Below are 110,100 nucleotides of genomic sequence, written 5' to 3'. Positions count from 1 at the left end.
CCACCTTCTCAGGGGCTACTAGGACCCAATGAAGAATGCTGGCCTAGCCAGAGATGTCTGCATCCTGTTAAATAATAAAGTAAAGAATGTTAGATTGGATTTGGAATTTGCCAAAGTGCAATTCTTTTGGGATGATTTGTTGAAATCATGTTGGCATGAAAATGTACTTAATTAAAACAGAACTTTGGGCTGTTTTCAGTTGTCTATTCAACATTGCATTATAAAACCTAAATGCCTTGTTCCTGGATCAGTGCTTCTAAGATATCCTGGTCCAGTTAATATGATTACTGTTTCATTTATACTATACAAATCAATAGGAAATGAATTATCACTCACTTAGAGGTTTAGTACTTTGCAATCTCCAGGTAGCATTGTGTAATGGATTTGAAGCACTAACGGTAACCTCATTTGTAATTTTCTTAACATTCAGGACTGGACAGTTAGATTCTTTTGAGATTATGTTTATTGTTTGTTTGCCCTCTTTGAAATTGATCAGTTTCAACTTTGGACTGTTTAGGTACTGTTATAATTGATAGATAAATTCTAAATCTAAGCAATCTGACTCTTGTGGTAGAACAGCATAAGATATATATTTATATTAGAAAGAACATAAAGCCAACATTATGTGGGTTGAGTTGTTGCTTTGGCCACAATTGGTGATCCACATGCAAACTGCACTTATTTTGAGAAATATATATTTTCTGAGTTTCCACCTCAGTCATTTGCATAAAACATAAAATCTGTCATGAACCAGGGCAATTAGGTGGTGTTTTAGAACCTTTTTATATTAAAAATATTTCTTGTATTTAAAAGTAGTAACTTGTCATGATTTGATTAGTACACTGAAAATGTATCTACCACAATATAAACATGAGAATGTCTAGCCCACTATTAAATAATCATAGAATCCTGACTGTATGGAAGCAGGCTATTTAGCCTGTAGGGCCCACACTGAGCCCCAAAGAGCATCCCACTCAGACCCACTTTCCTACCCTAACACTGCATTTCCCATAGCTAATCCAACCAGTCTGCATATTACAGGGAAATTTAGCATAACCAATCCACCTAATCTGCACACCTTTGGACTGTGGAAGGAAATCAGAGCATCTGAGGGAAACTCACACAGACCTGAGGAGAACGTGTGGAATTTGCACAATCATCCAAGGCTGGAGTCAAACCCAGGACCCTGTTGTTGTGAGGCAACTGTGCTAGCCACTGAGCCACCAAATCAGCAAACTTTTTTTCAAATGACTGAAAGTAAGGTTTGGAGGGAAATGAGCCAAACACAAGCAAGTGGGACTAGTTTAGTATGGGAAGCTTGTTTGGCATGGATAAGTTGGGCTGAATGGTCTTTTTCTGTATGACTTTATATTGAAAATTTTTATCAAAACATTTGCTAGTTATATTGGTGTCAATTTCTTTTTTAAAAAAAAATCCAAAAGCTTTTAAAAAAGGGTCCACTGGATGCCATAAGTCCATAAAATATAGGCTATTCAGCCCAAAGAGTCTGCTCTACCATTCAATCATATCCGATAACTTTCTTATCCCCATTGTCCAGTTTTCTCCTCTTAACCCTTGATCCCCTTGACAATCAAGAACTTATCTATCTCAGTCTTAAATACATTCAATGACCTGGCCTTCATAGCCTTCTGTGGCAGTGAATTACATAGATGCACCACTCTCTGGCTGATTAAGCATCTTATCTCCATTCTAAAAGGTCTTCCCTTTACTCTAAGGCTGTACCCTCGGGTTCTAGTTTCTTCTACCAATGGAAACATCTTTCCAACATCAACTCAGGCTGTTCAATATTCTGTAAGTTTCAATTACCTTCACACTCATTGAAACTTACAGAAGGACTTACCAAAAGGACGTTATTCTTAAGAGCCCTTTGATGGTCTGTAAATAGGACCAACTAGCCAAAGCATAAATGATGGTTAACTTGTTCTGGTGGTTTGGTGAGTTTTGTGGATAGGGCCAGCTCCTAGCACGATGTTTTTAAACTTATGTGAAATATTTGAAAACTTTGTGCTGGATGGACTTTGGAACTTAAAATAGATAGTCAGGCAATAGGAGGGACTGAAAAAAGGTAATAACAAAGTACATATTTATCATCCGAGATGTGAAAATGTAATGATGTGTTTGGATGGTATAGTTCTAAATACTAAATTGGGATTTGATGTATGCGAATACAATTGGGAGGAGATAGGAGTAAAAAAAGAAACTTGTGGTTCGAAACTTGTCTGTAAAAACAGTATAAAAATTTGTTCTTGCAATAGAATTTGAGCTGTATGCCATTTTCTTGATGTGTGCATAAGAGAACAAAGAACAAGAAAATTTATAGTCCCTTCTGCCCTCCAAGCCTGAGCTGATCCAAATACACTGTCTAAACCTATCACTTAATTCCTAAGCATCTATATCCCTCTGCTCCACTCCCCTACTCATACATCTGTCCAGAGGCACCTTAATGAATCTACCATGCCTGCCTCCACTACCTCTGCTGGCAACACATTCCAGGCACTTAGCACTCTCTGTGTAAAATACTTTTCACGTGTATCCCCCTTAAACTTTTCATCTCTCACCTTGAACGCGTGACCTCTCATTATTGAATCCCTCACCCTGGGAAAAACCTTATCTCTATCCACCCTGTCTATACCCTTCATGATTTTATAGACCTCAATCAGGTCGCCCTCAATCTCTTTCTTTGCTTACTCAACCTCTCTCCAGAGCTAGCACCTTCCAAGCCAGGCAACATCCTCGTTAACCTTCTCTGCACCCTCTCCAAAGCGTCCGCATCCTTTTGGTAATGTAGTGACCAGAACTGTACACAGCATTCTAAATGCAGCCGAACCAAAATCTTGTACAATTTTAACGTGACCTGCCAGCTCTTATACCGTCTGATGAAGGCAAGCATATCATATGCCTTCTTTACCACTCAATCTACCTGTGCAGCCATCTTCAGCGTACAATGGACCTCAACTCCCAGATCTCTCTGCTCATCAACCTTTCCCAAGGCTCTTCCATTTACAGTATAGTTGGGTCTAGAATTAGACTTCCCAAAATGTAACACCTCACATTTTCCTGGATTTAACTCCATCTGCCACTTCTCTACCCAACTCTCCAGTCTATCTATATTCTCCTGTATTCTTTGACAGTCCCCTATGCTTTCTGCTACTCCAACAATCTTCATGTCATCTGCAAACTTGCTGATCAGACCAATGATGTCCTCTTCCAGATCATGGACGGCACGGTGGCACAGTGGTTAGCACTGCTGCCTCACAGCGCCTGTAGACCCGGGTTCAATTCCCGACTCAGGCGACTGACTGTGTGGAGTTTGCACGTTCTCCCCGTGTCTGCGTGGGTTTCCTCCGGGTGCTCCGGTTTCCTCCCACAGTCACAAAGATGTGCGGGTCAGGTGAATTGGCCAAGCTAAATTGCCCGTAGTGTTAGGTAAGGGGTAAAATGTAGGGGTATGGGTGGGTTGCGCTTCGGTGGGTCGGTGTGGACTTGTTGGGCCGAAGGGCCTGTTTCCACACTGTAAGTCTAATCTAATCTAATCATGTATGTATATCACAAACAACAGTGGTCCCAGCAGTGATTCCTGTGGAACACCACTGGTCACCTTTCTCATTTCGAGAAACTCCCTTCAACTTCTTCTCTCTGTCTCTTGTTGCTTTATTCAACTAGCTAGAACACCCTGCACACCATATGACTTCACTTTCTCCATTCTTCTATCAACCCCTCAGAAAACGAACAGGAAATGACATCACCACAAACCCCAGGAACCCCATCCAGGACAAACATATAAATAGAAAGCAGGAGGCAACAGCTTTGCTTCACTTGGAGGTCGCCATTGATGATGTTACCTAGCCAGGTAATGAAACGTCTGGATATCAAACCTACAGGTCAAGGTGCAAACCTACATCCTATAGAAGATTGTTTTAATGATGCACTTTAGAAGTGAAATACTGTTGAAGTGCTGCTTGGATATGACAGCCTGCACCTGTATCCTCTAGAGTATACAGGAGTCAGAGGTGACTTAATTGAAAATTTTAAGATCCTCAGGGGTCTTGATTAGGAGGATGTTTCCTCTTGTGGGAGAAATGAGAACTAGAGATTATAGTTTAGAAATAAGGGAGCGACCATTTAAAACAGAGATGAGGAAATATTTTATCTCTTAGAAGGTTGCGGGTTTTGGAATCCTATTCCTCAAAAGGCAGTGGATGCAGAATTGTTGAAATATTTTTAAGGAAGTAGTGGACAGATTCTTGATCACAGGGCGGTTGAAAGATTATTGTGTATACTATATATGCAGGTATGTTGAGTTAAGATTAAAATGTCAAGTGGCCTACTCTTGTTCCTTGTTCATATGTCGATATGGATGGGCTAAGATATGTCATGGTAAAATCACCAGACTAGAAATCCAGAACCCCAGGTTGTTGCTCTAGGGTATTGGTTCAAATTCTATCCACCACAGCCACTAGTAAAATGTAAATTGAAAAACTCTTGATCTAAAAAAAGCCTAATGATAACAACTGTTGCAAAAATTAGTTCACTATTGCCTGTTATGGAGGGAATCTGCTGTCCTTCCTGGTCCAGCCTATATGTGACTACTCTCTGAAATGGGCTAACAAGGTATTCCATTCAAGGAGATTTAGGGATGAACAAGGAATGATGGCCTTGCCAGTGAAACCTGCACCCCCAATACACAAATAGCAGGGTGATGATGAGATACATTGTTTGGAATGACTTGTAATGTTATTCATAAAATTCCTATAGTGTTGAAGCAGGCGATTCAGCCCATCGAATGTACTCTGAACCTCCAAAGAGCATCCCACCCATCCCAAGACCCCCTCCCCTATCCATGTAACCCTGCATTTCCCATGGCTAATCCACATTGCTTTCACATCCCTGGAAACTATGGACAATCTAGCATGACCAAGCTGCCAAACATCTTTGGACTGTTGGAGGAAACTACAACAGCCAGAGGAAACCCATGCAGACATAAGGAGAATGTGCAAACTGCATACAGACAGGCATCCCAGGGTAGAATCAAATCTGGGTTCCTGGCTCTATGAGACAAAGGCTGAAACTGACATAGTAAGAAAGTTGAAAGATGTTCATCTGTGTAAGCGAGAGAGAGAGAGAGAAAAAAACATTCTTCTGGAAATTACATTCACTGACCAAAGGGTTCAAGGTTCATTGATAGAGAGAGAGAGACAGAGAGAGAGAGGACAAAAGCTGCTGGAAATCTTAACTCTTTGTGATCGAATTTGAGTACGCTTGCTTGTCATGGATTGAATGATTTTGTGTCGTTCCCCGGAGCTTGAGATCTGGGAATGTTATGAATTTAATTTGCATTTTGGAAATCTAAGATGATTCTAAAAGAAAAAGCCATTTTGTCGGACAATGATACTGGGCTTGTTAGCTGAGCAAGGTTACCTCAAGACCTTTTCCTCATAGTTTAGACAAGTCCCTCGTTATGATGTACTATTAACAGGGAAAGTTATCTAGCCAAAGCAATTGGCCATTTGCCCTGGCTTGATCAGAGTTCCCACTTTGATGTGCATGTAGCTTAATTAGTCAAGCATACTCAGACCTGTCAATGAGTTTCTCTTCCTCTGCAAACTTTTGTCATTTTATTGCTGCTTATCTGATTAAGGACATGTGGTGCTTTTATAATTTTAATCTCAATTTCTGTATAAAGACAGCCTGTTTGCAGCAATAAGGGGAATAGCCTGAGAGAGCTCTTAGGGGTAAGAGCTGGCTTCACTACTCTGCTAATAGTTTTAAAACTGTAGCTCAAGCCTGGCTTGAAGGTATCTATGTTATAGTGTAACATTGATGCCGTTGGTAAATAAAAGTAATAATTTAAACTAAACTGTCTGTAAGAGTTTTATATTCTCAGACTGCCACAGAGTACGATTTGCCTTCACCTGAGTATTAATTTACCATTCTTTCTAAGAACAAGTACTTCCTACTTTTAAACACACATTGATAACAAGATGGATTTGGGCCACCTTGTTAATGCTAGTTCAAAACAAATTGTGACCTCCGTGATTTTTTTCTATTTTTTCCTTTTGTCTTCCTATATTGGAACTCTGGAAATTAAGTACTACAGTAATAGTTGTTAAATTAAATCTCATGCTCCATAATGAATACTGCGAAAGCTTAGTTTCTAAAGGACCCAATTTCCAACGTAAAGGCCTTCTTCCTGTCAAAAACTATGTGATTGGCTCACAGGTTGTTGAATAGCTTGGGGTTTGAATCTTTGGGATGAGCCATTAGATAGCCAGAGGGCAGGAACAGTCTGTTTCCTCTCGAATAAAAACCATGGCAAGTCCAAAAAAATGAGTTTTTTTTTTCTCTCGTCAGTTGTAAGCAGAGGCTCTTAACTAGTATGCCAGAGACTTCCTTGATGTAAATTGGCTGCCCAAGATGCTTCTGCAAGGAAATGAAAGTATCTAGAGATGGAGAATCATTGAGCAGCACATCACAACGAGCTAAGATCATCACAATAAACTCCTCTAGACAGGGACTAATTGAACTGTGTAACCAGTCTTTCCCTATAAGCATAATATCCATAGTTTTTGTATCTGCATGTATGCCTGTGGGTAGAGCTAGAGTTTTTATTAGAGGATTAGAATTTAACTGTTAGAGTTGTATAATCATTTATCTATAGCAAATTGTATTCTTGTTAAGTAGAGAACTCGGTTTATGCTTTTATCAACTTCCATCTAAAAGATAGGTAAATTGAAGACATCTGCATATTTTTAAAAAGCTTTCAAATTTGTAATGACTCTGTGAGTAACTCAAGAAAAACTGAATAGCCTGAAGGTGGATACAGATGGACTACACTCCAGTGTTCTAAGGGAGATAACTGAAGAGATAGCAGAGGGTTAGTGTTGATCTTTCAGGCATTTTTAGAATCAGAAAGGGTCCCAGAGGACTGGAAAATCACTAACGTGACACCCTTGTTTAAAAGGGAGTAAGGCAAAAGACAGAACATTACATACCAATTAGCCTAACCTCAGTTGTGGGAATCCTTTGTATGGTAAAATAGGTCAAAGTCAGCACGGTTTCATCAAGGGGAGGTCATGTTTGACAAATGTGCTAGAATTCTTTGAAGAAGTAACGAGCAGGTTAGACTGAGGAAAGCCAATGGATGTTCTCTACATGGACTTCAAGGAAGCCTTTGATAGGTGCTGCACAGGAGGCAACTGAGTAAAATAAGGCCCATGGCGTCAGACGCAAGATGCTATCATGCATTGAAGCTGGACTGTCTAGCAGAAAGCAGCGTGGAGGTAAAAAGAGACCTTCTCTGGATAGCAGCCGGTGACAAGAGGTTTGAAAGGCTCAGTGTTGAGACCACAATTTTTCAATTTATACATTAACAATCAAGAAGAAGGAACTGAGGCATTTTGGCTATGTTCACAGATGATACAAAGATAAGTAGAGAGACAGATATCATTGAGGAGGTGGGGAGGCTGCAGAAGGATTTGGACAGGTTAGGAGAGTGGGCAAAGAAGTGGCAGATGGAGCACAATGTGGGAAAGTGTGAAGTCATGCACTTTGGAAGGAAGAAGAGGCATATACTATTTTATAAATGGGGAGAAAATTCAGAAATCTGAAGTGCAAAGAGACTTGGGAGTTAGTTCTAGGCCAGGATTCTCTCAAGGTAAACTTGCAGGTTGAGTCAGTACTTAGGAAGGCACTTGCAGTGATGGCATTTATTTTGAGAGGACTTGAATATAAAAGCAGGGATGTACTTCTGAGGCTCTGTAAGGCTCTGGTCAGACCACATTTGGAGTATTGTGCACAGTTTTGGGCCCCGTATCTCAGGAAGGATGTGCAGGCCTTGGAGCAGATTCAGAGGAGGTTCATGAGAATTGTCCCAGGAATGAAAAGCGTAACATGTGAAACTTGAAAAGGTTCAGAAAAGATGTTGCTAGGGTTGGAGGATTTGAGCTATAGGGAGAGGTTGAATAGGCTATGGCAGTTTTCCCTGGAGCATCGGAGGCTGAGAGGTGACCTTATAGAGGTTTATAAAATCATGAGGAGCATGGATAGGATAGACAAAATCTTTTCCTTGGGGTGATGGAGTCCAGAACTAGAGGGCATAGGTTTAGGGTGAGAGGAGAAAGATGTAAAAGAGAACTAAGAGGCAACTTTTTCACACAGAGGCTGTTACATGTATGGAATGAGCTGCCAGAGGAAGTGGTGAAGGCTAGTACAATTGCAACATTTAAAAGGCATTTGGATGGGTATATGAATAGGAAGGGTTTGGAGGGATATGGGCTGGGAGCTGGCAGGTGGGACTAGATTGAGTTGGGATATCTGGTCGGCATGGATGAGTTGGACCCAAGGGTCTGTTTCTGTGCTGTACATCTCTATGACTCTATGACCAGAACTAGAGGGCATAATTTTATGGTGAGGAAGGAAAAAATATAAAAGAGACTGTGTGAAATAGGCTGCCACAGGAAGTGGTGGAAGTTGGTACAATTGCAACATTTAAGAGGCATTTGGATGTGGTATATGAATAGGAAGGGCTTGGAGGAATATGAGCCAGGTGCTGGCAGGTGGAACTAGATTGGGTTGGGATATCTGGTCAGCATGGACGAGTAGGACCGAAGGATCTGTTTTCACGTTGTACATCTCTATGACTCTATGAATAGGAAGGTTTTGGAGGGAAATGCGGCAAGTGCTGGCAGGTGGGACTAAACTAGGTTGGAATATCTGGTTGAACCAAAGGGTCTATTTCCGTACTGTACATCTCTATGACTCTATCTCCTTGTCCAAAGTACTGATCTCTTTCCTCCCCCCTCAGTTCTCACCTTTCCCTGCCCCTAGATCCTGATTAGACCCCCCCACCCACCAGTCCTGACCTCTCTAACCTATTTGTTTCACCATCTTTCTCCGCAACCCCCCCCCCCCCCCAAAAACCCAAGTTCCCTAGGTGCAATCGGTTCTCCCGAAACATTGATTCCGCTTTCTCTCCACAGATGCTGACAGACCTGCGGAGGTCCTCTTATGTTTTGTAGCAGCCAAATCACTGCGTACACAAGGAGGCTACTCGTTCCTCACTTCAAGGGAGCCCACGTAGACCCTGGCAGATGGAGGTCATCAGCTGTGCACGCTTACTTCTAAGAACACAGAAGACAACCACAGCGCCCTTTTAACCAGACTACTGGAGAGAAATAGAAATAGAATTAATAGTCCAAAGATGTGTAGGGCAGATGAATTGGCCATGCTAAATTGCCCATCGTGTTAGATGCTTTAGTTAGAGGTGAATGGGTCTGGGTGGGTTACTCTTAGGAGGGTCCGTGTGGAGTTGTTGTGCCGAAGGGCCTGTCTCCACACTAGTAATCTCATTTCTTTTGATAGCAGTAGGGGGCGGGCCCACAGTTCAGTTCCATGCCATTCGCCGTGCGGACGGTTGGTGCACGCGCGTTTTGAACGATTTAAAAAGGAGCGGTCTTGCGTGCAGAAGTGGCACTGGGAGCGAGTTGATTGACCAACCAACTAACTAACCAAGCAAACATGAGTGGCTGTGGTGGTATCCTGATCCGCGGCGGTACGGTGGTGAATGAGAACAGCTCGGTGCTGGCCGATGTCTATATTGATTGCGGGCTGATCCAGGCAGTGGGCTGTCAACTGTCCCATCCCAAGGGGTGTCGAGTAATTGATGCCACTGGTAAACTGGTGCTGCCCGGGGGCATCGACAGCCACACACACATGCAGTTCCCCTTCATGGGGTACCAAGCTGTCGACGATTTTTATCATGGAACCAAGGTATAAACCCACTTCTTCGCTCCCCAATCCCCCCTCACAAAATGATATATCCATCATTGTAGCTGAAAAAAAATCGGAAAAATGTGAATACATCCGAGACAGTGAGGAGGGGGTTTTCTAGAATGTTTCGGGGTCAGGAATTTCAATGAGAAAATGGATTGATAGAGTATTTTTAAGTAAGGGTGTGAGTGGTTATGGGTGCAAGAGTCTGTGGGGAAAAAGAGCAGGAGATTGGCTCTAGGTATAGCTATTAAACGAGCCAGTGCCAGCACGTCTGGCAGCATTTATGAGAGAAATCAGAATTAAAGTTTCGCATCGAGTGGTCCTTCCTCAGAAATCGTATGAAGGTAGTTTGGAGAAGCCCACGAATTCTTCTCTGTCGGAAGGATTTCTCATGACCACTTCTCTTTAATCTTGTCTAATGGGGTAGGCTCAGAATATGAACCATAACTTCAGTTTTTTAAATCTGAAAGATATTCTTTTGAACAGTGAATTGAATGAGACCAGCAAAAAATTTCTATCCTCCAAGAATGTGCTTGAGGTTGTGCTGAGACAGTTCAAGTGTCTGCTAAATATGTTAGCATGATCACAAAGCACATCGTCTATAAACAGTTTTGCAGCATAATAATGCATACTTTTATTTTTCATGAATGAAATATTTGTTGACAATATTTGAGTTAACCTGATGTAGTTTTATTCATTTACCTTAAAATCAATTTGTCATGAAAAATAATCACTCTACCTATGAATGATTACTGAACATAAACAGAACTATTTAATTATTTTGGTAAATGATAACCATATCCAGTAAATTAAGTTTCTTCGTACAAACTAAAATTTTAATAAATAACAGGAACTCGTAAAAATAAATGCAATTTGAAGATGCTGCCCCAATCAGCTCTTAATTTCCACCTGAAACTTGGCCAGTTCCATTGATGAGCTGAATATTGAGTGTTTGTTTTAAAAGATAAAATTTGCAGACAGTGCAAAATTGTATATATTCTGGCACTGTTTGTCTTGATAGAATTATGATTAGATTATTTACAGTGTGAAACAGGCCCTTCGGCCCAACAAGTCCACACCGACCCTCCGAAGAGCAACCCACCCTCACCCATTCCACTACATTTACTCCTTCACCGAACACTACAGGCAATTTAGCATGGCCAATTCACCTAACCTGCACATCTTTGGACTGTGGGAGGAAACCGGAGCACCCAGAGGAAACCCACGCAGACTCTGGGAGAATGTGCAAACTCCACACAGACAGTTGCCCGAGCTGGGAATTGAACCCAGGTCTCTGGTACTGTGAGGTAGCAGTGCTAACCACTGTGCCACCGTGTATGGAACAGTTATGCAACTTGTTTGTCTTCCTAATGTCAATGTCACCAGGTTTGTCTTTCAAAAATGACCATTGATGCAATCCAACACTTTACCTTTGGCCATAACTCACAGGTCATCGACTGTGGTTGGCAGGGAACCCTGGAAAACCAACATTTTCCTGGCTACCATCAGTTCTGAAGATGGGTCTCCTGATCTACAACATTAACTTTAATTTCTCTCCACAGATGCTGCCAGACCTGTTGAGCTTTTCCAGCAATTTCAGTTATTGTTTCTGAAAACTTCAATGAAATTGGCACAGATTTGCAGACAATACCTCTGGAGTGAAACATGACTTGCATGCTAAAATAAGCCTAAATGCTTAACAGTTGCACCATATTTTTAGTTTTGCAATGTATTTTAAAAGTCACTCTTAGAAATTAAGACAAAATATTATTTTGGACCTGCTGTCTAATTTGAAGAAAAAATGAACTGTCAGAGGAATCCTATTGGAAGCGATCAGATCACCACCAGCATAACCGCAGCAAAACCCACTCTAAGCCATTAGAAAGCCTGTATATTATATTTCCTTAGCAGATGCTGTGACCTCATTGTAAGTGTGAACCAGCCATCCTGTGCCTTCTTCAAATCATTCATAGAAGAAAGACCAAGAAACAGCTTTCTGATCAACGAAAGAACAGCAATTCTGTGCATAGGAGCGATTGAACTATCTTTCTAGTATTCCCTTTGTCCGTAGAATCTATATTTTATTTTCTACCTGTGTATGTGTGCTTAGGAGAGTTCGTAGGGTATTTTAGAGGTTGCAACTGCTGAACAGGCACTGGGATTGTGGACTATTCTGTACATCTAAGCTTATTTTCTTTGACTCTTATAAATTTGAAAGAAACAGAAAATGGAAGGGTTAAAGGAAGTTATGTAGCTAATGTAAGAGATGGACAGCTGGGACTGACCCATAGCCTCCTCTTGCTGAGGGTAGAAATGAAAAATTAGAAGCTGAAGCGTTTCCATTGTAACAACGTGGAATGCTAGGAATTTTAAAGGAAAGCATGGGATTTATTGGAGTTAAAAAGAATGGAACAGGAAACTTAGCAGGAAAAGGCCACAGATCAGATTGAAACTTTAATTACAGTTAAAAGACCACTGGTTTCTTAAACATTGCCATGAGTGAGGAAGAAGTATATAGGTAGTTGAGAGATTTGAAAGGCGTTTTACAAATTGAAAGATAAATCTTTGGAGAAAAAGGAAACACCCAAGCCCATAACCATGCTAAATGTATACACGACTACTCAAAGTTACTCTGCAGAAGGATTTAGTTTTCCCTCTAGAGAGTTGAGTGAAAGCCAAAGTATTAGTAAATGGGACAGAGAAGGGTATATCCCAGTTTCATTATACAAAGACACTTTTGTGTATGACTTGTTGAAAAGAAATTGCCTATGTACAAAGTTGGTTTACATCTGGGAATGATTTAACAGGAGTGAAAGTCATAGTTTTTAATAACAGGAAGTTTAGTTGAGGCAATGGAACTGGAACAGTGGAAGGAACATATTCTTCATATCTTTTGATCATGTGTCATGAACAGATCAGTGGCAAACAAAATCCATCGCCTGAAGTCATAAAACAGTAAGTAGATGTCAGGGTAGCACAAACTATGAGCAAGAAGAAGCCATCTAACCCCTGGAATCTGCTTCACTATTCAACAAGATCATGGCTAATCTGATTGTCTCAGTTCTATGTTTCTTTTATAATCTTTCATTCTCTTGTTTTTCTGGAATTCTTTAATCCTCTAATCCCAAGCACATTGGGACCTGGTATGATCCCATTCTACCTGCAGTTAGACTTAAAGGCAACCAGCTCCCCATTGCTTACAGTCCATGATCGTTGTCATTCTCCAAGACACTTGTCTTCTCTTGTAGCCTGTGAGTTTCCTGACTGTGAATGGGAATACCAGTTTTGATTTTGATTTTATTGCCACATGTACAAAGACAAATACAAAAGTACAATGAAAAGCTGCTGCACATGGTGCCATTTTAGGAATAAGGTTACATAGGTACAGAATCTTAAGAAGAAGGTACAAAGAAAGAACAAAGTTAAAAGTTAAACATTACAATAATTATAGTATAGCGTAAAATAGATGAAGTATCATTAAAAATTACTCATTGCAGACCTTCTCAATTTAAAGAAGAAGATAAAGAAAGCTGAAAGTTTGAACATACAATCTTCCTTAAGTGCTTAGCCTTAAAGGAGCCTTGCAGTTAAAGTCTGCAGGACATTTACGAAAATTTTGATCTCTGGCTTTCCTGCCCTTAAAACAATGTCCTCTTATACTTGTACAGAACTCTCCTCCAATCTAAAATGTTGCCCAAAATGTAAGCAATTTACAACCAGTGATCAGTATAATTTATTTGTAACATAACCAGACTGCAAGCTAGAACCATCAGTGATTAAAGTAGACAGCCGCTTACATCAATTGAAATTCAGTAACCATTAGGAATTTGTATCATATCAAGCTCAAAGTTACCCTTTGTATTACCTTGAGTGATCAGTTTATTTTGGGCAATACAGCTCGACTTTCTAATGTCTAGGATTCAGTCAATACATTTCAGAAGCAGCATAATGATATTGTAGTTGAAGAACATGTGGAGAAACCATGCATGGACAACAAAAGTAACATTCTGTGTGTCATTGCAAGCAGCTGAAATTTAACATTCTCTGTAGTAGTTTGGGATGTTAGGGTTAGTGGTCATCAGGTGAATAAGTTGAAATTTGTGTGGCTTATTCACCTCCTGCCTCATCATCCAAGGCCCCATCTTCCAGGTAACGCAGCATTTCTCCTGTACTTCTTTCAATCAAGTCTCCTGCGTTTGCTGCTCACATTGTGATCTCCCTTACATTGGCGAGATTAGAAGCAGACTGGGTGACTGTTCTGCAGAATACCTGTGCGTAGGAATGACCTCAACCTCCAGGTGCTAGCCAATTCAATAAATCACCTTGCTATTGTTTAGGCATTTCTGTTTTGTGCCTGTTGCAATATTCTAATTAATCACAGTGCAAAGTAAAGAAGCAGCATTTCATTTTCAACTTGGGGAATTCAAGCCTCAAGGTCTCAATATTGAATTCAATAACTTCGGAAACTGACTGTTTTATATCTGTCCTCCATTTTTCTTACATTCACTTTCTCCACAGCTTGTTATGTCATACTCACTTTGTGCTTTAGAATAAAGGAGTAGAAGTTATGCTTTAGTTTTAAAATAACTTCAATAGACTACGTCTGCAGTACCATGTGTAATTCTGGGCATCACACCTTAGTAAGGATATGTGTCTTTGGAGAGGATACAATATAAATTTACTTACCTCACCTGTTACATGGTTACAGTTAAAATTAATCTCTGATACTCCAACTGATATGCAAGCAGTGGTTAAACTTGGTTTGCTGGGAGGTTAGTTTTAATTTAGTTTGTTCAATAAATATAATTATTCTTTCATCCTTCCCAGGCTGCTGTGGCTGGAGGCACCACCATGATATTGGACTTTGTGATACCCAACAAAGGTGAATCTTTGTTGGCAGCGTATGAGAAATGGCGAAGTTGGGCAGATCCTAAAGTCTGTTGTGATTATTCATTCCATGTGGCAGTGACCTGGTGGAGTGAAAAGGTACAGTGTAAAGTCATGACTGACAAATCTGTTTCACTTGTAGCAATAAAACTCAAAGAAAACCTGAAATCTGACTGGTTTTATTGATTGTTACTGATAAGAGTACAATCAAAATGTCCAATTATAGTCTCAGTGTCCTTTGAGATGGGGAATGTGGAGATTTATGTCCAGGACAATAGCTTTTCACCATACCTGAGCTGACCACAATCTTAAATCTGCATTTCAGTTGTTTTTAAGTTAGAATCTGTCATTTTACCATGATTGGCACTGACTTTCCAGGAACTTTGAGCACACTAAAGAGGTTTGAAGATTGGCAAATTTAATTTTTTTAAAGCTTTCATATGGATAAGGATTGTTTCAGCGGCAGTTGGAGTGCGAGGATCGTTTGCGTGGACCAGTGGCACAAAGGGAAGGTAAATTTAAAATATATAAACTTACTTCAGGTGTTTCAGGTGCATATTTTGTCAGTGGCCCCTCACCTTCCTCCTCTAACCAAAATAAAGTGTTTCAAAGGTAAGGAGTTTCAATTGATATTTCTTGTGTTTCTTGTGATTGATTAAAAGTTTACTGTTAGTTGGTTAGTTGAATAAGACCAAAGAGAAGTATTAACAATTGTTTAACTCATAAATTTGTATAAATTAATTAAATTAGTAGAGATGGCTGAACAGGTGATGTGCTGTAGCTGTATGATGTGGCAGCTGGCTGATCCTATTGTGAACGGCAGTGACCACATCTGCAGCAAGTGTTGGTTGCTGAAAGAACTCTGTATTAGAATTGATGATCTGAAATCTGAGCTTCAAACACTGCGGCACATCCGGGAGGGCAAGATTTATCTGGACGCTTTGTTTCAGGAGGCAGTAACACCCAGCAGATTAAGTAATTCAAATTCAGTCAGTGATCAGGAACAATAGGATGTGACTGTAAGTGAGGCAGGTAGAGGGATTCTGAGCTCAGCAGTGGAGGAGCCTCAGCCCTTGACCTTGTTCAACAGGTATGACATTTTTTCTCCTTGTATGGATGAAGAGAAGGGCTGTGGACAGGATGAGCCAGCTGACCACGGCACCATGGTGCAGAAGGCCATTCAAGAGGAGAGAGCAAAAAGACAATAGTTATTATAGGGGATTCTATATTTAGGGGAATAGATAGTATCCTTTGCGAGTTAGATCAGGAAACCCGCTTGGTGTGTTGCCTGCCCAGTGCCAGGGTGCAGGACATCTCCGAACGGCTTGAAAGGATAACAGGAGGGGGAGAATCCAGTTGTTGTGGTCCACATTGGCACAAACAACATAGGCAAGACTAGGAAGGAGAACCTGTTTGGGGAATATCAAGCACGAGGAAGGAAATTGAAGAACAAGTCCTCGAGGGTGATATTCTCTGGATTACTGTTCGAGCCACGTGCTAATTAGCATAGGGATAAGAAAATTAGAGAAGTAAACACATGGCTAAGAGATTGATGTGGGACAGAGGGTTTCCATTTCATGGGACATTGGCATCAGTTTTGGAACTGGGGCAATTTGCTCCCATGGGTGGGTCTCCACCTGAACTGATCTGAATCCAGTGTTCTGGCGAAAAGTATAAATACGATGGTCACTAGGACTTTAAACTTGTGAGTCGGGGGGGAAGGGAAAGGGATAGCAACAAGGAGTATGGAGTCAAATAGAAAGATAAGTAGCAGGTTAGCATGTGTGCAGGGTTAAAGTTCAAGACAAACTAGGAATGGAGCAAAAAGGAAGGATGGCTTAGGTAGAGGTGATGAAAATCATGAGGACAAGAACATTTGCATTAAGGTGCTTTACATGAATGCTCCAAGCATTCGAAACAAAGTAGATGAATTAATAGCACAAATCATCGTAAATGATTATGATGTGGTAGGCATCATAGTGACACAGTTGCAGTTAAACATCCAAGGATTTACAACTTATCAAAAAGACAAGGAGGTGGGCAGGGTGGTGCGGTTGCCCTGTTAGTTAAGAATAAAATTAAATTTATGGTATAAAATGATATAGGGTCAGATCATGTGGCATCTGTGTGGGTGGAGTTGAGGAACCACAAAGGCAGAAAAACCATAATGGGAGTTATGTACAGACCTCCCTGTGGTGGTCAGGACCAGGGGCGCAAATGTACCGGGAAATAGATAGACAACCAATGATGAAATTCAATGTGAGCAAATGCAAGGTCTTACACTTTGGAAAAAAGAACACAAACATGGACTATTTTGTAAGCAGTGAGAAAATTCATAAAGCCAAAGTACAAAGGGATCTGGGAGTGCTAGTACAGGATTCTATAAAAGTTGACTTGCAGGTTGAGTCCGTGGTTAAGCAAGCAAATGTAATGCCATTTATTTCAAGAGGATTGGAATGTAAAAGGAGTGATGTGCAACTGAGACTTTATAAAGGTCTAGTTAGGCGCCATTTAGAATACTGTGTGCAGTTTTGGGCCTCTCATCTCAGGGTGGACATACTGGCACTGGAGCATGTCCGGCGGAGATTCACAAGGATGATCCCTGGAATGATAGGCCTAACATATGATGAACGGCTGAGGATCTTGGGATTGTATTCATTAGAGTTCAGAAGGCTGAGGGGAGATCTAATAGAAACTTACAAGATAATGCATGGCTTAGAAAGGGTGGACGCTGGGAAATTGTTTCCGTCAGGCGGGGATACTTGTACTCATGGGCACATCCTTAGAATTAGAGGGGGTCAATTTAGAACGGAAATGAGGAGACATTTCTTCAGCCAGAGAGTGGTGGGCCTGTGGAATTCACTGCCACTGAACACGGTGGATGCCGGGACATTAAATGTCTTCAAGGCAGAATTAATAAATTCTTAAGCTCGCAAGGAATTAAGAGATATGGGGAGTGTGCAGGTAAGTGGCAATGAAATGCCCATCAGCCATGAGTGAATGGCAGAGTGGACTTGATGGGCCGAATGACCTTCCACTCCTATTTCTTATGGCCTTATATTCTTAAGGAAGAGTAGAAGGACTTTCATCATTTATATAAATGATTTGAATGTGAATGTAGGAGGTATGGTTAGTACATTTGCAGATGACACCAAAATTGGAGGTGTGGATAGAAAAAAACTTCACCTCAGAGTACAGTAGGATCTTGAATCAAAAGGGCCAATGTGCCAAGGGGTGGCAGATGGAGTTTAATTTTGATAAATATGAGGTGCTGCACTTTGGAAAAGCAAATCAGGGCAGGACTTACACACTTAATGGTAAGGTCCTGGGCAGAGTTGCTGAACAAAGAGACCTTGGAGTGCAGGGTCATACTTCCTTGAAAGTGGAGTTGCAGATAGGATAGTGAAGAAGTCTTTAGGTACACTTGCCTTTATTGGTCAGCGCATTGAGTATAGGAGTTGGGAGGTTATGTTGTGATTGTACAGGACATTAATTAGGCCACTTTTGGAATACTGTATTCAATTCTGGTCTCCCTGTTATAGGAAAGATGTTGTGAAACCTGAAACGGTTTATGAGAATTTAAGATTTATAAGGATATTGCCAGGGTTGGAAGGTTTGAGGCTGAATAGGCTGTGCTATTTCCTCGGGAGTGTCAGAAGCTGAGGGATGACCTTATGAAGGTTTATAAAATCATGAAGGGCATGCATAGGGTAAATAGAAAAGATCTTTTCCCCAGTACGGGGGAGCCCAGAATTAGAGCGCATAGTTCAAAGTGAGAGGGAACAGATTTAAAAGAGTCCTAAGGGGCAATGTTTTCACACAGAGGGTGTGCATGTATGGAATGACCTGCCAGAAGTGGTACAGGCTGGTGCAATTATAACAATCAAAAGGCATCTCGATGGGTATATGAATAGGAATGGATATGGGCCAACTGCTGACAAATGGAACTAGATTAATCTAGGCTATCTGGTCATCATGGACGAGTTGTTCAAAAGCATCTGTTTCCGTGCTGTACATCTGTATGACGCTATGACTTAAAGTGATGAACTGATGTATTAAAAAGCTGTGTACGAATGCTTTTTACAGTTTAAAATGTGATAAGAATTATCTTTACTCAACTGATGCAATAAAAATACTAGAAACTAAAAATGAAATGGAATTATTAACACAATTGCAAAAGGCAATGACCAGTATTTGTTGACATTTTTGAAAGTTATCAGAGTAGATAAATTATGTACTTGATGTAATATCATGGAATTTTTAAAAAGACCTTTGATGAGGTACTGCACAGATATCTGACTTAGATCATGGATATGGAGGGTAACCAGCAGAGTGGATAGAAAACAGCGAACAATGTTTAAGGGTAACTCCTCAGATTGACAGATCCTAGGAAGTAGTGCTGTACAACGATTGGTATAGAACCACTCATTCACAATTGACAATAATTTAGGTATCCTAACTGAACATTTTTACAACAGGGCAGCAATAGAAATATTTCACATTCAAGGTGATTTTAATATATTATTTATTTTAATATATTATCATTCCTTTCCCCAATCTTGCTTGTTGTGCATGGTTTTCAGTTAAAAAGCTTTATGACCCTTTTTTTCTGCTGATCTTCTTTTCATTCTTCTTTTAAGAAGAGAATTAGTACTTTTTGTAATAGTTCCCTTTCCTGCTCCTCAAAGGAAGTTGTTTCCCATAGAACATTTATTCTGTACCTTAATTGCAGTAATCATATCTGTCAAATGATTGGTTAGTATGTGCTTTCCAGGAGGAATGGGTCAGAGGAATGATCATTAGTGATGTAGCACAGTCTCAACTAGCATTAGGATCCCGTGTCACTCCATTAATGAGAAAAATGTGGTAAAAGCAGTAGTAAACTCAGTGCCCATTTCCACAATAAATCTTGAAGTTCAGATTTTAGCTCTTACTATTCTTTCACGGAATGATGAACTCTATCATGTGTTGTCTCTTTTTTCAGGTTAAAGATGAAATGGAAATTCTCGTCAAAAAGAGAGGTGTAAATTCCTTTAAAATGTTCATGGCATATAAAGGTGTCTTTATGCTTCAAGATGATGAGCTATACTCTGTTTTCAGCCGATGTAAGAAACTGGGAGCAATTGCTCAGGTTCATGCTGAGAACGGACACTTAATAGCAGAGGTGGGTTGTGACCAGACTTTGGCTTTGAATGATAAACTGTGCATATCTGTAGGATAAGTTCTACTTTGACTTTTTTTTCATGGTTTGTTTTTCTAAAAATTAAGAAATTCAGATTTAAAAATCTGACGGCCTCCATATTTTGAAAAGCTGGTTTTCTTGTAGTACTAGGACGTTAATTCTCTTTGAAATAACTCCACAAAGGCTGGTATCCCATCACCAAGCATACACAGTACATGATACTGACCCAGCTAGCTCAGAGCTGACTCCTGCAGTGAAGAGAACCCCTGGTACTCTTGTTTATAAGCCAGAGCTCTGTGATTAAACCAGGTTAACAGCCCCTGTCAGGGAACTCATTCTATGAGATCCACTTGACTGATCTCATTCCAAATACTAAATCACTCCCCCTCTAAATCTAGGGACGCAGGCCCATCGTTTTTTTCTGTTGATTCTCTTTGCGCCTTTTCACACCAGGTCTATTTCTGTCAACTCTGTCTAGGATACCTGCATTGTGTATCAGATCATGTTCCACCTCTTGCACCCAGAGCATCTTGACTGAAATTCTTCATCTTTAATAGAGACTGTGACATCTTCCATGTCTTTCTTGTCCTCAGATGTTTCTTCAACACTAGGTGGAGGGAGACATCTCAGTTCTGACAGCCTTGCCGGATGTTCTGAGAGGCAGGAATGATTTGCTCCTGCCCCATTTAATGTGATCCATGTGCTTGTTCAGGACCACCTCTCCTAACTGAACTCAAAACATCATGAGACCTGGCTTCATGTCTATCATGCCTCTCATTCATGCAGGGCCATTTCCATTGTTTTGATACTAAACTTAGTCCACCTAAGTAACTACCTCTGTCAATTAGAGGCGTCTTGTGTCCAATATTGGCATTCCTGATGGCATTTTACCCCTCCCCCCAAGGGAAGATCAGGTTTATCTAGTGTGAAGTCTTCTCCCCATTATCAATTCTGCTGGAGCTGGCCCTATAATCAAACAGGAATGGTGCAGTTTGGTATCAAGTAAAGCTTCAGACTGTTTCTTTCAGCCTGCCTTGGACTACTTTTTCTGCCAGATCATTGAATGATGGATGTTATTCTATCATCAAGTCACCCTTTACTTATATGTGCATAGTACATGACACTGACCCAGCTAGCTCAGAGCTAGTTCCTGGAGTGAACAGAACCTCGACACACCTATTTATATCTGTCAGCTAGGCCTCCCTGATTTGGACCAGGTTAACAGAGCCAACCAGAAAACTCATATTCTGAAATCCACTTGGCTGACTTCGCTCCAATCACTACACTGTATTGTGCAGTTTATTGAAACCAAGATTGGATTTTGTTAGAATGCTGATTTCCCCCACCCCAAACTATTTTATGAAATTGATTATTTTTAAGGGATAAATGATTGAGCAGAGGAAAATAAAGCATGATAGAGCAGCACAATGGCTCATAGTTAGCACTGCTGCCTCACAGTGCCAGATACCTGTATTCGATTCCACCCTCAGGGCGACTGTCTGTGTGGAGTTTGCACATTCTCCCTGTGTTTGCATGGGTTTCCTCCGGGTGCTCCAGTTTCCTCTCACAATCCAAAGACCTGCAGGTTAGGTGAATTGGCCATGCTAAATTGCCCGGAGTGTTGAGGGATATGTAGGTAAGATGCATTAGTCAGTGATAAATGTAGAATAATGGGGAATGGGTTTAGATGGGATACTCTTTGGAGGGTCGGTGTGGGCTTGTTGGGCCAAATACCTGTTTCTACACTGTAGGGATTCTATGATTCTGTGATAGGAAGGATCAAGGCAATGGAATTAGCTTGAATCACAGGAAGGAGATAGTATATACATGTTGCAATGAATAGATTTCTTGTCGAAAGCCTCTGTCGTCTTATTGAGATGATAGAGATACAAATAGAAATGTCAGACAAATGTATAGATCCATTGGTAAAGAACATGTTAAATCAGCAACTGAATTAAATTTATAGAAGATATTGAACACAAATAGGGTCTCAAGCTCTTTACAAAGGCAAAAGGAAGCAAAGTAAATTTCGTGAACCAAAGGAAGACATTCTAGTGTTAAACAAATACTGGAGTTGACAGTTGAGGAGAAAATAATATGAAATTTACACTTTGGTGTGAAAATCTGACAGGTACAGTATTATATATATTGGCTCACTTGATTGTACAAAGGAGTCTGGGTGTTCTTGTACACTAGTAAACAAAAATAGAGAGGCAGGTGTAACAAGCAATTAGTAAGTCAATTGGTATATTTGTCTTTATTCCAAGAGGATTTGATTCAGAAGTAGGGGTGTCTTCTTGTAAGTTATACAGGGTCTTTATGAGACCATACCTGTAATGTTGCACACAATTTTGATCTCCCTACCTGAGAAAGGATATGTTTGCCAATGAGGGAGTGCATCAGAGGTTCATTCCAGCTGTAATTGGAGATGCGAGTTTGTGTACAGGTTCAGTCAAACCCCTCGAGGTCAGAAGAATGAGAGGATGAGCTTGTAGAGGTTTATAAAATCATGAAGGGCATAGATTGGATAAATCGACAAAGTCTTTTCCCTGCAGTGGGGTAGTCCAGAACTAGAGGGCATAGGTTTAGGGTGAGAGGGGAAAGATATTAAAGAGACCAAAGGGGCAACTTTTGCACGCAGAGGGTGGTGCATGTATGGAATGGGCTGCCAGAGCAAGTGGTGGAGGCTAGTACAATTCCAACATTTAAAAGGCACCTGGATGGATATATGAATAGGAAGGGTTTGGAGGGATATGGGCCAAGTGCTGGCAAGTGGGACTAGATTGGGTTGGGATATCTGGTCGGCATGGATGGGTTGGACCCAAGGGCCTGTTTCCATGCTGTGCATCTCTATGACTCTATGATCTGATTGAACTGTATAAAATTCAAATATGACTTTACAGACTAGAAGATGGTTTCCCTGGCTGGGGACTCTTGAGTCAAAAAGCATGGTGCTGGAAAAGCACAGCTGGTCAGGCAGCATCCAAGGATGTTCCCTAGAGTGCTCTGCTTGGAGGCGTCCAGTCTTCCCAATGTAGAGGAGACCGCATCGGGAGCAACAGATACAATAAATGATATTGGTAGATGTGCAGGTAAAACTTTGATAGATGTGGAAGGCTCCTTTGGGGCCTTGGATGGAGGTGAGAGAGGAGGTGTGGATGCAGGTTTTGCATTTCTTGCGGTGGCAGGGGAAGGTGCCTGGACGGGGGGTTTGTTGTTGAGGGGCGTGGACCTGACCAGGTAGTCACGGAGGAACGGTCTTTGCAGAAGGCGGAAAGGGGTGGGGACGGAAATATATCCCTGGTGGTGGGGTCCATTTGGAGGTGGCGGAAATGTTGATGGATAATTTGGTTTATGCGAAGGTTGGTAGGGTGGAAGGTGAGTATCGGGGGGCTCTGTCCTTGGAGGGGTGGGGTCTGAGGGCGGAGGGGTGGGATGTGGACAAGATGCGTTGGAGGGCATCTTTAACCACGTGGGAAGGGAAATTGCGGTCTCTAAAGAAGGAGGCCGTCTGGTGTGTTCTGTGGAGGAACTGATCCTCCTGGGAGCAGATACGGCGGAGGCGGAGGAATTGGGAGTACGGGATGGCATTTTTGCAGGAGGTAGGGTGGGAAGAGTTGTAATCCAGGTAGCTGTGGTAGTCGGTGGGTTTGTAAAAAATGTCAGTGCCAAGTTGGTCGTCATTAGTGGAGATGGAGAGGTCCAGGAAGGGGAGGAAGGTGTCAGAGATAGTTCAGGTAAATTTAAAGTCAGGGTGGAATGTGTTGGTGAAGTTGATGATTGCTCAACCTCCTCGCGGGAGCACGAGGTGGCGCCAATGCAGTCATCAATGTAGCGGAGGAAGAGGTGGGGAGTGATGCCGGTGGACCTGAGATTGAATCTCACTATAGCAGATGGCTGAATTTGAGTTCAGTAAGAATCTGGAATTAAAGTCTGACCATGAAACCATGTCAAAGAACAAAGAAAATTACAGCACAAGAACAGGCCCTTCAGCCCTCCATGCCTGTGCTGATCCAGATCCTCAGTCTAAACCTGTCACCTATTTTCTGTATCCTTCTGCTTTCTGCCCATTTATTATCATGCCTGCCTCTACCATCTCTGCTGGCAACGTGTTCCAGGCACCCAGCACCCTCTGTGTAAAGAACTTTCCATACCTATTTCCCTTAAATATTTCCCCTCTTTTCTTGACCCCTAGTAATTGAGTCACCCATTCTGGGAAAAAGCTTCTTGCTAACCACCCTGCCTATACCTCTCATGATTTTGTAGACCCCAATCAGGTGCCCCCTCAACCTCCGTCCTTCTTCATAGCTAGCACCCTGCATAACAGGCAACGTCCTGGTGAACCTCCTCTGCACCCTCTCCAAAGCATCCACATCCTACTAGTAATGTGGTGACCAGAACTGTATGTAGTATTCCAAATGTAGCCAAACTAATGTGCTATACAACTCTAAAATGATCTGCCAACTCTTGTACTCAATGCCCCGTCCGATGAAAGAAAGATGCCATATACCTTCTTGACCACGTTATCGACCTGCATGCCACCTTCAGGATACAATGGACCTGAACACCCAGATCTCTCTGTGCATTAATTTTCCCAGGGTCTTTTGCATTTAATGTATAATTTGCTCCAGAATTGGATCTTCAAAAATGCATTACCTCTCATTTGTCCCAATTGAACTCCAACTGCCATTTCTCCACTCAACTCTCCAATATATCTATATTCTACTGCATTCTGTGACTGTCCCCTTCATTATCTGCTACTCCACCAATCTTAGTGTCATCTACAAACTTGCTAATCAGACCACTTGTACCTTCCTCCAGTTCATTTATGTTTATCACAAACAACAGTGGTCCCAGCACAGATTCCTGTGCAACACCACTGGTCACAGTTGTCCATTTTCAGAAACTCTCTTCCCCTACAACTCTGTCTCCTGTTGCCCAGCCACTTCTCTATCCATCTAGCTAGTACATCCTGGACCCTAGGCGCCTTTACTTTCTCCATCAGCCTACCACAGGGAATCTTGCCAGATGCCTTACTGAAGCCCTTCCCTCATCAATCAACTTTGTCACTTCCACAAAGAATTATATTAAGTTGATAAGACATGACCTTCCCTGCACAAAACCATGCTGCCGATCACTGATAAGCCCATTTTCTTCAAAATGTAAATAGATCGTCTCCCTCAGTATCTTCTCCAGCAGCTTCCTTACCACTGATGTCAGACTCACCGGTCTACAGTTACTTTATTATCCTTGCTACCCTCCTTAAACAAGGGGACAACATTAGTAATTCTCCAGTCCTCCAGGACCACACCTATGTTTAAGGATGCTGCAAAGATATCTGTTAAGGACCCAGCTATTTCCTCTCTCGCTTCCCTCAGTAACCTGGGATAGATCTCATCTGGATCTGGGGACTTGTCTACCTTTTAGAATATCCAACACTTCCTCCCTCCTAATGCCGACTTGACCTAAAGTAATCAAACACCTATCCCTCACCTTAACATCTGCCATGTCCTTCTCCTCGGTGAATACCGATGCAAAGTACTCATTAAGAATCTCACCCATTCTCTCTCATTTCATACATAACTTTCCTCCTTTGTCCTTGAGTGGGCCAACATTTTCTTTAGTTACCTTCTTGCTCCTTATATACGAATAAAAAGCTTTGGGATTTTCTTTTACCCTGTTTGCTAAAGATATCTCATGACCCCTTTTAGCCTTTGTAGTTCATCATTTCAGATTGGCCCTACTTTCCCAATATTCTTCCAAAGCTTTGTCTGTTTTCAATTGCCTAGATCTTATGTATGTTTTCTTTTTCCTCATAGCTAGTCTCACAATTTCACCTGTCATCCATGGTTCCCGAGTCTTGCCATTTCTTTCCCTCCTTTTCACAAGGACATGTCTTTCTGCACTCTAAATCAACCTCTCTTTAAAAGCCTCCAACATCTCAAATGTGGATTTGCCCTCAATCAGCTGCTCCCAATCCACATTGCCCAGCTCCTGCCAAATTTTGCTGTCATTGGCCTTCTCCCAGTTTAGCCACTAGCCAATTTATCAGTTCATTTATCTTCTCAGGGCACAATTTGACTGCTCCCACTCAGTTCCTCACTCTCACTGCTCCTGCTGCTGCAAAATGGAGGCCACTGATTCCATAAGGTAAGTATTTCAATGGGAAATTTACCTTACCAGCAGCCCCCGGCCCTCGCTCTTACTGGCTCATGCTGCAAAATGGTGATTGTTGAAAAAACACATCTGGTTCACTATTGTCCTTTACAAAAGGAAACTGGAATCCTTATCAGGTCTGGGCAACATGACGTCAGACCTGTAGCAGTGTGGCTTTCTCTTAAATCAACTCTGGGCAGTTAGGGATGGGCAATAAATATTAACCTAGCTAGGGTCCTTAACCTGTGAATTTAAAAAAAGTTATTGAATATATTTAAGAAAGATAAGTATTTAGATTTTAAAAGCATGAAGGGGAATTGGTAGAAAGCAGGAATATGGTATTAAAATAGAGGATCAGCATGATTATCTTGATTAGTGGAGCTGGTTTGAAGGCCTGAATGGCCTACTCCAGCTCCTAGTTTCTCTGTTGGTATTTTCTGTCTGAAGAGGCTGAGGAAGGGAATTTCAGGGCACAGGACCTGCCAGTGATAATATGATGTGTCTGTCCACATGCACATCTGTGTCTATGTCTAGACGCACAGAACCAGTGGTTTGTGGAGAGAGGTTGTTGATATGGAGGAAATTAGAGAGGGCAATACTGTAGACAGAGACTTCAAATTTTAGCCACCTCATCGTGGTGAAAATGAGAATTCAGTTGAGTTGAAGTTAATAGAAAGCAGAGAGTGCAAGTATGCAAAAATAAATTGAGTTGAAAAAGTCATAAGTACAAATGAGGGTTTCAGTGACATATGGCTGATGTAGGATGCTGACCAGCTATGTTGTAGCAATGGGGGATAGGATAAAATAAGTAAAGTCGCCATTGTACTACTGGACTATCGGGCTACTTTATCATTTAAGAGACACGACTGGTGGTGGTTTAAGCTGAGATTTACCATGCCTGAGGCATGAGGAAAGGTTGAGAAGAAATCCTCCAGGTAAACTCAGCCAGTACAGGATTTGGATCCATGCTGGTGGCATCACTTTGCATTGTAAGTAAACCAGTCAGCTTAGCTAACTGGCCTGCTCTTGAATACGACACTGCCGTTCATCCATGGTGGCTGGGATGGAAATTCATTTGGCAACAAGGTTTGGACCTTTGTTTTTGGCTGAAAATGGAAGCTTTAACCTTTCCAGTTTTAGCAGGAGGTAACTGGGCAATCAATCGAGCAACACAGTAGGGCGATCAGGAGAGGCAGTGAAACACCTGAATAGTCTTTAACCTCATGCTGTTGTCACTAAGAGCCAGCATATGGCTGAGTAAGAAGAGATGCAACCTGGATCCTAGAGAATTCCAGGGAAAGCCTTGTGTTACAAATGGAAATGGAACTGACTACGTACCTCGTGGTCTTGCATAAAAGTGATATTGCTTCATACAATGCATTGCCACACACTCTCAATTGTCACAGCAACCCAAAATACACCTTACTGTCCATTAATTTGCAATTTGGTTGGCACAATGATTAGCATTGCTGCCTCACTGCACCAGAGACCCGGGTTCATTTCCCGCCTTGGGCAACTGTCTGTGTGGAGTTTGCACATTCTTCCTGTGTCTGCGTGGGTTTACTCTGGGTGCTCCGGTTTCCTCCCACAGTCCAAAGATGTGCAGGTTGGGGGAATTGGACATTCTAAATTGCCCTCAGTGTTAGGTGAAGGGGTAAATGTAGGGGAATGGGTCTGGGTGGGTTGCTCTTCAGAGGGTGGGTGTAGACTTGTTGGGCAGAAGGGCCTGTTTCCACACTGAAAGTAATCTAATCTAATTTCCCAGTTCTGAAATTTTGTGATTTCTCTCTCTCTCAATTAAATAAACAAAAGGGAATGGACCAAAGGTCTGCTCCATAGTGCACTCTGAATTGCACAGACTACCTTGAGCTCTGTGTTTTGGCAACTTTAAGACTAATGCATGTTGCAACTGTACTACTGTGCAGCACCAAAACACTAAGATGTGAGATCGATTGGTCCATTTGAATAGCTATAAAACAGAAAATGTTGGGAATATATAGGAGATCAGGCAGCATTTGTGGAGGCACACACACATGGTGTTCTGCGATCTTCAATCATTATTGCCAATTTTCATTGGATTTGTAACATTAACTCTACTTTCTCTCCAAACTTGCTGCCAAACTTGCTGAGTTCCTCCAGCAATTTCAGTCTTTGTTCCACCATTTGTTTGAGAGGTTATCTTGCTGGAGAAAGACTGGATGTAAATCTGCTTCCCTGTCGAGACGGTGAAAATTAAGTAAGGTCAGCCCTCAGCTGTTTTCTTTTATGTTCATTCCATTCCAGTTCATTCCAGTCTATTGCAGAACATTATTAACAAGGAATTTTGGAACAGGGGTTGTTGCCTGATTAATTGGTCAGGAAATGGTGTATGATTCTGGGAAATGAAGAGTATAAGGGAAGAAAATGAAAACATAATGTTTCCATGTCACTGAAGATAAATTTATCTCTGTAACAGAATAATTCTGTGTAAAACAAATTGCATTACAGTATTTGGCAATGGACTTTGGAATTATAAGTAAACTGTTAACATCCCAGTACCCTTCAATTTCCACCAGATAATATTAATACAAAATGCTTCTATTAGAGAATATGTTTACAATAGCATGAGAAAATTACTCTCAACTTGTTGACACATTTTCATTTCAGGGTGCGAAAAAGTTACTGTCTCAGGGAATCACTGGACCTGAAGGTCACGAACTTTGTCGACCTGAACAGGTGGAGGCTGAAGCCACACTAAGGGCGATTACTATAGCCAATTGCATTAATTGTCCACTTTATATTGTCCACGTAATGAGTAAATCTGCTGCTAATGTGATTGTCAATGCACGGAGAGAAGGTGAGAAACTGTAGACTTTTCATTCTTTCTCTTTCTCAACCAATTTGACTAAAACAGTATTTTTTTCTTCCCCCGACTTTCAAATGTTTCTTGCCTCCATTTCAATGACAATGACAATTTACATACTGGACAGACAAGATAACACACGAATCCCTTACTTATAATGGGAGCTGCCGACAAAGGAGTAAATGATGCTCATAGTTTATCATTCTTTGTGAATCTTACCCACCTTGGTTCTATAGAGTGAATCCTTGGAACCAAAGCTCATAGATAGTCAGATTTGTTTAAAATAACAGTTATGCATCCCTTGTCTGCAGTACTTAATACAATGTTTTTGTCTTTTTTAGTCTTTCAAAGGCTTTACTTTCTTGAGCATTAAGTGTGTTTCCTTTCTTTCTTTCTTTCCGCCTAATGTAGGTGCAATACCTTGTCTTATGGTCTGCTGTGTTTCCTCTGAAAGATCGTTATTTTTTAATGTGAATTCAAATGCTGCGAGGAAGTCCTTTTTACTCGTGTCTTTGTAATTGTAGTTTAATCAGTTGACTATCTTAAAAAGGAAAATACTCTGTTTGCACTTACCAAAATTTACTAGCAGGTGGCGATAGACCTGACCCCACAACTAGTAAACAGAATCGCATCCTTTTTAACAGAACTGAAAAAATCAGGAGAATTAAACAGGACTTCCAAAGTATGAAACCAGATGGGTCCAACACACCACACTATAATGGTTCACCAAAAATACAAAACCTGGTGCACCCCTCAGACCCGTAGTCTCCCTACTTGGTACATCAACATACAGACTAGCCAAACAACTCCATCAAAAACTAAAACACCTAATTGAAGATTCACGCTGCTCCATTTACTCCACCCAAGAATTCCTGAACGCCTTCAAAGACACTAAGAGGACAAAATAATAGTCTCCTTTGACATTACAACCCTTTTCACATCAATTAACATTGACTTGGCCAAAGAAACGTGATATCACTGAAAACCAGAACCACAAACACCATCAGCAAAGACTTTATCCTCAAGTTAATAGACCTGTGCCTCACCACCCCCTTCACATTCCATAACAAGACCTCCAAACAAGTCAGTGAAACACCTATGGAACCACCAACATCAGGTCTCAGGAAGTAGTAATGCAGAGACTTGAACAACCAGCCTCCCATCTATCCAACCCAAACTTTGGATCCACAAAGTAAATGATACCTTTGTCATCACAAAATGGAACAAATTAGAGGAAGCATACAACATCATCAACACTATCCTGACAGGCATGAAATTCACAAAAGAGGAGAACGACGGGCTCCCACTCCTAGATGTGATAGTTGAACATACAGTTAACAGAGAACTTCAAACCAAAATCTACAGAAAAACAACAAACACAGAACAAATACTTTATTTCAGAAGCAATCATCCCAACACACACAAACAGAGCTGCATCAAGGTATTATTTCAATTAACTACATCACACTGCATCACCCAAGAACCCCAAAAAGCAGAAGAAAAATAGCCATATAACGTTTTAAGAAAAACAGATACCCAATAAGCACAATCCGTCGATTCCTCAGAAACAAACCCAAACAAGAGGACACAAAGCAACCAAAAACTTTAATCACATTACCTTCCATCAAAGAAATATCAGAAATGGCTTCCAGACTCAGATCCCTTGGCATTATGATAGTCCACAAACCTACCAACACACTTAAACAGTGACTAATGAAACTAAAGGATCCATTAGCTACTACCAACAAATCTAATGTCATTTTCAAGACACCATGCAAGAACTATAAAAAGCACTACATCGGACAGATAAGCAGGAGACTTGCCACTAGGGGATACAAACGCCAACTAGCTACCAAAAGACACAGCCCACAATCGCTAGTTTCCATACGTACAGACAAAGAAAGAAACCACTTTAACTGGGATAACACACACATCCTAGCACAGGCGAAACAAATACATGCACAAGAATATTTAGAGGCATGGCAATCTAACCAGAACTCCATCAGTAAACACAGCGATTTAGATTCTATCTACCTTCCCTTGAAAAAAGAACCAGAAATGACATCACCCACCTTAAGGATCCAAGACTTATAAATAGAGAGGCGGGATATATCCTCACCACTTCACAAGAGACTCTCACTGATGTTACCTAGTGTGGTGACAAAATGTCTGAGAACAAATTATCCAGCTCAGCGAGCTAACTTACATACTTATCATCAAACTGAGCCACACATCTTATCAAGAGTCGATGTTTCAGGCATAAGCCCTTCTTCAGGAATGAGGCTTGTGGGCCGGGGGGGCTGAGAGATAAATAGGAGGAGTGTGGGTTTGGGGGAAGGTAACTGGGAATATGATAGATGAAGGTGCGGGTGGAAGTGATAGGTTGGAGGGAAGGATGGAGCAGATGGGTGGGAAGAAAGGAAGATGGACAGGTAGGACCGGTCAAGGGGGCAGTGCAAAGTTGGAGGCTTGGGACTGGGATAAGGTGGGAGGAGGGGAAATGAGGAAACTGGTGAAATCCACATTGATCATTGGTCCCATGGGGGAAGATGAGGCATTCTTCCTCCAGGTGTCAGGTGGTGAGGGTTTGGCAATGGCGGAGGCCCACGACCTGCATGTCCCTAGTGGAGTGGGAAGGGAAGTTAAAATGTTCAGCCACGTGGTGGTTGGGTTGGTTAGTGTAGGTGTCCAAAGATGTTCTCTGAAACGATCCGAAAGTTAGCATCCTATCTCCTCGATGTAGAGGAGACCACATCGGGTGCAACAGGATATAGTAGATAATGTGCGTGGAATTCAGGTAAAATCTGTCAGATGTGGAAAGACCTTTTGGAGCTTGGACGGGGATTGGGGGGGGTGGAAGGTGTGGGTGCAGGTTTTTCAATTCCTGAGGTGGCAGGGAAGGTAGCTGGTGGCGGTGGTGGGGGGGGGGGGGGGGGGGGTGAGTTGGTGGGGGGTGTGGATCTGACAAAGGAATCGCAGAGGGAGGAGTGTCTCTGGAATCCAGATTTGGGGGTGGATTTTTGAGGATGTAAAACAGCAGATATCCTTTGCAGGTCTGACTGATTGTGGCCATGACCTGGAACAGAACTGCCTGTAGAGAGAGTAGGTGGCGAAGCATGGCTGCGAGAGTGGAGTGGAGGATCTGCAAGATGAACCATTTCTAGAGGTTTTGAGTTTGTAGGAGGTACTGGTTGTCCTGTTCAGGTCCAAGTTGTGCTGGTCTGAACATCTGAAAATGTGTTGCTGGTCAAAGCACAGCAGGCCAGGCAGCATCTCAGGAATAGAGAATTCGACGTTTCGAGCATAAGCCCTTCATCAGGAATGAGAGAGAGTAGCCAAGCAGGCTAAGATAAAAGGTAGGGAGGAGGGACTTGGGGGAGGGGCGATGGAGGTGGGATAGGTGGAAGGAGGTCAAGGTGAGGGTGATAGGCCGGAGTGGGGTGGGGGCGGAGAGGTCAGGAAGAAGATTGCAGGTTAGGAGGGCGGTGCTGAGTTGAGGGAACCGACTGAGACAAGGTGGGGGGAGGGGAAATGAGGAAACTGGAGAATTCTGAATTCATACCTTGTGGTTGGAGGGTTCCCAGGCGGAAAATGAGGCGCTCCTCGTCCAGCCGTCGTGTTGTTATGTTCTGCCGGTGGAGGAGTCCAAGGACCTGCATGTCCTCGGTGGAGTGGGAGGGAGAGTTAAAGTGTTGAGCCACGGGGTTGTTGGGTTGGTTGGTCCGGGCGTCCCTGAGGTGTTCTCTGAAGCGTTCCGCAAGTAAGCGGCCTGTCTCCCCAATATAGAGGAGGCCACATCGGGTGCAGCGGATGCAATAGATGATGTGTGTGGAGGTACAGGTGAACTTGTGGCGGATAATACTAATTTGAGTCGGATATTTGCAATATCCAGCACATCCGCAATTCCCCTGGAATTGCGGACCAATTTCACTTTTGTTTTGAACATCATCAATGCAGCATTTCTTACAAAGCTGCAGCGGTGGTGTTGATCAGCTGAAATGGCAGTGGTGGGATTCGAACCCACGCCTCTCTAGAGTGACTGGATGCTTGATCCAGCGCTTCAGACCGCTCGGCCACACTTGGACTCCTCCACCGGCAGAACATAACAACACGACGGCTGGAGGAGGAGCGCCTCATCTTTCGCCTGGGAACCCTCCAACCACAAGGTATGAATTCAGATTTCTCCAGTTTCCTCATTTCCCCTCCCCCCACCTTGTCTCAGTCGGTTCCCTCAACTCAGCACCGCCCTCCTAACCTGCAATCTTCTTCCTGACCTCTCCGTCCCCACCCCACTCCGGCCTATCACCCTCACCTTGACCTCCTTCCACCTATCCCACCTCCATCGCCCCTCCCCCAAGTCCCTCCTCCCTACCTTTTATCTTAGCCTGCTTGGCTACTCTCTCTCATTCCTGATGAAGGGCTTATGCTCGAAACGTCGAATTCTCTATTCCTGAGATGCTGCCTGGCCTGCTGTGCTTTGACCAGCAACACATTTTCAGCTGTGATCTCCAGCATCTGCAGACCTCATTTTTTACTGGTCTGAACATAGTCCAGAATCCATGCAAGATCAGTTGGTTCCATAGGCTGGCACTGACGAAGGAGATGTGGCTGTGGCAATGAGTCTGCTTCAGGACATGGCTGAAGAGCTTCAGGGCAGAGGGGATTGCAGTGAGAGAGAGAGAGACTCACTGAGATCCTTGTAGAGCGAGGAGAACTTCTTCAAGGTAGGCATTCTTGGAAGAGGCTTCGCTGTAAGGTTAAAGTCAACTAGGTGAAAGTGAGGACTGCAGATGCTGGAGATCAGAGTCCTGAGTCCCTGTGCTGCTGGATAAGCGCAGCAGGTCAGGCAGCATCAGTTGATTCTTCTCTTCGGATGCTGCCTGATCTGCTGTGCTTTTCCAGCACCACACTATCAACTCCGATTTCCAGCATCTGCAATCCTCACTTGCTCCTTATTGCTTCCTTTGTCTTGTCTTCAGCTCAAGCTTGGGCTGATTTATTCATGGGTTCAGTTTATAATGGGTGGGAGCCACCAGGAGCTTTATAAATAGTTATATGAAAATCTGCACTGCATTTACATTGCAAATTATCCTTCCAAGATCTGAAATTTCATTAACACAAAAGTAAACTACTACATCTGATGGAATTCTGAATTAAAAACACGGAGGTGCTAGGAAAATCTTACCCTTTTTTAGGTAGCTTCTCTGAAGATAGAAACAGTTAACATTTCAATGACCTTTAGTCAAGAAATCAGGATAGATTAGTTAAAGGCAAATTATGTTCTACCAATTTAGAATAGAATAATCAAAGTTTGTGAGAAGATTTGTAGCTCAGATGTTCGTTATTGTGGTTCTGTTCGCCGAGCTGGGAATTTGTGCTGCAAAAGTTTCGTCCCCTGTCTAGATGACATCCTCAGTGCTTGGGAGCGTCCTGTGAAGCGCTTCTTTGATTTTACCTCTGGCATTTGTAGTGGTTTGAATCTGCTGCTTCCGGTTGTCAGTTCCAGCTGTCCGATGCAGTGGTCGGTATATTGGGTCCAGGTCGATGTGCTTATTGATTGAATCTATGGATGAGTGCCATGCCTCGAGGAATTCCCTGACTATTCTCTGTTTGGCTTGTCCTATAATAGTAGTGTTGTCGAATTCATGTTGCTTGTCATCTGCGAGTGTGGCTACTAAGGATAGCTGGTTGTGTCGTTTCGTGGCTAGTTGGTGTACATGGATGCAGATCTTTAGCTTGGATGGGATTTTGTACACTACATTGGTTTTGCTCATGTTGGGTATCAGATCCTTCGTTCTGGTGAGTTGTTGTCTGAGAGTGGCTGTTGGTTTGTGTGCTGTTATGAGTCTTAGTGGCTGCAGTAGTCTGGCTGTCAGTTCGGAAATGCTCTTGATGTATGGTAGTGTGGCTAGTCCTTTGGGTTGTGGCATATCCTCGTTCCGTCGTCTTTCTGTTAGGCATCTGTTGATGAAATTGTGCGGGTATCAGTTTTTGGCGAATACATTGTAAAGGTGTTCTCCTTCCTCTTTTTGCAGTTCTGGTGTACTGCAGTGTGTTGTGGCCCTTTTGAATAGTGTCTTGATGCAACTTCTTTTGTGTGTGTTGGGGTGGTTGCTTTTGTAGTTCAGGACTTGGTCTGTGTGTGTGGCTTTCCTGTATACCTTTGTGGTGAATTCTCCCTAAGGTGTTCTCTGTACCGTCACGGCTAGGAATGGGAGTTTGTTGTCCTTTTCTTCTTCTCTTGTGAATCGGATTCCAGTGAGTGTGGCATTGATGATCCGATGTGTGTTCTCTATTTCTATGTTTTTAATGATTACAAAGGTGTCATCCACATATCTGACCCAGAATTTGGGTTGAATTTGTAGTAAGACTGTTTGTTCTAATCTTTGCATTCCGCTTCTGCTATGAGTCCAGAGATGGGTGAGCCCATGGGTGTGCCGAAGATTTGTTCATATATTTGGTTGTTGAATGTGAAGTGTGTTGTGAGGCACAGGTCCAGTAGTTTGAGTATGCAGTCTTTGTTGATAGGTTCAACATCCTGTTGTCTGTTCTGTATGTCCAGCAGGTTGGCTATTGTTTCTTTGGCTAGGGTTTTGTCGATAGAGGTGAACAGTGCTGTTACATCGAATGTGACCATGGTTTCTTCCTTATCTATGTATATATTTCTGATGATGTCCAAGAATTCCTGTGTTGATTGTATACAGTGTCTAGATCCGCTGATCAGGTGTTTCAGTTTCTGCTGTAGTTCTTTAGCCAGTTTGTGTGATGGTGTCCCTGGTAGTGATAGGATGGGTCTGAGTGGGATGTCTGGTTTTGCTTACCCTGTCTGTATTCTTTCTTGAAGCCTGTGTGTATGTATTTGTGTGGCTTCCTTTGAAAGGGCATAGTTTAAGGTGATAAATTAGAAATCTTTTCTTTTGTTCTTATTTAAGTTTTCTGTTTTATAATCAACAGAATAATTACTGTTACTGAAGACATCCGGTGAGGTTTCATTTATCCCAGGCAGCTGGCAGATTGGGATTTGTTGGTCTTGATGGAATTTTCATACGTTTAAATATTTGTATTGACTTATGGAGCAGTTGTGACAGTGGACACTTAGCTAACTGGGATGGGAAAGTTTGACAAATATCCCCATCCATAAGGACGGGGGAGCCCAGGACATCAGTGTAAAAATCGAGGCTAAAGCCTTTATATTCATCTTCACCCAGAGTGAAGTGTGGCTGATCCAACTTGGACTCTTCCAGAGGTCCCTAACATCAGAGATGCTAGACTTTGGTCAAGTTGATTTGCTCCAGATGATACCAAGAAATGGCTAAAGTCACTGAATAGTTTATGGGCCCTGATAACAATTTCAACCACTGCATTGAAGACTTCTTGTCCCAAGTTAACCACGTCACGAGTCAAATGTTAGATACTGAAGCAGTCCACATCCAATTACAGCAAGACTGGATAAAATTTATATTCGAGTTGATAGGTGGCAAGTAATATCTACTCCACGAAGGTACTAGGAAATAACATGTCCAACAAGAAGGAATATAACCATCTTGTTTTGATATTTAAGGGTGTACCTTTTCTGAATTATCCACATCTTGAGGACTACCATTAAACAGAAGCTGACCTAGACCAGCCATATAAATGATGTTGCTACAAGAGCAAATCAGAGTTGGAAATTCTTTTGTGAGAAACTCACCTTCTTTCCTCCCAATATCTGTCCATCATCTACAAGAAATGCAGAAATTGTCTAAATCTCCCTAGACAGTATCTTCCAATCTCTTGACCACACTATCTAGAAGGGCAAAGGCAACAAATAAACAGGAGTATGAAACCAGAAAAAAGGTACTGACAAGACAGGCATGAAGGGAATGCCACAAGGGGGGATAATTCAATTTTGTATGTACAATTGAATATAAATGTTGGACAAGGTTCTTATGGAAAAGTTTTAATTGGTAGCTTTCATGTCATCAATTTGACCAAAAGATTACTGTGAAATCATGTAATAGTTCATGGCAGTGAATTGCCTTTTTGAATTGCTGTAGTCCTTGGTTCAGTTATACCCACAGTGCTGTTAAGGAGGTAGTTCTCGAACTTTGATCCAGCACACTGAAGGACCAGAGATATGAGGCTTGGAGGTAAATTTGTAGGGGTAGTGATCCAATGAATCTGCTGTCCTGGTTCTTCTGGGTAGAAGGTACGATTGAAGTATTCTTGAGTGGCTACAGTGTATCTTGTAGATGGAAGACACTGGCACTGCATTAGTGGTGAATTGAATGCTCTCAAAAGAACTGCTTGTCCTGGATGGTGTCAAGCTTCTTGAGTATTGTTGGCACTGCACTCATGCCTGCAGGGAGTATTCCATCACACACTCCTGATTTGTGCCTTGTAAGCAAGGTCATCATAGTGCAAAAGAACTGCTCTCTCATTAGAGAGTTGACTGCTGAGTTCAAGCTGAGGGTCACGTCTCAGGAAAGGAGCAGAGGTGAGAAGGTAGGGCCTTCATATATCCTAAGCTATTCCGGATTTGAACTTGTGCTGTTGGCTTCACTGTGCACAACAAACTATCCATCCAGCTAACAGAGCTAACCAGCTCTGGTAATAGCGTACAAGTGGAAATATACGCTGATAAATGTGAACTTCAAATGAAATTTGACAAGAAGTTAACTTTCACATGTCAGGTCTTAAACGCTCATTGTAGAATTAAGATAGTAAAGACTGTATCCCAATTTTGACCTCATGAGGGCACCAGATATCTATTTGACAGTCAATTGAAAATCATCAGATGATACTTCATTGTTTAAACATTAAAAGCTGATCTCTCAAGAATGGTTATTTAGAGTAGTTGGGTGACATTTGAGATGATAGCCCTTGAGCAGTTGCTTTCTCTGGAAAAATCTAAAGATGGGGCACTGTTTTAGTTTAAGTAGTCAATCATTTAGGACTGAAATGTGGAGATATTCTTCACTCAGAGACTGAATCTTTGAAATTTTCTACTTTCTCAGCATTTTAAAATCACTACCCAATTAATCACAGTACTGTGCTCATGACCCATAACTCAAAGATATTTTGCTCTTAAAGTATTTATCAGCTCCCCTTTGAAAATTATGATCTGGAATGCATTGCATGGAAACAGATCCAGTAATAAGATATATTTTACATATTTTTAAAAATAGCTTCTGATACCTTACCTCTCATTTTTTTGTCAATTATCTTTAATCTATGTCCTGTGATTGCCAAACTTCCTACTGTGGCAATACTTTCTTCTGTTCTTATTCTGGAAGCTAGAGAAGTGATTGCTGGGCCTCTTGCTGAGATATTTATATCATCGATAGTCACAGGTGATGTACCCGAAGACTGGAGGTTGGCAAACGCGGTGCCACTGATTAAGAAGGGCGGTAAAGACAAACCAGGGAACTATAGACCAGTGAGCCTGACATCGGTGTTAGGCAAATTGTTGAAGGGAATCCTGAGGGACAGGTTGTATATGTATTTGGAAAGGCAAGGACTGATAAGGGATACTCAACATGGCTTTGTGCGTGGGAAATCATGTCTCACAAACTTGATTGAGTTTTTTGAAGAAGTAACAAAGGGCAGAGCAGTACATGTGATTGATATGGACTTCAGTAAGGCATTCGACAAGGATCCCCATGGGAGACTGATAGCAAGGTTAGATCTCAAGGAATACAGGGGGAATTAGCCATTTGGATGCAAAACTGGCTCAAAGGTAGAAGACGGAGGGTGGTGCTGGAGGGTTATTTTTCAGACTGGAGGCCTGTGACCAGTGGAGTGCCACAAGGATCGGTGCTGGGTCCTCTACTTTTTGTCATTTACATAAATGATTTGGCTGCGTGCATAAGAGGTACAGTTAGTAAGTTTGCAGATGACACCAAAATTGGAGATGTAGTGGACAGCGAAGAGGGTTACCTCAGATTACAACAGGATCTGGACCGATGGGCCAATGGGCTGAGAAGTGACAAATGGAGTTTAATTCAGATAAATGTGAGGTGCTGCATTTTGGGAATGTAAATCTTAGCAGGACTTATACACTTAATGGTAAGGTCCTAGGGAGTGTTGCTGAACAAAGAGACCTTGGAGTGCAGGTTCATAGAAAGTGGAGTGGCAGGTAGATAGGATAGTGAAGAAGGTGTTTGGTATGCTTTCCTTTATTGGTCAGAGTATTGAGTACAGGAGTTGGGAGGTCATGTTGCGGCTGTACAGGACATTGGTTAGGCCACTGTTGGAATACTGCGTGCAATTCTGGTCTCCTTCCTATTGGAAAAATGTTGTGAAACTTGAAAGGGTTCAGAAAAGATTTACAAGGATGTTGTCAGGGTTGGAGGATTTGAGTTATAGGGAGAGGCTGAACAGGCTGGGGCTGTTTTCCCTGGAGCATCGGAGGCTAAGGAGTGACCTTATAGAGGTTTACAAAATTATGAAGGGCATGGATAGGATAAATAGGAGTCCAGAACTAGAGGGTTTAGTTATAGAACTAGATTTAGGGTGAGAGGGGAAAGATATAAAAGAGACCTAAGGGGCAACTTTTTCATGCAGAGGGTGGTACATGCATGGAATGAGCTGCCAGAGGAAGTGGTGGAGGCTGGTACAATTGCAACATTTAAGAGGCATTTGGATAGGTATATGAGTAGGAAGGGTTTGGAAGGATATAGGCTGGGTGCTGGCAGGTGGGACTAGGTTGGGTTGGGATATCTGGTCGGCATGGATGGGTTGGACCGAAGTGTCTGTTTCCATGCTATACATGTCAATGACACTATATGAATGTTTATTAAATATCTATTACCTATTTGTGCATTTTTTACTCCATTTTCAAATGTCTGTTCTCTGCAAAATTTGCAATTTATGTCCAAATGGTGATCAAAAGACCAGTGGCCCTCAATATGAGCCTTGAATGATAAAGAATGATGCACCACTACCCTTTGCTTTCAGTCTCAGTCTGTTTTTTGTCCAAATTGCCACGGTCCCTTTACATTTGCAAAGTGACATTACAGCATACAAGGGTCTGAAGAAGGGTTGCTAGGCCTGAAATATTGACTCTGCTTTCCCTCCACAGATGCTACCAGTCTTGCTAAGTTTCTGCAGCTATGTCTGTTTTTGTTTCAGATTTTCAGCATCTGCAGTTCTCTTGTGTTGAGTATATTGGTTTGGTAACTGGCGCAGACTCTGGGGACTGAATGGCATTTTTCTGTGCGATAATTTTCTATAACCTGCTAACACCAGCTATAATATCTTCCTCAAACATCTTTGTCAATAATATAATTCCATTTAATATTAATGATTCTTTTAATAAAAATCTACTCCAAACAATTTTATTTCTAGGCAAGGTTGTTTTTGGGGAACCCATTGCAGCCAGTCTTGGGACAGATGGAACTCATTATTGGGACAAAGACTGGCGCAAAGCTGCAGGATACGTTATGGGACCTCCGTTAAGACCTGATCCCACAACACCCGGATATCTCATGGACCTACTAGCCAAGTGAGAATAGTGAAATTACACATCATGGTTTAGTAGTCCTGAGTAATAATTTACAGAATGAATGCAGGATGGTAAAATGATGATCTCTGCAATATCTGACTGACATTCTAACTTAGTCAGTAACACAGCCAGCCCTATCATGATTCCAGTGATCTTCTAACATGGAAAGTAATACAGGCAAATATTACAAAAATTCACAGAATTGTTATAGGCATAGAAGGAGACTATTCAACCATTCAGCTTGTGCCAACCTCCTGCTTCTTCATAATCTTCACAGTATTATATTTAAAAAACTATCCAATGCATTCCTGGAAAGGTTGTTGAAAATATAATTCATTGAAAATTTGGACTGGGAATTGATTAGAACATAGAACATTACAGTGCAGTACAGGCCCTTAATGTTGCACCGACCTATGAAACCAATCTAAAACCCATCTAAGCTACACTATTCCATTAGCATTATTTGTTTATCCAATGACCATTTAAATGCCCTTAATGTTGGCAAGTCCATTACTATTGCAAGCAGGGCACTCCTCGCCCTTAATAATCTCTGAGTAAAGAACCTGACATCTATCACCCGTCAAATTAAAGCTTTGTCCCCTCATGCTAGCCACCACTATCTGAGGAAAAAGGCTCTGACTGTCCATCCAATCAAATCATCTGATCATCTTGTATGGCTCTGTTAAGTCACCTCTTAACCTTCTTGTCTGTCTAACAAAAACAGCCTCAAGTCCCTCAACCTTTCCTCAAAAGACCTTCCCTCCATACTAGGCAACATTCTGGTAAAACTCCTCTGAACCCTTTCCAATGCTTCCACTTCCTTCCTATAATGCAGTGACCAGAACTGTACACAATACTTCAAGTGCGGCCACACCAGAGATTTATTCAGCTACAACATAACCTCATGGCTCTGAAACCCAATCCCTCTACCAATAAAAGCTAACATACTGTATGCCTTCTTAAAAACCCTAAAAACCTGGGTGGCAACTTTCAGGGGTCTAAGCTCTGTAGCTTATCTATGTTCCTCTGTAACTTGCAACATCCTTCTGCACTGTCCACAACTCCACCGAGTTTTAGTGTCATCTGCAAGTTTACTAATCCATCCTTCTGTGTCATCATCCAGGTCTTTTATAGAAATGGCAAACGGTAGTGGCTCCAAAACAGATCCTTGCAGTACTCCACTAGTAATTCCAGGATTAACATTTTCCATCAACCACCACCCTCTGTCTTCTTACAGTTAGTCAATTTCTGAACCAAACCACTAAATCACCCTGAATCTCATGCCTCATGAGTCATGAGTATACAAACAGTACTTTGTTGATGTATGAAAGATCCAGGCCATCTTTCCTGTGCACTTATTGACATATGGATTAGGAGCATAAGCAGGACATTCATCCCCTTGAGTCTGCTTCATTCAATAAAATCTTGACTCACCTGTTTCTGCCACATTCCTGCATACCCCAATAACATTTCACCTCTTGCTTCTCAGCAGTTTATCTACTTCAGCCTTAGAAAATATTCAAAACTCTACTTCTACTGTCTTTTGAGGAAGAGAGATCCAAAGACTCACAATCCTGTGGATAAAGAATTCTCCTCATCTGTCTTAAATGGGCAAGCCCTTATTTTTATTATATATACATAAAAAGAAACATTCTTTTGACACTCATCCTGTCAAGACCCCTCCAAATTTTGTGTGTTTCACATAAGTTGCCTCTTAGTCTTTTAAACTCCAACAGAAACAAGCCTAGCCTGTCCAAAGTTTCTTCACGAGACAACCTCCTCCCTTTCATGCCCCAGCTGCAAGTTTCTGATTTTCGTCTGGTAAATGTTCTCCAAATTGCTTTTGTATTTCATTCACCCTACAATAATCAATAACATTCTATTAGATTTCCTAATTTCTTTCTGCACCTGTATGTTAACCACACATAATACATGCATGTGGACACCATCTCTGAGCTCTGCAACCTCTCACCATTTAAATAGTAGCCAAAGTTGAGGTGTTCAGTAATGCTGTACATTGCTGTTAAACCTAGAGGAAGTACTGACATATTTTGCCAATCAGACATTTGAAATTCCTGGCTGAAATGCAGTTCCTCTTTGTGGATAGCTTCAACAATAACTTTGTCATTGTTAAACTTGATTTCCCAAGCTTCTACTCCATAATTACTCTTTTGCCTGTAAATAAAATAGGATCCCGTCTCAAAAAGGTTCCAGACGACAGGCCATTGGAAGTTGTTTTTGTCGGAGTGACACATGCTTTGAATTCTTATTCCCAAGGACCAGTGCATATGGGTTTCGGAGAGGATTTGAAGCACAGTTTTCTGACTTTCCAAGATCTGGCCTGCTATCTACAGCTCTATGAGACAAGTCTATTTGCAACTAGAATCAGTTGAAAGTTAATGGGATAGCAAGTTAGGTTTCTGCCCAGTCACTCACCCACCCATGGACATTATTTTTCTAATAATGATTATATCTGTCATCCAACACCTCTCCTCTACCATTAAAGTCTTCCCAATTCTTCTGGGTTGTTCAAAGAATGGATCTGTTTTGTGGATTGTGATTCATTGTTAATCAGATGTCATCAGCAAAGCAATAGGATAGTAAACTCTACTGTGCAGGCCTGTTTGATTGTATTGTCACTTTGTTTCACTTTCTGTCTAGTGGTGACCTTACTTTGACAGGAACGGACAACTGTACATTTAATGGCTGCCAGAAAGCTTTTGGAAAAGATGATTTTACGAAGATCCCAAACGGGGTGAATGGTGTGGAGGACAGAATGTCCATCATTTGGGAGAAAGGAGTGGTAACTATCATTTAAATATTGTGAACCAAACAATTTGATGTATGGTTGTAGATTTTAGAAGCTTTGATCCACGAGGGAGAAGAGGCTATCAGCAAGACCACCAAGGCCAGATCCCTTTGAGGCCAGGATTCAGGTCAACCATCTGGATTTGCCATTTCATTAATGACTCAGTCAAATTATGTACATATTCCCACAAGGTGCATGTTGGATGATGGAGAAAAAAATAAGCTGCCCACCTCTATTAAACAGTATAATGTGACCAAAGTGTCCACAGCAGGCCATTTAAATCTGAATTTCATACTCAGTTTTTACATTGGAGAAAAATGTTCTGTTTGTGCACGTTATTTTGTAAGATAACTCTTAGATTTACCAATTTGACAATTTTCCGTCTCATTCTTGTCAAAGGAAGAAAATCCTCTGATTGTCAAACTATACTTCCAGCGAGTGCAGGACTAAGATCATCCTATACACTTGAACAATAGTGGGAGAAGCTAGTGGCTTCATGAAGCACAATGCAGGTTTACAAGAAGGATACCTGGATTGAAGTTATATAAATTGGGTTGTTTTCTCAAGAATTTTGAATGTTAATGGGATAATCTAATCAAAACCAGGATATTAGCAAGAAAAGATAGGAAAGATAAATATAAACTATTTATGAAATATCTCCACAGAGGCTGGTATCCCCCTCACCAAGTCACCCTGTATTTACATGAGAAGAGTCTATGACACAAACCCAACTCCCTTAGAAGTCAGCTCTCAGAGTGAATAGCATGTCTGATGTTCCTGTTACTACCTACCAGCCAAAACTTGCGAATTGGGCTGTTAATCTGGTCCATTCAGGGAACTCATTCTATGAGATTCACCTGGCTGACCTTGTTACAATCACTACAATTTCAACTGGTTAGAGAATTTTGTTCAAGGGAGTATAGTCTCGACATACTGCTTGATTTTAAGTCTCTCTGGACATTAGAATTCATCTAAGAAATGTGAACAATCAGTGAAATTCTCACCTGACCATTGAGAAACATGTGTGAGAGAGTCCACAGCAGGGGAGCAGCTAAGAATCTTTTTTAAAATGTAATTTTGCTGTTTATTTTGTAAATCTGCAATAGGGAGTAGAGTGGGTTCTTTTTTGATTATATGTTTTATTGAGATCTGCCTCTTGATTAAACTTTAAAAATAGCAAACATAAGTATTGAGTTAGGCTGGAGCAGTGTGTTTTAGAACAGTTAGGATGGTGTTATTTTCTGGGTCTGGAGATAGTTAAAAGGTGCAAAAGTGGCATTTAGTAGTCAGATGGGGGAGATTAGGGAGAGTTTCCATGTTACTGATAATTATGTCTGCAGGAAATTTATTTGTGAATTCTATCGGATTGCATGGATCAGTTTGAGCGGCATTTAGAGGCAGTGAGGAATTTACAGAAACTAGGGGTTGCGATAGATGGCAACTGTAGAAAGGGAGAAAAACCACAGATACAATCAAGGAGATAGGTTACCATCAGGAAAGGTAGGAGAGGGAAGCAGGTCATTGAAGGAATCTCCTGTGGCTATCCCTATCTCAAACAAGTATGCAGTTTTGAAAAACATAGGGAGTGATGGACTCTCTGGGGAATGCAGCAAGGACAGCCAGGTTTCTGATTTCGGGACTGACTCTAATGTAACAAGGAGTATGTCAGGTTTCAAATGATCAGTTGTGAAAGGGGACTGTCTAGTCAGAGGCACAGCAGACATTTCTGCAATTGACGGCAAGAAATCAGAATGATGTATTTACTCCTTGATGCCCGGATCAAGGATATCTCAGAGAAGGTACAGGGTATTCTCAGAGGGGACGAGGACCAACAGGAGATCATTATACACATTGGAACTGAATGACTTATGAAGAGAAAAGAATGAGACTGAGTACAGAATATAGGAAGTTAGACAGGAATTTAAAAAGGAGGGCCTTGAGGGTAGTAATGTCTGGATTACTCCTGGTGCCACACCTGGAGGATAGAACATAGATTAGATTACTTACAGTGTGGAAACAGGCCCTTCAGCCCAACCGGTCCACACCCACCCGCCACCCACCTATACCCCTACATTTACCCCTTACCTAACACTACGGGCAATTTAGTATGGCCAATTCACCTGACCTACACATCTTTGGACTGTGGGAGGAAACCGGAGCACCCGGAGGAAACCCACACAGACATGGGGAGAACGTGCAAACTCCACACAGTCATTCGCCTGATGTGGGAATTAATCCGTGTCTCTGGCGCTGTGAGGCAGCTAACCACCGTGCCGCCCACATATGAATGCATGGCTGAGGAGCTGGTGCAGGGGAGAAGAATTTGGATCATTGGAATTTCTTCTGGACTAGAAGTGACCAGTATAAGAAGGATGGATTGCATCCGAATTGGAAGGGAACTAATATACTGGCAGGGAGATTTGCTAGAGCTGCTGGGGAGGATTTAAATGGGGCGAGGGAACCCAGGGAGATAGTGATTAAAGAAATCAGTCTGTGATTGATACAGTTGGGAAAAGTTGGGACTGGATCTAAAAGTTAAAGTTCTAAATTGGAGGAAGGCCAATTTTGACAGTAGTTTGACAGTATTAGGCATGAAATTTCAAAAATTGATTGGAGACTGGTGTGTGCAAATAAAGGGATGGCTGGAAAATAGGAAGCCTTCAAAAATAGAGATAATAAGAGTCCGCGGACAGTATGTTCCTGTTAGGGTGAAGGGCAAGGCTGGTAGGTGTAGGGAATGCTGGATGGTAGGCGGCACGGTGACACAGTGGTTAGCACTGCTGTCTCACAGCGCCTGAGACCTGGGTTCAATTCCCGACTCAGGCGACTGACTGTGTGGAGTTTGCACATTCTCCCTGTGTCTGCGTGGGTTTCCTCCGGGTGCTCCGGTTTCCTCCCACAGTCCAAAGATGTGCGGGTCAGGTGAATTGGCCATGCTAAATTGACCGTAGTGTTAGGTCAGGGGTAAATGTAGGGGTATGGGTGGATTGTGCTTCGGCGGGTCGGTGTGGACTTGTTGGGCCGAAGGGCCTGTTTCCACTCTGTAAGTAATCTAAAAAAAAATTAGATTAAATTCCCTACAGTGTGGAAAGTCCACGCCGACCCTCCAAAGAGTAACCCACCCAGTCCCATTTCCCTCTGACTAATGCACCTAACACTACAGGCAACTTAACATGGCCAATTCACCTGGCCTGCACATCTTTGGATAGAGAGTAGGAGTACACTTAGGAGGAAAATTAGGAGGGCAAAAAGCTTTGACAAATCAGGTTAAGAGGAATTTAGAGGGATTTTATAAATACATTAAGGACAAAGGGGTAGCTAGGGAGAGAATAGAGCCCATTCAGGATCAACTAGGAGAAAGTAAGGACTGCAGATGCTGGAGATCAAAGCTGAAAAATGTGTTGCTGGAAAAGCGCAGCAGGTCAGGCAGCATCCAAGGAGCAGGAGAATTGATGTTTCAGGCATAAGCCCTTCTTCAGGAATGAGGAAGGTGTGCCAAGCAGGCTAAGATAAAAGGTAGCGAGGAGGGACTTGGGGGAGGGGCATTGGGAATGCAATAAGTGGAAGGAGGTTAAGGTGAGGGTGATAGGCCAGCGAGGGGGTGGGGGCGGAGAGGTCAGGAAGAAGATTGCAAGTCAAGAAGGCGGTGCTGAGTCTAAAGGTTGGGACTGAGATAAGCTGGGGAGAGGAGAAATGGGGAAGCTGGAGAAATCTGCATTCATCCCTTATGATTGGAGGGTTCCTAGGCGGGAGATGAGGCGCTTTTCCTCCAGGCGTCATGTTGCCTTGATCTGGTGATGGAAGAGGCCAAGGACCTGCATGTCCTTGGCGGAGTGGGAGGGGAGTTAAAGTGTTCAGCCATGGGACGGTTGGGTTGGTTGGTGCGGGTGTCCCAGAGGTGCTCTCTGGAACGTTCCGCAAGTAGGCAGCTTGTCTCCCCAATGTAGAGGAGGCCACATCGTGTGCAGTGGATGCAGTAAATGATGTGTGTGGAGGCGCAGGTGAATTTATGACAGATAGGGAAGGAACCGTTATGGCCTGGGGGGGGGAGGTGTGGGCGCAAGTTTTGCATTTCTTGCGGTTGAAGGGAAGGTGTTGGGAGTGGAGGTTGGGTTGGTGGGGAGTGTGGACCTGATGAGGGAGTCGTGGAGGGAGTGGTCTTTCCGGAATGCTGATAGGAGAGGGGAGGGAAATATATCCTTGGTGGTGGGGTCTGTTTGGAGGTGGCAGAAATGTTGAAGGATGATACGATGCATCTGGAGGTTGGTGGGGTGGTAGGTGAGGACCAGTGGGGTTCTGTCCTGGTAGTGATTGGAGGGGCGGGGTTCAAGGGCAGAGGAGCGGGAAGTGGAGGAGATGCGGTGGAGAGCATCGTCAACCACATCTGAGGGGAAATTGCGGTCTTTGAAGAAGGAGGCCCTTGAAGATCACCCCTTCAAGATCAGCAAGGCCATCTATGTGTAGAACCGCAGGAGATGGGATTTACTAAATAAGTATTTTACATCAGTGTTTACTGGGGAGTGAGATTATGGAAGGTATAGAACATAGGCAAATAAATAGCGACGTACTGAAAAATGTCTGTATTACAGGGGGGGGAGGTCCTGAATGCTTAAATCACAAAGGTGGATAAATACCCAGAATCTGATCAGGTGTACCCTAGAACTCTGTAGGGAAGCAAGGGAAGTGATTGGTGAGCTGCTGAGATATTTGTATCATCGATAGTAATGGGTGATTAACCGAAAGACTGGAGGTTGGCTAATATAATGCCACTATTCAAAAAAGGTGGTAAGGAAAAGCCAAGGAACTATAGACCGGTGAGCCTGATGTTGATGGTGGGCAAGTTGTTGGAGGGAATCCTGAGGTTCAGGATTTACTTGTATTTGGAAAGGCAAGGACTAATTAGGGATAGTCAGCATGGCTTTTTGTGGGGGAATCATGTCTCACTAATTTGATTGAGTTTTTTGAAGAAGTAACAAAGAGGATTGTTGAAGACAGAGTGGTGGACATGATCTGTCTGGACTTCAGAAAGGCATTTGACAAGGTTCCTCATGATAGACTCGGTAGATCACATGGAATACATGGAGAACTAACCATTTAGATACAGAACTGGCTCGAAGGTGGAAGACAGAGGGTGGTGGTGAAGGATTGCTTTTCAGACTGGAAACCTGTGACCAGCGGTGTGCCACAAGGATTGGTGTTGGGTCCACTACATTTCAGAATTTACATAAATAATTTGGATGTGAACATAGGAGGTATGTTTAGGCTGTTTGCAGATGACACCAAAATTGGAGCTGTAGGACAGCAAAGAAGATTACCTCAGAGTACAACAGGACCTTGATCAGATGGGCCAATGGGCCAAGGAATGACAGATGGAATTTAATTTAGATAAATGTGAGGTGTTGCATTTTACAAAGGCAAATCAGGGCAGGACTTATACACTTAATGGTAAGGTTCTTGGAAGTGTGGCTGAACAAAGAGACCTTGGAATGCAAGTTCATAGTTCCTTGAAAGTGGAATTCCAAGCAGATAGGATAGTGAAGAAGACGTTTGATCGGTGCATAAAGTATTGGAGCTGTGAGGTCCTGTTGAGGCTGTACAAGACCACTTTTGGAGTACTGTGTGCAATTCTGGTCTCCCTGCTCTAGGAAGAATGTTGTAAAACTTGAAAGGGTTCAGAAAAAAATGTAAGGATGTTGCTAGAGTTCGAGGGTTTGAGCTAAAGGGAGAGGCTGAATAGGCTGGGAGTATTTTCCCTGGAGCATCAGAGGTGACCTTCTAGAGGTTTATAAAATCATGCAGGGTGTGGATAAGGTAAATAGACAAGGTCTTCCTCCCCCCAGTGGAGGATGGAAAAACTAGAGGACATAGATTTAAAGTGAGAGAGGAAAGATTTAATAGCAACCTAAGCGACAACTTTTTCATGCGGAGGGTGGTACATGTATGGAATGAGTTGCCAGAGGAAGTGATGGAGGCTAGTACAATTGCAACATTTAAAAGGCATCTGGTTAAGTATATGGAATAGGAAGGGTTTAGAAGGATATGGGCCAAATGGGACTAGATAACTACCATATATGGTTGGCATGAATGAGTTAGATGGAAGGGTGTGTTTCCATGCTCTACATCTCTATGACTCTATTGGGGCCAGATTGTTCAGGGATGATATTAGGAAGTACTTCTATATGTACAAATTGGTAGATGTTTGGAATTGGCATCCACAGACAGCAGTGAATGCTAGATCAATTGTTAATTTTAAATCTGGGATTGACCATCTTTTTGTTAAGCAGAGGTATTAAGGGATATGGGCCAAAGGAGGTTTTGGAGAGTTAGGCCACAAATTGACCATGATCTCATCGAGTGGCAGAACAAGCTCAAGTGGCTGAATGCCCTACTCCTATTCCTATGGGGAGAACAGAGCTAAGTTGAGTTTGTCTGTGGCCAGAGCATTCAACAAGGTACCTCACTAAAAGTTGTAAGACCTTGCAGCAGCACAGTAGCTCGGTGGTTAGCACAGTTGCCTCACAACACCAGGCACCTGGGTTTAATTCCTTCGTCGGGCGACTGTGTGGAGTTTGCATGTTCCCCCTGGGTCTGTGTGAGTTTCCTGTGGGTACTCTGTTTTTCTCCCACAATCCTAAGATTGCAAGTTAGGTGAATTGGCCATGCGAAATTGCCCATAGTATTCAGGGAAGTATGGTAGGTAAGGCAGACGAACTTAGGGTTTGAATTAGTACCTGGGAGCATGATGTTATTGCAATTACTGAGACTTGGTTGAGGGAAGGGAATGATATTGATACTTCAGGCAGGATAGAGTGGGAGATAAAAGAGGTGGAGGAGTTGCATTACTAGTCAAAGAAAATATCATAGCTGTGCTGAAGGAGGGCTCTATGGAGGACTCTAGCAGTGAGGCAATATGGGCAGAGCTCAGCAATAGAAAGGGTGTGGTAACAATGTTGGGGCTATACTGCAGTCCTCCCAACGGTGAATGTGAGATAGAGGTACAAACCTATAAACAAATCATGGAAAGATGTAGGAGCAACACGGGGTGGTGATAGGAGATTTTAAATTTCCCAACATTGACTGATTTAATTAGTGTTAGAAGTGATGGAGCAGAATTTGTAAGGAGCATCCAGGAGGACTTTCTAGAGCAGTATGTAAATAGTCCAACTTGGGAAGGGGCCACACTGGATCTGGTGTTGGGAAATGAGCCCGGCCAAGTGGTTGATGTTTCAGTAGGGGATTACTTTGGAAATAGTGATCACAATCCTGTAAGTTTTAGAATACTCATGGACAAAGACAAGAATGGTCCAAAAGGAAGAGTACTAAATTGGGGAAAGGCCAAGTATACCAAAATTCGACAGGATATGGGAAATGTAGATTGGGAGCAGCTATTTGAAGGTAAATCCATATTTGATATGTGGGAGGCTTTTAAAGAGAGGTTGATTAGAGTTCAAAAGAGGTAGGTTCCTGTGAAAATGAGGGATTGAATTTGCAATGTTAGGGAACCATGAATGTCAGGGTGAAATTGTGAGACTAGCTAAGAGGAAAAAGGATGCATACATAAAGTCTAGGCGAAGGAAGACAGACAAAGCTTTGGAAGAATATTGGGAATTGGGACCAATCTGAAACAAGGAATTAAGAGGGATCATAAGATATCTTTAGCAAACAGGGTTACGGAAAATCCCAAAGCTTTTTTTTCATATATAAGGAGCAAGAGGGTAATGAGAGAAAGGGTTGGTCCACTCAAGGACAAAGGAGGAAAGTTATGCGTAGAGTCAGTGAAAATGGGTGAGATTCTTAACAAGTAATTTGCATCGGTATCCACCAAGGAGAGGGACATGATGGATGTTGAGGTTAAGGATAGACCTTTGAGTACTCTGGGTCAAGTTGGCATAAGGAGGGAGGAAGTCTTAGGTATTCTAAAAGGCACTAAGCTAGACAAGTCCCCCGGTGCAGATGGGATCTACCCCAGATTACTGAGGGAAGTGAAAGAAGAAATAGCTGGGGCTTTAACAGATATCTTTGCAGCATTCTTGAACACTGGTGAGGTCCCAGAGGACTGGAGAATTGCTAATGTTGTCCCCTTGTTTAAGAAGATGGCAGGGAAACTCCTGGTAATTATAGACCAGTGAGCCTGATGTCAGTGGTAGGTAAGCTGCTGGAGAAGATACTGAGGGATAGGAACTATTCCCATTTGGAAGAAAATGGAGTTATCAGTATGGGCAGTATGGTTTTGTGCAGGCAAGGTCATGTCTTACAAGCCTCATAGAATTCTTTGAAGAGGTGTCAAAGTTGCTTGATGTGGAAAGGGCTGTAGATGTCATATCAGTGGATTTTAGTAAGGCGTTGATAGGATCCCCCATGGTAGGCTGATGGAGAAGGTGAAGTCGTATAGGATCCAGGGTGTTCTAGCTAGATGGATAGAGAACTGGCTGGGCAGCAGGAGACAGAGAGTAGTAGTGGAAGGGATTTCTCAAAATGGAGACCTCTGATCAGTGATGTTCCACTGATGATCCATCCTGAGCCCGCTGTTGTTTGTGATATATATATAAATGATTTGGAGAAAGATATCGGTTGCCTGATTAGCAAGTTTGCAGATGGCATTAAGATTGATGGAGTAGCAGATAGTAAAGGGAACAGTCAGAGAATACAGCAGAAAATAGATAGATTGGAGAGATGGGCAGAGAAGTGACAGATGGAGTTCAATCCAGGCAAATGCAAGGTGATGCATTTTGGAAGATCCAGTTCAAGAGCGAACTATACAGTAAATGGAAAAGTCCTTGGGAAAATTAACATACAGAGAAATCTGGGTGTTCAGGTCCAGATTTCTGGGTGTTCCCTGAAGGTGGTCACACAGGTCAGTAAAGTGGTCAAGAAGAGATATGACATGCTTTCCTTCATTGGACAGAGTATTGAGTACAAGAGTTGGTAGGTCATTTTATAGTTGTACAGGACTTTGATTCGGCCGCATTTGTACTACTGCATACAGATCTGGTCGCCACATTACCAAAAGACTATAGATGCTTTGGAAAGGGTGCAGAGGAGGTTCACCAGAATGCTGTCTGATATAGAAGGTGCCAACTATGAAGAGAGGTTGAGTAGATTAGGAATATTATCATTAGAAAGACGGAAATTGAGGGGGGACCTGATTGAGGTCTACAAAATCATGAGAGGTATAGAAAGGGTGGATAGCAAGAAGCTTTTTCCAAGAGTGCGGAACTCAGTTACCGAGGGGTCATGAGTTCAGAGTGATAGGGAAAAGATTTAGGGGAGATATGCATGGAAAGCCCTTTACGCAGAGGGAGGGGAGGCCTGAAATGCGTTGCCAGCGGAAGTGGTAGAGGCAGAAACAATAGTGTCATTTATGATATAATCAGACAGACACATGAATGTGCAGGGAGCAAAGGGATAGAGATCTTTAGGAAATGGCAGCACTTTTAAATAGAAGATCTGGATTGGCGCAGGATTGGAGGGCCAAAGGGCCTGTTCCTGTGCTATAATCTTTGTTCTAGGTTAGGTGCATTAGTCAGGGGTAAATGTAGAGTAGAAGGGAAATGGTTCTGAGTGGGTTACTCTTCAGAGGGTCAGTGTGGACTTTGTTGGGCTGAAGGGCCTGTTTCCACACTGGGGATTCTATGAAGCTAAGAACCCATGTTGTTGGGGGTATATTGACACACGTAGACAATTGGCAAATGAGTCGGAAACAGAGTGGGTATAAATGGTCGGTCACCAGGACGGTTCCACAGGTATCAATTCCATAACTGTTTCCAATACATATTTATGATTTGGAAGGAAATTAATACATTATAGACAAATTTGCAGACAATACAAAAATCGATGGAAAGGCAGTTTACAAACAGTTGACAGAGATATTGATAGGTTAACTAAGTGAGCAAAAAGTTGGTAAATGGGGTGTAATGTGGGAAAATGTGATGTTAATTTTGGAAGGAAGAACAAAATAATAGAGTATAATTTAAATGGAGAAAAATTGCAATACAAAGGGATTTGGGTGTACTTATACGTTGAACACAAAAAGCCAGCAGATGCAGCAGATAATCAGGAAAGCTAATGGAATGCTAGCTCTTATTTCAAGGGGTTGGAGTACAAGAATAGGGATCTTACTGCATCTGTGGTGAGACCACATCTGGAGTACTATAAATAGTTTTAATCCTCTTATTTAAATGAAAGATATCATTTAATTGGAGACAGTTTGGGGATGTTCAGTAGGATGAACATGGAAGGATTGTCTTATGAGCAAAGACTAAGAATCCTAAGAGGGTGTTACCCCTCATGGGAGACTGTAGGACCAAAGGGCATAGTCTCAGAATAAAGGGCACCATTTTAAGACTGAGGGGAGGAGGAGTTTCTTCTCTAATGGTTTTGAGTTTTTTTGAACTCTTTGCCACAGGGAGCTATAAGGGCAGAGCCCTGAAGCAAATTTAATGCTGAGACAGACAGATAGACAGACAGACAGACAGACAGATAGATAGATTCTTATCAGTAGGGGAATCAAGGGTTACGCAGAAAATGAAAGAAAGTGGATGTGAGAAATGTCAGATCAGCCATGATCCTATTGAATAGTGGAGTGTGCTGGAGAGGTCAAATGGCCTACTGCTGTTCCTGTCTTATATGGTCTTACAAAAATAATTGCCATCTTTCACATCTTTAAATAGCCATCAACACACTGACAAAAATGATTTTCAAATGAAGTATATGATATTCTTTAAAATAATTGTATTTGTTTGAAAATCAATATTCAGTCATATCATTACCATTGCATTGATTCAGTGACTTCAGCAGTATCTTTGACAGCAGCAGTAAATATTGGGATTTTTGAGAGTGTGCAAATTTGCATTTGATTGCAAAACCAGAATTTTGAAGCTGTTCCCAGATAAGTTAAAAATCACACAACACCAGGTTATAGTCCAACAGGTTTAATTGGAAGCACACCAGCTTTCGGAGCGTCTCTCCTTCATCAGGTGGTAGTGGAGGGCTCAATCCTGACACACAGAATTTATAGCAAAAATTTACAGTGTGATGTAACTGAAATTATACTTTGAAAAATTGATTGTTAAGCCTTTCATCTGTTAGAATACCGTGATAGTTTCACTTCTTTCATGTGTTAATCACAAAACCTTTTTTTAAAATGTTACATTCTTGGGTTAGCTGTTAATAATGGTGATGGCTAGACAATATGTTGAAGGTGTTGGCCCCCTGTGTTCTGTCTATGCCATGATGTTTAGATTGATTCAAATCTAAAAAGTGAGATAACGGAGTTCTCCATAAATGTAAGCAGTTTTTGAGCAAAGTACAATGTAACCCTGCAAGTAAAATTCATCCCACAAAATGTGTGTGTGTGTGTGTGTGTAGTGCAATGGTGGTCACCTGTAATGTGACATGAACCTAAGGTCCCCGTTGAGGCCCTCCCTATGGGTACCGAACTTAGCTATTAGCCTCTGCTTGGCCACTTTTCTCTACTGCCTGTCCCGAAGTCCACCTTGGAGGATGGCCACCCGAAAGTCCGAGGTCGAATGTCCTGGACCACTGAAGTCCCCAACTGGGACGGAATACTCTTGTCTGTTGATTGTTGTGCTGCGCCCATTTATCCATTGTCGTAGCCTGGGCTTGACATGTATGCTCAAACCGTCAGGAAATATCTAAATGCCAAATTCACCAGCCGTACCCACAAGATAGAGCAAAACATCACCCGTTCACAACGCAATGCCATCCAGGCTCTCAAAACCAAGCACAACATTGTCATCAAACTGCTGCAAATGTGTTGCTGGTCAAAGCACAGCAGGCCAGGCAGCATCTCAGGAATAGAGAATTCGACGTTTCGAGCATAAGCCCTTCATCAGGAATAAGAGAGGGAGGAAGAGAGCTTCTTCAAGGAAGGCATCCTTGTAAGAGGATTCGCAGTAGGTTAAAATCTTCGAGTAAAAAATGAGGTCTGCAGATGCTGGAGATCACAGCTGCAAATGTGTTGCTGGTCAAAGCACAGCAGGCCAGGCAGCATCTCAGGAATAGAGAATTCGACGTTTCGAGCATAAGCCCTTCATCAGGAATAAGAGAGGGAGGAAGAGAGCTTCTTCAAGGAAGGCCTCCTTGTAAGAGGATTCGCAGTAGGTTAAAATCTTCGAGTAAAAAAAACGGCAAATAAAGGAGGAGCCATTGTCATTCAAAATAGAACATATTACTGCAAGGAAGTGTACCGACAACTGAATAACCAGGAACACTACAGGCAACTACCAGCTGATCTGACCAAAGAACACACCCATTAATTAAAAACACTGATCAGAACTTTGGATCCAGTCTTTCAGAGTTCCCTACGTGCCCTCATCCCACGTACTCCTCGTGTAGGCGACTTCTACTGCCTTCCAAAGGTACACAAAGCCAACACACCAGGACATCCCATCGTGTCGGGCAATGGGACCCTGTGTACGAATCTCTCCGGCTATGTGGAAGGCATCTTGAAGCCTATTATACAGGGGAATCTCCAGCTTCTGTCGTGACACTATGGGTTTTTTACAGAAACTCAGCACCCACGGAGCAGTCGAACCAGGAACATTTCTCCTCACAATGGATATTTCCCTAATCTACATCAGCATCCCCCACAATGACGGCATCGCAGCAACAGCCTCAGTACTCAACACCATAAAATGCCCGTCTCCAAACATCATCCTACAACTTATCCGCTTTATCCTTGATCACAACGTCTTCACCTTTGACAACTAGTTCTTCATCCAGACACACGGAGCAGCCATGGGGAACAAATTATCACCTCAATATGCCAACATTTTTATGCACAGGTTCGAACAAGACATCTTCTATATGCAGGATCCCCAACCAATATTATACACCAGGTACATTGATGACATTTTCTTCCTCTGAACGCATGGCGAGGAGTCATTGATAAAACTACACAGTGACATTCCGCCATCAAACTCACCATGGACTACTCTCGACTATCTGTATCATTCTTGGATACATGCATCTCCATCAAGGATGGACACCTCAGCACCACACTCTACCACAAATCCAGAGACAACCTCACAATGCTACACTTCTCCAGCTTCCACCCAAAACATATTAAAACAGCCATCCCCTATGGACAAGCCCTACGTGTACACTGGATCTGCTCAGATGAGGAGGAACGTGACAGACACCTGGAAGTACTCGGGGATGCCCTCACAAGAACGGGGTACAATGTCCAACTCATCAACCACCAGTTCCAACGTGCCACAGCAAGGAACCATAATGACCTCCTCAGGAGACAGACACATGCTGCAACTGACAGGGTACCCTTTGTTGTTCAGTATTTCCCAGGAGCTGAAAAATTATGCCATGATCTTCGTGACCTATAACACATTATCAGTGAGGAAGAGCACCTCACCAAGACCTTCCCCACACCTCCACTCTTGCCTTTAAACAACCGCCAAACCTCAAACAGATGGTTTTTCATAGCAAGCTGCCCGGCTCTCAGGACAGCTCCATGCAACCGTGTCATGGTAGGCGCTGCAAGACGTGTCAGAGTGTGGACATAGGTACCACCATTATGCGTGGGGACACTTCCCACCTTGTACATGGCAGGTACTCATGTGAGCTGAAAAATGTGTTGCTGGAAAAGCGCAGCAGGTCAGGCAACATCCAAGGAGCAGGAGAATCGACATTTTGGGCATAAGCCCTTCTTCAGGAATGAGAAAGGTGTGCCAAGCAGGTACTTATGTGACTCAGTCAACGTTGTCTATCTTATACGTTGCAGGCAAGGATGCCCGGAGGCATGGTACATTGGGGAAACCGAGTAAAGGCTACGACAACGGATTAATGGGCACCGCACAACAATCAACAGACAGGAGTGTTCCCTCCCAGTTGGGGAACACTTCAGTGGTCCAGGACATTCGACCTCGGACCTTCGGGTGACCATCCCCCAAGGTGGACTTCAGGACAAGCAGCAGAGGAAAGTGGCTGAGCAGAGGCTGATAGCTAAATTCGGTACCCATAGGGAGGGCCTCAACCGGGACCTTGGGTTCGTGTCACATTACGGGTGACCACCATTGCACTTTATACAAACACACAGATAATCCTATACACACACACACACACACACACACACACACACACACACACACACACACACACACACACACACACACTTAGACACCCACACACACCCTTACAGACACACACACTCAAACATGCACCCCCTCATAGACCTAAGACACTCTGCACTCACTACACACACATACATACGCTTTCTCATACTCACAACCTCCAACCCAGACAGACAAAGACCCACATGCACATATATATTTTGTGAGGTGAATTTGTACTTGCAGAGTTACATTGTACTTTGCTCAAAAACTGCATGCATTCATGTACAACTCTGAGCTCAAAACTTGCATGAATTCATGTAAAACTCCGTTATCTCACTTTTTAGATTAGAATCAGTCTAAACATCATGGCATAGACAGAGAACACAGGGGGCCAACACCTTCAACATATTGTCTAGCTATCACCATTGTTAACAGCTAACCCGAGAATGCAACCTTTTAAAAAAAGGTTTTGTGATTTACACATGAAAGAAGTGAAACTATCACGGTATTCTAACAGATGAAAGGCTTAACAGACTCAATTTTTTTAATGTATAATTTCAGTTACATCACACTGTAAATTTTTGCTATAAATTCTGTGCGTTAGGATTGAGCCCTCCACTACCACCTGATGAAGGAGCGAAGCTCCGAAAGCTGGTGTGCTTCCAATTAAACCTGTTGGACTATAACCTGGTGTTGTGATTTTTAACTTTGTACACCCCAGTCCAACACCGGCATCTCCAAATCATGTTCCCAGATAATGAAGATATTTTTAAAAACTATATATTTAAAAATTTAATAAAACAGATTGTCTTATTCATACTCACATAAATTAGCAGCTGAGGGAATGGACACAAATGAGAAAGATGCCTCCACCAGTAACTCAGAGCAACCTTTCTGTTAGTTATGCATTATCAGCAGCTTAACACTGATTTTCTTGTTGGATTCTACATTCCAGACCTTGATCACTATCATATAACTGCCTGTGATAATATTCCATTACAGATGTATTGAAAGCGATCAAATTGTTAATTTTTGTGTTTTTATTTGGAGGACTGGCAAATAATCTGTGCCTTTTCTCTTTCAGCACAGTGGTAAAATGGATGAGAATAGGTTTGTGGCAGTGACCAGCACCAATGCAGCAAAGATCTTCAATCTATACCCTAAGAAGGGAATAATAGCCAAAGGCTCGGATGCTGACATTGTAATCTGGGACCCACATGCTGTTAGGTAAAGTGTTAAACAAGAGAAAAGCTACAATTCCCTTGTCTAGAGATATTTAAACATGAATTGGTGTCCACAATACCCATTTATGCCTAAAAAGGGTATAAAACCTCTCAATTCTGTAGTCAGGTAACCAATTCTGCACAGATGTTGGTTCCAGTGTTAAATTGGTATGGCCCATTTTTTAAAGTATTTGACGATAATAAACTGGGCTTAATGCCTGTTCAAGGGCTCCATGTAAAATCCAATTTCCCATGAGTGGGGCTCTTCACAGGCCCCAGCTCATTGACAAAAACTATTTTCACTTGAAATATTTGGCTGTTGTAGAAGTAAATATGAACCATAGTAAGTTGCAGCACAGAAGGCAGCTTATTGCTGAGTCAAAGAATTTCTGATCTTCTCATCTTGATTAGAAATCTGTGACCTCTGGTTATTGAACACTGATCCAAAGAATCAGCCCTTCTTTATCTAGTCCATAAAATCTCATCATCTTGAGATAAGTCACCACTTAACCTTCACCCTTTCAAGAAGAACAAGTGTAGGTTATTCAATCTTTCATTCCTGAAGACTGATGCCTGACAAACTTAAATGTTTGTGGAATCAATGGTTTCTTTCTGTACCCTTTCAAAAGTCTATGCACCATCCCTGAAGTGTGGTGCCCAGAATTGGTCACCATAGTAAGTCAGTCATTTATGAAGTTCCAGCATAATTGCTGCTATATTCTTTTTGTCTGTTTATGAACCCAAGTAGCCCACGTGTTGGTTTTTGTGAAAAATCCTCAATATATGTATCTATATTTGAGACAAATATTTCTCAATTGTAAACTTGTACAGTTTGATGCTAATTTTGATATACATCCAAGTTTCTTTTCATACTCCTGTTTTTTACTGACAATTTTGTCAACCTTTTTAAGAGCCAGCAGGGTTGGATAAGATTGCAGATTGAAGACTGGAAAGCTCAGAGACATAAGGAGGAGATAGGGAATGAGAAAGCCAAAATGTATCAGGGAAGAGATTAGTGAACAGAATAGAACATGATCAAGGTAGTTATGAGGGGAGTCAGGCCAGAATTGGAGCCTGGAGAAAAAGGCATAGATGAGCGCATAGGATGGGATTGGGCTGAGATGAGAGATTTTATCATATTAAAAAAAAGCTGTCTTGTTGATGATGAAGATTGAGTTAAAAATTTGAGGTCCATGCCAATAGAGGGGGAAAAAAAAGTCAGCTAGTAAACAGTGTGGATCCCTGAAACAAGAATGTAACTGATAAGAGTTTTTTAACATGCTCTGATGGTAATGGACCAGTTTCTTCCAGTGTTAAATTGGGGGAAATTGTGGCTTATACAAGACTGGATGTCATATAACCACTCAGACACCAGTTAGTAGAGGGATTAAAATGCGTGATAAAGAGTCAGTCTAGGTGATGTCGGTCAACATCTTTTGGATGTTACCAAGTGAAGCATGTTGATGAAGAAGAACAACGATCCAAGGCTGAATATATGAAGAACTCTGGGGAAGTATCAGTATACCGATGGGATTAATGATCATTGTTGGAGACAGTTTGTTTACGTTTTGATTGATTAGGTCACACAATAATGCAAAACTTCAAATTAATGACGCTCCCTTTTCAGCAATAATTAGCGAGTTACGTGGTTAGTCTATTGCTAACTCTTTGTATTTGATTTCTGTTTATTCATGGTGCAGTCATTTTTATTTAATCCTTTCATTACAAACAGAACTATTTCAGCCAAAACACATCACCAGGTAGTAGACTTCAACATTTTCGAAGGAATGGTGTGCCATGGGGTCCCTTTGGTTACTATTTCACGAGGTAAAGTGGTGTATGAAGATGGAACTTTGCTCGTTGTGCCAGGGAGTGGGAAATATATTCCTCGAAAACCCTTCGCAGACTATGTCTTCAAGAGAATCAAACAGCGTGATGAGGTAAGTGTCCATTCTAAACAAACATTCTTGCATGGGGTTGAAATCACTACCTGCCTTCTCGCTTGTGACTGAGTCATTTCCCAGATATTGTTTTTCCATTAATTTGCATATAGAGTCATAGAATAATACAGCATGAAAACAGACCCTTTGGTCCAACCTGTCCAGATATCTTGAACTGATGTTTAGATTCCCTCCAGTGCGGAAACAGGCCCTTCAGCCCAACAAGTCCTCCAAAGAGTAACCCACCCAGACCTATTCCACAATATTTACCCCTGACTAATGTACCTAAAACTACAAGCAATTTAGCATGGCCAATTCACCTAACCTGCACATCTTCAGACTCTGGGAGGAAACCCATGCAGACACAGGGAGAATGTGCAAACTCCAAAGAGACGGTTGCCTGACGTGGGAATCAAACCTGGGTTCCTGGCACTGTGAGGTAACAGTGCTAACCACTGAGCCACATGTCTGATCCAGTCCCACTTACCAGTGTTTGGCCCATATCCCTCTACAGGAGAAGGTGAGGACTGCAGATGCTGGAGATCATAGTCAAAACGTGTGATACCGGAAAAGCACAGCAGGTCAGGCGGCATCAGAAGAGCAGGAGAATCAACATTTTGGGCATAAGTCCTTCATTAGGAATGCCCCTCTATACCCTTCCTATTCATGTACCCATGTAACTGTGTCTGCCTCCACTACTTCTTTTTTCAGTTCATTCCACACGCACCACCCTCTGCATGAAAAAATTGTCCATTTTAAATCTTTCCCCTCTCACCTTAAACCTTACGCCCTCTGGTTTTGGACTCCCCTACCCTCATAAAAATACCTTGGTTTTTCACTTTATCCTTTCCCCACATAACTTTATAAACCTCTATAAAGGTAACTCCACAGTCTCTGTCCAGAGAGAAAAAACCCAGCCTTTTCAGCGTCTCAGTAGCTCAAACCCTCCAACTCTGGCAATATCCTTGTAAATCTTTTCTCAACCCTTTCCAAGTTGAACAACATTTTTTCCTACAAGGGAGACCAAAATTTATAGCAGTATTCTAAAAATGGCCTCACCAATGTCCTGCACAGTGCAAACATGATATCCCAAATTATTTTCTTAATGCACTGACCAATGAAGGCAAGCATTCCAAATGCTTTCTTTCACTATCCTATCTACCGGTGACTCCACTTTTAAGGAATTATGCATCTGCACTCCAAGGTTTCTTTGTTCAGCAATACTCTCCAGGACCCTATCATTAAGTGCCATAAGTCTTGCCCTGATTTGTTTAAGCAAAAAGCAACACCTCATATCTAAATTAAACTCTATTTGCCACCCTTAGCCTATTGGCTCATCTGACTAAGGCCCCGGTGCTCTCTGAGCTAACCTTAACTGTCCAGTATACCATGGTGTCATCTGCTAGCTAACAGGTTTATACTCTTGAGCCATCTTGAAGTTTTCATTCCTCTTTGAGTTAGTATAGCCTTTTCCCATTTGTATTAGTGGAAACTATTCAAGATGTATGGCTTCAGATTTGAAATTGATTGCTTCAGGCTATTTGGTAAAATTGTTTTAAGTGCTTGAGAAAGTAATCTGCGGTAAAATGAAGCATTGATTTTTGACTTCTGGACCCAAACTTTAGCAAGTTCAAGCGACTTGATCCGTTAGTTAAAATAACAGAAGAGTCCTGATTCCTGGTCTAAATGCAGTACTTATTGGTTTTCCTGGAGCAGAGGCAGATTGTATTTTGCACATCTCCAGTCTATGGATGTGGTGACATATTTAAAAGTGCTGTTGCCTTCAGTTAGAGGTATATTTTGTTGTTGTATCTGAATATTGATTCATGAGATTTATGAATTTGAGGAAAACCTGTTTAAACCTGTTTGAGTTCTTTGCAGAAGTCGAACAACCCTTTGGGAGTGTTAAGGGTAGACAGGAACGTGGTTAAAAAATAAAATAGTTCTGTTGAACAGTCAAGCCATTTAATTTCCATTCTGTTAAATTTTGGACGAAGAAATACCATGCTCTTTAAAACAAATCGATGTGCACAATTTTATTAGATATTTGTCAACATAAATGCATATTATCATTATAATCTTGGTCAGTGTTCCCTCTAATTTTCTTTCTGCACCAGAAGTCAGTGCCAAGACTGGCAACACGACTTGCCATCAGCAGAACCTTGGACCAAATGCATATATGTAATTTGAAGGGAATATTGGTTTTGTGTTTCGTGATTAATTCCACAACCTATTGTCATCACAACAGGAGGGTTATTGGAAAAGTTTCCATAGAGGGAGGAATAAAGTAAACACTGAGCATTCCCCCTTGATGGGTTTTGGGGGTGCAGGATGCAATGTGAAACACACATCCGATGCTCCTTCCTTTGTAGGCTGCTTCTTAACTGATGTGGTCCCAGCTTTTCTTCCTTTCCCCTGCCAGATGTTACATAATAGTTTTAAATAAATTGGGAATAGGGTGTCCAGTATCAAATTTGTTTGGGTTGATCATAAGCCAACAATTACCACACAGGGAAGAAGGGTGCAAAAATAAGCAACTTCTCATTAAAAATAAATCAGTTGAATCCTTGCCAAGATCTACTTTTCCAAACCTTCTTTATTTTTTTCATGTAGTTAGTAAATGAATAAACATTCTCCATGCTTCTATAAGAATGCTTGTGTTATATCACTGTTTGTCCAACTTAAACCTGAGAGCAGTGATTAGTAATAATTGAAAAAGTATGCATAAATGTAATTATTTTAAACTAATATTTTCCATTCTTATTGCTTTTGTCTACCTTTGGAGATTGGTTCTGTGAAATCTGATATTTTATTAACACCACATTTTAATCTGAACAGCAGTTCAACTGTGCTACGGTTAGTCACACCGTTCAATTGAGGAAGCCTGATATTTATTGTTTATTTATCCTGATGTAGGGTCTTGACCCAAAACATTGACTGCTCCACTTCCTGATGCTACCTGGCTTGCTGTGTTCTTTCAGCCTCCTGTTTGTCTATTTTGATGTTTATTATTTCTCAATAATTATACTTGCCAATGAGAGGAAGCATCAAGTCCTGCAGCACAATGTACATAATCAAGGCAATCATAAACATTATTGCTGTGATGGTCATATGCTTTCAAGCCTTACTGAAGATTGTCCTTCCAACCTGCTATATCTGTGCCTCACACTCCATCTTAAATGCTATAAGTTGAACATTAATCACAATGACTCTGCAAGAAAGTACATTTGTTTCAGCTTCCACTGCTAATTGGTACAGGGTGAATTTGTAGTTATTTTAAATCAACCTGCTCTGACATGTTGTGTCACATGCCTGGGCAAGTCAAGCTTGAATCCAGACCTCCTGATCCACAGGTAGGGGCACTGCCAACACACTACTAAAGTAGTCAGGGCAAGTTTGTAGGCTGCTTCTTAACTGATGTGTTGCTATCCAAGCACTTGCCAAAATTTATAAAAGACAAGTGCTAATATGGTGCTCAGTCAATTGGGACTGATTTAGGATGTTATCCCTTCACTTCTGGGGTTCAGTGGAAGTCTCATCTTCCTGCCAACTGTAAGCACACTATGTATACAAGTCGCATCAGAGCTGGTAATCCCAAAAGTTTAGCTCGGAATTGCAATGATGGCCATGGTGATTTTGATCCATTGGATTTGGGAGTGGTTGATGCAATTAAATAGTAGAGAATATTACACAGTGTGGCACTAATATCCTTTACTTTAGTGACCATAAAATTCCCCCTTTTGTTAAAGTTTTAAAAAGAGCAAGTATGCTACAATCCAAGTTGAACCAAATTAATCAGTGTTGTTAAAATACAGGTTTGTCTGCCTACAGCAGTACAGAGGGAGCCATACCAAGGAGAAGTAATGTCACCATCTCTAACTACCACATCCCACCATGGTGGAAAGCAGTCATGTCATTGAACATTTACCCTTTCCGGTATGTAGAACCCAGTTCTGGTTTGAAATGGTTAGTATGGTAATGCTCAAATATTCTTGATGTTCTTGAAGTTGTGAAAAAAAGTCACTCAGATACTTAATTCACACTGCTCTTAGCCAGGAACTTCTTACAACCACCAATGCTACAGTTTGGATCTTGCATTTATTTGAGGCATACAAAGGTTTGACAATCTTGCTAATTTAAAGGGCTGCGGTCATGAGTCGGCTCTATGCCTATGTGGAGCAGCTCTCAATGAATCAGGTCTCGTACTTATGTAAATATTTCTCATAACTCCAGATTAAGAAACTGATATATGCTGCAGAGATCTGGACCCAGTTCACACAAATTGTAACTTCAAGATCTGAGTAGAAGGGACGTCCTCTGGGAACTACAATGCTTTTTGAATTAGAATTAGGCTTGTCCATTAAATTTATTCAATGTCCATTGCACTCTGCAGTAGGGAATTCCACAAAGGCACAACCCTTTGAAAGAAAATTTCTCATCTGTTTTTTAAACCTTCCATCCCTTATCCTAAAACTATGATCTGTAATTCTAGATTGCCCTACATGAGGAAGCATTCTTTTTACAACTACTTTTGTCAGTCCACTTTAGCATCTTAAATACCTCAATTATATCTCCTCTGATTCTTCAGGATTCCAAATAAGAACAGAATAGAATCCTTAAAATGTGGAAACAGGCCGTTTGGCCCAACGAGTCCACACTGCCCCTCCGAAAAGCATCCCTCCCAGACTCATCTTTTCCCAGTATGGCTAACATTCCTGAACACTTCGGTTAATTTAGCCAATCCACCTAACTTGCACATGTTTGGAATGTGGGAAGAAAATAGGGAATCCAGTGGAAACCCACACAGATAGAGAATGTGCAGACTGCACACAGGCAATTTCCTGACAGTGAAATTGAACCTGGGTCCCTGGCACTCTGTGGGGGCAGTGCTAACCACTGAGCCACCATGCTGCCCATAAGCCAAACGTAGGCCTAAACAACTCAATTTTTCTTCATAAGACTAATCTCTTACCTCTGGGATCAATCTATCTAGTGAACTTACTCTGAACAATTGCAGCATTTCCCTACTTTTATATTCTATTCCTTTAGCAATAAATTCCAAAATTCTATTTGCGTTCCTCATTATCTGCTGTACCTGTTACTAGTTTTCTGTGATTCATGTCACAAGGACACATAAATCCTTGTTGTGGTTCTGCTCGCCGAGCTGGAAGTTTTTGCTGCAAACGTTTCGTTCCCTGGCTAGGGAACCTCATCAGTGCTGTTGGAGCCTCGTGTGAAGCGCTGCTTTGATGTTTCTTCCGGTATTTAGCCAGGGAACGAAACGTTTGCAGCAAAAACTTCCAGCTCGGCGAGCAGAACCACAACAACGGACACCCGAGCTACAAATCTTCAATCAGATTTTAAACACATAAATCCCTCTGCACTGTAAAGTTTCTCTCTATTTAGATAAGAGACTACCTTTCTATTCCTCTGATCAAAATGGATAACCTCATGCTTATCCATGTTAAACTTGGTGTGCCAAATTTTGGCCATTCATGTAACTAATCCTTATCAATACAATACAATACAGCTCGGGAACTGACGCTTCTGTCCTGCATGCATTCCTAGTACTTATTTAGATCTACTACTTATTATCCATATACTGTTTCTAACCCTCTGTTTACGTCCAATTCATGTGTCTATCAAGATACACCTTAAACATTCCTAACATGCTTACTTTCACCACCTCCACTGCTCGTGTGTTCCAGGAAAAACTTTCCCCTCACTCCTCCCCTAAACCTTCTCCCTCTCACTTTAAATCTGTGCCTTCTTGTAGTTGACTTTTCAACCCTGGGAAAAAGCCTCTGACTATCCATCCTATCGATGCCTATAGTAAATTTTACAAACCTTTATCAAGTCATCATTCAGCCTCCAACTCTCCAGTGAAAACAATTGGAGTCCATACAACCAAAACCCTCCAGACCAGACAACATCCTGGTAAACTGTCTGTACCCACTCCAAAGCATTCATGTCCTTCTACATCGTTTTGACCAAAACTGCATGCAGTGTTCCAAATGTGGCCTGACTGAGGTTTTATACAACTGTAACATAACCTTCGAACTTCTAATATTTGATGTCCTTGCAATGGGTCAATATGCTGTATACTTTCTTGACTAATCTATCCATCCGTGATGCCACTTTTCAGGGTTCTGTGGACCTGTACACCCGGATCATTCGATAATGTAAATATTAAGAGTTCTCCCATTTACTGTATAATTTGCACCTGAATTTGGTATCCAAAATAGATCATCTTGCATTTATCTAGATTAAACGTTATCTACTATTTCTCTGCCCAAATCTGCAATCAATATCCTGCTGTATATTTTAACAATCCTCCTCATGATCTGCAACTCTACTAATTTTGGTGTCATCCGCAAACTTACTAATCAGACCACCTACATTTTCCTCCAAATCATTCATTTATATCAATTTGTAAATTTCTTTGTTGCTTCATTACAAGTATTTACCCAATGTGCTGTATACCTTCTTGACCAACTTATCCATCCGTGATGCCACTTTCAGGGATCTGTGGACCTGTACATCCGGGTCCTTCTATAATGTAAATTATACTTGCCAATGAGAGGAAGCATCAAGTCCTGCAGCATAATATACATTATCAACGCAATCATAAACATTATTGCTGTGATGGTCATATGCTTTCAGGCCTTATTGAAGGTTGTCCTTCCAACCTACTATATTTGTGCCTCACACTCCATCTTAAATGCTATAAGTTGAACATTAATCACAATGACTCTGCAAGAAAGTACATTTGTTTCAGCTTCCATTACTAACTTGGTACAGGGTGAATTTGTAGTTATTTCCCATTCTCCCATTTAATGTATAATTTGCACCTGAATTTGACCTACATGCAGAGTGATCTATGGGCAAGCTTTAGAAATCAGGGATGATTTTAATGTATTCAGAAAATATTTCATTTTATATAAGTTATCGTACAGGCTAAATAGAATGCTGATTGTATAAGAAATCAAAAAGTTATTCTGTTGCTTGTTCTCCCCAGGAACGCCTGTTATAAAGAATCCTCAGAACTGGCAGAGAAGATACGACACTGCACTCAGTGAAAGTTATACTACTTTTGTGTGACTTGTTTAATTGGAAGAGGTCATGCTGACAGAATTTTATTACATGAGAATACTTATAAGACTCATATCAACTTTAAATAGATTGTTGCATATTTTATCAGAATGATAAGAGTGGATGTAAAGGATAAATTCTGAGGGGAAATCCAACAAAGTGGATCATAATCTCTTTAAATCTTAGATTGACTCAAGGAACTGAATGATCTACTCCTCTATTTCTTAAGCATGATGCAAGGTAGTGAAGCTAGAGATGCATTAAAAAAAACATTTTTAAAGTCAAACTATACAGAAATTGGGCCAGAATTTTCTGGAGTTGATAATTTCCTATTGTGCCTTATTATTTAGTCTCTTGCCTGGATGAGTGCTTTCCAACAATCACCCAAGACAAAACAGCCTGCTTGATTAGCACCTCCTAACAACACCTTCAATATGTACTCCTTTTAGCGCTAACGGTGAATTATCATTTACAAGACACACAACTCACCAAAGCTCCTTCATTTGCACCTTCAAACTGTACTCCTTGGGCAGGACTTAGCAGATGCATCAGAACTATTACCTGCAAGTTCCCCTCAAAGTGAGACACTATCCTGACTTGACACTGAGCTTGATGTTACATGGCCTACTACATGATTTTTGAGAGGCAGGGCATGTAAAGTAGAGTGATGTCCAAACCACCACCTTTCCACTCACCAAGACCCAAAATATCGATTCTTCTGCTCCACGGATGCTGCCTGACCCGCTGTGCTTTTCCAGTGCAGGTCTCCAGCAGCTGCAATCTTCACTTTGTCCATAATGTGGGGTGGGTAGGTGCAGAAATTAGTAGAAATTAATTTATACTTTAATAATTAAGAGTCAGATGAATTCATTAAAAGCCCAATATTACACTGCCCATACCATAATTTAGAGGAGAGTTGGGGCAGGCAATCATTTTGGAAGATTTTTTTTAAAAACTGATAAGAAGGAAGGAGATTTACATCCTTGGAGGGTGTTCTTGCCCCTCAGGGACACCCCCTTCAGAAGATGGTATACTATTCTCTCTCATCTTTAAACCCCCATCCCACAGTAGTAAAAAAAAATCTGTTCACAAATTTCCCTCACTTTATAGGCCTGCCTGCAGACCTGGCAGTGTTTAGCATTACTAGGACTGTTGGAGCTATCAGCTAATTAGTTTGGCAAGTTCCAGAGAGTGGACCTCTTGTCGGCCTCTCCACAGCATGTTGTGGATGCTAGACAATGTCTGCTGAGGTTATGGGGGAGACAAACTCTGTATCACAGTGAAAAAATAGCCACTATCTTAAAAATCTAAAATACATCAATTGCATTGCAGTTCAACAAAATAGCCAATCATTGTCTTCTCCAGGGTAATTGTGGATGGGTAAGTCAGCAACACAGATATCCCATAAAAAGTATTAAAAAGAAATCTGTCACTTTTACTCTAGGCACAACATATTACATCCAACACAAAACATAATGTGTTAACAGTAGTTTGTGGAATTTAAGCCACTGTTACATTAAGTACTCAACTTCTTCCTGACTGCCAGCCTTGTGAATCTCTGAAGGATTAGTTTGAGTTGCAACTTGTAGAGAGATAATTGGACAAACTGAACTGGTAATGTCCTCACATGATATGAAACATTAATTGCTACTCAGAGATGGGGTTGAAATGTGAGAGAGAATGGTGTACCGTCTTCTAAGGGGGGGTATCCCTGAGGGACAAAAACATCCTCCAAAGATATAAATCTCCTTCCTTCCTGTCAGTTTTTAAAAAGAATTAAATCCAATTAATGTTTACATGACTCATGTTATAACATCATAGAAGAAAGTGAGAACTGCAGATGCTGGAGGTCAAAGTTGAGAATATGGTGCTGGAAAAGCACAGCAGGTCAGGCAGCATCCGAGGAGCAGGAGAATCGACATTTCAGGCATAAGCCCCTTATCAGGAATGAGGCTTGTGGGCCGGGGGGACTGAGAGATAAATTGGGGGGGGGGGGGGGTGTAAGTCGCTGAGAATGTGATAGGGGTGAGGGGAAGGTGATAGGTCAGAGAGGAGGGTGGAGCGGATAGCTGGGAAAGATGATGGGCAGGTCAGGAGGACAGCACCTGACCTCTCATCTATAACTATAGAATTCCTAGAGTGTGCAAGGAGGCCTTTCGATCTAGCAAGTCCATACTGACGCACAATCTTAACTTAGAAATGTGCATGCTGTTCTAGTGGAGATAATCTCAATGATCCCTAGAGTCTTGCATATAAATAAATACTCTGTGCATTGAGAGTGCAACTAGTATTTTTCTTTGCATCGATAAACAGGTATGCAAATTTACACAACACATATCTGAGTAGTCTGTTACCTCATGGGGCTTTTTTTGTCTAAATTTAATGTGAAAATGTAAATGACTAGTTAAGAACACATAAATCAACAGGGAAGTAATTCAACCTGTGACTTTTTTCTTCTCTTTATAGCCGAGTATCATACCATGCAGTATGTTCCCCACAGAACTACCAGTGAAGGTGGTTCTTAATTTGTGATGTATCTAAATAGGTTAAAAAAAACTGTTTTAATTCAGATTTGTTCTTGTTCACAAATGTATACCTTAATTGATAAAACCCCATGATAAACCTAACAAGGAGTTTAAATTCTGGCACATAGCCTAGCTGTTCTCCATTACCTTGGAGCTTTTTTGGTTAAGGGGATTTATCAATACGATTGTTAGAAATACTACAATGACTGCAGCTTTCTGTATTTAAAATAGAATGTATCATCTGTATACTCTGCAGCTTAGTGATCGCAAAGTAAAATTATCAAACTGAAATCGTTAACTTATCTCAAGTGCCTTATGTGGTTTAATTTTATCAAAATCTGGGACTATGTTTGGTGAACTTAAAATATCAATAACGATCTTAAAAGTGCACAAAAGCTTACTTTGGCTGTCCTTGCTTTTATTTTTGTAATCACATTATGTGGTAAACTTAACAAATCAAATTTATAGAACATAGAACAGTACAGCACAAAATAGGCCCTTCAGCCCACAATGTTGTGCTGACCATTGATCCTCATGTATGCACCCTTAAATTTCTGTGACCATATGCATGTCCTGCAGTCTCTTAAATGTCCCCAATGACCTTGCTTCCACAACTGCTGCTGGCATTCCATGGTCTCACAATTCTGTGTAAAGAACCCGCCTCTGACATCCCTTCTATACTTTCCTCCAACCAACTTAAAACTATGATCTCTCATGTTAGCCATTACTGCCCTGGGAAATAGTTCTCTGGCTATCGACTCTATCTATGCCTCTCATTATCTTGTATACCTCAATTAGGTTCCCTCTCCTCCTGTTCTCCAATGATAAAAGTCCAAGCTCAGTCAACCTTTCTCCATAAAATAAGCCCTCCAGTCCAGGCAGCATCCTGGTAAACCTCCTCTGAACCATCTCCAAAGCATCCACATCTTTCCTGTAATAGGGCGACCAGAACTGGACACAGTATTCCAAGTGCGGTCTAACCAAAGTTTTATAGAACTGCAACAAGATCTCACGACTCTTAAACTCAATCCCCCTGTTAATGAAAGCCAAAACACCATATGTTTTCTTAACAACCCTGTCCATTTTAAGGGATCTATGTACCTGCACTCCAAGATCCCTCTGTTCCTCCAAACTGCCAAGAATCCTATCCTTAATCCTGTACTCAGCTTTCAAATTCAACCTTCCAAAATGCATCACCTCGCATTTATCCAGGTTGAACTCCATCTATCACCTCTCAGTCCATCTCTGCATCCTGTCAATGTCCCACTGCAGCCTACAACATCCCCCATACTGTCAACAACACCTTCAACCTTTGTGTCATCTGCAAACTTGCCTATCCCCTCATCCAAGTCATTAATAAAAATAACAAACAGTAGAGGCCCAAGGACAGAGCCCTGTGGAACAACACTCGCCATTGACTTCCAGGCAGAATAATTTCCTTCTACTCGCTATCTTCTGTTGGCCAACCAATTCTGTATCCAGACAGCTAAGTTCCCCTGTATCCCATTCCTCCTGACTTTTGAATGAGTCTATCATAGGGAACCTTATCAAATGCCTTGCTGAAGTCCACATACACCACATCCACAGCTTGACCCTCATCAACTTTTCTAGTCACATCCTCAAAAGCCGTGTTGACTGCATTTAATCAAGCCATACTCTTCCAGATGGTCAAATCCCATCCCTCCGAATCCTTTCTAGCATCTTGCAGACGACAGACGTGAGACTTATTGGTCTGTAATTGCCGGGGATTTCCCTATTTCCTTTCTTGAAGAGAGAAATTACATTTGTCTCTCTCCAGTCCTCAGATACGATTCCAGTGGAGAGCGAGGTTGCAAAGATCTTCGCAAGTGGCAAAACAATCGCATTTCTCGTTTCCTAAAGCAGCCGAGGACAAATCTGGTCCGGGCCTGGCGACTTGTCAATCTTAATGTTTGACACAATTTTCAGCACATCAGCTTCCTCTATCACACCTGCTATTCACAAGTTTCATTCACGACAAAGTTTGTTTCTTTTGTAAACAATTCAGGTGTCTTTCTAATGTTGTAGCTGCAACAGCCTTCACCACTTTCTTTGCAGCTCATTCCATACATGCACCACCTCTGTGTGAAAATATATTTTAGATCCCTTATATATATTTCCTGTCTCATCTCAAACCTATATCCTCTAATTTTGGCTATTCACCCTCTCCAGGGAACATAGCCCCAGCCTTTCCTTATTGTTCAAACCCTCCTATTCTGGCAAAATTTCAAAAGTGGCCTGATCAATGTCCTTACAGACACAACATGACATCCCAACTCCTATACTCAATGCACTGACAAATAAGGGCAAGTGTACCAAACACCTTCTTCATTACCCTGACTACCTTGTGACTCTATCTTCAAAGAATGATGAACCTGCACCCTCTCTGTTTGGCAACACTGTCTTGGAATCTACCATTATGTGTTAAAGTCGTGCTCTGATTTGCCTTACCAAAATGCAACACCTCACATTTTTAAAAATTAAGCCCTATCTGCACTCTGGGGTCCATCTGATTAAGGTCCTGCTGTACTGTGAGATAACCTTCTTCATTACCCACTGCACCACTAATTTTGATGTCACCTGCAAACTTACTAACCATTTCTCCCATATTCACATTCAAATCATTTTTATAAAAACAAAAAACAATTTAAAAAGTTGTTTCTGACTGCTTCAACTGACACTGACCACAAATAGAAACTGCACAAAGGAAACACAAGGTGGACAGTTCAAAAGGTCACTGTTCTGGTACTGGCGGCTGGGTGTTGGAGCTCAACAGGAGGAGAGAGGCCCTCAAAAAACAGTCTTGAAGGGATTGAAAAATTAGGTAGGGAAAATTCTGAAGTCTGATCTTAAGGACACTACAGTTGTGATGTAAAACGTTCATTGCCATCCCACAGCCACCACAACAATAATCTCTTTCAATGTTCAGTACACTCATCATTTAGAACATCGAACAGCATGGGACACTGCACTTTAGCCTACCTACTATGTCTGTGCTGACCACAACAATATTTTAAACAAATTCCATCTGCCTGCACATTGTCTGTATCCCTATATTTCCTGCCTGCTCATGTGTCTGTCTAAATGCATCTTAAATGTTACAATCATATCTGCTTCTACCACCTCCCTTGGCAACATGTTCCAGGCATCTACCACCCTCTGACTAAAATGCTTACTCCTTTAAACATTTCCCCTTTCACCTTTAATCTATGTTCCCTAGAATTTCACATTACAACATGCCTCAATTTTATATACTTCTATTAAGTTTCCCCTCAGGCTCTGATGATCTAGCAAAACAATTCAAGTTTGTCCAACCTGTACTTATAGTTAATACACTCTAATCCAGCCAACATCCTCGTGAACTTTTTTGCACCCTCTTCAAAGCACCACATCCTTCTGATCATATAGCTACCAGAACTGTACACAATATTCCAAATTTTCCTAACTAAAGATTTATACACACGACTTGCACCCCATTGAACTTTTATTCTCAATGTCTTAAATGATGAAGCATGGTACATACTTTCTTCACGACTTTATCCACTTATGTTGCTACTTTCAGGAAGCTGTAGACTTGCACCCCATGATCCCTCTGGATATCAATTTTTCCTAAGGGCCCTACCATTTACTGTATACTTTACTCTTGCATATGAACTCCCAAAATACTCAAGCTACACTCAAGAAAACACAAATGAACCACATTTCAATGACTGCTTGCCAATGTAAGGGCAGAGAAAAAAAACAAATGGATTGGTAACCACAAGGACTGGAAGACTTTCATAATACCAAAAGCCAATATTGGTGATAAATTAGAAAAGCATCATTGTTGTGGATCAGTCCAGATGTCCCTCAAAACAGATCAAAGAGATAGCCCAGACCCTAACTTCTATCTTATTTAAAGCCAAGTGTAAGGGACTGCATTCCAGAGGCGATTCGATCGGACAAACTACTAGGCTTTAAGCAAAACACATTTTATTTTTACACCATAGTTAAAATACAAATAAAAAAGGAAGATTTGACAAAGCTTTAACACTATCAAAATGCTAATAAATAAATACTACTAATACAAGTAAGACATTATTTAACTTCTGCTCATCAACTGTTCCAATATAGCAGCATCCATAAATATATCCTTGACAAAGGCAAATTCAGCAAAACATATTTCCCTCATTTGCTATCTGTCCCAGTTCAGGAGAAGGAACACCAACAGAATGAATCTAGCAACAGAGAGAGAACTCCAGCTTTTGCAGCAGCAGAAAGAGAGCTGTACACAGCAGCTTCAACTCCAAACCCCAACTTCAACAACTGAAAGCAAAAGTAAAATCCTGGGACTGTGAGCCTGATTCCATTCATTCACATTTCTTCTGCAAAATATTTACAGAAAACAAAGCTATTTACTCTGCTGTTTACAGAGGAGATGCATTGTACCAGATTTACAACATCTTCAAGAGGAACAGAACAGAGCAAATCAGTCTTAAAGCACATCTCTACCCTCAAACTTACCTTGTACATAACTTTTCACAGGAGTTATCAAAGACTGTGCTGTTAAATGTTTAAATCCCAAAACACAGCAACTGACTGCTGCAAAAGCAGCAATGCTTGAGGATGATCCTCTGCCCTGCTAATTCTGAGGATACCTGGATAGATCTCCCCTGTCTGCAAATGGGAAGCTGTTGTCTAGGAATTTCCAGAGTAGAAATCATGTAAGTAGATCTGCTTATACATTATTTGCTGAGTCGAAAATTCTGTTTCAGTCCCTGATTTTGGATCATTAATCTTCAAAGGTTTACTAAGTGATAAAGTTCCTATTTCTTCCCTGCCAGAGAATTAGAAAACTAACAATATGACAATTTTATTTAAAACAACTCAAAAAAAAATATAGGCCAGTTAGCTCACTATCTGTTTTTGGGAAAATTGGAATCTATTATGAAGGATATAATAATAAAGCATTTGGAAATGCATATGATGATCAAGCAGCATCAATGTGGCTTCAGGAAGGGTAAATCATGCCTGACAAATTTACGAGAATTATTTTAGAAAAAAACAAGCAGGATAGATAAATGGAAAGCAATAGATATAATATATAATATATCTTGATTTTCAGAAGTTTTGAGAAGGTAGTACATAATGGGCTACTTTATAAGATAAGAGCCTGTGGATAGTATATTCTCATGGACAGAGGATTGGCTAATTACTAGTAGACAGACAGTTAGATAAATGAGCCATTTCAGAATGGCAACCTGTAACCAGTGGAGTGCCACTGCTGCACTACTGCTGGGGCCATAATTAAGTACTATATATTAATGACTTGGATGAGGAGAATGTAACCACATTTGCCATTAGACAACACAAATATTGAAGGAAGGCAAGTAGTGAAGATGACACAAAGAGTTTGCAGAGGAATTATGGACAGGTTAAGCAGTGGGAAAAAACATGGCAGATAGGATATAATGTGAGGAAATTCAATGGTATTCATTATGGAATGAAGAATAGAGGAGCTGCATACTATTTTGATGGGGAAAGACTGCGGAAAGCTACAGAAGAGAGAGATTAGATTAGATTACTTACAGTGTGGAAACAGGCCCTTCGGCCCAACAAGTCCACACCGACCCGCCGAAGCGCAACCCACCCATACCCCTACATTTACCCCTTACCTAACACTACGGACAATTTAGCATGGCCAATTCACCTGACCCGCACATCTTTGGACTGTGGGAGGAAACCGGAGCACCTGGAGGAAACCCACGCAGACACGGGGAGAGCGTGCAAACTCCACACAGTCAGTCGCCTGAATCGGGAAATGAACCCGGGTCTCAGGTGCTGTGAGGCAGCAGTGCTAACCACTGTGCCACCGTGCCGCCCACGATTTAGGAGTCATTGCCCATGAATCATTAAAAGCTAGTATCCAAGTTCAGCAGGTAGTAGGAAGACAAATGGAATATTGACTTTTACTTCAAAGGGAATGGAATATAACAGTAGAAAGTAAGCACAGAAATTGCTGGAGAAACTCAGCAGGTCTGACAACATCCATGGAGAGAAAGCAAAATGAATGCTTAATGATCAGTGGACCCAAAACATTAACTTTGCTTTTTCTCCACAGATGCTGCCAGACCTGCTGAGTTTCTCCAGCAATTTCTATTTCTATTGTGCAGATTTCCAGATCTGCAGTTCTTCATTTTATAAAAGTAGGGAAGTTTTGCTGAAACTGCACAAGGCACTGTAGTTGAAATACTGTGGACAGTATTGTCTCTGGAAACACATGCTGGCATTGCAGACAGTCTATAGAAGTTGATTAAGCTGCAACCAGCTATTGAGGGAGCATCTTTTTTTTTTGGAAATGTTGAGTAGATTTGGCTTGTACTAGCTAGCATATAGAGGAATCAGAGGCGACCTTATTGAAATATACAAGATTCTTAGAAGACTTGCAGAGTAGATGCAGAAAGTTGTTAGAGAGTCTACAACCAGAGGACATAATCTCATGGGGTTGCACATTTAAGACAGAGAAAAGAGGGTGGTCAATTGTGGGACTCTGTACTACAGAGGGCTGTCGATGCTAGGTAATAAAGTATATTTAAGGCTAAGATTGGCAGACCTTTAAACAGTAAGATAATCAAATGTTATGGGGAAAAGTCGGGAAAGTGGAGTTCAGGATCAGCAAATCAGCCATGATCTCATTGAATGGTGGGTCAGACTTGATGAATGGCCCACTTCTGTTTCTATGACATATGGACTTACAAAACATTAGATTGGAGCCTTAATTTTGATCATTGCTATATTTTAATTGAATTTATGTGGACTAAAGAGAAATCTTTGTTGTTGCCAACTGAGCGATTCAAAAAGAGGAGAGCCAATTCCTTCTTCTCAACTGTTTATAACAGTATTCCTGGTGAATGGTTTGAAATCAGGTGTCATATTCCTAGTGATGCAACCATAAGTTTACTTCAGCTTTAGAAGGTTGTCATTTTTATTTAGCCTTAAATCAACATAAAATAATGAGATCAAAATGTTGTTTTTCTGCTGTATTGTGCAAAAATATATTGAGACTACCTTGACACTGTTCTAGTGGAAATGGATCTATTACCATGTAATGACATTAACATTTATATAGCCTGCAATTATTAGTGTTAGATTAGATTCCCCTACAGTGTGGAAACAGGCCCTTCAGTCAAGCAAGTCCATACCAACCCTCCGAAGAGTAAACCACTCAGACCAATTTCCCTCTGACTAATCCACATAACACTATGGGCAATTTAGCATGGCCAATTCACCTGACCTGCACATCTTTGGACTGTGGGAGGAAGCCCACGCAGACACAGGGAAAATGTACAAACTCCACACAGACAATCAAACCTTGGTCCCTGGTGCTGTGAGGCAGCCGTGCTAACCACTGAGCCACTGTGCCACCCAGAATGGGAATGCATACTACAGAGATTATACATCCTGAAGCTGGACTAAATAGCTTTGTGCATGGAAAATCATGTCTCACAAACCTGATTGAGTCTTTTGAGGAAGTAACAAAGAGGATTGATGAGGGCAGAGCGGTAGATGTGATCTATATGGACTTCAGTAAGGCGTTCGACAAGGATCCCCATTGGAGACTGATTAGCAAGGTTAGAACTCACAGAATATAGGGAGAACTAGCCATTTGGATACAGAACTGGCTTAAAGGCAGAAGATAGAGGGTGATGGTGGAGTGTTGTTTTTCAGACTGGAGGCCTGTGACCAGTGCAGTGCCACAAGGATCGGTGCTGAGTCCTCTTATTTTTGTCATTTACATAAATGATTTGGATGCGAGCATAAGAAGTACGGTTAGTAAGTTTGCAGATGACACCAAAATTGGAGGTGTAGTGGACAGTGAAGATGGTTACCTCAGATTACAACAGGGTCTTGCCCAATTGGGCCAATGGGCTAAGGAGTGGCAGTGGAGTTTAATTCAGATAAATGCGAGGTGCTGCATTTGGAAAAGCAAATCTTAGCAGGATTTATACACTTAATGGTAAGGTCCTAGGGAGTGTTGCTGAACAAAGAGTGCAGGTTCATAGGTCCTTGAAAGTGGAGTCGCAGGTCGATAGGATTGAGAAGAAGGTGTTTGGTATGCTTTCTTTTATTAGTCAGAGTATTGAGTACAGGAGTTGGGAGGTCATGTAGTGGCTGTACAGGACATTGGTTAGGCCACTGTTGGAATATTGCGTGCAATTCTGGTCTCCTTCCTATCAGAAAGATGTTGCGAAACTTGAAAGGGTTCAGAAAAGATTTACAAGGATGTTGCCAAGGTTGGAGGATTTGAGCTATGGGGAGAGACTGAACAGGCTGAAGCTGTTTTCCATGTAGCGTTGGAGGCTGAGGGATGACCTTATAGAAGTTTACAAAATTATGAGAGGCATGGATAGGGTAAATAGGCAAAGTCTTTTCCCTGTGGTCAGGGAGTCCAGAGCTAGAGGGCATAGGTTTAGGGTGAGAGGGGAGAGATATAAAAGAGTCCTAACGGGGCAACTTTTTCACACAGAGGGTGGTACGTGTATGGAATGAGCCAGAGGAAGTGGAGGAGGCTAGTACAATTGCAACATTTAAAAGGCATTTGGATGGGTGTATGAATAGGAAAGGTTTGGAGGGTTTTGGGCCAGGTGCTGGCAGGTTGGACTAGATTGGATTGGGGTATGCGTTCGGCATGGACGAGTAGGACCAAAGGGTCTGTTTCCGTGCTGTCCATCTCTATGACTCTATGACTCTATGACAGCATTGAGGTAGAGCTCCAGGGAACTGTACCCCATGTCTAGCGCTGCCATTTGATACAACTTTTTCAACTAGTTGCCAAGGTACAAACAATGAAGAAACAATAAAATTAGTGCATTTGTAGCAAGTACTTTATTTCTTCACTTTTTAAAACATTGATGAGAAAAAGAATGAAGCATGAACACTTATTAATTGCAATGCAGGAAAATCTGCCAAGTGAATAAGCTGGTATTATCGCAAGATTAAGGTGCATAAGGATAAAAGATATTTAATATGAAAACGGAGACGAACCTAAAACGTAACATAAAATGAAACCTGACGGCAGGGGGGGGGGGTGCGGTGGTGGGGGTTGGAGAGAACAAACTGTTTACATTGGATGCAAGAAGGTTTTGTTTCATGAAATGGAGATGGGGTAAAACATAAACTGCTAGATTAATTATTCTCCTAGGTACATAGTTTAGAATTTGGATACCGTGGATCACATTTGTTCACTTAATTCTTTTCACCAAATTGGAGGAAATGCAATGGATATTCTTCATATGATTTTTTAAGAAAGTACAGAGCAAAGCACAACCTAAAAATTTGCTTAACAAAATAAACCAAGTCTTGCACTCCCTGACACCGTCCCACTGTCAGAAACGTCTTCCTGAGGCAGGAGGGAGTATAGATCAGCTTCCAGCTCAGCAATGCAAGCTGCCAGATGGCTGTCAGATGAAATCATTAAGAAATCAATTAAAGGGCTTGCCAACATATGCATATTCCATCAATTTAATGGAAGTTGGGTTCAGAGGAGCTACCATTGAGTCAAAGGCTACATCCCTAATGATTAAGGGGAAGGCAGTCTTGTGGTCAATCTGAAATGACTTCTCTGTTATCCATCTTGCCCCTACCACCACGTTCTGATTGTTACATTTCATTGCATTTCTCATACACTGCATCCATGTTGAGTGAGACATGTTGACCTCTCTGGCAGACTGTCTACTATCCTCAATAAGATGGTGAGCTTGGAAATTTCCATTTAGGAGGCTGCTTCTGAGAAATCACTAAGCTGTAGGTGGGCTGAGACCTTATATGGCTTTAATGGTCCCGCCACAAATTCACCTGCACCTCCACACACATCATTTACTGCATCCGCTGCACCCGATGTGGCCGCCTCTATATTGGGGAGACAGGCCGCCTATTTGCGGAACGTTTCAGAGAACATCTCTGGGACACCTGGACCAACCAACCCAAACACCCCGTGGCTCAACACTTCAACTCCCCCTCCCACTCCACCAAGGACGTGCAGGTCCTTAGACTCCTCCATCACCAGACCATAGCAACATGACGGCTAGAGGAAGAGCACCTCATCTTCCACCTAGGAACCCTCCAACCACAAGGGATGAACTCAGATTTCTCCAGTTTCCTCATTTCCCCTCCCCCCACCTGTCTCAGTCCCAACCCTTGAACTCAGTACCACCTTCCTAACCGGCAATCTTCTTCCTAACCTCTCCGCCCCCACCCCCACCCCCACTCCGGCTTATCACCCTCACCTTAACCTCCTTCCACCTATCGCATTTCCAACACCTCTCCCCCAAGTCCCTCCTCCCTACCTTTTATCTTAGCTTGCTTGGCACACTTTCCTCATTCCTGAAGAAGGGCTCATGCCCAAAACGTCGATTCTCCTGCTTCTTGGATGCTGCCTGACCTGCTGCACTTTTCCAGCAACACATTTTCAGCTCTGACCTCCAGCATCTGCAGTCCTCACTTTCTCCTTTAATGGTTAGATACCAAAGCTCACAGGAAATACACTCCAGGTGTCCACAAATATCATGTTTCTGTCACGATTAAGTGCCTTCTATGTATATGTACTTGTGGCAAGACATTTGGATCACTATCAGCAATGAAAAACCCCTATCTCCACACTCTCCACTCTACCACCTAATGACGGCAGATACTGAAAACAATCATAGTGATCCTCAGAAATCACTGTTCTGAGATTACATCACTCAAGGTAGGCACCAAGCATTGGGCAGATGGTGTTGCCTGATAATAACATTAGCTGAAAATGTGTTGCTGGTCAAAGCACAGCAGGCCAGGCAGCATCTCAGGAATAGGGAATTCGAATTTCGAGCATAAGCCCTTCATCAGGAATGAGAGAGAGTAGCCAAGCAGGCTAAGATAAAAGGTAGGGAGGAGGGACTTGGGGGAGGGGCAATGGAGGTGGGATAGGTGGAAGGAGGTCAAGGTGAGGGTGATAGGCCGGAGTGGGGTGGGGGCGGAGAGGTCAGGAAGAAGATTGCAGGTTAGGAGGGCGGTGCTGAGTTGAGGGAACCGACTGAGACAAGGTGGGGGGAGGGGAAATGAGGAAACTGGAGAAATCTGAATTCATACCTTGTGGTTAGAGGGTTCCCAGGCGGAAGATGAGGCGCTCCTCCTCCAGCCGTCGTGTTGTTATGTTCTGCCGGTGGAGGAGTCCAAGCACCTGCATGTCCTCGGTGGAGTGGGAGGGAGAGTTGAAGTGTTGAGCCACGGGGTGGTTGGGTTGGTTGGTCCGGGCGGCCCAGAGGTGTTCTCTGAAGCGTTCCGCAAGTAAGCGGCCTGTCTTCCCAATATAGAGGAGGCCACATCGGGTGCAGCAGATGCAATAGATGATGTGTGTGGAGGTACAGGTGAACTTGTGGCGGATATGGAAGGATCCCTTGGGGCCTTGGAGGGAAGTGAGTGTGGAGGTGTGGGCGCAAGTTTTACATTTCTTGCGGTCGCAGGGGAAAGTGCCGGGGGTGGAGGTTGGGTTGGTGGGGGGTGTGGATCTGACGAGGGAGTCACGAAGGGAGTGGTCCTTGTGGAACGCTGATAGGGGAGGGGAGGGAAATATATCCTTGGTGGTGGGGTCCGTTTGGAGGTGGCGGAAATGACGGCGGATGATACGTTGTATGCGGAGGTTGGTGGGGTGGTAGGTGAGAACCAGTGGGGTTCTGTCTTGGTGGCGGTTGGAGGAGCGGGGCTCAAGGGCGGAGGAGCGGGAAGTGGAGGAGGGCATCGTCGATCACGTCTGGGGGGAATCTGCGGTCCTTGAAGAAGGAGGCCATCTGGGCTGTGCGGTGTTGGAACTAGTCCTCCTGGGAGCAGATGCGGCGGAGACGAAGGAATTGGGAATATGGGATGGAGTTTTTGCAGGGGGCAGGATGGGAGGAGGTGTAGTCCAGGTAGCTGTGGGAGTCAGTCGGTTTATAGTAGATGTCTGTGTTGAGTCGGTCGCCCGAGATAGAGATGGAAAGGTCTAGGAAGGGGAGGGAGGAGTCTGAGACAGTCCAGGTGAATTTAAGGTCAGGATGGAAGGTGTTAGTAAAGTTGATGAACTGTTCAACTTCCTCGTGGGAGCACGAGGCAGCGCTGATACAGTCATCGATGTAGCGGAGGAAAAGGTGGGGGGTGGTGCCAGTGTAGTTGCGGAAGATGGACTGTTCCACATATCCTACGAAGAGGCAGGCATAGCTGGGGCCCATGCGGGTGCCCATGGCAACTCCTTTAGTTTGGAGGAAGTGGGAGGATTGAAAAGAGAAGTTATTCAAAGTGAGGACCAGTTCAGTCAGTCGAAGGAGGGTGTCAGTGGAAGGGTACTGGTTGGTGCGGCGGGAAAGGAAGAAGCGGAGGGCTTTGAGTCCTTCGTGATGGGGGATGGAGATGTACAGGGACTGGATGTCCATAGTGAAAATAAGGCGTTGGGGACCGGGGAAGCGAAAATCCTGAAGGAGGTGGAGGGCGTGGGTGGTGTCCCGAACGTAGGTGGAGAGTTCTTGGACTAAAGGGGACAGGACTGTGTCGAAGTATTGGGAGATGAGTTCGGTGGGGCAGGAGCAGGCTGAGACAATGGGTCGGCCGGGGCAGTCAGGTTTGTGGATTTTGGGCAGGAGGTAGAAACGGGCGGTGCGGGGTTGTGGGACTATGAGGTTGGAGGCGGTGGATGGGAGATCCCCTGAGGTGATGAGGTCCTGGATGGTCTGGGAGATGATGGTTTGGTGGTGGGAGGTGGGGTCGTGGTCAAGGGGGCGATAAGAGGAGGCGTCCGCGAGCTGGCGTTTGGCCTCAGCGGTATAAAGGTCAGTGCGCCAAACTACCACCGCGCCTCCCTTGTCTGCGGGTTTGATGGTGAGGTTGGGATTGGAGCGGAGGCAGTGGAGGGCTGCACGTTCTGAGGGTGAGAGGTTGGAGTGGGTGAGAGGGGTGGACAGGTTGAGTCGGTTAATGTCACGGCGGCAGTTGGCTATAAAGAGGTCGAGGGCGGGTAGGAGGCCGGCACGGGGTGTCCAGGTGGATGGGGTGTGTTGGAGGCGGGAGAAGGGGTCGTCAGAGGGTGGGCGGGAGTCTTGGTTGTGAAAGTAGGCACGGAGGCGAAGGCGGCGGAAGAATTGTTCAATATCTCGGCGCGTGTTGAACTCATTAAACCGCACAGCCCAGATGGCCTCCTTCTTCAAGGACCGCAGATTCCCCCCAGACGTGATCGACGATGCCCTCCACCGCATCTCCTCCACTTCCCGCTCCTCCGCCCTTGAGCCCCGCTCCTCCAACCGCCACCAAGACAGAACCCCACTGGTTCTCACCTACCACCCCACCAACCTCCGCATACAACGTATCATCCGCCGTCATTTCCGCCACCTCCAAACGGACCCCACCACCAAGGATATATTTCCCTCCCCTCCCCTATCAGCGTTCCACAAGGACCACTCCCTTCGTGACTCCCTCGTCAGATCCACACCCCCCACCAACCCAACCTCCACCCCCGGCACTTTCCCCTGCGACCGCAGGAAATGTAAAACTTGCGCCCACACCTCCACACTCACTTCCCTCCAAGGCCCCAAGGGATCCTTCCATGTCCGCCACAAGTTCACCTGTACCTCCACACACATCATCTATTGCATCCGCTGCACCCGATGTGGCCTCCTCTATATTGGGGAGACAGGCCGCTTACTTGCGGAACGCTTCAGAGAACACCTCTGGGCCGCCCGGACCAACCAACCCAACCACCCCGTGGCTCAACACTTTAACTCTCCCTCCCACTCCACCGAGGACATGCAGGTCCTTGGACTCCTCCACCGGCAGAACATAACAACACGACGGCTGGAGGAGGAGCGCCTCATCTTCCGCCTGGGAACCCTCCAACCACAAGGTATGAATTCAGATTTCTCCAGTTTCCTCATTTCCCCTCCCCCCACCTTGTCTCAGTCGGTTCCCTCAACTCAGCACCGCCCTCCTAACCTGCAATCTTCTTCCTGACCTCTCCGCCCCCACCCCACTCCGGCCTATCACCCTCACCTTGACCTCCTTCCACCTATCCCACCTCCATTGCCCCTCCCCCAAGTCCCTCCTCCCTACCGTTTATCTTAGCCTGCTTGGCTACTCTCTCTCATTCCTGATGAAGGGCTTATGCTCGAAACGTCGAATTCCCTATTCCTGAGATGCTGCCTGGCCTGCTGTGCTTTGACCAGCAACACATTTTCAGCTGTGATCTCCAGCATCTGCAGACCTCATTTTTTACTTGATAATAACATTAGTCATCCAAAGATCCAGATTATGCTCTGGAGATGAGGATTCAGATCCCACAATGGTTGATGGTTGGAAATTGATTTCAGTTAATGAATCTGAAACTAAAAGGTGATCTTTGTAAATGATAATTATTGTGTTTTAAAAAAAACCCTTTGGATCTTCGATGACTTGTAGGCAATTTATTCTACTGTCAGTGCGTATCCTGGCCTACATATGATTTCAGGCCTATGTGGAACTCCAGACCTACAGCAATGTGCATGACTCCTAAGTGCTCTCTGAAATAACAAGTCACTCAGTTCAAGGGGCAACTGGGAATGGACAACAAAACGCTTTGGTCCAAATCCTCAACTGAAGATTTGATTACAGTTACCCTTATGAATCTTTGTGGATTGATTAGGTGACATGATGAATTTTAAAATTGTTTGGATCCCATATTTTTAGTGGAATCTTATAAATCAGAAAGCAACGTCAAAGGCACAGGCATCTTGGGTTGAATGGTTTTACATTTTTGCAGCTGTGTGAACAATATTTGATGTTCTTATTAAGCAAAATGGAAATATTGCTGTTGCATCCACAGTTTCTAAGAAAGAATCAAGTTGTTCTTTCTGCATTTAAATGATGTGCATTATTTCAACATGACAAACACAAATATTTTCACTGGTAAGCATGCAGAAACCACTTTGTATTTTTGTACAGTATAGGAAATGCTGACCACAGAAAACCAGGACATTATTCATTTAGCTCACATGTTTTGCCATAGTGAACAGTACTGAAATACAGTCCTGCTCTCCAAATGATATGCAAGGATGGGTATTTAAGTAAACTCATTAATCCAAATGGTTAAATATTAAACATTGGAATTTTACACAATGTGGAAAAATGGCCAAAAGACATGCAGAATAAAACTATCTCAGAAAATTCAAAGCTTTTTAATAGACCTTATAATTGTGAAACTCTTTTATGGGGCTGCAACTGAGGCTGTGAGTGGTGCTGCTGCATTAGGTAAACAGACTCTTTAAAGATACAAAGCTTACTAAGCCAGGCAGGTAGGGAATTCAAAGAACTGATAACTTGAAATTTGGACTTGACGAAGCTCAGTGTTATGTGTTAATGGCTGAATGTTTTCCGTTCAAAAGTTGTTACTTCAGTCTGATCTGTGAACTTGCTTCATTGGGGTATTCCATTCTTCCTGGCAAGCCTCTGGATTATTTTCTGTCTCCTTGATCTTTTGCTTCATTTTGAAGATGGGAAACCAAAATGAGACCTGTTCAATGTTTAAGAAATCAACCTTTATGCTGTTTGCAGTTCAGAGATTTAAATGCAGCATTACAACATAGCATTGCATTAACTGAAACATGCCATTATCAGCTGCAAGTAGAGAGCAGCAGCTTTGTTTTGTAAGGGTTGTTATGGTCCAGTTGCATCAATGTTAGAACTATCAACATTGAAATCTGTTGTATGCTGGAGACAGGTTCAGTCATTGGCTTCAAAGGGAATGACAGGTAAAGCACTTTTGGAGAAGTGGTAGTGTCCCTACCACTGAGTCAAGAAGCCTATGTTCAAGTCCCATTCGTTCTAGGGGGTGTAATAACATCTTTGGGCAGGCTGATATAGAAAATATCAAGGGCTGTTTTTTGTCTGGGTTCAGGAAAAATGGATAACAATTCTCTAAAAAAGAAATGAGACAGTAGAGTCCTCCAGTGGTACAGTGGCAGTGGCCCTACATGTGGGTCAGGAGGCCTGGGTTCAAGTTTCACGTGCTCCAGAAGTGTAAACAAGTTGATTAGAAAATATCATAAGAACAATGGATACATTTTAAATGCATTAGTCAACATAATGGAGATTCTGCAAGGACATGGGATTCTCAATAGATTAAACACAGCTTCCCATGAGTTTCAATTCCCTTCCTAATGGCATTGTGGGTCAATCCACAGCAGGTGGACTGCAACATTTCAAGAAGGCAGCTCTGTAGCATTTTCTTAGGGCAACAAGGGACAGACAATGAACGCTGGCCAGCTAGTGATGTCCATATCTCACAAATGAATAAATAAATAATGATCTCCACTTTTCAGAAAGATGACAAAACCCACCCAGGCAACTCCAGCCTCATGACCCTTCCATCAAACAATAGAATTGCTCAAAAACTCTGTGCAATCTTAGTGCAACTCTGATACTCCAGACTTCAGCATGTGTGGGGAAATGGAACCATTACATATAAGATAGGTTTTAAAAGTCTAATACTGGGCCAGTACCTTGTTTCATTGTGTCTGCCACCTCTCAATCAGCCTTAAAGTCTTTATCCCACTGCTGCAGGCCTCCACCAGCAGTCCAGTCCCTCTTCCCAGAGTTTATATGTATCAGGGTGTGGAGGGCAATCCAGTTGCATCTGCCAGAATTAGTTGCATGCCCAATAAGCAAGAAACCTTCAGGGAGGGAAGATTCTGCTTTCTCCAAAGCAAATTCAGGAATTGAAAATGATGGCAAGGTAAGTTGTAATTGAAACACAGCTCACTAATATAGGCCTAGATACATAGACACACCTTGGGCTGGATTCGATCTTCCTCAGTGAGATGAGGGAGGTAAAATGGACACTGATCGCTACACTGATTCCTGTGTCCCAAGTAAAGTGGCAAATAGCCAGAAAGATTCTGAAGAAAAGACCATACTGGACTCGAAATGTAAACTCTATTTCTCTCTCCAAAGATGCTACCAGACCTGCTGAATTTCCTCAACATTCTCTGTCTTTGCACAGAAAACTTGCTCCCCAAACACATAATCAGCCTTGTCATTCTTCTTGCTGCCTTGCAAGTTTGCTGTTATCATCAAGGCTAGTTCCTTATGTCTGTGTTTAGATATAAAAATATGGTCAGCTCTTGTGACTTGGAGTTGATATAAAAAAGTAAAATAGAGATGATTTTCATTGTTGCAATTACACTTGCTGTGGATATGGTGTGTATGTATAACTAGTGGACTCTGAAAATCGGCACTGTAGGTTGATAATTAGACAGGAAATTTTCTGGTCACAGCTAGAATTATAAAGATTCCCCTGCTCATGGATTTAGCTTTTATGAATTATGATGGTGCAAGAAAAATGTTAAAATGTTACTAAAACCACATAGACGATGTTACCTTCCACTGCAGAATCTGGCAGTGCCTCAAATTTTAGGAAGTTAAATCCAATATGGTTAATTATTGGATAGACTGATTACAAGTTGGAAAGAGGCTCTTAGAAGACACAATGTAAGATATTGAAGGGGATTGACAAAGTTGATATGAAGTGGATGTTTACCCTTGTGGTGCAATCTCAAAAGAGACATCATCATTTTCGAGAAAGAGGTGGCGGATTTAAAACAGATGAGGAGAAATTAATTCTGTCAAAGGGTCATAAATCTGTAAAAATTACTACCCCAGAATCCGGTGGACATCGGATATTGGATAAATTTAAGGAGCTGATAAACAGACTTTTGAGTTATGGGGAATGGTCAGCAAAGTAGATTTGAAGCCAAGATGAGATCAGCCATGATCGCATTAAATAGCAGAGAAAGCTCAAGGGGCTGAATTGTCTACTCGTGCTTGGAGTTCTTGTGTTTTCTGATGAACATTTCCATTCTCTTGAGAAGAAGTTATCTAACAGTCAGAACATCAAAGCATATATCAGTGAAGGCCGTTTTGAGTGTGCACTGTGGCTTTGCCAAATTGTAGGACATTAAGGCCCCAAGAACAGGAAGAGTAGACAAGCCATGAGATTGATCCCTATCATCAGTTTGTCAAGAGGACTGAATAAAAGTGATATTTTAATCTGTGAAAGGTGACCTAATCAATGTGTGCATAATAATAAACAATAAATCTGAGAGCATTACTTCGGAGGTTTTTAAAAAATTTGTTCATGGGCAGCGGCAACCAGTAGCTGGACCAGCTACTAATTGCCTATCACCAGATGCCTCTTAATCTGTGTGGCTTGCTTGGCCATTTCAGAGGGCAACTGAGAATCAACAACATTGTTATGTATAGGCCAGACCAGGAAAGGATAGTAGATTTTCTTCTCTGAAGGATATTAGTGAACCAGATGTGTTTTTACAACAATCAAAATGGTCATCATTCCAGGTCTTTTTAAATTGAATATAAATTTCATCACCTGAAATGATGGGATTTTGAACACATTAACCTAAGGTTTTGGATTGCTCGTTCAATGGCATTACTAGTATACCATTGCCTCCCCGAAGGCAAGAGATAATTAAAGCCAAATTTAACTGTTGCTCCGAAATCTTCATTTATATAATTTGGCCATGGAACGGATTTTGAAGATGATAACGGAGACAAAATATCATTACAGTCAACTGCAAAGCCTGAAAAATAAAACATTCCTTGACGTTTTCATGATAGCAAGTTCTTGTTTGTACTGAGATTGAGATCTTGAAATATCTTTGCTCAATTATAATCCTTAGTTCAGATTTTTATATGAGCTGGAAAAATCTGATTGAGAAACTTTTGTGTCTTTGAAATGTATGTCCTCATCATGTGTCTGTTTGGCCAGCAATTAACATTTTCATATAGATTCTGCATTCACATTGCATTTTGTGAACCAGAATGGAGAGTACATGGAGTGTTGGCGTGAAGGTGGGAAAGTTAGAAGATCCACTTTGGTTCTCCAATACAGATCCATCAAAGTTTTACCTGCACATCCACCAATATCATTTATTGTATCCGTTGCTCCCGGGACACCCACACCAATCAACCCCACCACCATGTGGCCCAACATTTCATCTCCCCCCCTCATTCTGCCGAGGACATGCAGGTCCTGGGCTTCCTCCACCACCACTCCCTCACCAGCCGATGCCTGGAAGAAGAACGCCTCATCTTCCACCTTGGAACATTTGAACCCCACTGATGTGGACTTCATCAGTTTCCTCAGTTCCCCTCTCCCCACCTTACCCCAGTTCTAACCTTCCAGCTCAGCACCATCCTCATGACCTGTCCTACCTGCCAATCTTTCTTCCCACCTATCCACTCCACCTTCTTCTCTGACCTATGACCTTCATCCCCACCCCCATCCACCCACTGTACTCTTTGCTACCTTTTCCCACCTTCCTCTCTGACCTATCATCTTCATCCCCACCCCCATCCACTTATTGTACTCTTTGCTACCTTCTCCCCAGCCCCAGCCCCACCCCTCCCTCCCATTTATCTCTCCATGCTGGAAGCTCCCTGCCTTCATTCCTGATGAAGGGCTTTTGCCCGAAACGTCGATTTTCCTGCTCCTCGGATGCTGCCTGGTCTGCTGTGCTTTTCCAGCACCACTCTAACCTAGACTCTGATTTCCAGCATCTGCAGTCCTCACCTTTACCTCTCTAATACAGCAGCCTAGTTCCCTTCAAATATTAAAGGCTTGCTGAACTTACACACTTATCCTTCACTAACCCTTCCCATGGCACCCCATGCCTCTTCAGGCTGCTTATGGCACCCTATGTCTGTAAACCCTCAACCATCCTCTTCCACATATGCCCCCTTAGATCTCCCATATCATCCAGGTCACTCTCATGCCACCTCATATATCCTTCATAGCCATTTACCAAGTATCCATTCTTCAGGAATAATGCATTACAAATGGGAGTTATTTTAAAATCATAAGGACAATGATAATCTTCAAATAATGCAATAAAATGTAAGGCTTTAGGTGGAAAATGTGCATGCATCTTTTCTGAAGTTGAAAATCATCTCAGTGAGAATCACAGGAAAGTTTTCTCTGCCAGCACACTGTTTTCATGTGCTCGTGCAGGCTTTGGGGACTCTTAAAATACACCTCCTTTGAGAGATCATGACCACTAGGGAAGTCAGCTGAGGTGTCAGAGGTCAGGAATATTCTGAAATGTCAGTGTGAAATATGATGACACCTTCAATTGTCACTCTTAGATGCTGCACTTTAATGTAGATGTGTTTTTATTGCAACAATTCAGTATAGAGATCTGTGCTACCAATGAATCTTGAGCACCATAATGTAAGTGCACTACTATCATTAAGTCATTACATTTTTAAGATTACTTATAGTATGGAAACAGTCCATGCCGACCCTCTGAAGAGGAATGCATCCAGACCCAATCCCCTACATTTACCCCTTCACCTAACACTAGGGGCAATTTAGCATGGCCAATTCATCTAACCCTGCAGGTCTTTGGACTGTGGGAGGAAACCAGAGCACCCAGAAACCCACGCAGACACGGGGAGAATGTACAAATTCCACACAGACAGTTGCCTGAGGCAGGAATTGAACCTGGGTCTCTGGTGCTGTGAGGCAGCAGTGCTAACCACTGTGCTGCCCACAATATTTCTATTTGAGAAAATGTTAAAATAGCTTCATAAATATGAAAAAAATATTTGAAGGGATTTAAATGTGCTGAAAGCCCTGAAAAAGGCTGTTTTTCATTTGAAAGGACAAATACGTCCAGGTCCCCTCCATTTATTGAGAAGCAATCAGCTTTAAGTGCAGAAAATACCACTTCTTCTTTGAATTTCAAAATTTGCATTTGATAAGATAACTGTGGCCATTGTCATTGTTTGCCTACTGTTCCAAGAGCTGGTGTTCTTTTGCACAGCTGCACAGGGAATTGGCTATCAGTTTTACAAGGTTGTAGTAACAAGGAAGGAACTGAGGGCATAGTTGCTAAGTTTTCAGATGACACAAAGTTTGGTGGAGGACAGGTAATGTTAAGGAAATGGGGAGGCTGCAGAAAGACTTGGATATGCGAGGAAAGTGAACAATTAAGTGGCAGATGGAATACCATGTAGGAAAGTGTGAGGTTATGCACTTTTGTCAGAACAATAGAGCTATAGACTATTTTCTAAATGTCTTCGGAAAACAAAGTGACTAGAGAGTCGTTGTTTCGGATTCTCAGTTAAGAAAGGAAATGCAGTGTTACCATTCATTTCAAGAGGGATAAACTGCAAAAGAAGGGTTGTACTGCTGAGGCTATATATGGCTTTGGCCAGACTGTATTTGGAACATTGTGAGCAGTTTTGGGGAGTGTATCTAAGGCATAATGTGCTGACCTTGTAGGGCTTCTGGGGGAGGTTCACAAGAACGATATTGGGGATGAAGGGCTTGTCATATGAGGAGTTTGAGAACTCTTTGTTTGTATTTGATGGAGTTTAAAAGGATGAGGGTATTTCCCACTGAAACTTGCAGAATATCGAGAGGTCTGGATAAAGTGGCAGTGAAGAAGATGATTCCACTAGTAGGAGAGTCTACGACCTAACGACACAGGTTCAGAGTTAAGGGATGACCCTTTAGAATTGAGATGAGGAAGAATTTCTTCAGCCACGGAAGACTAATCTGTGGAACTCATTGCCAGAGAAGTCCATTTCATCGTTGAGTGTAAGTAAGACTGAGATAGAAGGTACTTGATTAGTAAAGGGATTAAACAACCATGATTGAATGGAAATAGATAGTGTTGAAAAATGTGCTAATTGATTAGCAACTGTTTCTCTTTCAATTAACTGTGCTGTGTAGACAATTGTCCTGTGTTATTAATTTAAGAGATGGGAGATCAGTTAAAATTTCGGCTGTGGATTGGATGGGACTGGTTCAGTGATATCATTAGAGTAACATTAGACTATTCATTACTAATATAAGTTAATTTATTATTGCTGAAAAAAATACATGTTCTCAAAGTTTTTCATCTTGCATCATCAAGATAATTTGCAAGAATACTAATTCAAGGGACAAACCAACTCCATGACATGAGAATTCTGATTAATTGGCAAATAGACTCGGATTGGTACAGATACTATCAGAGACAACACTGCCATTAATGCTGAATTGGAGTTACACTGTACTGGGAACAAATTATATTAATACACAACATTCTGTTCTTTGCAAACAGAACTCTTTTCAGTCATGCCATAGTTTGTATGTGCCCCTTCATCATACCATGTGATTTCCTTTGTAGTGCTTTACTCCTGCAGCCCTTTCCTCTTCTTTCTGAAATATTACTTTCTGATTATACCAGGGCAACTGGCAAATGGTTCACAGTAACTAACCTTTAAAAAATATTATTCATATATCAGATATGACAGTGAATCTACATGACAAGGTAAAGGGGCACAAAGAAACTACACCATGACAGAAAAGTAATAGATGTCAACTTTAATCATCTTACCGAGTTAACCACTCCATTCAAAGACTTCTTGGTCTTGAATTTTAATCTTTCTGAAGATCTTTTCTTGATTATCGCTTCATGCAAAAAATATGCACGATCCCTTTGAGCTTCTGGGTAAAATGATGACAAGATCAATATTTTCAATGTTGCAATTTTGGCAGAAAGCAAAGTGAGTAACACAAGGGCTGAAGTTATTGTAGTGAGTGGGATCCACATGTCATTAATTGTAAAAGTTGGTTCAGGAAAGCAATCACTCGGAAACAATGGTGTTTTATAGGAAATTCTTGCCTGTAAAAAACAAAGGGAATAAACACTTCAGTTAATGTATACGATCAAACCCCATATCCATGGATTCGATTTCCATGGTTTACTGCAACCCGAAAATATTAAATTGAAAGTTCCAGAAATAAACAATTCATAAGTTTCAAATTGCACGCCATTCTGAGTAATGTGGTGAAACCTATCCACCCCGTTGTACTCAGTACAAGACTCATCTCTCTTTGTCCTCTGTACCCATGCTGGCTAGCTTTACTCGCATCAAGTTAGCCTCTAGCATTCTTGCTGTCTGCATTTGTTGTCATGTTATCACAGTTTTGTTGTGAAAATAACTCTTATTGTGCGTAATTTATTAATTAAACTTTATCATAGATATGCATGTAAATAAAAAATGACTTTTACATACAATTCGCTATTATCCACGATTTCAGGCATCTGCGGTAGATTTGGAACGTTTCACCCGTAGATACAGACAACTGAAGCACCATCAACACACAAAAAACGTGACACTTTCCAGAACATTTGATTGATATCAAATCCACAATCCAATTGACATCCTCACCACCAATGTTCAGCAGCAGCAATACTATTTACAAGATGCACTGCAGTAATTCACTGAATTTCTTTGAGCAGCACTTTCTGATTCTATGACCACAAACATCAAGAATGACAAGGACAGAAAATACATGGGAACACCACCAGCTGCAAGTTCCCCTCCAAGTCTCTCACCATTCTGACTTGGAAATATATCACTGCTTCTTCAGTGTAGCTGGATCAAAATCTTGGAACTCCAGCCCCAGTTGCATTGTTGGTTTTCCAATGGCAAATAGACTAAAGTGATTCAAACTCATTACTATTACATCCAGGGCAACAAGGAATGGACAACAAATGCTGGCTGAACCAGTGATACCCGCATCCCTTGAGTTAATAAGAAAAAAAGAGTTTTTTTGGAGTGACCAGGAGAAACTATTTCCACTGGCTGAATTATGCAACAAATGCTTATGATTTGGAATGAACAATTTCTGGGGGCAGAAGCTAAAGGTTCGATAGTGGCTTACATAGGGGAATTAAGTAAATACTTGAAAAGGAAAAGAAATACAAGGTAAGGAAATAAAATGGGGAGTGGGAGTAACTGGACTTCTTTTTGATAGAGCTGGAGCAGACTCAATAAACCAAATGGCCTCTTTCTGGGCTGTAATTTTGTTTGATCTTGCATTGTCCAGTTACAATATAATAATTATCCTCAACATCGGTAGAGTATATCGATAAAGTATACTCAAATATGATCTGAAGTATATTCAGTTTGCAAACATATATAATAGAGACAGAGGAAAACCATTGGGCCCTGCCAACCTGTTCTGTTATTCAGTAAGATCTTGACCTATCTATTTATGTTTTGAAATCCAAATGAACATCAACTTAATTCTCTGCCTTCAAGAATTTAGTGATCTCTACCTTAAAAATATTTGAGTGACTTTGCTTCTACCATCTAATGAGGCGGAGTGTTCCAAAGTTAGTCAAGTCCCATCAGAGAAAGATTCGCCTCATCTGTGTTTTGAAAGGTAGACTACTGATTTTAAAATAGTGATCCCTAGTGACAGTCCTGGACTGACTCATGAGAGAAAACATCCCAATTCCCGACTCAGGCAACTGACTGTGTGGAGTTTGCACATTCTCCCCGTGTCTGCGTGGGTTTCCTCCGGGTGCTCCGGTTTCCTCCCACAGTCCAAAGATGTGCAGGTCAGGTGAATTGGCCATGCTAAATTGTCCGTAGTGTTAGGTAATAGGGGCATGGGTGGGTTGCGCTTCGGCGGGTCGGTGTGGACTTGTTGGGCCGAAGGGCCTGTTTCCACACTGTAAGTAATCTAAAAATCTTTTCCACATCCACCTTGTCAATAATATTCTGGATCATAAACACTTCCATCAAGTGACCTCATATTTTTCTAAATTATAGAGGAAACAAATTCAATCTATCCAACACTTCCTCATAAGACAACTGGCTCATTCCATTTATCACTCTAGTAAACTTTTTCTGAACTTCTTCCAATGTATTTACATCCTCCTTTAAATAAGAAGACCAAACTGCAGACAATATTTCAGATGTGGTCTCACCAATGTCCTATATAACTGAGTTAAAAATCACACAAGACCAAGTTATAGTCCAACAGGTTTATTTGGAAATTCTAAGTTATTTTCCCACATTACATTCCATAAGCCAGATTTTTGCCCACTCAATTAACATATCTATATCTGCCTTATGTCTTCACAGCATACTTTCCTGCTCATCTTGATATTGTCTACAAATCTAACTGCCATGCTTGTCTTCCCCTTATCTAAATTGAGGTCTCAGCAGAGAAACATGCAAGATTCCACTTGTCACCTGTCCACAAGAACACAAAAAGTGTCCCCATGTATTTTCTGTCCTTGTCCTTCTAGATGTTTGTGGTCATAGATTCAGAAAGTGCTGCTCGAAGAAATTTGCTGAATTTCTGCAGTGCATCTTGTAAATAGTACTGCTACTGTTGAATATTGGTGGTGAAGGAATGGATGTTTGTGGATTTGATGCCAATCAAGTGTTCTGGAATGTGTCAAGTTTCTTGTGTTGATGGTGCTTCAGTTCTCCAGGAATATACCCATGCACCCATTTCTGCATGTACTCTGCTTAATGCCAACCAATCAATCTTCTATCTGTGCTAACATATTAAACCCTACACCATGAGCTTGATGTACCCCATAATAATCAATGATGTGGCATACTATCAAATACCTTCTGAAGATCCAAGTACAATACATCCACAGACTCTTCTTTATCCACAGCACATACTTCCCTTAGGCAAACCTTCCTGATTTTTCTCAAAAATTTTGAATTTGTCTTAGTGTACAGCATAATCTTTTTAATGATTGATTCTAACACCTTACCCAAGATAAAAATCAGGCCAACTGGCTCACAGCTGCCTGTTTCCTGCCTCCCTCTATTCTTGAAGAGCGAGGTCATACTTATTACTTCCTATTCTGATGAATTTTTCTGAAATCTAGGAAATATGGTAAATTAACATGATCACATCAACCAGCTCATCAGCCATTCCTTTCAAGATTTCAGGACCCAGAGACTTGTCAGCCTGCAGCTGTATCAGTTTGCTTGGTATACCCACTTTCCTGGTGATTGCAATTTCACTAAGTTCCTTTCCTCCTTACATCTCCTGGTTTATTGGAATGTTTTCTATAATCTCTATTATGAAGACAGAGCAATATATTTGTTATATCATCTGCAGTTTCCATCTTATGTACTTTTAACTCCCCATTCAAATTCTAAAGAGGACCAACACACACTTGGATTCTTTTTAAGTAACTATTGCTAGTTGTTGTTTCTAGCTCATTTCCTTTTGATTAATCCTTTAATCGTTTTCTGCCATTTGTACATTCTGACCAGTTATCTGACCTACAAGCATCTTCGTGCAGCTATTTGCTTCTTTAGCTCACTGCAATGGTTGCAGTTCATTCTAGTTAATTTTGTTACACTTGCTATTTTCTCAGTTTTGACTTTGATAAGCATCAAAGATGATTTAAACCTCCCTCAGTTGGTTGTGGTATGTGTAGTGTGACATGGGTGATAGCAAGATTAGAAAGCCATTTCTATCAATATTAACTGGAAATAAATAAAAATTCTGAGAGGTTCTGGCCACAACATTTTAGCACTGACATTGAAATGTTTGAGAAGATGGAGAGGAAAATTATTCGAAGGATAAGAGGTGTCTATCACATGAAATGAATAGAGAAACTTGGATTGTTTCCCTTGCACCAGAGTAAGTTTAGGAAAAATTTAACAACGGCATTCAAAATCATATAATAAATTAAGAAAATCTGTTAATGATTGATATGCACAGGATACAGATTTAAAATTTTCAAGCCCAAAAGAACTGCAGAAACTGAAAATCAGAGACAGGAACAGAAATTGCTGGAAAAATTCAGCAGGCCTGGCAGCATTTATACAATTTCCATTTTTGTTACAGATTTAAGATCATTGGCAGAACACACAGCAGTGAAATGAGTAGAATGTTTTATGTAGTGAGTTAAGATTCTCTAGAATATAATGTCTAAAGTGTGTTTGCAACAAATAAACAAGATTTTTCTAAAGGAAACTGCATAAACAAAAGAAAAAACTGAATGATATCCTAATATACTGCGTGATTGTACATGAACCTATGTTGCACAGGCTGCCAATTCACAATCACTTACTTTCTCACAAAATCAAAATCTGCCCTGAGTCATTTATGCTGCACATATTGAGGCTAATTTCAATTTAATAATTCCCTTTCCTTTTCATTTTCTGGATACTATTGCAAATATAAGAAGTTTTTTAGATATTTGAAATTTGAATTATGACAACTAGATTTTACTGAGACATTTTTGTAAGAAGTATAATCATAGAATCTCCACAGTATAGAAACAGGCCATTCAGCCCATCGAGTCCATACTGATCCTTTGGAGAGCATCCCACCACCCAACCATCCCCCTACTCCTGTAACCATACATTTCTCATAGCTAACCGAATTACCCAAGACAGTATGGGCAATTTACCATGGCCAATCTACCTAACATGAACATCTTTGTGGGCGGAAACCTGAGCAACTGGAAGAAACCCAGAAAATATGTCACTTCTGGTGTTGTGTGAAAAGCAAATAGACAGGAAAAGACTTCCATTGAGTCTGTCCCATTCATCCATTCAATCAGCACAATTCCTATTACCTACCAAATTCCTGGGATAGACAAAGAAGATCTTAAAATAGAACCTGGCTAATTCATAGGAAAAGATCATTTTAGGAAGTCGAATAAAAAGAGGCCAAGAAAGCAAATGATTAAAATGGATTTGGGATTTGAGATTTGAGCAAGGAGCAGGAGTTACTTTTCTGCCATCTCAAGAATGTCCTGATTCTTGGTTACTCTGCATGTGCTCCTCCTCCAAGTTCTGCTCAGAGCTATCCACATTCATGGAATTATAAACCATAGAACCACAATAGAACCAGAGAACCCCTCCAATCTTTCTGCCACTTAGCTTGAATCTATGACTCTTGGTTTTTGAACTCTCTGCCATGGGAATTAGGGTCCTCCTGTCTACTATATCTCTAGCCCCACAATTTTCATACCTCAGTCATGTCACCCCTCAATATTCTCTGTTCCAAAGAAAACAACTCCAACCTCTCCGATCTCTCCTCATAGCTACAATTCTCCAGCTCTGACAACATTGTAGTAAATCTTTTCTGCACTCTCTCAAAAGCAATTACATGGTTCCAGTAATGTAGTGACCAAAACTACACACAATATTCCAGTTAATGCTTCACCAGTGCCTTACACTGTTTGATCATTATATCTCTATTTTTGTATTCTATACCTCTGCCAATGAAGGATAGCATTCAATATGCATTCTTTACAACTTTTTTTGTTTGTACTGCTACCTTTCGGGACCGGTCTCTCGCTTAACGTAACTGTCTCAAAGTATTCCCATTTATTATCTATTCCCTTTTACTACTTGACCTCTCTAAATGCAGCACTTCACTCATATTGGAGATGAAATCAACCTGCCACTTTCCTGCCCACTCAAACAACACATTGATCTCATTTTGGAATTTACAGCTTTCCTCTACACTATCCATGACACAGACAATTTTTCTGTCAGCTGCAAATTTCTCAATCGTGTACCCATGTTCAAGTCCAAATTATAAATGTATAAAAGAAACAGCACGGGTCCCAATACTGAGCCACGAGATCACCATTTGAATCAGTTTTCCATTCACAAGAGCAGCTGTCAAACATTATCCTTTGTTTGATGCCAACTTTGGATCCAATACGACAAATTACCCTGTATCCATTACACTTCCTTTATCAATCCTCGTTGTCACTTCATCAAATAATTCAATTGAATTTGTAACTCATGACCTCCTCTTTAAAATCATGTTGACCATCCCTGACTATTTATGTCTTTCGAAGTGATAGTTTATATGATCTCTCAGGATTGATTCTAGCAATTTGCCTATCACTAAAGTAAGATTAACTGGCCTAAAATGCCCCATATATTGTTCAAAATCCAGTTGATATTCAGATTGTTCAAGTCTCCTATTATTATTGCCTCTTATGGCTACAGACAGAAATTTATCTATATATGTGTTCTTCTGGCTCCCTCTTACATTTGGGGTCTGTAGTATACTCCCAGTAATGTGACTGCCCCTTTTGTTTGCATCCTGCCAGTGACAATTCCTAAGGGAATCACGACCATTTCCTCAATCCTACTGGTAAAGGAAATCCTACTGGCTAGAGATTCCATCTCTAATCCACTTGTGCTATGTGGGAATTCTTTTTATTCATTCATACAGGATGTACCAGTACACTACAGAATGCCTTGAGAGAAGGAAACATTTATGAATGAATATCTGATAGAAGGTCATTGAACATTGAACATGAACATGAACTTTGGTTCCTTCAAAGTTGCTGTCTGACCTGATGAGTTTTTCCAGGAATTTTTATGCTTTTGATTTCTGATTTCCATTATCCACAGTATTTTGTTATGAGAATATTTATAGATACGAGGCCCAGCTGTTAAAACCAACGGGGCCTTTTTATCCAAGTTAACTGCCCACAAGTGCTATTCATATTTCACACCTCACAGTGTTAAAATGAGGCTCACAGTTTCCCTTGGCCATTAAGATCATTTCCATGAGGAGGGATCACCAACCCTGTCATTGTTATAAGCAGATCTCACTTTTCTGATTGTGAGTGTTCTCTCCCAGTCACTAGGATGAATTCAAGAACTAATTGTCGGACAGGAGGAGTTTACACTGTTTAGTTGAAGAACAGCACTCGTCAGCCTCAAACTACTTTCCAACACTAGAAATATATCCAAATTTTTTCAAGATTTAGCGAGGGCTGCTTCCTCTTAAATGCTGTAAGGCAGTGATAACCAAACCCTAATCTCCGTTTAGGATGACAAACATTCTCACAGACATATATTGCTGTTGGATGACAGGATTGGATAGGAACAAGAACACCAGGAGACTATTTCCTCTTTCTTGTTCATATGCAAACTTCCTCATTAATCTGGACAAGGCAAACAGAAATAGAAGTTTTTCGTGTATGTTTACTTCCACCTTATTTGCTAGAGACGTCACCCACAGGACACTTAAATCAGCTTCTTTGACGTGCATTGGTCACATTACAAACCACCAAATTTCAAAGGACTATTATTTTCATAGTACATATTTGAAACAATTGTTGTCTAAAAGCTATGTAGACTTTCTGTTACTTACGTTTGTGAACAAATTAAGGTCCATAGTAGGCAGAGACACAAAATGTATTCTTATTGAAGAAATGAGCAGATACAGTCCATAATCAATCAATATATTCATTCCCCAAAAAAGCAGGTTTGCCAAAATAGGAGTAAAGAATTTCACAGTGTTTTTCCGTTCCTTTTCCATTAATTTCAGAGATGGGATCTTAATTAAATGTTTTCTCTCTTCTTTTGTCAGTGGAAGTAGAGCAGCTTTCCCTTGTTTACTTCTCCTTTCATCCAGCTCTACAAACTGCTTGGTGATAAATACATTTTCAAAATCTGTATTGCGCACATACTTCCTAATATACAGCCCACTGGCTATTAAAACCAACAAAAGACCAAATGCAACCATTATACTTTTGGAAACCATGAGGACTCTGTCAAATGTTGATATGATGCTACAGCTGAGATTCTCCAAATGATGTCTCGTTTCATCAAGGTAGGCTTGTAGCTCTTCATCTATTCTATCTTTTACATCAGTGGAAGTAATTATCACTTCACTTTTCTGACTTAGAAAGTTGGGCAACCACCGAATGACGTCAATATATCTTTGTAGAAGATCGTTGATAGACGACACGGTATGATTCAAGTAACAGATGATGCATTGTGACAACCCTTTTAAGTTATGAAAGCTGTTTTGGGCACAGTTGAAGAGCACCACACCGGTGCCAGCTGTGATCAGAGCGTTCCGTCCTTGTTGTGTTCCACAGGAGATGAGGATGATTAGTATAAAACATCTGAGGTGCTTTGAGAGAAACAAAGCTCCAGGAATGATGGCAGTAAAGATTCCACACACTGTCAGACTCACTTTGAGGCTGCAGTATAATGCTCGTAAAGATATATAGAGAATGCCACTGGCCCCCAGCCCCATCAGAAGGCAAAGTGAAATCAGGCACACAATACTCTTCAGACCAGCTTTCCGTTCTGATACAAACAGGTCCCAAAGAATCTCTGACTGTTGTTTTATTATCCTGAGAAGAGGCATGTTTGTTCAAATGATGTTCTCTGCAAATCCAACAGAAATTACGTTAGAAATGGCATAAAATGAGTCATCAGCCAGCTACAGTCCTTTAACGGCTGATTTCTTCGGTTTACTTCTACAATTCTACAACACTTCTGTTGCTTTTATTTGGAGTTTTATGATTTGAAAGTTAAAAAGGGATCATATATTGTTTGATGTTGCCAGGGTTGGAGGATTTGAGTAATAGGGAGAGGCCGAACAGGCTGGGGCAGTTTTCTCTGGAGCGTCAGAGGCTGAAGGGTGACCTTATAGAGGTTTACAAAATCATGAGGGGCATGGATAGGGTAAATAGACAAAGTCTTTTCTCTGGGGTTGGGGAGTCCAGGACTAAAGGGCGTAGGTTTAGGGTGAGAGGGGAAAGATATAAAAGAGACCTAAGGGGCAACTTTGTCACACAGGGGGTGGTACTTGTATGAATGAGCTGCCAGAGAATGTGGTGGAGGCTGGTACAATTGCAACATTTAAAAGATATTTGGATGGGTATTATGAGTAGGAAGGATTTGGAGGGATATGGGCCGGCTGCTGGCAAGTGGGACTAGATTGGGTTGGGATATCTGGTCAGCATGGATGGGTTGGACCGAAGAGTCTTTTTCCATGCTGTACATCTCTGTGACTTTATGACTCTATGACTTCAAGGTTTTTGCATAAAGCTGTAGTTGGGATAATGCACACGAGCACATTGAATAGAGGTCAGACAGAATAGGACAAGATGGTTGTAGAGGGAGGAGGATAGGGAGAAGGTCTCATAACAGAAAAATCATAAGCCAGGAAGGCTGCTTATGCAGCACCAGGCCTTTGATGGAGACTATTATTGGAGTGCTTGCGCTTCACCTCTGAACTCATCACTGAACTCTGCCAACTTTCAAGGAGTGGCACATGGAATTTAATTTAGATGAATGTTAGGCATTGTGGGAAGGCAAATCAAGGCAGCGCTTATATACTCAATGGTAACATTCTGGGGAGTGCTGCTGAACAAAGAGACCTTTGAATGCAGGTTCATAGCTCCTGAAAGTGGAGTCACAGGAAAGAGGGTAGTGAAGAAGGCGTTTAATATCCTTGCCTTTATTGGTTAGTTAATAGATTGTAGGAGTTGGGAGATCATGTTCTGGCTGTCAAGGATATTGGTTAGGCCACTTATGGAATACTGTGTGCAATTCTGGTCTCCCTCATATAGGAAGGATGTTGTGAAAAGTGAAAAGGTTTAGAAAAGATTTACATGGATGTTGGAGGGTTTAAGCTATGGGGAGAGGCTGAATAGGCTGAGGTTACTTTCCCTAGTGGGTTAGAGATTGATGGGTGACTTTATAGAGGTTTATAAAATCATGAGGGGCATGCTAAGGTAAATAGACACAGTCTTTGCCTTGAGAATGGAGGATTCCAGAACTAGAAGACATATGTTTAAGGTGAGAAGGGAAGGATTTAAAAAGATCTAAAGGGCAACATTTTTACATAGAGCACGGTATGAGTATTGAAAGAGCTGCCAGATGAAGGGGTGGGGGCTGATACAATTGCAACATTCAAAAGGCATCTAGAAGGGTATATGATTAGGAAAGATTTAGAAGAATATGGGCCAAATGCTAGCCAAATGGGACTAGATTTATTGAGGATATCTGGTCGGCATGGATGAGTTGGACAGATAGGTCTATTTCTTTGCTGTATATCTCTCGGACTCTATACTGTAGAGCAACACTCATCTTACCAGTGGTTGTGATTGTGAATTTTAATGCATCTAGTGCCATCCAGCTTGCTGCTCGAGATAGAATCATAGAGTCATAGAATCATACAGCATGTAAATAGATCCCACAGCCCAACTTTCCGTGCCAATTTTGCCTCCATTTGGACTCTAAACCTTTCCAATCCAAGTGCCTATCCAAATATCTTTGAAATATTGAAATTGTGCTTGACTCTTCCCTTTCCTCTGGCAGCTCGTTCCATATACACAAAACCCTTTGCATGAAAAGGTGACTCCTCGATTCCCTTTTAAATCTTTCCCTCTCACCTTAAACCAATGATCTCCAGTTTTGGACTAGATACTGGAGCCGTCTGCAGAATGCAACCATTCACCATTTTACATTTCCCTTGTACCTGTTTTTCAATTGTCTCTGCGTTTGACTGTTTCCTGGCTGATAGAAGTCATTTTCTTCTACTGGATAAAACTGAATCTGGATTTAGATGGCCCAGCTGTGCACTGCACCACCTCAGCAAGGGTCTGGGCTAGTCTGGCCTGGCTAACTGACAGAGAACAGCTTCACAGCCTTCTAAATTCAGCACTTCCAAATATCTATCTCGCTCTCTTTTGAAACATCATATGGAATTTGACTTCACCACTCTCTTAGACAATACATTCCACATCCTAACAGCTCTCCGAATAAGGAAGTTTCTCTTCATCTCAATTCTAGTTCACTTACTGACAATCTTGAAATTGTGGCCACCTAGTTACTGACATGCAAACAGAATATTCTTCTTTATCCCATCATAATTTTGAGCACGTTAATAAAATAACCTCTTAATCTTCTCTGTTCCAAGGAAAATAAGCCTAATTTCTCTTATTTCTCCTTGCATCTAAAATTCATCATTACTAGCATCATTCAAATAAGCCTCTTTACACATTCTTCAGGGTTTAAACAACATTCCTTAAATAAAAAGCCCAGAATGGAATGCACTACTCCAAGTTTGTTCTGTCCAATGATTTGTACAGATGTAACATTATTTCCTTGCTTTTGGACTCTATGCCTGTATTTATAAACCCAAGGATTCTATGAGCCTTCTTAAAAACTGTTTCAGCCTGCCTGGCTACCTTCAGAGAATTGTGCGCTTAAACCGCAAGGTCTCTCTGCTCCTGTACTCCCCTCAAAGTTCGACCATTGAACCTGTAGTGTTTCTTCATTTTTCTTCACATTTGGAGCCAAAGAGTCAAACAGCACGGAAACAGACCCTTTGGTCCAACCAGTCCATGCTGAACATAATCCCAGACTAAACTCATCCCATCTGCCTGCTCCTGGCCCACATACCTCCAAACCTTTCCTATTCATGTGTCTACCCAAATGTCTTTTAAACATTGTAATTGTTTACAATGTTTACATCCTCACTTTCTCAGGAAGTTCATTCCACATGCAAACCATCCTCTATGTAAAACATTTATCTCTTATTTCTTTTTAAAATCTCTCTCCTCTCACCTAAAAAATGTACCCCTTAGTCTTGAAATCCACCATATTAGAGAAATGACACCAAACATTAATTCTATCTATACCTCTCATTATTTTATAAACTTCTATCAGATCGCCTCCTAATCTCCTATGCTCCAGTGAAGAAGTCCCAGCCTATCCAGCCTTTCTTTATAACTCAACCCTTTCATACCCAGCAACATCCTGGTAAATCTCTTCTGAACCCTCCCCAGCTTGATAATCTCCTTCCTGTAATTGGGTGCCCAGAACTGGACAAAATATTCCAGAAGAGGCCTCACCAATGTCCTGTACAACCTCAAGCTGACTTCCCAACTCCTATATTCAAAGGACTGAGCTATAATGATAAGCATGCCAAACATCTTTTTAACCACTCTATCTATATGTAACACAAACTTCAAAGAATTATGTACCTGCACCCCTAGGTCCCTCTGTTCTACAACATTACCCAAGGTGCTACCATCAATTATGTAAGCCCTATCCTGGTTTGTTGTACCAAAATACTATTTCTTACACTTATCTAGATTGAATTCCATCTGCTATTTTTCAGCCCATTGACCCATTTGATCAAGATTCCTTTGTAATCTTAAAAAAGTCTTCACTGTCTACAATGCCACCAATTTTGTTGTCATCTGCAAGTTTACTAACCATGCTTTCTATTTTCTCATAGAAATCATTTATATAAATGTCAAACAAAAGAGGGCTAAGAACCAATCCCTGTGGAACACTGCAGGTCACAGGCCTCCAGTCCAAAAAGCAACCCTCTACCATTATTCTCTGCCTTTTGCCATTAAACCAATTATGTACCCAATAGGCAAGCTTACCTTGAAGCCCATGTGATCTAACTTTACTAATTAGTCTACCATGCAGATCCTTGTCATAGGTTTTACTAAAATCCAAATAAACTTCATCTACTGCTCTGTCATCATCAATCTTTTTTAGTAGCTTCCTCAAAAGACTCAATCAAGTTTGAGAGACAAATTTTCCTTGCGCAAAACCATGCTGACTATCTTTAATCAATTTTTCTTTTTTTTTAGATTAGATTAGATTACCTACAGTGTGGAAACAGGCCCTTCGGCCCAACAAGTCCACACCGACCCGCCGAAGCGCAACCCACCCATACCCCTACATATACCCCTTACCTAACACTACAGGCAATTTAGCATGGCCAATTCACCCGACCTGCACATCTTTGGACTGTGGGAGGAAACCGGAGCACCCGGAGGAAACCCACGCAGACACGGGGAGAACGTGCAAACTCCACACAGTCAGTCACCTGAGGCGGGAATTGAACCCAGGTCCCTGGCGCTGTGAGGCAGCAGTGCTAACCACTGTGCCACCGTGCCGCCCATCTTTTTTTCTTCCTCTCTAAATGTCCGTAAGTCCTGCCTTTTATAATCACCTCCAACAATATGCCCACAGCCGAAGTCAGACTCACAGTTCTATAGTTCCCCAGTTGCTTCTGACAATCTTTCTTACCAAAGTAAAACATTAACCATGCTCCAGTCATCTATTTGATCCCAAAAGACCACCACTTTAAACTCATCTCCAGTATGAGAAATGGCCATGTGTGACCTTTCTTTCCTACCTTTTAGCCAACTTCTAATCCTTGCTAGGAGAAAGTGCGGATTGCAGATGCTGGAGATTTATTGATCCCGAACATTTCTAATTTGCTAACCAGCCTGCAAAGTGCCACAATATCAAATATTTTCTGCAAGTTCAAGTATACCATATCCACAGTACTACTCTCATCCACTGCCTACATCACCTTGTCAAAGAATCCAAAATTTGTCAGATATGACTTACCCTTGATAAATCCATGTTGACTGTTTTGTATTAACTTATTTTTCTTGAGTGTAATTTATCTTATCCTGTATTATGGCCTCCATCAGTATTCCCACTACTGATGTCAAGCTGACAGGTCTGTAATTTCCTGGGTTATCATTTGCCTCTTTCTTAAACAATGGAATCATATTTGCAATCCTCCAGATACCAGGACTACTCTGAGTTCAGAGAGGCCTGGAAATTTCTGTCAATAGCTCTGCAGTTTGCTCCCTTATCTGTCTTAGCAATCTAGGATGCATCGCATTCAGGCCTGATGACTAGCACCTCTTCCTACCTATCACTATATTGCTTAGTTGCACAGCACCCACATTTTCAACTGGGCCATTGTCACCATTATCTAATTTGGAAAAGTCAGAAGCAAAGTATTCATTTAGTGCCTCTGCTATACCACTTGCTACATTTTACATTGCTTGTTCCTTATGGGCCCCATTCTTTCCTTCGCTAATTTTTTACTGTTAATATGTTTTAAAAACATTTTATAATTGTTTCAGCATAGCTTGCCATCGTTTCCTCATGCTTACTTTTAGCCCTTCTTATTCCAGACTGAGCCTCTTTCCTATATTTGAGATGCTCTTTCTCTTACTATTATTGTTATAGTATGCTATGAAATTAACTACTTGCTAAAGATGCAGCCAGTGAACAGCACAGTTAGCACACATAAAAATTGATTACAGATGATATTTTGCCTGCACTTAAAACTAGCGGATCACTGAAACTGCAATTGGAAAGTGAAGAAGGAGCATGAGAAAACATTGGTGAGCAAAATTAGGAAGAATCCCAAAATATTCTATACATATATCAAGGGAAAGAGGATATCCAGAATATGAGCAGGACCCGTTAGGGACCAAGGGGGAAATTTGTGTGTAGAAACAGAGGATTTAATAAGTATGTCACATCTCTCTTCACTTTGGACAAAGAGGCTATTGATACAGAATTTGGAAGAGGGGCTGTGTGCTTCTTAAGCTGTTTGCCATAGCAAGTGTGAAGGTTTTGCTGGGATTAAAAGTGGGAACATCTGCAGGACTGGATGAGTAGGATTCCAAGCTGCTATTGGAGATGTTGGGAGGAAATTACAGGGGCTTTGATCCAAATTTTTAATCAATCTCTAGTCAAGAGGAGGTGCAAAAGGACTGGAGGCCACATAATGTGGTTCCACTTTTCAAGAAGGATCATAAAAAGAAGTCAAGAACTACAGACCAGTGTTTGGGAATTTGGATGTTAGTGATTGGAAACTAAAGGAAAAAATTCTGAAGGAAAGAATTAATATCCACTTGGAGAAGAAAAGTTTGATAAGAAATAATCAATATGGCTTTATCAAAAGGGCATCATGCCTAACAGATTTGATTCAATTTTCAAGGAAGTGACAGTGCAGTGCAGTTGATGTAGTTTGTTATGAAGATGTGAGTGTACTGTACCTTTAAGAGCGTTAAATGCTAGCAGAACTACCTGACAGCACAAGTGTTCTCAACAAGATACAATGTAGTATGTGGTCCAGCAGTTAGGTAGCTGGTTGCTTGGAGAGAAAAACAGAATTGCATTAGGCCAATCAGTATAAATTATGCCCCAAAAAATACCAAGCTCCAATCAAGTTTGAATTTAGTATATTGACAATCTTAGAAGCCAATGACACATTGAGGGGTATAATGTCGGGAAATATTGAACAGTTGAGAGGAGAACTGCCATGCCAACAGCAAGTGGAGACTGCCCAAAAATAGCTCTCTAAAAAGTATTTTTTTCAATCCATGACTGTGAGACATAGGTCCCTTAGAAGAAGTAAAGAAGATACAGAAAGATCTAAATAGAAGATTTGACAGCTGGCTGGTTTTGAAAACTTGAATTTTTAATAAATCTTAATTGGAGGTTTTATCAGACTAGAATTACAGTAGGGAATGTAAAAGATAGGTTAGAGGAAGGAGTTGTAAATGGTTGTTAGTTAATTATTCACTGTTATACTTTAAGAAATAAAGTTGTTATTTAACTCATTCTAGGTCTCTCAAATTTTCACAGATTACTGCATGGGATAAATCTTTTTTACACTGGGAGCAGGAAAGGTTCAATGCAAGAATCTCATCCTCAATGGTAAGATGGCAATAAAAACTAAAGGAATCAGGATGCTGTAAATCAGAAAAGTTCAGCAGATCTGGCAACATCTATGGAGAAGAATCAAAGAGATCATAGAAATATCAGAGCAATTTCTAACCCAAGGGATCTGACTGAGGTATGAGTACAAGAAGTTATTAAGAGATACTGGAAAAACCAAGTCTAGAATTAATAATGTCATGTGGAAGAGTTTCAGCGGAGTTGAGCTAGAAAGTTAATGAAGGGCTGAATTTGAAGGCTCCTTTATATTAATAAAGTCTAAACTAAAGTCTATTTTCAGTCATTCAAAAAAACATTTATCATTTTCAAAGTAAGTATAAAACATTTACTTACGAGCTAATCTGAAGAAATGCTGTTGGTATCACTTGTTACATTATGTCTCTTTATCTTTTGTAAAGTTGCTGAATCAAAGCCACAGCTCAGTGCCAGGGTGCTTGCTCAGTGACTAAACCCTGATTAAACGACAGGTGCTATTTATGGAGAGGATAATACGTAAAAGGTTTTGGATTGGTTAAATAAAAGACAGCATTTACCACTGAATAATGTACAAAATCTATAAAAATCTGTAGCGTTTGAATAAGAAGAATTTGTATTTATTTGTATTTGCACACTCAAAAGTCCTGTAGACCACTGAAATCCTTGATGATCTAACAGTTTATGCTGAAATTGATGCCAAGTCACAAACCAAGCTTTCTGAAAGTTTTGGTTCTGACTGTAACCCAGCACACTCTGCTTTACATGAACCATCACTTTTATTCACAGATTTTTGACAAGAACCAGAGTGTTGCTTTATTACTTTTTTAAAGGAGTCACTGTATTAACTTAGTTCCAAGCCATGCCTCTAACCATGTAAGGAAGTTGACAGTGACTTGGTGATTTGCTAATTTTTTTTAATGGTTGATGCTATCTGGTCAGAGACTAAACTTGATGCAATCATTTTGATGTATGCTGTTTTCAGTCAAATAAGGAATAGAATCCCTGTTAAGAGAGCAACCGAAAGAAAGGTTATGGTGGATGGAGTGTTGATCAATGCAGAAATATGAAGGCAGAGGGAAATCCTGTTCACACCAAAAGAATTAACTTTGTCTTAGGTGGAGGCTATCATTTTCTAGGATTTGTGATATTCTGTTGATGACTTTCAGGGAAAACTGTAATTAAAATTTGAAGCAACAGATGTCAGTGTTAGATCTGTCCATCCCTCAACTCTTCAAACTATTTTCTTGCTTTAAGTGGTGAGGTTAAATCTCCAGAATAAAAAAAAGGTAATTCTCGCAATCTAAAGTGTTTAGACTCACTTCATTGTTCTCCACTTTGAACTGCATCTGCTACTAATCCACCTACTCCACCAACTTGTTTATCCCTTTGAAGTTCTACATTGTCCTCCTCACAATTTACAATGCTTCTAAGTTTTGCATCATCTGTAAAAAGCAAGGGTGCCAATGCCAATTCCTGAGGAAGCGCTCCATTAGCCTTCCTCCAGCCCAAAAATATATTCACTCAAACATTACGCTCTGTTTCCTACCCCTCAGCCAGTTTTGTATCCATATTGCTACTGACCCTGTATCCAATCAGCTTTAACTTTTCACACACACCTGTCATGTGGTACTGTATCAAACTCCTTCTGGAAGTCCACCTTCACCACATCAACAGTGTTACCCTAATTGGCCTTCTCTAATTAGTTGAACATGGTTTCCTTTTTGGAATCCATGTTGGTTCTTTCTAATTAATCCACAATGTATACTGTCACAAATAATTCCATTTTGAACAATTCTTTGTAGAAGTATCTCCACAACATAATTTAAACTGTCTGGTCTATAATTCCTGGGCTTATTTTTGTAATGTTTTCTGAAGAAGGACTTGATATTTGTAATTCTCCAATAGTTTTGCACAACTGCTAGGTTT

At 41.6% G+C, this 110,100-nt stretch overlaps 2 protein-coding genes across 2 annotated transcripts; one reads left to right on the top strand and one right to left on the bottom strand.

Moving 5' to 3' along the window:
* Positions 1-9,537: 9,537 nt before the first annotated feature.
* dpys (dihydropyrimidinase) lies at positions 9,538-64,326 on the top strand. Its single transcript, XM_060824024.1, has 9 exons — positions 9,538-9,789; positions 14,620-14,778; positions 19,664-19,843; positions 28,664-28,853; positions 40,188-40,344; positions 43,006-43,147; positions 58,328-58,470; positions 60,199-60,406; positions 64,222-64,326. The coding sequence occupies exons 1-9, from the start codon at positions 9,538-9,540 to the stop codon at positions 64,324-64,326; spliced, it is 1,536 nt and encodes a 511-aa protein (XP_060680007.1).
* Positions 64,327-73,932: 9,606 nt separating this feature from the next.
* Positions 73,933-101,035, bottom strand: LOC132815208 (dendritic cell-specific transmembrane protein-like). Its single transcript, XM_060824023.1, has 3 exons — positions 100,028-101,035; positions 92,454-92,741; positions 73,933-73,995 (listed from the first exon to the last, which is right to left on the bottom strand). Exons 1-3 carry the CDS (start codon positions 101,033-101,035, stop codon positions 73,933-73,935), a joined length of 1,359 nt encoding a protein of 452 aa, XP_060680006.1.
* Between the last annotated feature and the right edge of the window lie 9,065 nt (positions 101,036-110,100).

This window comes from Hemiscyllium ocellatum, chromosome 4, assembly GCF_020745735.1.
Source record: "Hemiscyllium ocellatum isolate sHemOce1 chromosome 4, sHemOce1.pat.X.cur, whole genome shotgun sequence".
In the NCBI taxonomy this organism is placed as follows: Eukaryota; Metazoa; Chordata; class Chondrichthyes; order Orectolobiformes; family Hemiscylliidae; genus Hemiscyllium; species Hemiscyllium ocellatum.
The sequence above is the reverse complement of the archived record's forward strand: the minus strand, read 5'-3'. Positions and strand labels throughout refer to the sequence as shown.

Excerpts from the sequence above, each read along its gene's own strand:
- dpys (XM_060824024.1), top strand. The coding sequence starts at position 9,538 with ATGAGTGGCTGTGGTGGTATCCTGATCCGCGGCGGTACGGTGGTGAAT. Across the intron at positions 40,345-43,005 it reads CTCATGGACCTACTAGCCAA|TGGTGACCTTACTTTGACAG; the intron begins GTGAGAATAGTG and ends CTTTCTGTCTAG. Across the intron at positions 60,407-64,221 it reads GAATCAAACAGCGTGATGAG|GTTTGTCTGCCTACAGCAGT; the intron begins GTAAGTGTCCAT and ends GTTAAAATACAG.
- LOC132815208 (XM_060824023.1), bottom strand. The coding sequence starts at position 101,035 with ATGCCTCTTCTCAGGATAATAAAACAACAGTCAGAGATTCTTTGGGAC. Across the intron at positions 92,742-100,027 it reads ACCTTAATTTGTTCACAAAC|GCAAGAATTTCCTATAAAAC; the intron begins GTAAGTAACAGA and ends TGTTTTTTACAG. Across the intron at positions 73,996-92,453 it reads TGAATGGAGTGGTTAACTCG|CCTAGTAGTTTGTCCGATCG; the intron begins GTAAGATGATTA and ends TTTTGCTTAAAG.